Source organism: Helianthus annuus, chromosome 15 (assembly GCF_002127325.2).
Source record: "Helianthus annuus cultivar XRQ/B chromosome 15, HanXRQr2.0-SUNRISE, whole genome shotgun sequence".
Taxonomy (NCBI): domain Eukaryota; kingdom Viridiplantae; phylum Streptophyta; class Magnoliopsida; order Asterales; family Asteraceae; genus Helianthus; species Helianthus annuus.
The window spans coordinates 12,101,570-12,245,748 of record NC_035447.2 but is presented as its reverse complement, the minus strand read 5'-3'; the positions used below and the strand labels follow the sequence as shown (position 1 = coordinate 12,245,748).

The window sequence follows — 144,179 nt, the reverse complement described above, 5'->3', positions numbered from 1 at the left end:
CATGTGTAGAAGTACTCGTAAACATAGTAACATGTATTTCACCCCCGAAGTACAAAAACTGAAAACAGTTAAGAGAAAAGGGGGACATGAACTCACAGTAATGCGTCCTCGATAACAGCAACTCAAACTCGGTCTGTAGCACGACAACCTACAACGTGCTAATATCTATTAGACGAACGGCCGTGCCTTAGCTTAGAGTTTTAACGTTCTTGGGGAAATAGTTAGACAACTATTCCGTGTTTATGTTTCTTGGTTAACGTATAAATAGATTCATTCCCAAGGATAGGATATTCGTACATGTATTATGTATTTGGTGACTTAAAGTATTGACAAAATACATTTACAAGTTTCATATCCAACACTTTAAAGTTTTATGTCGAACTCATGGCGAGGTTTAATTCCGAGAAATAAAGTTAAACATACTTGTTAGAAAAATAGTTTTTCTAAGTCTTGGTATTTTTAGAAAAATTCGCCAGAACTTCCCCTAAAAACGGGAGTGTCCGTGCTAATACGCACATCTTTTTCTTTTTGAAATCAACCCATGATCATCAACAATCAACCCTTACGTTTTAACACGCAAAACACTACTTTTGACGTTTCAGTTTCAATATGTGAAAACTGGACTGTTTTCGGACGAGTAAATAAAATACTTAACTTATTCCAAAAATTCCCAAATTTTTGTGGAACGTCATAATCGACCCACAAATTATTGTGTAAAAATTTCGGGGTCTAGTTCATTATCAGTAATTTAAGAAAAATCGTTTACCGAACTGTGATCAGATTTGTTACATTCTGATCACAGTTTACGGAAAAATTCGTCAAAAACTCCTTGTAAGTCCGTTTATCGAAATTCCAGTTCGAGGGTCACAAGTACATCAGTGACCATCTTTGATAAAAGTTTCAGGGGCTGGTTCAGGTTTTAAGTTGTGATCGAAAACGAATGACCCATTTTACTGCTGTTAAAATCAGCCTTAGCTGCTGTCACGAAAACAGATTTTTAAAATAGTAACCGACATCAGAAAAATACGATTCCAGCGCCATTTTCTTCGTTTTTCGAAAAGACACGATTTAGGCTTTTGAAATTCCGTTTTCGAGTTTTTAAAGTTCGTTTAATGCCTATTGAAGGCGGCTGGAAAAGTACATCAGCATGTTATTTCACGGTTTAAACATTACTAAATCGCATCAACGAGTGTCCGAACAATGGATTTGGCAAGAAAACAACTTTTAAACATCAAGTATGATTTAACCAACCCTCAAACCAACAAGATTCCGCTTCATAATTTAGACATAAGTAAACTTTTATGTAACTTTTATATTCTCTATTTTTTTTTGTTTAACATCTACTAGTCTTTTGATCTTTAGTGATTTAACAACAAAACATCATACTACATGCCATAATTTCGAACAATATGAAATCAAGGGTGAAGAAACTTACTACTAGCCTCTAGCTAGGGATGAATCTAGTGGAGAAAGTGATGAGAAAAATGATGGTGAGAAGGACTAGAACAAGCTCCTTTGAAGTCCCTTTAAGTTGTAACCTCCATTGATCCTTCTAAACTTGAATGGAAAGTATAAGATGAAGAAGATGATGAGGTTTAGAGGTGGTGATGGTGTGTTCGGTTTGGGCAGCCGAGACAAGAGGGAGAGAGAGTGAAAATGGAGTGTGATACCTAGTGAAATGATAAGCTAATCCAAGTCCATACTTATATCATCATCTCAAATATTATGCTTAGTACCACAAGCAACATATCTATTATAATATCCAACAAATCAACCAAGTATGGTGTAAATATTGAGTTGGTGATATGGTGGGTCCATATGGACCAAAAATCGTTGGGGGGGGGGGGGTCTTGATGGTAAAAATGTAACTAAATTGCAAGTATAGTTAGATGTAAGAAAGATGATGGTGCAAGTTAGTTGGTTTATTTTTAGCGGGTGTTATGACGTACGGGGATCATGACAAGCCATAAGTAATAAAACAAAATGTCTGACAAAAATTTAGTGTCCCGGGTAATGTCCAGGTATCCGGTTAAATACCGTTCCGTTAAAATGTTTAATTATGCCGAAAAAAGTCCTTTATGTATATTTTTGTAACATAAATTATTCCCGGTACTTAGGAAAATATACGGGACCGTTCTGCAATGTTTTTGCACTTTATTAGTAATTTAAAATGCTGAGTTTTGTATTAAAGTGCAGAATTTTTGTACTTAAAGTACGTTTTAGGCACATCCGGTCACTATAAACTTTACCTAGTGACGCAGTTCTACAATCCTCACCTCCCTACACTCACTATCAGTGTAGCAATCTATTCCCGGCTCATACTGGCCTTAGAGGCAGTGTCTGCCTGATGCTGGTTATGTCAGCATGTTTAATGGGTATCCCGTAGTGTGCTCACTGTGCTTGTTGTGCATCAAGGTTGTCACTGATGTTTGTGTATAAATAATAGAGTGACAGTATAAAATGTGATGCATGAGCATGTATGTATCAGAAATCAGTAAGCAGTTTAATCACAGTTGTAAGCAAGCACAGTAATTAAGCGGTAATTAAATATAAATTAATTCGTACGGATACCTGGTTTGGTGAGGGTTGTCACACCTACTCCTGTGGCTTCAAAATCAGTTACTGGATTTTGGTATCACTGCCTTAAAGACACCACTCATGTTGGACAGCCAGGCAGCAGAAAATATCATCAAAAATCCAGTTTCCCATTCTACCACAAAGCACATCGACATCAGACATCACTTTGTGAGGGACTGCTATGAAAAAGGTTTGATTTCTCTGCATCATGTCCCAACTAAAGACCAGCTAGCAGATGTGCTCACAAAAGCACTTGATACAGCCACTTTTGAAAGCTTGGTCTCTAGGATTGGGATGCTAAACATGGAATAACAAGCAACATCTTGTTTTTCTGTGAATAAAAGCAACAAAATGTTTTCAGAAAATCAAAAATCCATCCTTAAAAATAGCTTAAAAATGAAAATTTCATTAAAATCCTTAAAAGTCTGCCATAACCACTGATTGTTCAAAAGTCTGCTCTACTTCACAAAAGTCTGCCCACTGCTGAAAGGCAACCTCTGTTCTCTCATTCCTTGATAACCACTGTTGTTCAAAAGCAGTGTCTTATCCACTGATATGCTATCCACTGATAGTGAAAATCATCCACTGCCTCCTTTCCACTGCTTTCATCAGTTGCTTTCACCAAAAGTACTGTCCTTCATTTTCACCAGTGGTTGTCACGTGGGCAGTACATAGCAGTCAGACCTTTTGTAACGGCTGCCACGTCAGCATTCATTCTCTTTCCTATAACATCCCCACTCACCATCAAAACAGGGTTTTACTGTCGAATTGAATTCTTAAAAATTCTCTTCTCAAAGCAGTTTTTCTTCTCATTTCTCACAAATTTCTTCGATCGTTTCGTTTCAAAAATGACAAAATCGAAGTTCTCTGCAAAACCCTCATCAAAATCATCGAAAACAGCCTCTCAAAAGGCAACTACCACTGAAATTCCATTCAAAAAATCTCACAATCTCCTAGGTCTTCTCACGAAACCAGGAACCACAGATGTTTTCGATTCCATTATCACCATCATGGCAAAATCAAAGTACAAAACTTTGCTCACCGCCGAAGCACCCATCTACTTGGCAACCCAAAGGGAATTTTGGAAGAATACAACCCTTGAAAAACAAGGCGACATTGCAACTGCAATCCAATCTTCCATAAAAGGTAAAGCTGTCCACATTACACCACAATCCATCTCTGAAGTCTTTCAACTCGATGACCAGGCAGGTAAAACTTCCTTCACTAAAAACGAGTTGCACATTGACTTCATTGAAAGAGGGTATGAAGCCACAATGATGAAGAAACTAACCGTAGAAAAAGGTTACTTTCCTCCTGCACCAAGATTTCTATTCCATACCCTCCTCTTATGTGTTTCAAACAAAACCACTTCTTTTAATGAGATCCCTATAAAGATTCAAAATCTGGGATATGCAAGTCTTCAAGAAGAAAATTATAATTATTCTCGGGAAATCTTTAAAGATTTGGTTAATAATGTTGAAAGCAAATCATTCTTACTATTCCCAAGGTTTTTAAGCTATTATTTTCAAAAGAACTTCAGTAAGGATGATTTAGCTTTAATAAACCAAGGTGAAATAACTGCAATAAACTGCCTAACATCTGAAACTTTTTCACGAATGTTAGCACCTAGCAAAACACAAGCAGGGGTACCTGAGCAGAATTTAGCAGCCACCACTGCTCCTCAGGTATCTGCTGCTGAGCCTACTGCTCTAGGTGATCAAAGCAGCAGACCAACTGTTTTGAAACCCACACCTACAAAACCCAAAAAGCTTTACAAAAGGAAAAATCAAAAACACCCCAACCCAATCAAAAAGGCAACTCTGGAGGATGAGATACCAGAGTTAATGCCTGTGACAACACAAATGTCACAAGAAACCACTGCTGCTACTTCCTCACAGCAGTTGGTACAAATATCTCAACCCATAACCATACATCCTCCTGCTTCTTCACAAAAAGAACAGGTTGTACACAAAGGGCCACCACATCATGATGCTCTGGATACACTCGTTTCCATCATCCACAGCTCAATGCCCGGAGAAAATCCGCTTTCTACACCTACCATCACATCCTCAATTCCACCAAAAACACAACTACTGTTGGATGCAATTGATTTGAACCAGGCATTACTCAGTCCTTCTCAATCACCTGTCAATGAGAATATACCTCAACAAATGACTGAGCCTGCTGTATCATTCATTGCTAACCCACCAACACAACCTGAGGAGGTTACACCCATTGAGTTACAAGTAACTCTTTGTGGTAACCCAAGTGAAGCAGCCACTACAACTGTTGAACCTACAGGTTTACAGTTGGACAGTGGTTACATCAATCAGACTTCCTTGGAGGCAATTCCTTTTATAGCACCTCTGCCAACCACCAGTGGATTTATTTATCCTACTGGCAACTGTCACACCCCGACCACGTAAAACAACAAAACGTGACGGAATCGTCGGGGAGTGTTGTAACAGAATCATTGTTTCATAACACATGGAAAATTGAAATATTGTTTTATTGATTAAAAGAGTTACAATGTCTTAACAAACAATTAAGTATAACAAAATTAACTTGTCTTGCATCTTTTATTGTCACTAAGGCCCAAGTCCGCCTATGTGTATCTTGATCAATCCTATGCATCATCTCCTGAAACACATGTGAAAATAGGTACGTCAGCATAAAAATGCCGGCGAGTACATAGGTTTTATTGATTTAGGATTCATGACTTATAGGTTTAGAAAAAGTTGCTTAACAAAAGTCAGTCATGATCCTTGTAGAATGTTTTGTTTTATAAATCATTTGAAAAGCGATGATAGATATGTATATGTACAAGTAAAAGAATAATGTATGGTTAAAAGGATAACCAAGTAAAATAAGATGTATAAAATAAACTGTTTTGTAAAACATTGTCTTGTGAAAATCTGTTATTTGTATAAAATGTATAGGTCCAAATTGAATGATTTAAATAACGCTACGACATGTAATATAATACAAGCACTTATATATAGGAAGTACCAGCGGCGTATCCACCATGCTTGTATCACATTACACACGTCTCGTTACTCAAATCACTTACCCAAACAAACCACCAATGTAAATTGCCCATGTCTAAACCATTTGCCAAATGTCTTTGTGAAAACCATGTCAAAATGTTTATGTCGAAATGTTTATGAAATGTATATGTCAATATCAAAATGTTTATGTCAAATGTCAATCATGTAATGTGTAAACAAAATGTCATGCATGGCAAGTGATATATGTATCAACTACACCATAGGTGAAAATGCACAAAACAATGCATTGAAGTAAAACGTGGTTTAAATCAATGTTATGTTTTGTGGAAAATGCATGCTATAATGAATACAGACATTTATGCGGTATTGTGAAAATGCATACATCCAAGCCTTGCAACTGTGGTGATAAACCTTTAAACAAATTAAAGGTCTATCTGTCTAAATGTTTTAATCGAATTCGGTCATTCCTTCCATCCAAACATACCCAGGATGTCAGGAACGGGAGTTGTCAATTCCTATGGTACCATTACCTACTAACGAGCGGCGTAGCTAATGTTAATGAATGTATATGGTCCCACTTAAACAATCCAAATGTCATACCCAAAATGTAAGCATGTGAAAACAATGCACTAAGTATGATGAACATACATAGCGTGAAATGTCATGTAAAACAAATGCACTAAGTATGATGAACATACATAGCGTGAAATGTCATGTAAAACAAATGCACTAAGTATGATGAACATACATAGCGTGAAATGTCATGTAAAATAAATGCACTAAGTATGATGAACATACATAGCGTGAAATGTCATGTAAAACAAATGCACTAAGTATGATGAACATACATAGCATGAAGATATCATGTAAAACAATGTACTAAGTATGCACTAAACGAACATACGTAGTATAAAATGTCATGTAAATCGATGTATTAATGAACACAGCAAGTATATGATATAAAAGCATGAAATCATGAAAGTAACAAGTAGGCACATGTGTTTCACCCCAAAATGTTTGGAAAACAGTAAAAGAGGGAACTATGTACTCACAGCAGTGCGTCTTGAATCGAATCTCAAACCCTGTCCGCTACACGACAACCTACAACGTACTAATGTCTATTAGACGAGCGGGTCGTGCCTTGGCTTAGAGTTTAGTGTCTTGATTTGCGTTACTTAGGTATTATTTTGTTAAAACAATAATAATTATTTTAACTTAACTATCGATATTAGAAAAATAGTTAGACAACTATTTCGTACCTACTTTCTCTAATATTTTACTAAGTGTTCGGATTCTCGGAAAATTTCGGTAGGGTATCCTCTGTAAATAGAGGTGTCCATGCTTTAATAGCATATCATTTTCTTTTATATAAAACCAATAGTTCATTTTCAATCACCAAATCGACATATCGACAAACAAAACGTTGCATACTTCATTTCAGCTTTATAACTCGAAACCGGACTGTTTTCGAGGATTTTTATAAAATAGTTAACCTTTTCTAAAAATCTCCAAATTTTTACAGAATATGACATATGTTCCAAAATTTATTGTGTAAAAATATCAAAGTCCAATTTGTTACCCAGATTTTATAAAAAAAATCATTTTCTCGACTGCAATCAGATTTGTTACCATTCTGATCGCAGTTTACGGAAATATTCACTAAAAATCAACCGTAAGTCCGTTTGACGAAATTCCAGTTGGAGGGTCGTCCTGACAACGGTGTCCATCTACTGTAAAAATTTCATGGGTTGATTTTATTCAGGTTTTAAGTTGTGACTTCGAAAATGTCATACTTTTTCTGCAATAAAAATGCAGCTTGAGCTGCTGTCCAAAAATAACCTTTTAAAAATAGTAAACGGTCTCGAAAAATTATGATTCCAGTGCCATTTGCTTAGTTATTCCAAAACACTCATTTTAGGCTTTAGAAATTCTGTTTTTCGACTTAAAATGACCCTGTTACAGCCTGTTGAAGTTGGCTGGAAATCCAACTCAGCAAGCTGTTTGAGTTTTTGTGTGTGAAAAACAATCAACAATCGTACAAGAATCGAAGTGAGACAAGAGTATGAATGGACTTACTACTAGCACAAGGCTAGGGTAGAAATTCTAGTGAAGATGATGGTGAGAAAGATGATGAACAAGACTAGAACAAAGCTCCTTTGAATGCCCTTCAACTTGCAACCTCCATGGATCACCTTCAAAGCTTTGAATGAAGAACAAGTCTTGAAGATTTGAAGGTAGAGAGAGAGATGGGGGACGATTGTAGGAGGAGAGAGAGGAAGGGAGGAGATGAATGTGGTTTGAAGGAGGTGGAATGTTATATTTATTATCCATACAAGATCTAACTCAATCTTCCATATCTTATAATATCTAGACAAAATCAAATTAAATCTAAGTAATATCATTATAGATCTTTGTAGGATTTTAGAAATCTTGGTGGGGCCATCATAGATATGACCGAAAATTATATGGGGGAGGGGGTCCAAGTGTTAGTTTTTATATAAATATGCTATATGTAGGCTAAAACGGGTATTTAATTGGATACCGGGTATTTTATCTAGCGTTTAAATCCCGATTTATGGCGCTCTAAATTATTTTTATTTTTATATAAAAATAATCTTGCCAAAATATTATTGAAATAAATTTCAGTTGCCGAGAGTTGGCTGCGTTGTCCGCGTTTTGCAGTATAAGCACTGTGTTGCGCAGAAACACGCGGTACGCGCTTAAACTTGAAAAGAACGTTTTTAGGCGTTTCAATTTATTTTTCAACACAGACCTGATTAAAAATAAATTTTTAGTCATAACATAATATTTTTGGGATTTAAATATTATCCGGGCGGTCACCAACGTTCGCTTCGCAGTTTTGTCGTAATTAGTTCTTTAGTTTAAATAAACATGTTTTCGCCATACCGAATCCTTCGAAACTTATTTCTAAGTTATGAAAGGGATATTTAGGGTATGTTTGGCTTTCGTCACAGTTCCTGAATGTACGTCGCGTTAAACTGATTGCGTTTAAGCACCAGTTTGCGTATAACCTTCCAGAAAGTGATTTAAAGTTTGAAGTCGAAATCGAATCAAATTGTAAAATCATTAAACACAAGAACACATATAATAACACCAAAGCGTATTGTTTTATTGATAACTAACATTGTTTTACATTATACGGTGCTTACAGAACACAGTTGTCACAGCAACATCAAAAGGTTGTCAAGTGTTGAAGGAAGAAGACCCCAGTACCAAGAAAAAGGGGCATCGGTGGTTAAGGTTTGGAGTAAACTCCCTACCTCTACCACTGATAAAACCACTGTTAGTGGGAAATCAGATGATCCCATTAAATTGGGTGATGGTTTAAAGTACCAGAAATTGACGGCTCGTGTTGAAAAATTTGATAACTCTGTTGCAGAACTCAAAGATATGCTACAACAGTTGTTACAAGTACAAAAGGTACAATCCACTGCTGTTCCACCTCAAGCACCTGCTCTCCAACAGGCACCTGCTACAAATGAGCTCTGGAATCTATTTCAACCTTTTCTCCATCATCAAGCACAAATAGCAGAACAGCAACATGAAAAACATGTTCAACAATTGAGAAATGCTATGGAGTCTAGGTACAAAGACACTCAGGCTGATCTAAAGGCTCTCAAAACTCAGATCTTGCACTCCACTGGGACTGCTCCTCCACCAGTGTTCTTCATTGATCAACTCCCCGAAGATAATGCCAAAAAGGGGGAGAAAATTCAGGAATGGAGAAGGAAAGGAATAACAGATGGTCTCTACCTCGCACCAGAAAATTCCAATATGACCAAACAGATTCCTTTGCCAGATGGGAGTAAGAAAATTGATGTGACCACAAATGCACTTGCAGAAGCACTTGCATGTGTAAAAAGGGATAAAGAGGCCAAAAAGAGAGCCAGGGTGGATTATCCGGATCAGGGCACTTCAGGGTCAAGAGATGATGAAAATCTCATTGATGAAAAGAAGAAGCCTACTAGAAAAGTAAGGCTACCCAAATCCATTCCGGTCAGACGTTCAAAGTCTGCTAAAAAACCACCACCTAAAACAGCTGTTGTAACTCCTGGTGTATCAGCTGCTGTTGGTACTTCAGTAGTTTCAACATCTGTTCCCACTTCAACACACACCACTTCAACACACACTACATCCAATGCTTTACCACCATCACCACCAAAATCACAATCACCTCCTTTCAAAAGGCAAAAGACAGCAGTTGTTATAACTTCTGCTGTAAAGACAACAGTGGTTGGAACACCAGTTGTTTCAACAACTGTTAGTCTATCACAAACCACTGCCACTACAACCACCTTTCCATCCAAAACATCATCAGTCCCTCCTCAAATAAAGAGGAGAAGGCTAATTCCTAAAGATGATGTCACTGCACCATCCCAAACATCTTCAAAACCTTTAGCTCTTGTCAATATACCAAAACTAGTTCCACTTTCTTCAGTTCCAATGCACAAACCTTTACCTCCTGCAGGTGTTCAATTTCCTCTTGAACTAGAAGCTGTCAGAGAAGAGATAAAATCCTTCTATACTGAGGATGACCCTGCCAAAAGGAGTTTGCCTTCAATCAAAGGATATCCCTGGCCCAAAAACATTGAAGAATATTTGAAGATAAAGGCCAAGCAAGCAGAGGATATCTCGAAAAGGAACTCACAAGGGAAATCTGACAAAGAGGTTTCAAGATACTACCGATACCTGCTCACACAAGTCAGTTCCCTAGAACGTTTTGCTAAAAATGTCAGTCACAAAGTTCAGAAAGAGCAGCTGAAACTTTGAAGAAAGACTATATTGAAAGCATTATGTTTTACAAGAAATACAAAGGAGAGAGACACATGTACAAAGAGTGGACTATTCCAGAGCTTGAAGCTGAAGCAGTCAGAATTCAAGATATGATAAAAAGGAAAGTCACTCACACTCCTCCTGATTGGGCAAAGTTCAAAAAGAATGTACCTGAAAAGCAGTTGGAACTAAAGAGAATGAAAGAAGAACTGGTTGTTGCTGAATTTGGCACCAAAAGACAAGTTGCTAGATGGAAAGAAGATTTGGTCAAGACAACCTACAAAAGGTTGGAGGAATTAAGAAAGAAAGATCCAAAAATTCCTCAAAAACCTGACTACCCTGAAGCAGCGGTTTCAAAAGGACCATCAAAGCTGCAAATCAGGAGAGCCACTGCCCCAGCTGGTAATGCCATCTACAAAAGAAGGACACAAAGCCAGTTAGGAGCTGAAATTGTTCAAGAAATTCTTGCTGGAAATGTTGTTTTAAAAGAAGGCTTGTTAAGAACGTTGAAAGAAGAACTTGAACAGGAAAACTCTGCTACCACTGCTCAGCCAGTGATGAACAGGCCAGCCTCACCAAATACTTCTGCAAATAAACATCTCCCAAGAAACCCACCAGGATCAAAAATACAAAAGTGGGCAATTGACAAACAGACCTGCGTATTGACTTTGCTCAGGTCTGGTGGAGAAGTGGAGAAAATATCAAGGGAACAAGCTCTTGGCCTGAGTCTTGAAGATTTGCAGGATCTCCTTGATCTTCCACTTAGCAGGGATGATGAAGATACAGATGCCCTTGACTTTGAATTACAATTTAAAGGTCAGATAAGGGAGCTGTTAATGAGGCAATAAAATATCCACAAATAATGAAGGGTTTTGGCATTATCTGTTCCAGGGGAGATTGTTGGGATTGAACCCTATCAGAGGAACAGATAATTAAAGCCAAAACTGGATCAGAACAGTGGATTCTGAATAAGCAGATGCTGATATACAAAACTCTTCCCTTGAAAGTGATTACAACTACTGATGACCTCCTATCCGCTGATCTTACCAAACTGCTGACTCATATCTGATGCTCAACTAAAGATCTGATGGAAGACTAAAGTCCTGCTGATTCAATCTACTGCCTTGAGTCAAGCACTGCTGATCCGGACAAGTGCTGTTGGGTTCACAGCAGTAGAAGGTTGCAGCAGCTGTTCTAAAGTCTGTTTTGTAATAGAATGTATTAGCAGTAGTTAACACAAGCAATGTCTGTATAGATCAGAGGTTAGAGTTTGTTAGGAGGTTAGATGTCACTTTCATGGTGACGTCAGCAAAGATGCTCAGTAGTTTGCAAGTGCCTATAAATAGTTCAGTACTTTGTGTCACGGCTCCCGACCCGGTTTGACCCGTTTCAGGAGCCGCGGGACAGGAATCACGTGGTATTTAATTTAGGCGACAGCGGAAGTCTTTTTAAAACAGGATCTTTTAATAATTTAAACTGCCCGTTTCATAACTTAGGGATAAATTCCCGAAATTTACAATAATGTGATTTCTCAGGGAAATCTTTATTTTCAAAACATGTTCCTTTATTTATTTACATTGAGCCACTTTTCTAAGCTGGGAGTGCTCCACGGCACTTTTCTTTGCTCATACCATATCACCTGAAACATGTTTGAAAAAGGTTTTGTCAGCGGGGAAATACTGAGTGAATCATTCAGTTTACTGAAAACGACACATTTGTTATAATCTACAGTATTAAGGGGAATTACAATGTTTCTGATATCATACCAACTACCCACAGTACTTGTCACTCGACCATCCATTGGCTAGCCCATTTGTCCAATGGTGTCTGTGACTGTGGTCAGATCAGCCCTTGGCCACCCGTTTGTCCAAGTGTGACGGGAAATAAGTAATGTATACAAAACCCCACATACCGGTTGTATTTTGGTGATTACATAGACTTAATCCCTGTAATTATAACTTTGAAAATAACTTCGAGTTTTGTAAAACAGTTGATAAAAAGAGAATGACTCACAAACTGTAAGAAAAGAGTTTATAAAAGAGGAATGACTCACATTGCAGATTTACGAGCAGAGTATAAGCTTTACTGATTAGCCTTTTAACCTAATTTAAATAACAATGCACACACAAACGGGATTAGTAACTAATTCAGCAGTTACGTCAATTCACGAGATTAAACCATCACAACTATTATCAAGCGCGATACTTAATAATGGATTCACAACGAATGACAGAGCATAGTCCGAATTCGAACAACACTCAAACATTCAAGTTGAAATCACAATGAATAACAAAGTACAAGCTCAATTTGAGCAGCACTCGGACAATCGTTGGATAGTTATAATCGATCGGACGTTGAATCGTAATAGCGATTGAGTTATTACCCTGATTGCGGCAGCACCTCGTGATCGTGTGTGTGTTTATGGTGATAAAATGGCCTGAACTCGACGTACACAGAGACAATTTACGTCGTTTCAACTCCCCTGTGTAAGTCCCAAGGTCGGCTATTTATAGCCAAAATTTGGCCTTGCTTATGGACCGTAAGCCTGATCCCTTACGGTCCGTAAGGGATACCTAAATGTCCTAGACTTGCCATGCACGGGAGTAGCTTGCATGAATCAACAATTTTGGCCAATCAGCTTTAAGCAACGTAATATTTAGATAACTATTCAACTAGGGTTTACCCCCCTCGAGTTTTAGGGGCCCTGATCCTGATTCTGATTGTTCTGAAAATTTTAGGGCTAGTGCAGAATTACTTGGGTGTCTCAATTAGGGTTCTCTTATTGACTAATTATTGTCCTAACTATTGATTTTAGTGGCAGTTGTTACATCCTCCCCACCTTAAGAAAAATCTCGTCCTCGAGATTTACTGAAATAGATGAGGGTACTTTCGCTTCATTTCTGATTCCAGTTCCCAAGTATATTCTGGTCCTCTCTTGGATTCCCATTTGACTTTTACTAGCACTAGTCATTTGTGTTTGAGAAACTTGATTTTCCGGTCTTCTATTTGTAAAGGTTTCTCTACGAATTTCAGCTTTTCATTTACCTCTATATCTTGAAGAGGTACTACCAGGGATTCATCTGATAAACATTTCTTGAGATTGGATACATGAAACACATCATGTACTCCCGCTAATTCTTCTGGTAGTTGTAAACGATAAGCTACTGGTCCTATTCGTTGGATTACTGGGAATGGTCCAACATATCTGGGACTCAGTTTTCCTTTCTTACCGAATCGCACTACTCCTTTCCAAGGAGATACTTTTAATAGTACTTTGTCTCCGACTTGGAATTCTAACGGCTTGCGGCGATTGTCTGCATAGCTCTTCTGACGATCTCTAGCAGTCTTCAGTCTTTCCTTGATTTGCGATATCTTGTCAGTAGTTTCTTGCACAATCTCTGGACCCGATAATTGACTTTCTCCTATTTCTGCCCAACATACGGGAGTTCTGCACTTGCGTCCATACAGTGCTTCGAATGGAGCAGCTTCGATGCTCGAATGATAACTATTGTTATAGGAGAATTCAATTAATGGTAAATGGCTATCCCAATTACCACCAAAGTCAATTACACATGCTCGGAGCATGTCTTCCAGGGTTTGTATCGTTCTTTCACTTTGTCCGTCCGTTTGAGGATGATATGCGGTACTTAAATTGAGTCGAGTTCCCATTGCTTCTTGGAAACTTGTCCAGAAACGGGAAGTAAAACGACTATCTCTATCCGATACAATGGAGAGTGGGACTCCATGTAAAGATACCACTTCATCTACATGTAACTTGGCTAACCTTTCCATGCTAAAGGTTTCCTTCATTGGTAGAAAATGAGCTGATTTGGTTAATCGATCCACAATTACCCAAATAGCATCATTACCTTTTCTGGTTTTGGGTAACTTAGTAACAAAATCCATTGTTATGAGTTCCCATTTCCATACAGGCATTTCTAACTGTTGTAGTAGTCCTGAAGGTTTCTGATGTTCGGCTTTAACTTGTGAACAGGTTAGACACTTAGATACGTATTCGGCTATATCCTTTTTCATTCCTATCCACCAAAAATTATTTCTTAAATCCTGGTACATCTTATTATTTCCTGGATGTACAGTATACCTAGATTTATGAGATTCTTCTAAAATCTTATTTCTTAATTCTCCTTGCTTAGGTACCCAAATTCGTTTCTTGTGGAATCTCCAAATTCCATCTTTTCCTTGTTCTAATTCCTTTAGGTAACCTTTCATTCCTTCGGCATCGTCTTTGATTGCCGTTCCCTGAATCTTCTTTAATTGCTCCATTAAATCTAATTGTAGATTTAACCTAAGAGCACGGACTCGCTTTTGCTTTTCATGATATTTACGACTTAAGGCGTCTGCGACTACGTTTGCCTTCCCTTCGTGATACTGAATATCACAGTCATAATCACTTAAGATTTCCATCCACCTTCTTTGCCTCATATTTAACTCTTTTTGCCCAAATATATACCTTAAACTCTTATGGTCCGTATAGTTAGTAAACTTACTTCCATACAGATAATGTCTCCAAATTTTAAGAGCAAAAATTATAGCTCCTAGTTCTAGGTCATGAGTCGTATAATTTTCTTCGTGCTTTTTCAATTGCCTAGAGGCATACGCAATTACCTTTTTGCGTTGCATCAACACACATCCATATCCTAATTTTGAAGCATCACAGTATACTTCAAAATCATCGATTCCTTCGGGTAAAGCTAAAATTGGAGCATTTGTCAATTTGTGCTTTAGAATCCTAAAAGCTTCCTCTTGTCTAGATCCCCATTCAAACTTAACGGCTTTACAGGTTAGCTTAGTTAAAGGTATAGCTATCTTAGAGAAATCTTTAATAAATCGTCTATAATATCCAGCTAATCCTAGAAAACTTCTAACTTCCATAGCCGTTCGTGGAGCTTTCCAATTCATGATTGCTTCTATTTTAGCAGGTTCTACGTGAATTCCTTCGTGATTCACCATATGACCTAAAAATTGCACTTCTTGTAGCCAGAATTCGCACTTCGAGAATTTGGCATAAAGCTTTTCCTTTCTTAACAATGTTAAGAGTGCATGCAAGTGCTCACAATGTTCCTCCTGACTTTTGGAATAAATGAGTATATCGTCAATGAACACGATTACAAATTTATCCAAGTATGGTTTACAGATTCTATTCATCATGTCCATAAATGCAGCTGGAGCATTTGTTAATCCAAAGGGCATGAATGTAAACTCATAATGACCGTACCTAGTTCTGAAAGCGGTTTTAGGTATGTCCTCCTCTTGTACTTTCAATTGGTGATATCCAGATCTTAAATCTATCTTAGAGAAATACCTAGCTCCTTGCAATTGATCAAAAAGATCATCAATCCTAGGTAATGGGTATCGGTTCTTAATTGTAACTTTATTCAATTCCCTATGATACACATTCTCATTGATCCATCTTTCTTTTTCACAAACAACACTGGTGCAGCCCAAGGGGATGAACTAGGTTGTATAAATCCTTTGCTTAGTAATTCATCTAATTGCTTTTTCAATTCTAGCATTTCAGTAGGTGCTAATCGATAAGGTGCTTTAGCTATTGGTGCAGTACCTGGAATTAAATGAATTCTAAACTCTACTTCCCTATCAGGTGGTAAACCAGGTAATTCTTCTGGAAAAACATCTGGGTACTCTGAAACTATAGGGATGTCCTGGAGTTCCTTACTTTTAGTGTTAATGATTACAGAAATCATATACACCATTTCTTGTTTCCTTGAATAACTAGCCAATTTCATTACTGAAATGAATTTCAGTGGCTTTCGAGGTCTATCTCCTGTAATTAGAATTACTTCTCCTGTGGGGGTACGGATTTCTACGGAATTCTTATCACACAGGATTCGAGCATGGTTGGCTATTAACCAATCCATTCCTAATACCACATCGAATCCGGCATTCTAGCGCACCTTCTTTGAACAAGTTTGATGCATACATCACTTGATCTTCTTCAGCACATTTACTTATTGCAATTACTGCCTCGGTTTTCTCTAACCAACGCAGTGTTGCAGTTGCCCCTTCATTACCTGCAAATTCTGCGGGTTTACAGGCAAGAAATTCTTTGTAAGTGCAACCAGGCGTTGCAGCTTTCACTCTCTTAGGGAGTGGGGCCTGTTGCGGATCATGATCGTCATGATTGCCGCCTCCATTTATGCTGTTACTGCCGTTATCTTCCGGAATACGTTTACTAGGAATTAATTGTGGTTCGGCAGGTTTCTGAACAGCAGCCACGATTTCTGGAATAGCATTGGCTATCCCTTGAGCAATAAAGTGCTCAATATCTTGTCTAGTTATATATTGATCTTCCTGATTTTGCTCAGACTGATTTACTTCATTAACTGGTTCACTATTAGCGTTTTCCATCTGCTAATTTAGTATTAATAGAAATTATTAGTGTCTAATTATTAATACCAAAATCACAGATAAACACATAGATCAGTATAACATGCAAGCATAGCTAAAATTGTCGATGCCTCGACTTCTGTTTTGTTTTATATATTATACCTGCTTTAATACACACTTTTTATCTTACATTGTTTTATTGCCCATTTTACAGAATCAGTTTTACTATTTTAGTTATAATACAAACAAACTTCTCCAAACCCCTCCTATCTTTTGGTTTGCTGGCAGTTTCAGTAACGACGCTCCCTCTCGTCGTACTTCCAAGAGATTTGCTCCCCCATTTCCCGGATCCTATTTCTGGTGCCTATCAGTTCTTCACCAAACTGACGTAGTTCAGCTAAATTTTCATAGCTCATTGGCGGATTAGGGATAGGTTCTGGATCAAACTGTGGGAGAAAACTATAGGGACTATTAACTATATTTTGGAATTGCCAGTCATTGGTCCACCATTCCTCCATTTGGCCTAATGGTCGGGTGTGAACTAGTGGGTCTGGAATAGCTGGTCCTAGGTTTATTGGGAATTGGGCTGTAGCAGTATAAGAGAAGAGATTATCGTTGATAGGCTCTAAAACATCACAATTAGCCAGTAGGCGGTCTATTTCGTCCTGGAATGTGATTTCCTCAGACTGTTTAGAGCTTTCTCCGATCTCTATTCCCTTTTGCTTTAGGTCTATCCCTATTTCTGCTGGCTTGGAACTTTCTCCGATTTCTAGTTCTTTTCCCTTGCTCACACTCACAGGATTTTCTATTTTAGGGATTCTCCTAGGTTTCCTTCGGCGCACCTTTCGCCACCCTACATATCTTCTCTTCTTTTTAGGTTTTGCTTTTTCCATCGGTGGAGCTTGGAATTCTAGCGGTTCCTCTATGTCAGCAATGTAACCAGTGAAGTTGTGGGAGACTTCAATTGGCACAGGATAGAGGTTGAGGTTCTGAAATGCTTCCGACATCTCATTCATGCTGTACGGCATATATGCAAAATACACAAAAATGTTAAGTTAAAACTTTGGAACAAAGCTTAACAAATAAACATTTTTATTGCACACCAGTTTGTACAACATAACAGCAAACAGAACACACTCAGATCTATTTATTTATTTACTAGGAAGTAAATATTTCTAGATTTAAAGCTTAAAGATTTGCATTTTCTGCTACAGTAGCGAGCAGATACAGATTTGTCCATTTTTCATCTAAGTTATTTTCCCTTGGTGGATTACTGTTAATTTCCTGAATTTCCGGGTTAAACCTCACTTTCTTGGTTTGGGGTTTCTTTTTCTCTTGATCTTTCCTAAGGATTGAATTCCTTTTCTCTGGTGTAAGTGGGTTTTCATAATTTGCCTTACGAACAAAGATTCCTTCTTCTAAATTGGTGGGAGATTTGGAGGAAGAGGTTCTCTGTTCTTTAGGTGTACTATCTAATTTGCGGTAGATAGCAGAAATCTTTTGTTTACCCATACTGTAATTTTAACAATTAATCAAGTTAATAAACATATATTCATAGAATGACAAATAAAATTTTCCTAATTAAAATAGTGAGCTTAATCAGTAAGCTTAAAACAGTGGCTCTGATACCACCTTTTCCTGTCACGGCCCCCCGACCCGGTTTGACCCGTTTCAGGAGCCGCGGGACAGGAATCCCGTGGTTTTTAATTTAGGCGACAGCGGAAGTCTTTTTAAAACAGGATCTTTTAATAATTTAAACTGCCTGTTTCATAACTTAGGGATAAATTCCCGAAATTTACAATAATGTGATTTCTCGGGGAAATCTTTATTTTCAAAACATGTTCATTTATTTATTTACATTGAGCCACTTTTCTAAGCTGGGAGCGCTCCACGGCACTTTTCTTTGCTCATACCATATCACCTGAAACATGTTTGACAAAGGTTTTGTCAGCGGGGAAATACTGAGTGAATCATTCAGTTTACTGAAAACGACACATTTGTTATAATCTACAATATTAAGGGGAATTACAATGTTTCTGATATCAAACCAACTACCCACAGTACTTGTCACTCGACCATCCATTGGCTAGCCCATTTGTCCAATGGTGTCTGTGACTGTGGTCAGATCACCCCTTGGCCACCCGTTTGTCCAAGTGTGACGGGAAATATGTAATGTATACAAAACCCCACATATCGGCTGTATTTTGGTGATTACATAGACTTAATCCCTGTAATTATAACTTTGAAAATAACTTCGAGTTTTGTAAAACAGTTGATAAAAAGAGAATGACTCACAAACTGTAAGAAAAGAGTTTATAAAAGAGGAATGACTCACATTGCAGATTTACGAGCAGAGTATAAGCTTTACTGATTAGCCTTTTAACCTAATTTAAATAACAATGCACACACAAACGGGATTAGTAACTAATTCAGCAGTTACATCAATTCACGAGATTAAACCCTCACAACTATTATCAAGCGCGATACTTAATAATGGATTCACAACGAATGACAGAGCATAGTCCGAATTCGAACAGCACTCAAACATTCAAGTTGAAATCACAATGAATAACAAAGTACAAGCTCAATTTCAGCAGCACTCGGACAATCGTTGGATAGTTATAATCGATCGGACGTTGAATCGTAATAGCGATTGAGTTATTACCCTGATTGCGGCAGCACCTCGTGATCGTGTGTGTGTTTATGGTGATAAAATGGCCTGAACTCGACGTACACATAGACAATTTACGTCGTTTCAACTCCCCTGTGTAAGTCCCAAGGTCGGCTATTTATAGCCAAAATTTGGCCTTGCTTACGGACCGTAAGCCTGATCCCTTACGGTCCGTAAGGGATACCTAAATGTCCTAGACTTGCCATGTACGGGAGTAGCTTGCATGAATCAACAATTTTGGCCAATCAGCTTTAAGCAACGTAATATTTAGATAACTATTCAACTAGGGTTTACCCCTCTCGAGTTTTAGGGGCCCTGATCCTGATTCTGATTGTTCTGAAAATTTTAGGGCTAGTGCAGAATTACTTGGGTGTCTCAATTAGGGTTCTCTTATAGACTAATTATTGTCCTAACTATTGATTTTAGTGGCAGTTGTTACACTTTGTACTGTTCTATTAGCTCTTTGCATCTTTTGTCTTTTTTGCACGAACAAACTACTAAGCTCGGGCTGAGGGGGAGTTTGCATTCATACATCTATCTTTGTAATCGTTGTTGAAATTAAATTCAATCAATCGGTTCATTGTGTAAAAGATGTTTGATTAAAGTATTACTCTCATTTGATTGTATGCAAAGTTTGTTTTCATTTTAATTCCGCTGCACAACTCATCCATTTTCATCTTAACTTCAAACACAAAATACAATAAAAAAGAAACTCAGATCCAACAACTACACACTCTGGATCAAACGTCACATAGCACAAAGAATCTAGAATCAAGAATCACAACTTTCATGCTCACATAGGATAGAGTTCAAGTTTCAAAAGATTCAAGTTTTAGTTTCATAGAATACATGTTGCACCCTAAAAGTTTAAAGTAAAAGGGGATCGAGTATACTCACAGTGATTGCTTAACAGTATAGGCTGCTATTGGATCAAAGGGAGCTCTTTTAGAATTAACCTGATTAGATTATAACGAATAAGAGTCGGGGCAGAGTAACGAGATGCACAAAGTATAGGAACAGTCACTCTATTGGATGGTTGTCCGATCGGATTGCCAGTCGATTGGTGACCTAGGTGTGAGAGACGAGTGGCTGTCCGATCGGATGGCCACCCGATCGGATTGCCTCTTGTTTCAAAATCCACAAGGTGATAAGGATAGGGTGGCTGCCCGATCGGATTGCTGTCCGATCGGGTTGCCACTCGACCCTAGTGTTAAGTGTTCTAGTTCCTCTGATCGGGTGGTTGCTCGATCGGATTGCTGTCCGATTGGGTTGCCTTTCGATTAAGGTTCCAAGTTTCAAGGTTCAAGTTTCTGCTTAAGTGCCATGGTCATCTCAATCGGGTGGCTGCTCGATCGGGCGGCTGTCCGATCGTTTTGCCAATCGATCAAAGTTTCCAAGGTTTCCAAAAAGATTCTAAGTGTTGAAAAGTTTCAAGGGTCACGACTAAAGGGCGCGTGTCACCTGATAGGGTGGCTATCCGATCGGACGGTTGTGCGATCGGGTTGTCGTTCGATCGGGCGACCCTTGTCTCTTGTTTACCATTTTGTAAGATTTCCAAGTTTCTAGCTTAATGGTGACGGCACGACACGTATTGGGACAACGGTAAACTTTTCAGCGCACAGGCATTCTGATCGGGTGGGAATCACCCCTGTCCGATCAGTCGTCTATCTCTAACGAGTTTATGTCGGAATCCGTTCCATGCTCGTCTTTACCGGTAATAACTCAGATCCAAGCCGACGTTAGACTACTTATCAAGTCTACAGTCCATTTAGACCCGGTTTCCACCAAATAAGGTAAAAGTTTTGAAGGCAAGAATAAGATAACTCAAATTTTATATGAAAAAGTCTAGATTTATCTTAAATTTAGTGTGTAAATGCATGAAATACCTTAGATCCGAGCTAGATCTTGCCGGAAATGACATCACATAGTAGTTTGTACAAACCACCATGATGACATCACCCTCAAGAACTCAGATCTGAGAGATTTCATGGTGAAAAGTGTGATTTCAAAGGTGAACCACGTAGGGAATGAAGTGTAGATCAAGAAAGTACGAGGATCTAGTCTAAAACGTACCGAAATCGTCAAGAAAATGGAGGAGAAAGGGTATTTGTGTGTCTGAATCGAGCAGGGCTGTCACATCAGTGAAGGAATGATGTGACAGCTCCTATTTATAGTGTGGGAGCATGAGAAGGGAGAAGGTGTGCACGGATCGGGTGGTAGTCTGATCGGGTGGTCATCCGATCGGGTGGCAATCCGACCGGGTGGCAATCCGATCGGATTGTCACTTTGGCCAATCCAACCTTTCCTCGTTCCTATCTTTGATTCACGAGTTAGATTAAGCGTTGCGTTGCGTATAGTTTGGGTAAAAGTATCTTATAACTAGATTACATCATAAACACAAAATTTTCATAGATTCCGCCTGTGACAAGACTCCAGTCTCTCACTTAACCAAGAATCAAGTTTTCACAAGTCTCAAGAGTCAGGCACCAAATAAGTTTCAAGAGTCAAGAATCATAGTTTCTCAAGTACCAAGAATCAAGAGTCCAAGTATCAAGTAACAAGAATCATTATAAAGAATCTAGTTTTCATAGTATTAAGGATCAAGTATCTAGTTTAATCATTGAGAATCAAGTGTCTAGATAAGCATCAAGAGTCAAGTATCTAGGTTAAGTGTCAAGTCTCGTAGTTTAAGTATCATGACTCAAGTATCTAGAATAAAGAATCAAGCATCACAGTGTTAAGCATCAAGTATCAATAAGATTCAAACCAAACTGCCAAAGTCTCAACATCACATAACAACAGGGACCAAAATTATCAATTAATAAAAGTTCAGGGACTAACCTTGCCAAGAGTCTAAAGTTTAGGGACGCTGGGCGTTACAGTCTCCCCTCCTTTAGGAGATTTCGTCCCCGAAATCTTAGAAGAAGACTGCTCGAAGAGATGTGGATACTGGGCCTTCATATCACTTTTCAATTCCTAAGTGAATTCGGCGCCACGCTTTCCTTCCCATCGAACCTTAACAATGGGAATTTTGCTACGCCTCAGACGCTTGACAGCTTGATCCATGATTTCGACCGTTTTCTCCACAAATTGAACAGCTTCATTTATTTGCAAGGCTTCAAGGGGAACATGAAGTTCCTCGTCGGCTAGGCATTTCCGTAGATTAGACACGTGGAAAACCGGATGCACATTGTTTAGTTCCTGTGGCAAATCGAGTTTGTACGCCACCTTGCCAATCCTCTCAAGTATTACGAAAGGACCCACATAGCGAGGAGCGAGCTTTCCCTTTTTACCAAGGCGAACTACTCCCTTCCAGGGAGATACCTTGAGAAGAACTCGATCTCCAACAACAAATTCCAGAGGCTTGCGCCTTTTATCAGCATAGCTCCCTTGTCTGCTCCTAGCCTTGCTCAAGTTATCACGGATCTGAAGAATCTTATCCGTTGTCTCTCGAATGATCTCAGGGCCAGTGAACTACTTTTCCCCAACCTCATGCTAGCTGAGAGGAGATCGGCATTTTCGTCCATACAAGGCTTCGAAAGGAGCCATCTGAATACTGGAATTATAGTTATTGTTGTACGAGAATTCAATCAATGGTAAATGTACATCCCAGTTACCACCAAAGTCGCTGACACAAGAACGGAGCATGTCCTCTAGGGTTTGAATAGTACGCTCGGTCTGTTCATCCGTCTGAGGATGAAAGGCCGTGCTAAGATTCAGGTGTGAACCCAGAGCGGATTGAAAAGTTTGCCAAAGACGTGAAGTAAAGCGACCATCACGGTCAGAGATTATGTCTAGAGGAATGCCATGCCGGCATATAATCTCATCGGTATAGATCCTAGCAAGTTTCTCCACTTTATAATCCTCACGAATGGGGAGAAAGTGGGCTGATTTAGTTAAACGGTCGATGATCACCCAAATATTGTCATGACCGGCAGATGTACGAGGCAACTTGGTAATAAAGTCCATAGCAAGACTAGCCCACTTCCAAACGGGGATTTTAGGCTGCTCTAAAAGTCCAGAGGGACGCTGATGTTCAGCTTTCACCTTCAGACAGGTGAGGCATTTCGAAACATACACAGCAATGTCCCTCTTCATGCCAGGCCACCAATAAGTCATACGCAGATCCTGGTACATCTTATCAGCGCCTGGATGAATAGAATAACGGGATTTGTGAGCCTCATTCATAATGAGCTCACGTAGATTATCGCAATTCGGTACCCAGATGCGATTTAGATAGTACTAAAGACCATCAGATTTAGTTTCGAGGTGATTAACGTTAGCGCCAAGAATTTCAACTGATAAACTTCCTTCATTAGCAGACGAATACTGAGCTTCACGAGTGCAAGCATGCAAATCACTAGATATACGAATAGCCTTGACATGAGTCTTACGACTAAGAGCATCGGCCACTACATTCGCCTTGCCAGGATGATAGCGAATTTCGCAGTCGTAGTCGTTAAATTGTTCCACCCAACGTCTCTGTCGCATGTTCAGCTCTTTTTGGTCAAAGATATGTTGAAGGCTCCTATGGTCGGTGAAGACCACACACTTGGTACCATAAAGGTAGTGTCGCCAGATCTTTAACGCAAAAACAACCGCACCAAGCTCTAGATCGTGAGTAGTGTAGTTTTTCTCATGCACTTTAAGTTGACGAGAGGCATAAGCAATGACCTTGTCCCTCTGCATGAGCACACAGCCCAAGTCGTGGTTCGAGGCACCGCAATACACCACAAAATCGTCGTTCCCATCGGGTAAGGTTAAAACAGGAGCGTTACACAAAAGGTTCTTAAGGGTTTGAAAGGATTCCTCTTATTCGGGACCCCAAACAAAAGGTTTCTCCTTTTGGGTTAGAGTAGTAAGAGGAACAGCGATTTTAGAGAAATCCACGATGAACCGGCGGTAATAACCCGCCAATCCTAGAAAAGAACGAATCTCAGACACGGATTTAGGCGTACTCCAATTCTTCACTGCCTCGATCTTCGAAAGGTCAACATGAATACCTTGACTACTAACTATATGGCCAAGAAACTGCACTTCATTAATCCAAAACTCACACTTAGAGAATTTAGCATATAGGCATTCACCACGTAGAAGTTCAAGCATGAGACGTAGATGTCGAGCATGATCGGCTTTAGTTTTAGAATAAATAAGAATATCATCAATAAAGACTATTACAAAACGATCCAAATAGGGTTTACAAACACGATTCATAAGATCCATGAACACTGCAGGTGCGTTGGTCAGGCCAAAAGGCATGACCACGAACTCGTAGTGCCCGTATCGAGTACGAAACGCAGTTTTCGGAATATCATCTTCGAGGACACGTAGTTGATGATATCCAGAACGTAGGTCAATCTTAGAAAAGTAGGACGCGCCTTGAAGTTGATCAAATAAGTCGTCGATGCGAGGTAGAGGGTAACGATTCTTCACAGTAAGCTTGTTAAGTTCACGGTAGTCGATACACATACAAAAAGAGCCATCCTTCTTCTTGACAAATAAAACAGGAGCACCCCACGGGGAGGTACTTGGACGAATAAAACTTTTATCGAGTAATTCCTGTAGCTGACTAGATAACTCTTGCATCTCGTAAGGTGCAAGACGGTAAGGAGCCCTGGCGACAGGAGTCGCACCAGGTACGAGATCAATACGAAAGTCGACGGATCTAGGAGGAGGAAAACCAGGTAGATCCTCAGGAAAGACATCAGGGAAATTACACACAACTGGAACATCGTTTATGTTCTTCCCATTGCCCTTTTGTTCCACCACGTGGGCCAAGAAGGTAGGGTTCTGTTTACGTAAACTTCTGTTCGCTTGTGTGCATGACATCAGCCTTAGTCCTTTCGAAGGTCGGTTACCATAGATGTTTAAAATATCACCAGACGGTAGAGGGAGACGAACAAGCTTATCATGACAAACAATCTCGGCATGGTTCTTACGCAACCAATCCATACCGATAATAACGTCAAAACTGCCCAAACGCATGGGTATGAGATCAACAGAGAAAATGTGATAGTTAAGAATAAAGGAACAATCATGCACAATAGAATTCACAAGAATCGACTTACCATTAGCGACCTCAACAGAGAATGACTCTGGTAACTTAGAGCGTGTACAGTTTATCAAAGACTCAAATTCCATGGATACAAAGCTCTTATCGGCACCAGTATCAAATAGAATCGAAGCATAGAGGTTATTAACGAGAAACATACCATTCACCACGTCGTTGTTTTTGCGAGCCTGGTTAGTGTTGAGATTGAACGCTCGTCCACGAGCGGCTGCCTGTTGATCTTGGTTCAGCTGGGGGCAACGGTTACGGAGATGAGTAGTATCCCCACACTGAAAGCATGCACGAACGGCATTGGCTGGACCTGGGTTCTGTGGAGGAGCTGGAAGAGCTGCTTGAGCTGCTTGAACTGGGACTTGCTGAACTGGAGCAGGATTAGCTTGACGGAAATAAGGGGTCGTGTGACCATAGCGGTTGCAGTTGGTGCACAAACGACACGTAGAGTTTGCCGGATGACGAAAGTTGCAAGTGGTACACTTCGGGTGAGACCCAGTGTATTGTTTCTTTGCTTCAGGAGCAGCAGGGTTAGCAGCAGCAGGAGCAGGTTTAGCAGCAGGGTTAGCAGCAGGGATAATAGCATTACATCCCGAACCCTGAGACTTCCTTTTCTTGTTTTTGCTGCCACTCGGCTGCTTGGTAACTTGGTTAGCAGACTTTGAAGGTGCAGGGGTAGCAAACTGTTTATCACGCACACGATTGTTGTTGAGGCTAGCTGTGAGACGGTAGACTTTCTCAATAGTTTCAAGCTGGGCTGCCTCGATAGAATCACGCATAGCAGGAGGTAGGCCGTTGATGTACTTGGTTATCATTCGCTTAGGAGTCGAAACCAAGTGAGGAACGATAAAACTCAGTTGTTTGAATCTGGTAGTATACGCCAGATTATCATCACCAACTTGCTTCAGATGCCAGAATTCTTCTTCAAGCTTCAATTGTCCATGGGGAGGACAGAACTCGAGCATCATCAGTTCTCGTACCTCGGCCCGCGGAAGAGCATAAGCTTCTTCATTCGTACGGATGGTTCTCTCGTTCGTCCACCACTCTAAAGCTCTACCCTGAAACATTCCCGTCGCACTCCTAGTCTTCAACTACTCTGGGCATTCACTGTTGATGAAGTGACCTCGATGCTATCAAACCATTCTAGCATAGCAGTCACCCAATCACTACCTATGAAAGGCTTAGGGTTGCACGAGACGAAATGTTTGTAGTTGAACTTTACGGATGTCGACTTTTCTGTCTTGGAATCCACAGAAGATGGAGGAGTGTTTGATCCTTGAAGCTCAGAGACGATCTGGTCGACCATGAATGACATCATCTTTTTTCTGAGACTTCTCCCTGGATTTCTTAAGAGTGTCGGATAGCTTTCGAGACGACATCTACAGATCCAATCACGAGGATCGTATCAGTCTAGATTTACAAGGTCTCACAATATAGCTTACACACACGAAAGATTAAAGAATCTAGATTGAATCACCACAAAGCTCACGACCTTCACATGGCACGTTGTACGAAGTTTGGTCAGCATGACAAAACGCTTATATATAGGAAGTACCAGCGGCGTATCCACCACGCTTCGGACACATCGCCTTGCCTCGTACTCGGTGTCATGTTACGGGTCGCAATTACCAACGTAACAATTCACTCATCATCAACATCATAGATTGCTCAAATAGTTTCACATAGATTTCTCAAATAGATAGATTTAACTTAACAGATCACCATAGTTTAACTCAATAGATCACATAGATTAATTCTGTAGACTAACAAAATAGCTTATCATAGATCATGCTAGAGTACACATAGTTCACACGTAGATTCCTCATAGATTGCATGCATAGCTTTAGAGTTCACATAGGTTACATAGATTTCCCATAAATTTCATAGACCTTCCACAGATTTCATAGTCTTTCCATAGAGAGCATAAACTTCCATAGATTACAAAGACTATCCACACTGGTCTGCAAACACTAACCTTGTATGGAACTTGGTCCATAAGTTGGCAACATGCCGGAAGCACTTATATATAGGAAGTTCCAGCGGCGTATCCACCATGCTTCGGACATGCCACTTCTGTCTCGTACTTCCATGTCATCTTAGTGTTTCATACCCACAACAACACCTCATAATACAATAGTCAATCAAGATTACCACATAGATTACACACAGAAATAAGCTTCATAGATTTAGTTCAATCTGAGATTAGAATTAACGTTTTAGATTGTGGATACGTGCAATTTGTGTAAAAGTATACCAAAAATGAACGAAGAATCGAGTTTAAAACCACATATAAGAAATTGAGATAACATAAAGGCAAGACGGGCTTATAAAACATAGGATTGTTCCGGGTAAAGGAACGACGACTAACCAAAGTGATTCGAAACCCTTTTGTCACGGCCCCCGACCCGGTTTGACCCGTTTCAGGAGCCGTGGGACAGAAATCCCGCGGTATTTTAATTTAGGTGACAGCGGAAGTCTTTTAAAACAGGATCTTTAGTATTAAAACTGCTCATTACATAATTTAGGGGTAAAACCCAGTAATTTACAATAATGTGATTTCCATGGAAATCTTTATTTTTAAAACATGTTCCTTTATTTATTTACACCGAGCCACTTTTCTAAGCTGGTAGTGCTTCCTGGCACTTTTCTTTGCTCACAACAGATTACCTGAAACATGTTTGAAAAAGGTTTTGTCAGCGGGGAAATACTGAGTGAGTTCATTCAGTTTTTTAGGAAATGACCCATAGTTATAAATTACAGCATAAGAGCGATTACAATGGTTTACATCTTTATCTTTATCTGGCTTTCTGCCACAATGGTGACAAGTCACAATGGTGACGATGGTCATATCACTATTAGGTTAATGAACTCTAATAGTGACGTTTCTCCCTAGTAGGTCAATGAACCTAACTGGGAGAAATAGTAATGTGCACAATACCCCACTAACCAATAAATCAAGATATCCACGACTTAGTCCCTGTAATTATAACACTTTGAAAATAATTTGGAGTATTGTAAAACAGTTGATAAAAAGAAGAATGACTCACATTGCAGATTTAACGAGCAGTGTATAAGCCTACTGATTAGCCTTGATTATTTCTAATTTAACAATAATGCACACAAAACAGGATTAGTGATCAATACAGCAGTTACGATAATTTCCCGAGATCAAATACTCGCAATGAATGACCAAGTGCAATACTTCAACTCATTTATCAAAATGACAAACGACAAAGTATAGTACTTCAACTCATTATCGAATTATCGACAACGACAAAGTACAATGCTTCAACTCATTTATCGGATTCCCGACAAACGACAAAGCATAGCCCAATGTGGGCGGCACTTAGACATTCTTTGAATGTATTGATTCCGGAAACTGAATCGTAATAGCGATCGAGTAATTACCCTGTTATCGCGGCAGAATTTCGAGATTATGTGGGTTTTTGTAGTATTTCGACGATATCTAGATGTACAAATTGAATTTTACCGTCGAACCAACGCAGAAAATCAAGTGCCAAACTCCTCTATTTATACTGGAAATTTGACACCGTCGCGTAGCGCGAGGGGGTACCCCTATAGGCGTCGCGCTACGCGAGTGACCACCCTACTTTCATAGAGTAGCCCTTCGTGCATGTAGGCTTGCTGTGTTGTCAGTTTCCTAAAATTCGATTTTTACAGATAGTTATGAAGATAATCGTTGGCTAGGGTTTATCCCCCCTTGAGTTTTAGGGGCCTTGATCCTGATTCTGAAAATTCTGAAAATTTTAGGGTTTGTGTAGAATCACTTGGGTGTCTCAATTAGGGTTTTCTTAATAGATAATTAGTATTCTAATTATTAATTTTAATGAGAGTTGTTACATCCTCCCCACCTTAAGAAAAATCTCGTCCTCGAGATTTACTGAAATAGATGAGGGTATTTTCACTTCATCTCTGATTCCAGTTCTCAAGTGTACTCTGGTCCTCTTCTGGATTCCTATTTGACTTTTACTAGCACTAGTCTTTTGTGTTTGAGAAACTTAATTTTCCGATCTTCTATTTGTAGGGTTTTCTCTATAAATTTTAGCTTTTCATTTACCCCTATATCTTGAAGAGGTACTTACCAGGAATTCGTCTGTAAGACATTTCTTGAGATTGGATACATGAAACACATCATGTACTCCAGCTAATTTTTCTGGTAGTTGTAAACGATAAACTACTGGTCCTATGCGTTGGATTGCTGGAAATGGTTCTACGTTAGCTTCTTCTCTTACCGAATTTATAAATTCCTTTCCAAGGAAATACTTTCAATAGCATTTTGTCTCCAACTCGGACTTCGACGGCTTTTGTTTATTATTTGTATAATTCTTCTAATCGTCTTTAGCCTTTCCTTCGTGATACTAAATATCACAGTCGTAATCACCGAGGATTTCCCTTTTTCCTCATGTTTAATTCTTGTTGCTCAAATATGTATCTTAAATTCTTATGACCCATATGGATAGTAAGCTTGCTTAAATAATGTAACTTGTGGTTTCTAATTTTTTAAGCTTACAAGTGGTAAGGCTTTCTTCGTGCTTTTGCAATTGCCTTGATGCATACACAATTATCTTTTTGTGTCGCATTACCATACATCCAAATTTTTACCTTGAAGCATTACCGTATACTTTAAAATTTTCTGTTCCTTCTGGTAAGGCTAGCTAGAGGCTTCTTTTTATTCGAGTTCTTATTTATAATTAACTGTGTTAACTTAGTTAAGGATGTATCTATCTAAAAGAATCCTTAATAAACTGCCTATAGTATCCGGCTAAATTTACAAAATACCTACTTTCCATTTAAAGATTGCGAACTCTTCCATTGCTATCTTAGCAGGATCTAAGTGAATATCTTCATGATTTATCATGTGACCTTACGTGGTTTATTTCCTATAATCATAAATACTTCTCCGGCGGTTACCTGGATTTTCTATAAAGTTCTTATCACAGAGAATTCGAGTAGGGTTGGTTACTAACCAATCTATTTCTCACACAACATCAAACTCGGCCAATTTCATAGGAATTAGGTTAGCAAAGAATTATATGATCTGAGAGTTCTATATTTTCCTTTTTTGCATGTTTTGACTGTAAAGATTTGTCTAAGTTAACAGAATGAAGTATTTATAGAACTTTGGTATGCATCAGAGTCAGTTAATCCTTTTTTTTGTGTAAACGTTGTAACCTAGGACGTACCGGCTATTATATCTGGAATGAGCTCTGTTTCTTGAGCAGTCAATTGAAAGGCTCTTGCATTCCTTTTTGCTTCTTCTGCAGGTTTGGCTTTAGTGTCAGATGGTTTGTTTAGTTTTGGACAATTTGGCCTAAGGTGTCCAGTTTCTCCACAGTTGTAACAAACTGAAAATTTCTTCCTTCTGCAGTCTTCTTCCTGATGCCCCGGAATTTTGCAAAAATTGCAGTATCCTTTGCATCTTCCAAAATGCTTTCTTTTGCAAAAATTGCAAAATGAACTAGTAGAAGATTGCCCATTCCCTCCTTTCTTAAAATCGTTATGGTTATCCGAACGGATTACCTGGGTAATCTTTTGGGCTACTTCCTTCCTTCTATTTTCTTCTCTTGTCCGTACTAGTTCGTCAGTCAAAGTATTGGCTAAATCTACCGCATCATCAATCGTGCGAGGTTTCGCAGCCTTGACGATGTTACGGATTTCAGAAATCAATCCCCAAATATATCGAGAAATAAGTACTGGCTCTGGCGAAGCCAGGGTTGGTACTACTCGAGCATACTCGAAGAATGTCGTAGTATACTTTCGACAATCTACATCAACCATTCGGTGGGTTAAAAATTTGTTTGTCATTTGTTCCTTTTCATATTCGGGACAGAATTTTCTTTCTACCAAGCTTTTAAATTCTTCCCAGTTCATAGCATACGCCATTCTTCTTCCTTTTGATTGTAACACCGTATTCCACCATTCTAGCGCTCCTTCTTTGAAAAGATTTGACGCGTACATGACCTGATCATCCTGAGCACATTTACTTATGGCAATTACTGCCTCAGTTTTCTCTAACCAACGTAGTGCCGCAGTTGCTCCTTCGTTGCCTGCAAACTCAGATGGTTTACAAGCAAGAAATTCCTTGTAAGTGCAACCAGGCGTTGCAACTTTCATTTTCTTAGGGAGCGGCGCTGGTTGTGGTTCATTGTCATGATTAACATGATCATTGCCTCCGTTTACGCTATTACTGAAGTTATCTTCAGAAATACGTTTGCTAGGAACGAGTTGTTGTGGTTCTATTTGATTTTTAACAGCAGCAACGATGGCTGGAATAGCGTTGGCTATCCCTTGAGCTATCATTGTTGGAATAGTGTTGGCTATCCCTTGAGCAACGATATTTTCTATATCCTGCCTAGTCATATATTGATCCCCCGGTTGTTGCTCAGAATCATTAACTGGTTCATTATTAGCGTTTTCCATTTGATAACTAATTTATAGATAAATAATTAGTATACAAGAAATAATCTCAATATCACATTTAATTGCACATAATCACGTATACGAACAAAATTTATAAATTTTCTAAAATTTCATGCTTCTATATACAACCGTTTTATTATTTATCTTACACATACTGATTTTACTATTACTATTATACAATAATGGTTTCATAAATCCCCTATTCTAGTAACTGTGTTCCCTTCTTATCGTAGTTCCAGGAGATTTGTCCCCCAATCTCTTGGATCCTATTTCCAGTATCCATTAGTTCTTCACCAAAGCGAAGTTCAGCCGTATTCTTGTTACTTATTGGTGGATTTGGTAAAGGGTCTAGATGGAACTTGAGGAAAAAGCTTATAGGGATGGTTTTGTAACTGTATTTCATTAATTAACCATTCGTTTATTTGCGAGTGGATTGAAGGGTTTGGAATAGATGGTTCTAAGTTCATTGGTAGTTGTGTTTCGAGAGAGCGATTAAAAATAGTTTCATTAACAGGCTTAATGGTATTATGTCTTGCCATTATAGAATCTAACTCTTCCTGAGATGGTAACTTTTCAATTTGCCTAGAACTTTCCCCAATTTCTATTTCCTTGGGCTTGGGTTTCTCGAGAGGTAAAGCATCGAATTCTATAGGTTATTCTATATCTAGTATATACCTATTGAAATCTCTGGAAACTTCTACTCTTACTGGATAGAGATTTAAATTCTGAAGGGCCTCAGACAAGTTACTCATGCTGTTTAACAAAATAGACATAGTCAGAATTCATAAAATTTATAGAAACTTTTTAAATATTAGTTCCTACTGGGTACTATTGAAATTTACATCATACGAGGTTTTATTTGAAAATTTTATGATTTTCTTGATAAGACTTCTAGACTGTAGACAATAAAGGTACTAATACTTGAGTCAAATTATTTAAGAATTTGCATGACTTACTACATTGACTAGCATATAAAGATCTGCTCATACTGTACACAATTAGTCAGATAAATAAACAAATAATCACAAAATAGCAATTAATGGAAATTAAGTATTTTCTAAATACTTAATTGGCTTAAATCAGTGGCTTGAGAAGTGGCTCTGATACCACCTTATTTCTGTCACGGCCCCCGACCCGGTTTGACCCGTTTCAGGAGCCGTGGGATAGAAATCCCGCGGTATTTTAATTTAGGTGACAGCGGAAGTCTTTTAAAACAGGATCTTTAGTATTAAAACTGCTCATTACATAATTTAGGGGTAAAACCCAGTAATTTACAATAATGTGATTTCCATGGAAATCTTTATTTTTAAAACATGTTCCTTTATTTATTTACACTGAGCCACTTTTCTAAGCTGGTAGTGCTTCCTGGCACTTTTCTTTGCTCACAACAGATTACCTGAAACATGTTTGAAAAAGGTTTTGTCAGCAGGGAAATACTGAGTGAGTTCATTCAGTTTTTTAGGAAATGACCCATAGTTATAAATTACAGCATAAGAGCGATTACAATGGTTTACATCTTTATCTTTATCTGGCTTTCTGCCACAATGGTGACAAGTCACAATGGTGACGATGGTCATATCACTATTAGGTTAATGAACTCTAATAGTGACGTTTCTCCCTAGTAGGTCAATGAACCTAACTGGGAGAAATAGTAATGTGCACAATACCCCACTAACCAATAAATCAAGATATCCACGACTTAGTCCCTGTAATTATAACACTTTGAAAATAATTTGGAGTATTGTAAAACAGTTGATAAAAAGAAGAATGACTCACATTGCAGATTTAACGAGCAGTGTATAAGCCTACTGATTAGCCTTGATTATTTCTAATTTAACAATAATGCACACAAAACAGGATTAGTGATCAATACAGCAGTTACGATAATTTCCCGAGATCAAATACTCGCAATGAATGACCAAGTGCAATACTTCAACTCATTTATCAAAATGACAAACGACAAAGTATAGTACTTCAACTCATTATCGAATTATCGACAACGACAAAGTACAATGCTTCAACTCATTTATCGGATTCCCGACAAACGACAAAGCATAGCCCAATGTGGGCGGCACTTAGACATTCTTTGAATGTATTGATTCCGGAAACTGAATCGTAATAGCGATCGAGTAATTACCCTGTTATCGCGGCAGAATTTCGAGATTATGTGGGTTTTTGTAGTATTTCGACGATATCTAGATGTACAAATTGAATTTTACCGTCGAACCAACGCAGAAAATCAAGTGCCAAACTCCTCTATTTATACTGAAAATTTGACACCGTCGCGTAGCGCGAGGGGGTACCCCTATAGGCGTCGCACTACGCGAGTGACCACCCTACTTTCATAGAGTAGCCCTTCGTGCATGTAGGCTTGCTGTGTTGTCAGTTTCCTAAAATTCGATTTTTACAGATAGTTATGAAGATAATCGTTGGCTAGGGTTTATCCCCCCTTGAGTTTTAGGGGCCCTGATCCTGATTCTGAAAATTCTGAAAATTTTAGGGTTTGTGTAGAATCACTTGGGTGTCTCAATTAGGGTTTTCTTAATAGATAATTAGTATTCTAATTATTAATTTTAATGAGAGTTGTTATACCTTTCAAATTGAGGTAATGTGTCTTGGCTTACTTAGACAAATACGTCATCGATGTTAGGCCTACGATATTCATCCTTTTAGTCATTTCACGTACCCAATCGATTGGAAGTCACGAGACTTTGGCGAGACATAAAATCATCAAGGAGTGGGACTAGTTATCAAGATCTGAGTTTCACCTCTAACTTGACAACATCGTACCCTAAAGGCGTTGGTACTTATCTGCAGATAAGACCTACTAGAATAATATGGCGAGTTCCATCAAGGTTTGGATGTCACTCCTAACTTGAGGGTAAATCCCGTGCAAAATATAGACACTATGTAACAGTGTTTTCATGGTATAAAGTGTACATTGTATCAGCCTTAGGAAAGGCATGTAAGTTCAATAGGAACATGTGCTGCTAGGAAGCAGATACGGTAGAATGCATAGGTCTTAAACAACAAATAAGAATCTAGTTCCTAGAACTATAGACTAGGGCAAGTATTCCTACTCATCCTAATTCCCTATAGTTATGGCTCTGATACCAATCTGTCACACCCCAACCGATGACGGAAACATCGGGGTGCGAGCACTAGGCGTTCCGATTGCTCATGAGATTCCCATAACACTATTGTTTCAATAATAAGTTAATAGATTTCATGCAAAATTGTCTAACAATCATCATCATAAAACATCAAATTACAACCCAAATCATAAATTGTTCAAATTGTTCAAAAGTCTAAATTATCTAGGTGACGTTTCTAGGCACCTCCTAGCTTGGTTTCCATGCTTCCCAAAGCAACCTATTAGCCTGCAACATGTAGTAAAATATCAATTCAAAAGTATTGGCGAGTATACAAGTTTGATAATGGAACAATAGATTAAAGCAACTCGTATCCACAGTATAAGCAATAAGAATAGTTTTAGCTGTGCTAGTGTCGCAGTCCACGCAGTGATAGCCCAAGTATCCCGATGCTTTATTATTTACCCAAGACTCAAGGTAAACTAGAATCCTCCTAACAATACCCCCCGAGAATAATGGGAGAGGTGCATCTCCTATAGCGCTACTATTGTTAAGACGGAACTACACACTCTGGATCAAACGTCACATAGCACAAAGAATCAAGAATCACAAGTTTCATGCTCACATAGGATAGAGTTCAAGTTTCAAAAGATTCAAGTTTCAGTTTCATAGAATACATGTTGCACCCCAAAAGTTTAAAGTAAAAGGGGATCGAGTATACTCACAGTGATTGCTTACCAGTATAGACTGCTATTGGATCAAAGAGAGCTCTTTTAGAGTTAACCTGATTAGATTATAACGGATAAGATTCGGGCAGAGTAACGAGATGCGCAAAGTGTAGGAACAGTCACTGGATTGGATGGCTGTCCGATCGGATGGCTATCCGATCGGATTGCCAGTCGATTGGTGACCTGGGTATGAGAGACGAGTGGATGTCCGATCGGATGGCCATCCGATCTAATTGCCTCTTGTTTCATAATCCACAAGGTGATAAGGATAGGGTGGCTGTCCGATCGGGTTGCCACTCGACCCTAGTGCTAAGTGTTCTGGTTCCTCTGATCGGGTGGTTGCTCGACCGGATTGCTGTCCGATCGGGTTGTCATTCGATCAAGGTTCCAAGTTTCAAGGTTCAAGTTTCTGCTTAAGTGCCATGGTCATCTCAATCGGGTGGCTGCTCGATCGGGCGGCTGTCTGATCGGGTTGCCACTCGATCAAAGTTTCCAAGGTTTCCAAAAAGATTCTAAGTGTTGAAAAGTTTCAAGGGTCACGGCTAAAGGGCAGGTGTCACCTGATAGGGTGGCTGTCCGATCGGACGGCTGTTCGATCGAGTTGCCGCTTGATCGGGCGACCCTTGTCTCTTGTTTACCATTTTGTAAGATTTCCAAGTTTCTAGCTTAATGGTGACGGCACGACATGTATTGGGACAACGGTAAACTTTTCAGCACACAGGCATTCTGATCGGGTGGGAATCACCCCTGTCCAATCAGTAGTCTGTCTCTAACGAGTTTATGTCGGAATCCGTTCCATGCTCGTCTTTACCGGTAATAACTCAGATCCAAGCCGACGTTAGACTACTTATCAAGTCTACAGTCCATTTAGACCCGGTTTCCACCAAATAAGGTAAAAGTTTTGAAGGAAAGAATAAGATAACTCAAATTTTATATGAAAAAGTTTAGATTTAGCTTAAATTTAGTGTGTATACACATGAAATACCTTAGATCCGAGCTAGATCTTGCCGGAAATGACATCACATACTAGTTTGTACAAACCACCATGATGACATCACCCTCGAGAACTCAAATATGAGAGATTTCATGGTGAAAAGTGTGATTTCAAAGGTGAATCACGTAGGGAATGAAGTGTAGATCAAGAAAGTACGAGGATCTAGTCTAAAACATACCGAAATCATCAAGAAAATGGAGGAGAAAGGGTATTTGTGCGTCTGAGTCGAGCAGGGCTGTCACATCAGTGAAGGACTGATGTGACAGCTCCTATTTATAGTGTGGGAGCATGAGAAGGGAGAAGGTGTGCACGGATCGGGTGGTAGTCTAATCAGGTGGTCATCCGATCGGGTGGCAATCCGATCGGACAATAATCCGATCGAGCAACCACCCGATCAGAGGAACCAGAACACTTAACACTAGGGTCGAGTGGCAACCCAATCGGACAGCAATCCGATCGGGCAGCCACCCTATCCTTATCACCTTGTGGATTTTGAAACAAAAGGCAATCTGATCGGATGGCCATCCGATCGGAAAGCCACCCGTCTCTCATACCCAGGTCACCAATCGACTGGCAATCCGATCGGATAGCCATCCGATTGGACAGCCATCCAATCTAGTGACTGTTCCTACACTTTTTGCATCTCGTTACTCTGCCCGACTCTTATCCGTTCTAATCTAATCAGGTTAATTCTAAAAGAGCTCCCTTTGATCCAATAGCAGTCTATACTATTAAGCAATCACTGTGAGTATACTCGATCCCCTTTTACTTTAAACTTTTGGGGTGCAACATGTATTCTATGAAACTGAAACTTGAATCTTTTGAAACTTGAACTCTATCCTATGTGAGCATGAAACTTGTGATTCTTGATTCTTGATTCTTTGTGCTATGTGACGTTTGATCTAGAGAGTGTAGTTCCGCCTTAACAATAGTAGCGCTATAGGAGATGCACCTCTCCCATTATTCTCGGGGGGTATTGTTAGGAGGATTCTAGTTTATCTTGAGTCTTGGGTAAACACTAAAGCATCGGGATACTTGGGCTATCACTGCGTGGACTGTGACACTAGCTAAGCTGAAACTATTCTTATTGCTTATACTGTGGATACGAGTTGCTTTAATCTATTATTCCATTATCAAACTTGTATACTCGCCAATACTTTTGAATTGGTATTTTAATACATGTTGCAGGCTAATAGGTTGCTTTGGGAAGCATGGAAACCAAGCTAGGAGGTGCCCAGAAACGTCACCTAGATAATTTAGACTTTTGAACAATTTGAACAATTTATGATTTGGGTTGTAATTTGATGTTTTATGATGATGATTGTTAGAAAATTTTGCATGAAATCTATTAACTTATTATTGAAACAATAGTGTTATGGGAATCTCATGAGCAATCGGAACGCCTAGTGCTCGCACCCCAATGTTTCCGCCATCGGTTGGGGTATTTTGGCCAATCCAACCTTTCCGCGTTCCCGTCTTTGATTCGCGAGTTAGATTAAGCGTTTCGTTGCGTATAGTTTGGGTAAAAGTATCTTATAACTAGATTACATCATAAACACAAAAGTTTCATAGATTCCGCCAGTGACAAGACTCCAGTCTCTCGCTTAACCAAGAATCAAGTTTTCACGAGTCTCAAGAGTCAGGCACCAAATAAGTTTCAAGAGTCAAGAATCATAGTTTCTCAAGTACCAAGAATCAAGAGTCCAAGTATCAAGTAACAAGAATCATTATAAAGAATCTAGCTTTCATAGTATTAAGGATCAAGTATCTAGTTTAATCATTGAGAATCAAGTGTCTAGATAAGCATCAAGAGTCAAGTATCTAGGTTAAGTGTCAAGTCTCGTAGTTTAAGTATCATGACTCAAGTATCTAGAATAAAGAATCAAGCATCACGGTGTTAAGCATCAAGTATCAATAAGATTCAAACCAAACTGCCAAAGTCTCAACATCACATAACAACAGGGACCAAAATTGTCAATTAATAAAAGTTCAGGGACTAACCTTGCCAAGAGTCTAAAGTTTAGGGATGCTGGGCGTTACAAATTAGGCGTTAATGGCTCCTAAGGGCACGTTTTTTTGAGCTCGAACTAGTTTAAATTTTTTATTTAGTTAAGACCTAAGGGCACGTTTTTCCGAGCTCGAAAATGGTACAGGAAATCTCAGGACCGGCCCTGGTAGCTAGCAAGGTCAGCCCTAGGGGGTGAAGCAAGTGCCTACGAGCTAGGACCCAAAAAATATGGTGCCCCCAATTATATATATATATATATATATATATATATATATATATAGGGTTGGGCTATATAGAAAACCCTAAATATTTAAGAAACCCGGGAAACTCAAAGCTCCCGACTTTTTTTTTTTTTTTTTTTGAAAAAAATAACACATGTAATATACATGTTTTTAAGAGTTTTGGGCCAAAAAATCAAAAAAGCGCCGAAGGGTTTTTTTTTTTAAAAAAAAACAAATTTCAGCAACTTTCAGCATTTTTTGTCTAACACATGTTAGTCAACGAAGTTTTTGGAACTTGTTTATTTTTTTAAAAAAAAAAGTACTCGGCGCTTTTTTGTTTTTTTGGCCCAAAACTCTTATAAACATGTATATTACATGTGTTATTTTTTTCAAAAAAAAAAGTCGGGAGCTTTGAGTTTCCAGAGTTTCCTAAAATTTTTAGGGTTTTTTGTCTAGCATTACCCTATATATATATATATATATATATATATATATATATATATATATATAGGGTGGGAGTTGGCTACAAAATTCATTTTTCCTACAAAGTGTAAAAAGTCATAAAACACCATAATATCAACCATAAAACATACTCAAATCCCACAAATAACAATGTGAAGATTGCTAAAACGTCATATTTTGTGGATTTTGTGTTGTGTTTTGGATGATAAGGCTTTGATTATTGAATGACTAACATTAGTGTGTTTTATGTTGATTATCATGTTGTGTTTTATATTCATAGTTTTACGATGATGTGTTTGAAGTTTTCATGGACTGTTAGGGTTTGGATATTGTGTTTAATTGATCTTCGCTCTATTATTTGTGGGTTTTGAGTGTGTTTTATGGCTGAAATTGTGGTGTTTTATGACTTTGTAAAAAAATAGACTTTGTAGCCAAATATATATAAAAAGTGTATCATACAATTGTCCTTAATGTATATTACGTATGCGATTTAGAAATCGCATGTTATTGAAACACCTCGTAAATCGTGTCCAATAATGCATTGACATGTGTCCCTATTCCTAATTGTGCCTAATGTTGGCTAGGAGGGACTATTTTTGCCAAATGATGAAAGTATGAATGTGGAGGGACTAAAAGTGTCAACATGCTTAAACTATGCCTCTGAGTGACCTTTTACGGTATTCGTATTCTCAAACAAGCCACTTGTTGGATAAGCGAAACCGCTTGTGATTTTAATTGAAAGATTGTTATTTGGAGGACTAAAGGCATCAACATGTTAATTTATACCTCTGAGTGACCCTTTAATGAACCGGGAGCTTGTGATGTTCGGTTATACGCTTGGGTATACCTAACTTTGGCCAAGAGGGGTTAAATGTGCCAAAAATGAAAGTTGTATTAAAGTTTTAGAGGTTAAGGGGCTGTTTGTGACAAGTTTGAAAACTTGTCTGCTAGATCGACGTCGCGCGTCACGGAGCAGACTGGGCAGACCCGTCGCGTGTCGCGGGGACTATCTCTGTGCGTTTTTCTTGCTTGCAGCCCACACATGCTGCCAAAACGCGTCCAGATCGATACCAGGGGCTCCCAAACCACTTTGCCACGTTCTAGGACAGGTGTACGCACCTCCTAACACCCCAAGACACTTGTAATCACCTCCATAACTCCTCCACAATCCTCCTCAACTATAAATAGAGTGTTCTTGCAACACTTTTCTTTACTCACTTCTTGTTTATCACTCTCGTCTCATCTCTGGAGGTTCCTAGCTGAAAGGGACTTCCAAATTCAGTTCATTTTCGTGCAAGGACCACTTTTAAGTGCTTTTTCTTCCTGCATTTTCGTTTATAGGCTTTTTAAAGCCGAAAGTCAAACGTTTTCGATAAACGCTTTGACTTTCGGTTTAGACCTTAATGGTCCAGTCCTTGTTCAAGGCGAACATGGCTACGTGATCATAATTAGGTAGGTGTTAATCCCTCAAAAGGGCACCTCCTAAAAATCATGTTTGCTTGGTCAATTGACGGGTCAACATATTATTGTTTAAAAAAGTCAACTGGGCAATTTTTATAAATATTGTAATATGAGTTTATATGTGTTCTAAAATACGTTTAACACTTAAACAACTTGGTAATAATTATTAGAACATGTGTAACCATGTTCGTCTCGTCAATTCCAGTCTTAGGGTTGGTTCACAACCGAAAGTCGCAAAGTTTGACTTTTGCTTTGACTTTCGATTCTGACCCGATTTAAAATAGTTTGCTACTGATTTAAGGTTCCATTATTATCATAATATAATGTAGCATAACCCTCTGAGGTTATATTACATGATCATAATAGTAATCTGAGTTTTTGCACATGTTCCGTTATTATGTCATACTTTGACTAATTTGCCCTTTTTATTAAAAACAAGGTTTTAATCACTAATGAACATGCAAATGATATATATATACACTGATATGTTAACATGTTTAACATATTTTAATGTTATTAAACTGGTCATAAACTGAGTTTTCATATAAAATCGTAAATTATGTTTTTAATTGACCAAAATGCCCTTTCGACACTTAAAATGGTTTTAAACATAATTTAACTTATCAAACTCATTACTTACTGATGTAATATCATAAATTAGAATATTTTGGGATATCAAGTCAGTTTATAATCTGAGTTTAAGTACAAGTTCTTGTATTATGTCCTTAAATGACGAAAATGCCCGTTTTGCACATAATGAGGTTTTAAATCATTAATTTTATGCAAAACCTTTTACCTACTGATATGTTATATTAAATAACATATTTTAGTAGTGTTTTTAAGTCCGCCGTCAAATCCCAGGGCTCAACTCTGGACAGGCGGTGGAAACTACCAAGCTGGAGTACGGTAGGTGACATAAATACCTCCCTACAACTCATGAATTAAGAATTCTCACAACAACAAGTAAATCTAATCATAACTTCTGTTTTGATAAAAAAAAAATCGCAGATATCGTCATTTAACGACTTAAACGCCCTTTTGATGCATAATATGGTTTTAAACCATATTTATCAACCAAGACTTGTTACCTAATGATTTTGTAACTTATTTAAATATTATTACAGTAGGTACATGTTATAAACTCAGATTCCCAAATAAGCTTGCAAACTATGTGTGAAATGACCAAAATGCCCACACGGTGCATAGTTTGGTCTTAAACTATAAAACACACATATGTTTGATATCCTACTGATATTATATAACAAATTAAGTGTTTTTACAAAATGATAATGTTTATAACATCATATTATATGCAAGTTCCTTTTATACGTCGTTAAATGACCAAAACGCCCTTATGAGGCATAAATTGATTTTAAAACCTTAATGGGCATACAAGTTGATATCCTACTGATATTTTATCTTGTTTAAAGTATATTGGCATATAGAACTTGTTCATGACTCATCCGGTTACCCGTTATCGCTTATACGCGTACGGTTAAACTTATGTAACTAGTTTACATAAGTTTACCGAAACGGGTTTAACCTTATCATTTTTATCTCAATTTTCAGAATGTTATTTGTTTACCCATATTATACAAGTCTTAGTACTTGTTGGGTTTAAACTACATTCTATTCCGGTCATCGCTTAATCAAGCGTATCATACCGTTTTTGACACTTTAAGCTAGCCGGTCTAAGTCTTTGACTTAAATAGGACCCGTTAGCATTCTAATTGGTTATTTATACCATCATTCCAGTTTAGAGCCTTCTAGTAAATTGTTACCTACGCTTATTTAATTGAATACGACTGAGTTACTATAAACCTTGCATTTGTATCAAGTATTAGCTCAGGTAAATACTCTTAACCTATTTTCCCTATACGGACTTGGGATATGGTAAATTATTACCGCTTGGTCGGGTATGGGATCATATGCCGGATTGTGGCTACAAAATCTTCATAACCCGTTTTAGTTTGTTTTATCTGATAACTTAAACATTGGGGGTTAACGCGACCGTGTCTTGGATATCCATGGCTCATTTAAGTTATTAATGGCCATGACTAAGCACGGGTGTAGGCATACACCCGTCAAATGCTAATGCTTATTATAAAATGTTTTCTTACCCATTGAGCAGGGGATACCCATTTGCGGGTTTAAGTGGTGTATCAGTTAATCATGTCTCGGTGTTTAGTATTGGGCTCCATATGTATTGACAAATAAGTAAAACTATATACAAGATCATTTTGAATTATCCCAAGTTATTTATAAAAATATGCTCCTTGTGCACTTAAATAAATTTTGAAAATGTTTTCAAAATGTGTCGGTTGATTGTATTTACCAGTGTAAACTTACGTATTTTCAAAAGACTAAGCTACAGGTACAAATACGTAAATAGGCTGGAAGCTGCTCGGTAATGCTAGAAGAGGAATTTGCAACTCCTTTGCATAAGCCTATTAGTCTGTTGAACTCGCCTTTGTACATTTTTATGATCCGCCTGTGGATCTTTACTATTCTAAGCCGTTTGTATTATTATTTCGAACTTTGAACATTTGGTTTGTAATAGTAATTTTACTCTAAGACTTCCGCTTTGCTAACTGTGATTATTTGACTATGACAATACTAATCTTACGTCACGATACTCCCCACCGGGCCCACCGGGTTTGTGGTTGAAATATCGCGGTGTGACTCGGACATGTCACAAACTCGGACATTAAGGGATATTGTACAATATTCGGCCTCTCTATATATATGGGAAGGACATACATAAAACCTTGGTAAGTTAAGACAATCAAGGAAACCTCATCTCCACCATCCATCCATTTAATCTATGGTGGAGATTTATCAAGTATAAAAAGTACTTTTTTCAGAATTTGTTACAGTCTAAAAAAAATGTTTTTTTCAGAATTTGTAATAGTCAGACACAAAAGTGTACATGTTTATAATTGTTACACAAAAAAAATTCCTATAAAAATTTAACATATTATTACGTGCACTACAATGTCAAAAAAATGTGACTGTCAAAGCTAAGTTAAAGTCTGAGGACGGTAAGATGTAGACAACCTTGAGTTTCCTTGGTTTTCTTAACAATGTCAAAAAAATGCGACTGTCAAAAAGTGTAACATGTGGCATATTTGTATTCACCCATTTGAGTTTCCTTGGTTTTCTTAACTCACCAAGGTTTTATCTCCATAATTCATATATATGTATATATATATATATATATAACATATTGAATTTGGTTATTTTGGCTGCCAAAATAAATTTATATTTAGAGTAAACTGCAATTTTACCCCATGGGATTTAGGGTGATTGGCACCCTTAACCCCCCCCCCCCCCTAACAAAATAATTGAAATTTTATCCCCCCCCCCCAACGTTGCTGTTATGTCGCAAGATTACCCCCTGTTAACAGTCAACGGTAGTTTGACCCTTATAGGTGAGGGTATTTTGGTAATCTTACCCCATATTTATTATTATTATTATAAATGAGAATCATAGCCAATGACCATCGTGCACACCAATCATTTCATTCTTTACTTTTCCTATTATTGGCTGCTACAATCATACAAATATCAATATTCAAAACATCCCCATCAATGGCGTAATATCAAATCCCAGATTCTTGCAATCTTGCGTGCTCAAAATAAACCCCAAAATGAGATTCTAATCATTTGATTATTGCTACAAGAAAGAAGCACACAAACGCAGTGATTATTGCTACAAGAAAGAAGCACACAAACCCTAGCCACCACTCCAACTTCTACATCATCTAATAACCCAGATCTGGAATAGGAACCACTGTAGGCGGCTAGGGTTAGGGTTTGGAATAGGAAGGAGGTGGTGGCTGAGTTGATGGTGGCGGTGGTGAGAAAGGGGAAAGAGGTGGTGGCTGAGTTGATGGTGGCGGTGGTCAGAAGAGGAGAAGGCGGTGGTGGTGGAGTTGATGGTGGCGGTGGCGAAGGTGGGGAAGGGCGGAGCCGCAGAGGTGTGAACGGCATTGGCGGAGGTGAGCAAGGGCGGAGGTGAGTAATTGTTTGTAGGTGATTTGTGGATTTAGCTTCCAACACCCAGAATGAACTGCTGATGATGATAATGATGATGAAGAATGAACTGCTGCTGATGATGATGAACTTGTTTTGTTGATTTTGTGATTTGTGTTGTAGATCTGGATTTGTTGTTGTTGTTAGGGCACTCAGGGTTTGATGATTTGTGTAAATTTGATGTTGAATAAATTATGAGAGTAATTGTTTGTAGGTGATTTGTGGATCTAGCTTCCAACACCCAGAATGAACTGATGATGATGATGAAGAATGAACTGATGATGATGATGAACTTGATTCTTGATTTTTTATATAATTTTAATAAGACAGGGGCAAAAACGACTTTTCACACATTATAACAGTCAAAACAAACGTTGACTTGACAGAATTGGGTGTCATGGGGTAATCTTGCGACATAACAGCAACGTTAAAATTGCAATTATTTCGTTAGGGGGGGTAAGGGTGCCAATCACCCTAAACCCCAAGGGTTAAAATTGCAGTTTAGTCTTATATTTAAAAAATTAAGGCCTGCTGTAAAAATTGGTACATCATATCAAGGCCCAAGAGTCGCCAAAATGAAAGGCCCTGAACCTCTTAATAAGTCGGCGACTTTGATGAACTCAGACCAACACATGCGATTTAGGGGCGGTATTAGAGATTTAGATAGTCAAACAGGCGATGGAATAGACAACCTATTATCGATTATTCGTTCATTATTAGGCTATGAGGTGTGGGGGCTCCATGGGGCTCCATCCCCGCCACGTCACCATCCATCACCACACCCTCCATGTGGGGGCTCCATGGGGCTCCATCATGGTAACTAGTGGTAGCGCCCATATGCACATATTCAGGTGAGGCCCACTAGTTTAAACCAATCAAAAAAATTTTCTTTTTAATTTTGTTTAATAAGGGGCTCCATCCACACCCTACAAATTAAAGAGGGGCTCCATTGTTGACGTGGATCCTACGTGGACTTGATAAAGCCCCATGGGGCTCCAACCACACCCTATAGCCTTACTAAGGTATTCATCTGTTTTAACCCGTGACCCTGCTCACTTCAGATTAAAAAATAGTTACAGAAATTAATAGTTACAGGAATTAAGAGCCCCTACAACAATTTTTGGCTGGCCTTAGTAGCTAGCAATGTTTCATGCTGTATACTTGTACATATGAAACAATGTTAACATGCTTTCGAACCAATCTTACATATAAATTAACACAGATTGCAAAATAATATTTGTACTAGCTACACTTAAAAGAACAATAAAATCATATTGGAATAAACCTTTGTACTAATAAACCTTTCTCTATATAATCTCTCATTCATTCTAACATGTTTTAGTAAATGTTATAGTTTTAACAAGTATAGTAGTATACTAAATAAAGATTATTGGGAAAGACTATAGAAAGGTGAGAAATGAGTAGATATCTTTCCTTTTAATGCACATAAAGAGATGAGGTACTAAGAATATGAACACACTTGCATCAGATCTCTTCTTAATGATAACAAATCTCCATGTTCCTAAACAGTATGCAAAAGTCAAATCCCATGTGACTCCACCTTACAACTTCATCATCGTTTGCATAAAGTCTTCAACCTAATAATCCAAGTATTTACACACAAATTAAATCCCAAATCTTCATCCCTTGTCATTGTTAGATATACCACCACATACTACAATCATAGATTTTTTTTTTTTTTATTTCTAGGTGTTTTATCAAAATGATAATTGTTTTGGGAGGTTTTTGGAAGTGTTTCGGTTTCGAGTTAGGGAGTCTGCTTGGTGGGTAGAGGACTCTAAAAAATCTAACACGAGATATTCACTTGGTCAGCGAACTCCTCGAATACCCTGACATGACACAACTAAAATGACTAGTCGACTATTTAGAAACCAAAACAAGTTCAAAAACCTCCTGAAAACACTTATGATTTTTCTAAATCACCTATAAATAAATAAAAAAATATCTATAACCAATTAGTTTTCAAACTAATAGCAAATCACTAATCAGATGAACAAACCCATGGTTCAATGAACCCTTGATCACCTTTCACACCAGATGGTTCCTTACCATTGTTGTAGTTATCACCGCCTCCACCGTCCCAGTTTCCGGATGCCACCGGATCGTCATTTCTCGAGCTTGTTGTTGTGGGTGTTGCTGCAGTTGAAAGGAGGTCTGGCAAAGTGGTGTGGTGTTCATGAATCTGAGTTTGTCCAATCACACCAAACCCTATTGAAGGATTAGGGTTTTCTGTCGGTTTAAGATTCAGAAGTGGTGATTGGTTGAGTGGATTATAGGGAAAAGTGATAGGGTTTTGCATGGTATTGAGAAGGTTATTACATGAATGATCAATTAATGAAGAATATTGTTTTGGTGGGAGAAGATAAGAAGGTAGTGCATTTAGGTTATGATCAAAGTTGTTTGTGTTAGATCTCATCATGGCAGAAGGTCTACCAAAAAGATCTAAACTTGTGTTTAGGGTTGGAAAACCCGAAGAGGGTGAGGTAAAAGGCGGTGAAGGGATGCCGGTGAATTGTTGCACCATAGCCCTAAAGTTATGAGTGTCAGTGTTTAACACAGTAGTCGGCGCTCTTCTTGACGCCCTTGATCGCTTTTTCGGGTTGCGAGAGGGCGGAAGAGGATTCGTTGACGTAGTTGTTGCAATAGTAGCAGTAACAGTAGCAGTCTCTCTGTCCTCTGGGACAGGGTTAAGGTTTGTCATCATGACTCCCTCCCCAGACCCTAACAATAGACCTGCTACAAGTGGGATTTCACTGGATACGTTTGTAGTGGTGGTAGCATGAGAGAAGTGGTGGTCGGAGAAAGAAGGTAGGGTTTTGTTCCACATAACCGAATCAAGATTAAGAAGTTGGTGTTGTGAAGAAGGAGAAGAAGAAGAAGAAGAAAAGAACAAGGGGTTAGAGTTGTTGGTGATCTGATTCTGATGGTGGATAAGGTGGTTGAACAAGGGTGGTGGTGGAGGTTGGTGAGGTAGGTGGTGGGAGGTGATCAAACCAGAATCATGAACGGCGGCGCGTGAATCGCATTCTTCATCAGCACCACTAGATGACTGGAAGCTACCACTGTTGCCAGAATCCATTTGTTGTTGCAAAGATGAAAAAGATCTACTCAAATCTTGGGAGGAATCTAATGAAGGGTTGTTTTAAAAAGATGAAAAAGGCATCGAATTGATGATGATGATGATGATGAGAAAAGGTGAGATCTTGAAGGAGCAAGTTGGATGGTGGTGATTAAGAGGTGGGTAAAAGCTAGGGTTTGCATAAGCATCAAATATAGATAGATAGAGTGATGGAGGGGGGAGACAGAAGTAGAACTAGAAAGGCTGCTCCATCAACTCACGTTTCCACTAGAAAGGAGCTTGTGGGGACATATACACATAGTACACGGCATATTATTATAAATAAATCTATATATAGAGACAGGGGGGGGGGGGGGGGGGGGGGGTAATGGGTTGGTAATCACACAACTTATGTATAATATCAATCACATTTATGCGCACATAAATTGCGAAATGTATTATACATACTTACGCAACCTAATATGTAATTACAAAACATTTACGTACAACGAACAAACTTATTTGTTTAAAATAGCAACTGCTAAATTCAAAGAAAATAGAATAACAGGTTTGATTTTGTAAATTTTATAGTAAAATTTAAGAAAAATAATGAAGTATATATTATGGATTTAAAGATATTAAATTAGATAAAAGTTAGCAATTGTAGTTTTTTTAACTCAACTAATTATAGAACTAACACATCCATATTAGTCATTGATCTGTATTAATCAATATTTAAATTAATTCGTATGTTTCACACATTTTAATTTTCGTATTTGATCCACTTGTTTACACACAATGTTTTAAAAAACGGTAAATACCGGCCGGTTATATCGGTATTATCGTTTCTAGATGTAAATCCGGTACGAAACACCCCGGTAAATAAGTGAAACGGCATAATGTTTGTACCGGCGGTAAAATCTGGTATACCGGTTTGAAACGTAATACTGGTACCGGCCCAGGGTTATTTTAGTTTGGGTTGTTACTTTTTATTATATATGTTTCTTATCTTACGTAATTTTTATATATTATGATTATTCGTAACTAAAAGTTCTTATTTAATATTGTATGAAAGAAAAATAGTTTATCTATTCAACACTCAAATGGAGCTTGTTGAAAAACTGAATGATTTTCGATTATCTTTTGGATTATTTTTTATTATGGATTTACTTTTGGATCATCTTTTAATATGTAATCGTGCATTTTTGGATTAACTTTTGAGTTGATGTTTTAATTTATGAAATTTTAAAGTTAGCTAGTCAACCCGGATGAACCACTTAGTACAACCTGGTTCAACCGACTGAACTTTTTTTAGCCTAATCCGATTTGATTAAAAAACCGGTTTTTAAAACATTGTATACACATAGGGGAGGGAGAGCATAAAGATCGGGATAGCTAGAGTTTGGTTCAAAGTGTGAAATGAAGAAAGAAAATATAGGCCGTAGTTAGTACTAGCAGTCTAGCACCCTATATATATATTTAATTATTTAGAGAGAGTTAGGGTGGTGTTTGTTCGATGTGTTTTGGAAAGGTATAATTCTATTTTTATTGAATCTGGTTCAAATTGTTTAGTTCTCATCTGAGTCCTCTCCTCTTTCTTTTTAGTTCCAAACTATATATATTTTAATTTAATTTAATTTCAAGTTAATATATAAAATGAACATTATTTTAGAATAATCTTACATTTTCAGATTTTCTTTTGACTCGTTTTCTTTCCATCTTTTACTCATTGCATTTGTCAACTTGCGTAACAAATATGATCTTAATATTTATTTAAAGTAAACGATGTAAGACCCTATTAACGATTTGACCTAAAACGACGCAGCGGAAAATGAACCGTAAAATTTCTTTCTTTTAACTATTCTAACATACTTAAATACCGTTTAGGTCAACCCTTCTAATATAAATACATAATTCATCATTTATTTATTGTAACTATGTTAACAAATGATTACAAACAACGTGACCGCTTTCCCGTACAATCCATGATCTTCAACTTGATCCTCGTTCACATGTCCATCATGAATACCTGATTAACCTGCGGTCACCATATATAACCAACACGTTAGTACATGGTAACATCATATATGATTTAATACATATACTTAAAAGACTATATCACATTCTAACTACGTAAGGTATTCCATTGAAACATCCTCTCAATTTTATTTACTCGAGTCCGACATCAATTCCTCGAGAGTCCGGCGTTCCCATACCTGCACTCCATTTATTTCATTCTCAATAGTAACATGGTTAGGAGTACGTAATCTCAAACATATTGAAAACCCACATCTTCACATATACGTATACCAGTGATCTACAATCATTAGATTACAACACGTGTATACACTTTCATATATCTAAGTACATTCATACGTATCCCATTCATATGTACGTACATACAAGTTCACAATACATACACACGCTACAGATCCATATCTACATACATACATACATACAAGTTACATTCACTTATTTGTAAGTTGAGTCTTATCTACAATCATATCAACACAAATCAATGCAATTACAAACAAACATAACCGACTAACTTCCAACAAACATGATGAACATTCCATTAACACGATGAATATTCAGCAACATAATGAACATTCCATTAACACGATGAACATTCAGCAACATAATGAGCATTCCATTAACACGATGAAGATTCAGCAACATAATGAACATTCCATTAACACAATGAACATTCAGCAACATAATGAACATTCCATTAACACGATGGACATTCAGCAACATAATGAACATTCCATTAACACGATGGACATTCAGCAACATAATGAACATTCCATTAACACGATGAACATTCAACAATATAATGACCATTTCATTAACACGATGAACATTCAGCAACATAATGAGCATTCCATTAACACGATGAACATTCCTGAAGGGGTAAGGTCCCAAAAATCCCACAAAGAAGATATGGGACCATACCACCAAACCGACCTTCCAACCTTTCTAACCATGCGCGGCCGCGTATTGGTCTTGCAGAAGGAAGAAAGAAACTAACGAACAATAGTCGCGCGCCCAAAGGGAAAACTGAACCCTTGCGCCGCCTTCCATTTAAAAGGGTCAAAACCCTGAGACCAAAATGTCCACCCAAATATCCAGACTTGGATGTTATTTTACCCAGACTGGGATTTGTTCAGCCGTGTACACACTAAGAGGTGTCACACCAGATTACAGCAGTAATCTTCTAGAAGAAATACAATCGTGCACCACCCAGACGGTTATAACCGTCTGGACACGTGTCATCATCACAAACATTCCTGAAATCACAACGATAGCATGTAATTGGAGAATGATCTCCACTCAAACCACTTTCCACGTGGCAATTCCCCAACCGTAGATTAAGTCGTGATCCGTGTGCACTTACGTCGGATCAAAGCAACTTAACGAAGAGTAAAAAGACTTAACGGAAGGAAAGATAACCGCTACGGTGTTAGCATCTTCCGTTATCTTTTCAATAACAGATTTTCCCTCCCAAACTCTCGGTTATAAATAGGAGAATTCTTCAGGTAAAAATTCAGATCGAATCTCACTACTTACTTACCTTTATCTTCTCCATACAAATACTTATTCTCACACCGGAGTCGGGTCAAGGAGAGAACCCTTTTCTCCCCTTGACGAGGCTAACGGTGCTCTGTTTTGCAGAATTACCGGAGAAGGAGCTCGATTACCACTGAACCAATTGAGAGAGAACTAACCTTTTATGCGGATTCAAACCCCCTAGATATCTCGGTTCCGACCATTTATCTAGTGTTTCTTCAATTCCATTAACACGAAGAATATTCAGCAACATAATGAACATTCCATTAACACGATGGACATTCAGCAACATAATGAACATTCCATTAACACGATAAACATTCAGCAACATAATGAACATTCCATTAACATTAACATTAACACGATGAACATTCAGCAACATAATGAACATTCCATTAACACGATGAACATTCAGCAGCATAATGAACATTCCATTAACACGATGAACATTCAGCAACATAATGAACATTCCATTAACACGATGAGACTATCATCTTAATTTACATTAAGGATAGACGAAGTTCATATGAACTTACCTTGGTACTTACCCTTGCCTGTAAATTCTTACATGGTTCCCTATATACAACATACCAAACTTCATTTATAAATAAGAAGTGATTCCGGAAATCACTTACCTTAAGTGTCCGTATTCGAATCCGTTTCCTCGCCTCCTTTTGACCCGTTAGCCTTCCATGCTTCCATCCATCTTGACATGATCCCTATACTTTCATGTCATCGCATTCACATTCTTCTTAGCATACATGATTGTACATATTAACGATCATATCAAATTCATATTTCACATTTGACTTTCATTAGTCAATTCCATCAAGCATAAGGCATATTTCCATAAGTCAATCTTTTCAAACTCATATAATTCATCACGTCATCACATATAACACATATGAATATAACACGCATCATATGACTTTCTATAATATTACAATTGTGACAAAAAGTCTAACATTGCTACTTATGCACAGTTGACTTTCAGAAAGTCAACGATTTATCATATGAACTTTCGACTTAACCTCATACATCTATGTCATTATAGTAGACTATACTAATGACACTATATACATTTCATAGTCACGATGCAATAAGCATACAACCACATGATCATCTAGTTATATGCAGACACCAAACATATTCAATTCCGTTCATTCTAGTAACATAATTCTACAACTAACACCATGACCTATGCTTAACAACCCAACATCATTCTAACTTCATCCTGTTCTAATGATCTCATATGCTTCACATTTAGAGTACTTTTACTTATCAATTTTGATTAAGCAATTATTCAAACATGTAGTAAACATCGTACCACTCCAACATAGAGTACAATATTCTAATGCATACTTTTACCAAATAACATGGCCGACCAAATCCTACATGAATTCCATCTAAAAATAGATTTCTCGTGTTTATTTATCATCAAATACATCATATCCCCATATTATACGATTTCATCCATTACTTGCATACCATTTCATCTATTAATCTCACCTAGGCATTTCATCAAACACTTGGTGTGCATGTCACAATTTATGCATAATGTACAAGTGTTTCATGCTTTACTTCCTACTTCATGCTTTCATTCATCAATTAACACAAAAACATCAACAAATTCATATCACATTCAATCTACCTAACAAGAACGCATTACATACAACATAGCACAACAAGATTTGAACAAGGATTGGACATGGGTGACACACCCATGTCACCATCTTCACCACTAGAAGTGGGTTTCACCTCCAAACATTAAATTACCCCAAACCACGCATAATCCATGTCCTATATGATGATTCTAACACATACTCATACTCAATTTCATACAATTTCGCGATTTCTAACATAACCCACTTTGTGCATAATCACCAATCTAAATTTTAAGACATACCTTATGATCCCCTTATAAAAGTGATCATTAATCCATGTTCGGTTGTGAATTTAAGCCTTGATTCACCCTTCAATTTGATGGTTATAGTTGAGTTAGGGTTTTGGCTCTTTGGAGCTCCTGAACGTTCAAGAACACACACGAAGTGTGTGTTTGTGTGTGGTGATATTTCATTTTAATAACCCAACTTCCATCTTGTTCCATTTAGCCCCTCGTGTTTGTCACTTAACATAATTTGCACTACTTTCGTCATTTAATACTTTTAACCACACACTTAACTAGGTTAAATAGCCTAGTTATTTATTTCATGCTAAGTCATATAGGAACATATGGCAAATATAAACATTCGGGTTTTGGGGTGTTACAAACGAATAGTGTGTGATTTGTTTAAATTTTAACTTTAGTCAAAGTACACATACGATCAAAATCCAAATTTTTGCATGCGTAAATACCTTTAATGCCCTGCTTGGATAGACACGATTTTTTTCTATTAAGTGTGAGTGAAATGGCCACAATACCCCCTTAATATATATTAAAGTCATAAGAAACAAAAAAAAAAATTCTTTCTTTCTCCTATCTCATCTAAACCCTAGGGCAGCTTCAGATCTAATCGTGTTAAACAAGTCAAAGGTGACAACTAACATAAGTATCAAATATGAAAACGACTCGTTTAACTACTTTATATCTCATATCTATAACGTTAAAGTATGTTTTATGTATCAGGAAGAGAAGAAATGATGAAGGCTAGCTTCCTAATATTAACTATATTTTTTAATAATATATAAAATTACATAATGTACTTTTTATTAAACATATTTAATCATGCTATAAACGGGTCAAGAATTTCCCATACGTCTTTCATGAAGTCTTAGTGAGCGATACAGGCATCGCTGGACAATCAGACAAGAGTGGTAGTTATGGCTTCATATACTCTAGAATTCGTTATTTTCAAGTATTTTAGCCTTGAATTGAATCATAAAACTATTTTGAAGTCTCTCATTCTGTGTGATTGTGTGTGATGAGTAAACCCAATAAAAGTCACGCACTTAGGTTTTGAGGTGTGACAAGTTGGAATAAAAGCCATTTTTAAGATAATAAGTTACATTGGTTTACTAAACTTAAACTAGAGTCCTTCGTATGAGCTAGGATGCTAAAGAACAATCGAATGATCAGGATACCGTATGAGAAAGTTCAAGTGTTTATAATACTTCTTGGATAAGTTGGGGTTAAGGCTTAGACACATAGTAAATGCCTTTAGGTATTTAACGTGCGTCTCTAAGGAAATATAGACCCGAAAGTAAGACTATGATTTGTTTGACACTCTATGGAAGTCATATGAAAATTTTTGTCACTTACATATGGATCTTTTGTCGGTTTATTCAAAAAAAGAACATGTTTCTAGCTTCCATTGCAAATAATATCTAAAAGAACATATTAAAAACCCAACATCATCTTCCTAAGATGAAGGCCAAAGCACTCAACATACTTAAGGATCAAGTGTTTAGACTCAAGCTCAATGTTCTTCAATAGAAATTGGTCAAGCTCAAAGTAGCTGAAGTTCACAAGTTGCTAATGATAAAGATCAACCCCATGGATATTTAAGTCAGGGTGAAGGGTCTAGTACTCCAAATTAGATCAACAATGATGACGAAACTACACCAAAGACAAAGGAGTGAGATTTTACTCAAATGGTTCCCATATTTGAAGAGGATTAACTCCACCTCCTCTTGGTAAAAAGTGAGTGGAGACTCCGAAAAGAAAGAAACATATTCCAAAGCCAAAGATTAATCAAAACGAGCTAATAAAGTTTATTCTTTAAACTCATACAATTGAGAATGTGAATGTGCATGGAGGATCAAATGAACCAATTAGCGAGCCTATTCCTTAGCAATGGTACATCTTATCATAAGTTGGTCTTATTGTGTTAGTTTAAACGCTTTCACCATCACAAGTGAATGAAGTTATACAAGTTCATCGTAGATGCTAACCACTTTATAAGATTGGATGATGATAATATGGAGGGGTTGGGCAAACTATCTTTGAATAACTTAACCGGCAATGGGTATTAATATACAAGTTCATTCGTAGATACTAACCAATTTATAAGATTGGATGATGATAACATGGAGGGGTTGGGCAAACTGCCTTTGAATAACCTTACGAGCAATGGGTATTAACATAAGGTAGACATTGTTGCATTTTATGCTAATGCTAATTTTATTTAGTGTGTGAAGGAGGGTAAGTTATGAGTTTTGGAATCATTATTTCTCGGCGAGTTCTTTTTAGAACATGATCAGTGGTTCTTTCTTGGATCATGGATGTATCGGCACACCTTGTTGACTGCAAAAGTAATACCTGGTCTGGACAAGGTACATATTTGAGTGCTACAACTAGTTGTTGATATTTGACTGGATCCGGTAATAATGGACTATCCCAAGAGATAATTGTTGTGAAGAGCTAATTGGAGATTGCAATATGATGTAGGAGATCTGATATGTATTTCTTTGAGGGAGAATGATATTCTTTCCTTGAGAAACCAGTTCAATGCCCATAAAATAATCAAGAGCTCCAAGATCCTTAATAGCAAAGGCTTTGCTAAGTAGTTTTATAACATGGTTGACCTCAAGTGTTGTGATTGCTGGTAACAATGATGTCTATGTAGAGAAGTGTTTTGCCTCTGATGTATGTAAAAGGGAATGAAGTGTCTATGTTCTTTTGGTAAAGCTTGGAACAAAACTTAAACACATAATTGTGATATTAGACGCACCACTGTATTATGATTGGACACACTGCTCTAATGTCATAGTTCATTCACGCACTAGTCCTTAACAACTTGAAAACATCGTTATAATGTTAGACGCATCATTGTATATAGGTTTGACGTACCATTGTATCAAATATTGGATATACCGTTTAGTAAGCAATGTTATTTTTTAAAAAGCATCATTTGTTTCTTTTTCTAATGTAATACTCAATGTGAAAATCATAAAATATTTTATTGTTGTTATAATTATAAAGAAAGTAATAATAAAGTATAACTAAAAAAATTAGACATAATTATCTTTTCAATTATTTTTAACTTTTTATAAGATATAATTTTATAATCGTCCATTAAAAAGAATATAATCATGAATCAAAATTCCTTTCACACAATGTTTTAAATAACTATTCGAACCGGTTGGTAATACCGGTTAAACCGGTTACTGTTTATTGTTCTGGTACGGTTGAGCACGGTATAAATAGGGTTTCGACATAGTCTTTGAACCGTCGGTATATCCGGTAATACTGGCTCATGCCGGCCTACCAGTTTAATTCCTTGTTAAAATTTTGAGTTTAAATTAGCGATCATAGCGAATTTCATCTTTTACACAATCGTGAACTTGATGCATTTCACACTCCAATGCAATAAACCTATTATAGACTTTCATTAAATAAAACTTTGTTAAAAAATGATTTTTGATTATAGAATCATGTAGTTTTGAATTCTTTTTTGAGTTGAAACTGTATATTTATGGAATTAAAGGGTTAACTAGTTAATCCGGTTAAATCGTCTTATACAACCCGGTACAATCGATTAAACCGTTTCTAAGTTCAACCCAGTACAATTATAAAACCGGTTTTTAAAACATTGTTTTCACACATCTTACAAAAATTTCAATCTTGCATTCAGTATTTTGTAAATTAAATTCAAGAAAATTAAAAACCAATAATGAAAGATTTAATAAAATTCTAAAATTCTTGGACAACAAGTAAACTAAACCAAAATTCCTGCTTCTTCTTTCTGCTCAAGAAACCCACACAGGGGTTTATCAAATTAGGGTTTTACATCGTTGATTCCTTCAGTTTCATCCATGTCTGTATCAAATTTCATACGAAAGAAGTCTGCAGAGGCTCTATTTTCTCCTACAAGGTGATTATCATTAATTTCATCTTTAATTTTTCTATTTCTGTTGAATCATTTGATGCTTGTTCAATGGCGATTGTTGTACTTATAGCTTAATTGAGGGTTTATGCACTTAATTTTACACACAAATGCATTGTAATGAATCAACTATGGCGTTACAAGTAGATATATTATCTGAATCAGATTGTAGAATCTTTGGTCAAAGTTGGTCAAAATTAGGGTCTGTATTATCTGAATAAGATTGTGGAACTCTTGGTCAAAGTTGGTCAAAATTAGGGTATGTAGGAGGTTTATTTGGAAAGACATGTATGCAGAAATTATGAAAGGATTACTTGATAAATAGACTTATGCTTAAAACAGATGAGAGATATGCGGTTTGAGGTGTGTACATGCGCGCCTTGCGCCTCTCTCTTTTTTTAAACCAGACTATGAATTTGTTTGAACTATGATGCATAGTTGTCAATGGCGAGCTTAGCGATCGCTATAGCGCGCTACGTAGCGTATAGGTCGTCTAGGCTCGCTATTAGGGTTGTAGCGATGGTTTAATTTTTTTTTTGTTTTTTTGTTTTAATATAAATAACAATTAAATATAGCTATAAAATAGCTGGATTTTAGGTTTTTGTTAAATATACATATAATATACGAGGATATTTTGATATAGTATACTGTATACGTATAAAATTTAAAAAAAATATTCTAGTGTATCGCTATTTATAAAATAGCCGCCTGCTATTCGCTATGTAGCATATAGGTACCTTATCGCTATTTGTCGCTATTCGCCATTAACAACTATGCTATGATGGGATTAAGGATGATTTTGTTTCAACGTTGGTTAGGTGTGGCACACAGAAGATGATGTTTCATTCTTCAAGCTACATGAGAGCGGCACAAAGGTCGAATAAGAATGGGCGTTTATTGGATAAGGGTCGGGAACAATTGGCTTCTTCGTCATCGTGGCGATCTTACCTTCTTGTATGTTGACTCACGTGAATTCTATTATTATCATTAGGCAAATTGTACTTTAATAATCCAAACAATGTTTTACGTATGATAATCCATACCTGCAGTTTAACCGGTGGGACCGTGGGACTCTTAACTTTCGTATCCGTTGCCAAGAGCGATCCCAGTTTTGCTATCATTGTGGATTTACACTTGACTTCGCTCACATGTAATGTACATCTACTGATTTTGCTCATAATCATCCGCGTGAGCGAAAACGATGCGAGTGGGATTGCTATTAGCAACAAAATTATTAGTTAGGAGTTGGTCAAATTGTCAGGATGTATTTTTATTGGCCAATAAGGGGCTGTTTGTTTACCTCTTAACGAGGCTCTTAATGGTTCAGACCTCTTACTGGTTCAGCACTTAATGGTTCAGACTGTTTGTTTCACGAGCAGATGTCTGAATGGTTCAGACATTTGCCTCTGAATGGTTAAGATTTATACAGAGTCTGAATGGTTAAGACCTCTAATCTGAATTGGTCAGACATTTGCCTCTGAACGGTTAAGCATTATACAGGCTCTTAATGGTTCAGACCTCTTACTGGTTCTGCACTTAATAGTTCAGACCTCTTACTGGTTCAGCACTTAACCATTCATATGTTGCCAAACAGCCCCTAAGTTATTGTTGGATTATTAAAATCTAATTTGCCTTATAATTATATGCCACCATGATCTTCATTGTAGCATTGGTAACTCTATTATTGTAGCCAATTGGCGTTTTTGGTGTTCTTGGTGGGATTGGTGGAGGATATCTTTTTATGCGTTCTTATGATGAGAAGAGAACTCCTCGTAGAGGTCAGCTCTTCTTTACGCCTTTTTTCGCTTTCAGAACATAATCCTCATGTATGATGTGCTTGAAGTGTCTAAATGGAATGGAAAGATTACTTATGTTAGTTAATATAAACACATATTTTTTTTCCTTTCCTGTTTTTATGTGCTCTGTATTTCTGAATGAGTCAACGTTCATAGTCAAGATGTAACAGTAGTTGTAGGTGAAGGGGTCAACTTAAGTCAAACTTCATTCGCGGTTTTAGTGTTTTTTGAAACTGAAGTTTAAGAGATGGCAATAAAGTGGATTGTGTAACTAGTCAAAGCAGTTTGTTTTTGTCGGTTGACCCGCAAACATTTTTTTATCCAATCAGGAGAGGGTAGAAACGACGGACGCAGTGCACGAAACGCACCGGTGATTGGCGGGCCTTTCAGCTTGATTGGTTCAGATGGTAGATTAGTGACGGAAAAAGACCTTCAGGGGGAAGACTGGATACTTATCTACTTTGGTTATACGGCATCCCCTGATGTGGGGCCAACCGAACTTGCGAAATTAGCCAAGGTTATCAATACACTAGGTTCTTCTTCTTACTTTCGTGATATAATATAATGAAGAGTAAATTACGTTTTTGGCCCCTGTGGTTATATCACTTTTACTATGTTAGCCCAAAATAAGAATTTTTAACATATCTGCCCCCATGGTTTCTATAACTAACCATTTTGGCCCCTAAGTCTAGAGATCATGGGGGCCAAAATGGTTAGTTATAGAGACAATGGGGGCTAAAATGGTCAAGGTTTAAAAAAACGGAAACGAGTTTCGAGGCGTTTTCCCTTCGCCTCACGAGGCGTAAGACTCGAGGCGAACCGAGGCGTAAGCCCGAGGCGGAGTTAAAAAATAAATATAAATATTATACATCTTATAAAAATAGTAATACTAACTAAATTCATCATCAAAATAATCAAAAACACACATATAAAAGACAGAAATTGCTTGAAATTGACACAAAAACTCAAAAACATCAAAAACAAATAACAAAAACCCCTGAGGCGCACCCGAGGCGCAGCCTTTTTAGCGCCTCAGCCCCTCTGAGGCGCACATACAGTAGAAACCCCATGAGGCGCGCCTCAGAATCGTTTTTTGGCCGTTTCGCCTTGAGGCGCACGCCTCAACCGTTTTTTAAAACCATGAAAATGGTTAGACTTAGGGGCCAAAATGGTTAGTTATAGAGACCATGGGGGCAGATATGTTAAACATTCTTATTTTGGGCTAATATAGTAAAAGTGATATAACTACAGGGGCCAAAAACGTAATTTACTCTATAATGAATATTGTTATATTTCATACTCTGACTCCACAACCATTAACCTTTTTCCGGTGTTTTTGCTTCTTCATTTTGACGCAAAAAGATTCAGAACACAACATTACGATTCGACCTGTTTTCGTCACCATTGATCCGCAACGTGATACCCCATCTCACCTTCGCGCCTATCTCAAAGGCCAGTTCTCATTTCACTCATATAAACTATAACTCTTAAAAATTTCGTAACTTATTACTTTTTCTTTAAACAATGTGTGCAGAGTTTGATGAGAGAATAATGGGTCTAACTGGACCAGTTGGTGCTATAAGAAAGATGGCGAATGAGTACAGAGTGCCTTTTAAGAAGGTTGAAGAAGATGGGGATGATTATCTTGTCGAAATTTCACACGGAATGTAAACTACACTCAACACTCTCTCATTAGACTGCTATGTAGATGCATGTGCTTTGCGGTTATGACCGTAAATAGTTATCAAAATAAGGATTTAATAAATAGAGTTAAATGCCATTTTGGCCCTCTGGTTTGGGCATTTTGCCAGTTTAGTCCAAAGGTTTCATTTTTGTCCTGTAGGTCCAAAAAGATTTCACCGTTGCCATTTTAGTCCACTGGGTTAACTTCATCCATTTTTTTCTGTTAACCAGAAGGGCAATTCGGTCATTTTATATGTAATTCTGTTAACTAGAAAGGCAATTCGGCCATATAAAATGACCGAATCGCCCTTCTCGTTAACAGAAATAATGGATGAAGTTAACCAAGTGGACTAAAATGGCAACAGTGAAACCTTTTTGGACTCACAGACAAAAAATGAAACCTTTGGACTAAACTGTCAAAATGGCCCAAACCACAGGGACTAAAATGGCATTTAACTCTAATAAATAATTATTTACTAAACTTAATATTTTTAGAAGGAAAAAAAAAAGAGATTTTTGAAGTTGTAATAAAAAGACCAAATCTTTATATATATTTCTATTGTTTTTCATTTTAGTATTTTACAATTAACAGGTATCTGATGAATCCAAGTATGGAATTTGTTAAAAGCTTTGGGCTTAGGTATACTGCAAATCAACTATCCCAAGAGATTCAAAAAGAAGTACAGAAGACACAAAACTGATTTTTTTTTTTTTTTTTTTTTTTTTGATCATCATTCATCATCACTAAGCAGGGAATGTGGTTTACTGATTAGCTTCAAGTAAAGGGTTTGTGTGGATAGCTGCTAATTGATTGGTTTTATTTGGTTTTTTCACTCATCTAACAAATAGAATTGAAGGGTAGATCTTTGTTGGTCTCAGTTTTAAGATCATGAGTAAAGTCTTGAGAAATATAATAACACAAATGCAAGGATAGTGGTTGTCAATGCTTTTTGAGTTGAAATCAATTCACCTTATTATTGTGAATAGTGTTTTATTTTTTTCTTATATTATTTACCGGCGTTATTTGTTGTATCGTTAGTAATTATAGTGTATGTGTATGCAATGGTAGCATTGGATATGTTATAACTTTTAATGGTTCTATTGATGGTGTGTTCACTGTGAGTGCCAGTAGTCATCAGCGACTATTCTTTTTTAACTATTCAACAAAACGGTTTTTACTTGTACAAAACAGTTTTTTCTCTAATTAGTTCGTAACCAAACCGTTGATTTTTTTTTTCTCATTTTTGCTTTCACCGGTTTTACTCTAACCAGTTTAGTTGATAACCGGTTTTTTCATCCTTTTTGTCGGTTAACTGGTAAACCGATTAAAAAATCGGTTAACTGGACCAAGAATGCATATATTGACTAGTGAATATAATTGTTCCCAAGACAAGAATGCACATATTGACCCATGAATAAAATTGTTCCAAAGACGTGTTTTTGTACATGTTAAATTATGAATGATGAATATGTAAGATAGCTTTGATAATATATACGAAATACTCGGAATTTTGAAATACATCGTATCTTAACAATTATAGAAAAAATATATATGCTCAATATTAATTATTATAAGAAAATAATAAAAACAAATTTTAAACAAATCAAAATAATTGAAAGAAATATATCTTTTTTCACTATTCATCCGCTATATAGATGTTAGAAGTTGCGGCGAATTTCTTTTGTTATTTAGTTTGTGTTTACATGTGTTTTGAAATCACTACAAGCGTGTTGCGAACGGAACTGCTGACAAGAATAAAAAGAAAATGTAGAAAAAAAACTAAAAGATAACCAAAAGAAAATCAACCAAACTAGTTGTATTGTAACGATGTTATTCGTATGAAACTCGTGGTCAGAGCAAATTGTTCTGGATACTGGTACCAAATTTGTCGAACCGAAAGATCTTAGGTACTAATTCGGTACCGACTTTTGGCGTTCCTGGTACTGGTTCACTGCCGTTTTTTACCTTCATATACCGGTACCGTAACCGGTATTTTCGGTATCAATATCGATTCTGTATCGGCTGGCACCGAGCTCATCCCTACCCCTGAAACTAAAAAAAAAAATTAAAAGTTGAAGAAAATCAACAAAAAAAGTTGTACGATACCGTTGTTCGTACGATAACCGTGATCAGGGATGAGCAAATGGTACCGGGTAGCAGCACTGAATTTCCCGAACCAAAAGATTTCCAATATCAATTCGGCACCAACTTTTGGCGTTTTCTGTATTAGTGCCGGTTTTTACCTTCATGTACTGATACCAAACAGGACTGTCCCGGTATTTTCGATACCACTACTGGTTCGATAACGGTTGACACCAAGCTTATCCCAACCCTTGATATTAAAGAAAGGATTAAAGTTAAAAAGTAAACAAAATAACTATTATTATAATATTAAAATAATAAAAGTATTAAAAAAGCTTTTTATATATTATTACAATATTAAAATCACTATTCATTTCAATTCTATTATTAATATTAATATTAATATTAATATTAATATTAATATTAATATTAATATTAAATATTAAATAATAAATATTAAATAAATATATAGTAATAGTAATAATTCTATTATTAATATATAGTAATAATAACTAGTGGATTATGCCCGGACATTATAACAACATGATTTTGAATAAAACTTACTTGTATCAAAAAGTAAATAAGAAAAAGAAAATTTCTAAAATTTCAGAAATATTACAACGGCAATGCGAAGTGTAGCTTAGGGATGAGCATGGTACTCATTTGGTACGAACCGGTACCGAAAATCCCTAAAAGTGGGTACTGGTACCGAATATACCCGGTACGGTTCGATATCAGTACCATTTGCTCATCCCTAGTGTAGCTTATATAATATTTTAGTTTCAGTCGAATAAATTGAATTTTATGACATGTAATATCATGAAACATATAATGAAAAATAAATTGTTTTCTTTCCACCGGCAATTTTGAATAGGTAAATATAAAAACAGAAGCTATTCTAATTACATGGTAACATGATAGCTTATGTGGTAATAAGTTGAGTTGAACATTTTAATGATTTTATGGTCGAATAAAGACAACTTCAAAATCAAGGTTTACCATTTGCTTTTAACATGGAAATGGTCGAATAAAGACAACCTCAAAATCAAGGTTTACCATTTGCTTTTAACATGGAAAAGTTGTGTTTAGTTTAATATTGACCAATTTAAGATATTGAATGAGGTAAATTCTAGTCTGCTTGTGGTTTTTCAAGCAATATTTGAAGTTTTTACAAATGGCGAATTCAATAGTTGATGAAGGATACATTAAGTTTACAAATGTGAATCACAATTCTTGCATTCGTTTATGTAGATAGTTTTTCATTTAGATGATGATCGATAAAATATATGTTTCGCATTGTTACACGATCTAAAAAGATTATGTTTTTATGTTATACTACCAAGATTATGATTTGAATCTACTCTTTCAATGTTATTATAAGCTTATTATAAATTTTATCTATTCAATTGGTAAAGATGACACGATATAGTGTGTTAGGACTTAATTGAGGTGTAGTTTGTTTTGGATATATATATATACGGTTTTTGTTACACTTCATGCGAAATCATTTGTTAAACAAGTTTAGTAGCATAAGTCGGGTAGGATTGAGTGTATTTTACCGGATTCTAGCAATAAGTATTACACACATGGTGTGTCTTATTCTAGTAAACCACAGGTAGGCAAGATCTTTGGATCGATTGTGCTTGTGTTTCTTATTTACTAATATTCTCAATCACATCTCAATATTACTCTTAAACATTTATGAGATCATTTAGACAACTATAGTCTAGGTTGGCACGTTTAATCTCATCTTATCCGCCTTTTAGCTTAGCTTAGCTGAGCCATTTTCCACTCATTCAAGTGATAGGTTGAGCTATTTTTCGAACATGTGAGTTGGGCTGGCTATAGATGGATCGAAAAACTACCAACCTATTAGTCATGTCGTTCCAAGTGTCCTAAAATAGGGCGACGAACCATTTCAAAAGGATTTTGAAGTAGGTTTAGTTACTAAAATTGTATAAATCCGATTTCACTTGGTTCTTGGTTTACAAAATCTTAAATTTATCTTAGATGTCTTGTTTCAAAACTTATATTAATATGTCAGTAATAAAACAAACTAATTTTAAATTATTGTTAAATCTTATTCATTAAATTAAAGTCTAAGAAATAATTATCCTCAAAATCTCAATTTTAGATAATTTCATACATCGTTTTAAAACTAGCAATTGAGTCCGCGCTATGCTACGGGGTTTGCTAGATTTTGACCTGATCGGAACGTGTAAGTGACCCAACCAATACGTGATATTAAAAGAAAAGTAAATAAAAGAAATTTAAAATTAAAATATTAAATACAATGTGACATTTTCTGACCCGAACTGATTTGACCCAAACTAGTTTTGACTCGAACTAAAATAACCTTTTTTATGTGACTTATTCTGACACGACATGTTGGCCGACCCAACCAATATACATATTATTAAATACCAAACATATTATTAAAAGAAAATTGAATACATATTATTAAATACAAAATGTATTATCAAAATAAAAGAAATTTAAAATTGAAATATTAAATTCAACTAATTAGTAAATATTATATATTTATGTTTTAAGTAAAAATTGTATTTGTCTATTCAACTAATTAATTAATATTAACTATCATGTAACATATCTGATTCGAACCCATTTTGATTCGAACCAAAATAATTGTTTTTATGTGACCTTTTTATGTGACTTAACCTAACCCAACCAATACGAATTATTAAAAGAAAAATGAATAAAAGAAATTTAAAATTAAAATATTAAATTCGACTAGTTAATGACCCAAACCCGTTTTAACTCGAATCAAAATAATTTTTTTTTAGTTAATAGCCAAAATGGTCCCTGAGGTTTGCTCACTTTTGCCACTTTAGTCCAAAATCCAAATTTTTTACATCTGGGTCCCTGAGGTTTGCATTTTGTTGCCATTTTGCTCCAAATCTCAAATCAGGTCAGATTTTTGTCCTTTTCCTCAGGGGTATTTTAGTCATTTTAAGTATTAGTATACCAAACACCCCTAAAATCACTCTGCACACACACACACACACTCTCTCTCAACACCCTTCTTTCTCTTCTCTCTCTCTCATCTCTGTCAAACACCACCACAACCACCACCGCACCGCCACCACCACCGCAACCATCTCTGTCTCTCTCTCTTCTCCCTCTCTCTCTTCCGCAACCACCACCGCAAGATAAGAAACTCCACCAACCACAGTCCATCCACCATTATAAACTGCCATCACCGTCGCTAGAGCTGTTGGATCTGTGATGTTTCTGGTCAGTCATCGTCTGTTGCTGCATCTGAATTCAAACCCCTTAGGCATCGATGATCAAAGACACTAGAAACCATCATCGTCTCTAACACCCCTGTTCAGATCTGGTTAAATGGGGAACGATAATGGGTAGGTATGGTGGAGGATGGGGTGGATGTGAGGTCGGTGAAAGCGGTGGTTGGTGGAGAGAGAAGAACGACGGCGGAGGATTAAAGTGGTGGTTGCGGTGGTGGTGGAGAGGTCGGTTGGGGGATGAGGTGGTGGTGCAGATGTGATGGATTTTGCCGGTGGGAAGTGTTGGTGGTGATCCTAAGCCATTGAAGCCATGATTGATGAAGAAGAAGCCGATTAGTGGCAGCTGATTAGAGAATTTTAGGGTTTCTTTTGATTTGTGGTGGTTGGTTGTGGTGGTTGCGGAAGAGAGGGAGGGAGAAGAGAGAGAGACAGAGATGGTTGCGGTGGTGGAGGTGCTGTGGCGATGGTGGTGGTGGTGGTGGCGGTGCGGTGGTGGTGGCGGTGCGGTGGTGGTGTTCGACAGAGATAAGAGAGAGAGAAGAGAAAGAAGGGTGTTTGGAGAGAGGGAGTGTGTGTGTGTGTGTGTGTGTGTGTGTGTGTGTGTGTGTGTGTGTGTGTGTGTGTGCTGAGTGATTTTAGGGGTGTTTGGGTATATTAATACTTAAAATGACTAAAATACCCCTGAGAAAAAGGACAAAAATCTGACATGATTTGAGATTTGGACCAAAATGGCAACAAAATGCAAACCTCAGGGACCCAGATGTAAAAATTTTGAATTTTGGACGAAAGTGGCAAAAGTGAGCAAACCTCAGGGACCATTTTGGCTATTAACTCTTTTTTTTTTGTAACTTGCTCTGACGCGACATGTTGCCTGACCTGTCCTAACCAATACATGTTATTAAAAGAAAAATGAATATGTATTATTAAATACCAAACGTATTAATAAAAAGAAAAATTAATAAGAAATTAAAAATAAAATGTTAAATTTAACTAATTAATAAATATTTAATTTATGCGAATTGTTCTGACCAAACTGTTTTGACTCGAACCCATTTTGACTCAAACCAAAATAACCCTTTTTATGTGACCTGTTTTAACGCGACATATTTGCTCGACCCAACTAATACATATTATTAAAAATGGATAAATGAACTTTAAAAATAAAATATTGTATTCAACTAGTTAATAAATATTAAATATTATGTTATAATTAGAAATAAATATAAATTATATTCGTAAAATTTATGCCATTAAATATTATTTCCATTCATTGAATATATCATTAATATAACAAGAGGGACAAAATGGTAAATTACAAGTTTTTTATACAATAAAAAATTGTACCAAATGTATATTAGATTTTCTAAAATGTCTTAAAATCAAAGTTAAATTATATGGTTGTCCACAACATTTCCTTGTTTAGATATAGATATAGATATAGATTAGCTCATTATTTTAAGTTATCCCCTTTATAAAATAAAATCTCATATTCTAAAATTCAAATATTTGTTATTAGTTTTAAAAGAAAAGTTTTAAACCAATAAAAGTGTCGTATTTAATATCTGTATTAATATTATTACAAGGGCATATATGTAAGTTTATAAAACTAATTAACTTAATGTATTCCTCTAAATTCGCTAACTAAGTTATACTTATAACTTATTTTTTAAATATACTCTTTCAAGGCAACCTAATTTACAGTGAATTAACAATTTTCGATATCTGTATGATAAAATGTATGATATATTTCGATATATGTAGGATAAATTTTGATACAAGTAGGATAAAATGTAGGATAAATTTCGATATATGTATGATATATATGTAAGATAAATGTTGACATGTGTAGAATAAATTCTGAAATATGTATGCTAAAGCGTTTTTAGCTAATTAATTAAAAAGAAATAATAATAAATAGGATTTATAAAATATTTCTCATATCAGGTTAAGTTTCTTCTAAAAAATCTTTCCCCTATCGAAATTCAAATATTTTGAAAATCTCATATTTTGAAATTCAAATACATAACTCATTATTTTAAGTTATCCTCTTTATAAAATTAAAATATCAATTTTAAATATATCCACAAAATCTCAATTGTAGCCAAAATCACTATAGCAACGTTATTTACTTTTTTTTCTTTTTTTTTTTAGTAAATTACAAGTTTTGTCCTTTATGTTTGTCCCAAATTTTAGGTTTTTCCTTTACCTTTAAAATTGATGACTTTTCTACTTAATGTTTGAAAATGTTGCACGTTATGTTCTTTAAGACAAACCCAGTTAGAATTTTCTGTTAAGTTATGTCATGTGCATTGCACACGAGGGTAGAACAGACATTTCCCCTCCCTACTAGTGTTTCCCCATTTTAAAACTCTAATAACACCCCTGATTCATCTTCAACCCTAATTCATCTTCAACCCCAAACCCTAATTCCAAAATCAACTGTCTACAACAAAATTCTCAACCCAAATTTATCACCATGATATCTGAACACCACCATCTGCTTCGTTTAATCAGCCACCGCAAACCACCATCCCCGCTCGACCTCACTTATTGACACCACCACTAATCTTTCAAAATTAACAGACCGGTGCTCGTAAATAAAAGATCTAAACATACACAAAGTTACTGAGATGAATCAGGTAGACAAAGTCTCTTCAGAACTAAAGGTTGTCGGAACCATAGATCTGCCGCCAAGAAACGTCACCTACACTTGAGCCAACTGCTTGACACCACCAAAATCTCGTTGTATACTAGCATCGCTGTCGCGCCACCACTATCTCTGCCTCCCTTCTGCCACCTGTCGTGCAAGCACAACAACCAAACGCCGCCTCGCAAGACAACCCACCACACGGGCCCCCGCCGCTGACAGTTGATTTTGGAATTAGGGTTTGGGGTTGAAGATGAATGATATGATTGCTGTGAGAATTGGGTTGAGAATTTTGTTGCAGACAGATGATTTTGGAATTAAGGTTTGGGGTTGAAGATGAATTGGGGTTGAAGATGAATCAGGGGTGTTATTAGGGTTTTAAAAGGGGGAAACACAAGTAGAGAGGGGAAATGACTGTTCTACCCTCGTGTGCAATGCACATGATATAACTTAACAGAACATTCTAACTGGGTTTGTCTTAAAGGACATAACGTGCAACATTTTCAAACATTAAGTACAAAGGTCATCAATTTTAAAGGTAAAGGACAACGCCTGAAATTTGGGACAAACATAAAGGACAAAACTTGTAATTTACTCTTCTTTTTTATCTTTCTTTTTTTTTTTTTTTTCCTTTTTAAGTATGTGTCTATAGATCCAAGTTGGTTTACATTTTTACGTAAAAGGTCTACGTTTTATCATATTTTTTTTTCAAAAACAAGTCGAGTCAAATATAATACGTTTTCAATAGGGGGTATGTAAGTTCAAGTTACTTTACCTTTCAACGCTGTCGTAACACACGGTACCATTTTTTAACTTAAAAAACAATATTTTCATACGTGTTGTTTTTTTAAATATGTTTCGGTGTAAATATAAGTTGTTTTACGTTTTGACATAATTTTTTTTCGGTAATGAATCAGGTCAAATATAATATGTTTTCATGCTTATTTTATATATGTTTTAGTTGGTCTACGTTTTGACATTAGTTTTGTTGGAAATGAGTCGGATTAGATATTTGACGGTACAGATTCGAGTTAAAATTCAAGTTTTAGATAATTCTCAAACTCTATGCTGTAAACATATCTAGATATGATGGTGATCATTTGGGATGGTGACAAAAAGTTAATTAGAGCTGTTGTTACCGAGAAAGCAACCCCATTTTCATGTCAAGTTAATCTTTTTTTTTTCATGTCAACTTAATCGAACCGTAAACTGGCGATTAGATGAAGTTGCAAACTAGAGACGTTGTTGGTTTTAATTGAACAAAGACACCATCTTTACCAAAATTCTTTTTCGGTACAATAAAGGCTTTTCTGAAAATGCATGTTATACATTAGGTATGGTGAGGTTAGTCCCTAAAGGAATAATCCACCACGTAGGCGTCACCTCAGCAAGGGTGGAGGATCATTCACTTGGGGACTACCCAAGAGTGTGGTGGATAGTCCCCCCCCCCCCCCCCTTTTATTATTATCTTTTTGATTTAATTAATTAATTAAAACAAAGTAAATAAAAATAAAAAAAACTTACATTTAAATAAAAACTAAAAAAAACAACACACTTAAAAAAACCCTAAAGTTACATTTAAATAAAAACTAAAAAAAACAACACACTTAAAAAAAACTAAAGTTACATTTAAAAAAACTATACTCCCCCACTTCATTTTCTAATTTTTTCCTTCATCATTTGTAAGATGGGACGGTCTTCCTCAGGATATTCGCTAAGGTCGGTAGCCATTATTTTCCATTCCTCCAACTGTTGTGCTTCTTCTTGCCTCCTTTGCTTCTCCTCGGCGTGTCGTTTTTTCACCTTTATCTTCTCGGTTTGCGTCTCGGTAAAGGTTTGGTTGAATGCTTTCAACTCAACCATAATATCTTCCAACTTCGAACCACCACCACTTCTTGATGCGGCTTTTTTTCTTTTTTCAGCCGCTATCTTTTTTACTTTTGTCCGTTCCTTGGGGACGTTCTTCCTCCCCAATCGGCTCCTCGTCGTTGATATTTATTTGGCAACGTCCGGTTGAGCCTCCAACGCTATAACTTCCTGACTCGGAAGTTTTAGACCGTTTGGTTGCTCGTTTCACGCTTGCAACCTCATTTGGAGTTGCCGCCCATTTTGGTGAATCCTTACGCACGGACGTGTGGGAAAGAAGTTTTATGTTCATTTTTCGTATAAACGCAACGCTTCATTAAAAGCATTTTCGTTGTTCCACCCACTCGGTTTGTTGGTGAGCGTTTTGTTATAAAACCCACAAAAGCGTTGGATCACGGTATTCATCTTGCGCCACTTGGAGCCGATAGAATCAACGGTTCTGTACTCGCCTTGTTCCATCATCGCGTGGAATATATCAAGGATTTCTTGCCAAAACCCATCGGTTAATTGATTGTTACCTACAAGTTGGTAACAATAATAATATTTTGTTAGAAAAATATAGTGTACAAATAATATTTAATAACAATAATAATATAATGTACCAATAAAAGTTAATAACAATAATAATATAATGAAAAAATTAATTTTTACCGAGTATAGGATTCCTTGACGACCTAATATATGCCTTGGCCAACGTCTCTTCCTTAATTTTTGACCATGGCCTTTGTTGTTGTTTGACGGCTACGTCTTCTTTTTTACCATTTCCCTTTGTATTTTTCTTTTTTGAAGGTTGAGGTTGCGTTTTTGGCACAACCTCTACGTCATCATCTTCTTCCTCGATTTGTGTTGGACGTACTTGTGGCGGTGATTGATATGGCATATTTAGCGGGTTTTGCATTAGCTGCTGCATTTGCATTTATTGATATGGCATGTTGAATGTCTGTGGGTTTGGTTGCATTTGCATTTGGTTGAACGGAATGTTGTGTTGTTGCATAGGGTATTGGTTTCGTTGGTTGAAAGCGTTGGGCATTTGTTGGTAACCCGCAAAATAGTTTTACATGACGGGTGTGTAGCCGGGTGACGAAAACGGGAGTGAACTTGAGTTGGGATTATTTGGGTTGTAGAGATCCATATTTTTTTAAGGTTGGGAGAGAGTTTTTTATAAAAATGGGGTGAAAAGTGGAGGTTTTTGGTAAAAAAAATGGGGTGAAAAGGTTGAATATATAGTGGTTGGGGGTGATTTTTTTTTATATAATAGGCATGTTACCGTTGAGGGGGGACGACTTTTTGAAACCTTCACCCCGTCTCCAACGTCTCATAGACGACGAAGGCGCCGCGACGGGCCTTAGGGGGCGGTGTGGGACGCGTGCGACGATCCGCAACGGGACTTATGAAGGTGTGCGACATTGGCCAAAAAAATTGAAGGCGTGGAAAAAAGAACGCTCCAGACAAAATTTTTATAAAAACGCTCAAGGGACGATCTAGGGGCGTGGGGGGGGGCAATTTTTGGGGAAAAAACACCAAAAAATCCCACTACGAGTGGTGTTAGGATTGAAAGTAACACAACAAGAATCATCTTTTTGTCATTAAAATATTTGACCAAAATCATAAGCAAAGCCTCCACAGTTATCAAATTCTTTTTCTGATGGTAAGGGGTCACGACGATGGTAGTGGACAGTGATAATTAATACGAAAGTGGTTGTGGAGGTAGCTGGTGGTGGCAAATAAAAATGCTATTTAATTTTGTTATAATCAAACAAACTCATAAATACAATCCAAATTAACTTGTAACATGGTATAAGACTGTGTTTTTACATTAATTTTTAAGAACTTGTAAGGGCAAACTTGTCTTTTAAATATCGGCTGTCTTAATTATATTTTACACACCCATACTAATTATTAATCCATATGTAAGTTTCTAACATTTTTGTGCATCATTACTTGTACATTGTGCTTTGGGTGTTTTTCAAAAAAAAAAGTTGATTTTTTACTTTTAACTCAAATGTTTTTACCTTTTACAATTTTAACCCTACATAATTTGTTTTTTAACTTTAACCCAAAACTTTTCATTATTTGCAATTTAACTTCACAACTTTTGTCACTTATACTTTTCATCTTTCGCAAATTTTCATTTTATGTATAGTTCTAAATTTTTCGAGTTAATACGACGCAACGTGCATGTGTGGTTCAACGTTTTTACCTTTATTTTTCCATGCCAGGTTCGTCGCAACACGCATATCCTAGGTCGAGTCAGTGTTGGTGGTCGATGACGGTTCTGTAACATTAGTACTATTTGACACCGTTTTACGCCCCGCCGCAACGCGGGGTGTGCGTTGGGAGGTTTTTAAAGAAAAATGGTTATGCATATGGTTGTCGTAACGTGGGCTTTGGGGCTTTTCCAAAAAAAATTGATTTTTTTTTTACTTTTCACCCAAAAGTATTTCATAACTTTTTTTTGTTTTTTTGTTTACTTTTAACCCAAAACTTTTTATCTTTTGCAATCTATCCTTATAACTTCTTTTACTTTCAAGTTTGGTCCTTTATAGTTTTCATTTTCCGTAAATTTTTCGCTTTATGCTTAGTTTTAAATTTTGTGACTTAACACATCGCAACGTGCGTCTTTGGTTTAATGTTTTTACGTTTCGTTCTACATTTTGCGATTTAACACGACGCAACGTGCGTATGTGGGTGAACGTTTTTACATCATGTATTTTTTTCCCCGTTTGACAGGTTTAACATAACGTCCAGATCCTAAATTGACTTAGTTAAAACTAAAGAATTCCCGCCGCATTGCGGCGGGTCGCAATCCTAGTTATGTGATTAAATATGAAAAAAGATAACTGAATAATATTGATTATAAATACCGTATAATTGTTAGGCTACACCTTTAATTTTGTAGTTATTACAATTAATAACAAAATTTCTGTGTTAACTCGCAAAACTTATAACGAAATACAAAATGAAATTTTTATATAAATGAAAAGTATAGAGAACTAAAGTTGAAAGTAAAAAAGTTATAAGTTTAAATTGTAAAAGATGAAAAGTTTTGGATTAAAGGTAAAAAAATAAATTTTATGAGGTTAAATTGTAAAAGATGAAACATTATGGGTTAAAAGTAGAAAAAATCATTTTTTTAAAACCCCAATAAACATGATATACAACACGATGATGCGTAGAAAACTTACAAATTAATACTATGTATATATGAAATTATATACAATAAAAACAATTTTAAGAATCTGGATTAAAAATAAAATTTGTTGTTTACATAATTGGAATGTGCGTGTGTGGTCTAACGTTTTTACCTTTCGCTTTAAATTTTGCGAGTTAACATGGCGCAACATGCATGTTTTGTTCAACATTTTTACGTTTATTTTTCCCGTCCAACATATTCGTCTCAACGCGTGGGTCCTAGATTGACTTAGTTATTCTTTATATATTTTACATTTCGCTTTAATTTACTTCACATTAACACGTTCCAACTTTAGTGCTAGCGTGACATTGATACTTCGATATATGTGTTAGGGTTGTTTTACCTCTTAATAATGTTGTTAACGGTTCAGACCTCTTATTAGTTCAACATTAATGGTTTAGACTGTTTGTTTCGCGAGCAGGTGCTGAATTGTTCAGACATTTGTCTCTGAATGGTTAAACATTATACTGCGTCAGACATTTATCAAGCATTATACTGACTTTTAATGTAGAGTAAACTGCAATTTTACCCCCTGGGGTTGAGGGCAATTGGCATGTCTACCCCCCTAAGGAAATAATTGCAATTTTACCCCCAACGTTTGCTGTTATGTCGCAACTTTACCCCCTGCCGTAAGTCAACGGTTATTTGACTGTTATAGGCAGGGGTATTTTGGTAATCTTACCCTATATTTATTATTATTATTATTATTATTACTACTAAATGGGTAAACTGCAATTTTACCCCCTGGGGTTTAAGCCAATTGGCACTCTGACCCCCTCTAACGAAATAATTGCAATTTTACCCCCAACGTTGTTGTTATGTCGCAATATTACCCCCTGCCGTCAAATAAGTTAACAGATATGTTAACTGGAATGTGAAATGACTATATTGCCCTTTCATATTACCCCCTATGGTTTGTTCTACTCTGTAATATTACCCCCTAATGTAAAATGACTAAATTGTCTTTTCTTATTACCCCCTATGGTTTGTTGTACTCAGCAATATTACCCCCCGGTGTTAAACAGTTCTTGCAAACCTTACCCCCACCACCATCAGCCGCCACCACCCACCTCTACCACCCACAAATGGTACAAATAAGCAATGACTGAACCACCCACCTTATTTGATGAATGCTACATAACTAGCATCTGATCCTTCAAAACAAGGTCCTCTTCATGATTCATAAAAATAAATAATGCAAAGTACTACAAACATAGGATAAAGAATCGAAAAAAAAGTCACAAGCATGATTCATGAAACAAGATGTTTCCTCATTGCTCCTTTATATCAATTAAAACATATGAATCTCAATACAATCCAGAACAAACAAATATTAGAATATGTTTTAAGCAACAAGATCAAGAACAAACAAATATCAGCAGTCTTGCAGTCACCAGGTGGCTGCTCACAAGAGCCACATCACAGGTCTCATCGCCATGGTCTTCGTTCACATTGATGTAGTATGTTCCGGTTGCGTCGGTGGTTCCTTAGCGGTGTATAGAAGTTTTTGTGTCCTGTCCTTGCATTCCACTCTAACCTTTGCACCTACAAACCAATAACCAATCCCATAATTAAGCATTTTAAAACCAGATCCTGCTCTCTGATTATTCAAATACAGATCCAAACACCCCCTTAATCTACAAAATTACAAGAACTACACGCATTGTAGCAGCAAATATTAAATCACAACAATCTACGATTCATACTTCTGTCATCGATTCAATAATACATGTCCACCGTGCACAAATCAATTATTATATCAACAAGCACAATCAATTCAAAAGTATATCAAACAGAAATCAGAATTAAGGTTTTACCGGCTTCCTAGTGAAGGGAAATTGTGAAGCAGCAGTGAAAGAAGAAGATGATGAAAAGAGGTGTGAAGCAGCAGCAATGGATGAAGAGGTGAGGAAAGGCAGCAATAGCAGCCTCATTGGTGTCATTCTTCTGCAGTTCTTCGACGCCGATGGTTAACTTCTCCGGAGACCAATCGGAGTGTTAATATTTCTCCGGCGAGCGATTTGGTTAAGTAACGCCGATGGAGGTTCAGATCTGTTCTTGTGGGTTGAAGGAAGAAGGGGGTAGGTGGTTGCGGTGGGGGAGGAGCGGTGGCTAGTGGTGGAGGAGCGACGGCTAGTGGTTGCGGTGGGGGAGGACCGTCGTTACTTGAAGATGATGATGATGATAATTTGAAGATGATGATGATGGATCTGTGAGTTATTTGAAGATGATGATGATAATTTGATTTTATAAATAATAATAATAAATATGGGGTAAGATTACCAAAATACCCTTACCTATAAGGGTCAAACTACAGTTGACTAACGCCAGGGGGTAATTATGCGACAGAACAACAACGTTGGGGGGTAAAATTGCAATTATTTCGTTAGAGGGGGTCAGAGTGCCAATTGGCCTAAACCACAAGGGGTAAAATTGCAGTTTACTCTTACTAAACCCTAAAAGTTCAGTAAGCCTTCGTCTTCTTCGTTCAAAAACAATCTGAACCCTAAATTGAACGCCTCCAATATCAGAATGTTCCAAATGTAAAAACTATGATGATGATGATGGTCGCCGTAGGTGATAAACTTGCAGGTCGCCGGAGGTGATAAACTTACAGGTCGCCGGAGTAGGTTTATCGGAGGTGATAAACTTGCAGGTCGCCGGTGATAAACTTGCAGGTTGCCGGAGGTGATAACAATGATGATGACAATGTTCCAAATTCCTGAATCTACATCAGAACCAGTTCCATGGTAAAATTCCTGATTTTATTGGAATGCTCAGCGATCTTGCTTCAATCGACCTCTCCTCCAATTCCTTTGAATCTTCGATGCCAGATCTGTTATGTAATCTGAGCAGCCTTGTTCATCTGGACATTTCGGAAAACAAGGTTTCTGGTCCTATTCCCCAAAGCATTGGACTGCTCTTGAGGCTTGAATACCTTTTTCTTTCTTGGAACCAATTAAGTGGGAACATTCCTATGAGTGTGGGACAACTTTCAAAGCTCAAGAGTCTAGATCTCTCCTACAATCCATTGGTCGGTGTTCTTTTTGAAACGCACTTCACCAAGCTAAAGAATCTGAATTACTTTAGGTTGTCAGGCAATTCCTTACTGCTGAATTTCAGCTCTGGATGGATTCCTCCCTTCCAACTGCAAGCATTTGATGCAAGTTCCAACTGCAATTTTTTTACATTGATATGTGTTTGATTTTGCTGCTAACAAATCTGTATTGTTATGTGTGTGCCAATATGGATCCATCTGTTACCTATAGGGAACTAGTTTTTGTATGATTTGATTTTGAGTTTTGACTTGGGATTTTGCTGTGAAGGTTGAGGGTGGTGGCTGGAGGTGGCTGTGGTGGTTGTGGTGGTGAATGACGGTGGCAGGGGGTAATATTACAGAGTAGAACAAAACACAAGGGGGTAATATGAAAGGGCATTATAGTCATTTCACATTCCAGTTAACAGATCTGTTAACAAAATTGACTCCGGGGGGTAAAGTTGCGACATAACAGCAAACGTTGAGGGATAAAATTACAATTGTTTTCTTAAGGGGGGTAAAACTGCCAATTACCCTAAACCCCATAGGGTAAAAGTGCAGTTTACTCGTATTTGTACTCTAGTTTCCTGTTTGCAAATCAGCAGCTTCCGAGCTCTAACCCCGCCGTGTACAAAAGCCTTTTTAGTGGAGCAAACGCTGAAAGTTCACAATTAACGACGTCAACTGTTAACCCTTTCTCTCTCACACACACACTCTCACACTCACACACCTTTCTCTCTCACACACTCTCATGTCTGTGAATAACTGTCCTCCATTTCCACTTAGGCGGCTTCCTCTTCTCCCCTATTTAACCTTCATACTCTTTTCCTTTTGACGCTTTACAAAAAAACCCTAATTTTTCACCGATCTTCATCAATCTCATCAATCGTACTGTTAGTGACCTAATTTAGCTTCAATCAGGTGTAGGTTTTGCTTGAATTTAACGATTTGAACGGTTTATTGTAAGAGTGTTTATCTAGGTTAGTTACAGTGTGAGATCTGGCGATTTGGTTATGGCGGAAGGTCGTCGTTACGCGCTTGGTGCTCAGTTAGGTGAGTTTGACTTTGACTAGTCTTCGTTACTGACTTACTGTGATTTATGTTGATTTTGTGTTTTGATTTAGGTTTTTGTGAGTTAGGGTTTATGGAATTGTAGGATCTTGTATGATCGGTTGATCGTGTGTTTTAGTTGTTGTTGTATATGTTTCACTCATATGTAGATGTATCTGTGTATGTGTTAGCAACTTGTTTTGGTGTATGCAGGTGGTGAGGAGGTGATGAAGTATGGATTGATTGATTTTGTTTGATTTTTTTTGCTGGTTATATTTATTTAGGGTTTTTTAGTGTGTGGATTTTCAGTGCATGAACTAGTTAAGATATGTTAATTAGATGTGAATGAATGACTTTGCTTTGGTTTGCTTTTGCTTCCGGCATCGGATGTTAATAATCATCTGCATGCATGTAAAGTAGATGAGGGGTGTAGTTGCTAATATGATCAATTTTTTGGCTGCATGTAGATATTGATCAAATACTTTTAGAAGCACAGCACCGCTGGCTTCGACCTGCAGAGATATGTGAGATTCTACGTAATTATACAAAGTTTCGGATTGCTTCAGAGCCTGGAAATAGGCCTCCAAGTATGGTTTCTAAAGCTTGTGGTTTTTGTACATATACACATCGCACACAATTGTTTGAATAATAATCTTCTTTTAGTTATATATTCACTTATAATTTGTACCAGTAGACATGATGAGCTGATGTGTATGCCTGTTTTCAGATGGTTCACTTTTTCTGTTTGACCGGAAGGTATTGAGGTATTTTAGGAAAGATGGACACAACTGGAGAAAGAAAAAGGATGGGAAAACAGTTAAGGAAGCTCACGAAAGGCTAAAAGTAAGTGTTCTGAGTGTCTTTTCTCTACTTATTTAATCTTCATTTTTCAATGTTCCTGAAAAAAACATTCAAACACTTTGGCTCTTTTGTTGGTTTCATTTAATTGCTAAAAGGTTCAGTATACCTGAAATTTTCGTTAAAAATTGTTCAGGCTGGAAGCATTGATGTGCTACATTGCTACTATGCTCATGGAGAAGATAATGAAAATTTTCAGAGGCGTAGCTATTGGTTGCTTGAAGAGTGAGTGGAAATTATTTTTGAGTGTGTGTGTGTTCTTTATTCTTTTTCGAACCCATGCACTTTTAACTCATCACTATAGATATCGTTGATGGATATCACTCTTGACTTTTACTTAAATGAAGGAAAATATACGAAAGTAATAATTAAAAAGAAAGCATTGTAAAACACCAGGTCTTTATAACATAATGATTGCCACTTGCCCATACATTATGAATTAATGCTTATGTTCACAATTAGCTTAGGAATATAAAGCTGGTGTAGCTTAATGTCTTAATTAGTTATATTGTGAGGTACATGGTAGGGGTTAATAAGCTACAACTGGATCATCTTTTGTCTAACAAAGATATTATTATGAAAAAATTAAGTAGATGAACATTTTGGTTTCAAGTTCAGTTAAGCTCTTCCATTGAATATCCAAAAGATAGTTGATATTTATTGATAAAACTAGTCGACAGGAGGAAAAATATAATAAGCATGAAGCTCATTGTCAAGGAAATACAAACATTATGGTCATCTTCATTACATATGCATTTGTTTTTGGTTTTTACTAAAGGTAACTTAAAATGTTTTTTGACAGTCTTGTGTGTTGTGCTATGGTAGCAATCAGATAAATGTGAACAAAATGAAAAGTTGATTTTACTTGCTATGGTAGCAATCAGATAAATGTGAACAAAATGAAAAGTTGATTTTACTTTTTAATAATGAAAATAAAGCAGACTATCAAGTCGTCCAAGTTTTACTTGTTCTTTCTAACGTAACTAATGCTGTCACCTCCTTTTTATTGCTATAAAACATACTGAAACTAAAAGTTAGAAAGCTTATCATATATGAAAATTCCAAATATAAATGACTGAAATTTGAAAAATTAAATGAAGTATTCGAGTCTTCTGTTTGGAGTTTATCATCTTCTTATATGTATACTGCTGCTGCAGGGAGCTATCAAATATTGTCCTGGTCCACTACCGTGAAGTAAAGGTTGGTCTATCTTTGATCTTTGTTTTTCTTGCTTTGTTCTTTGGTCATGTCTTATTCAACGTGATATGCTGTAGCTGTTTCAGGTAGCGTCACTAACACAGTTTACAGAAGTTTTCTTCCAACCAGAAACTACATTCCCTTTGTCCGAAACTACATGCAACAATCTCGTTCTTGTGATATCTCAAATAAAATCAGACCCCCTCTAAATTACATCTCTTTACAGAACAAGTATTAGAATACTGGAAAGAATATATACAATAGACTATCTTAGTGATTTTGCCAACATAATGTACAGTTACGAGAAAAACACGGCTATATAAGATATAACCTCTTCTACTGACAACAATCTTGTATTAATATCAGGGGAATAGGACAAGCACACATCGTGCTAGAGAAGCTACTCCCACTTCTTTGGAAAGTGAAGAGAACATATCCACTTCTGAGGTCGATAGTTCCGTGTCTTCTAAGTATCACACATATAATCATTCAGTTGCTTCACAAACTACCGAGAACAGCACGCAGGCCTCAGAATATGAAGATGCCGAGTCAGGTGTGTTCATGTTATCTTATTCATTTCTTATAGAGGTGGCAAAATGGGTGCTTTAAGTAATTAGGACCGTCGGCTCGGGATTGATGTAAAGTTGAAATCACTACCTTTTAAGTTTTTTGTCTGCTTCTGGCCTTCATTGTCATCTTATTTTAAAGTATGATTAACTGGGATGTGGGCTTTTTTATGCAGCATATTCTCACCAATCTACTTCAAGATATAGCTCTATCCACAATTTGCAACCATCAGTTACCACAAAGACTGAGGATTCATTCTCTATGCCTTATTATCCCGTTCCTTCTTCAGGTAATTTCTTATTTAGATTCCTTGATGCATAAATTTTGGAATTTTTTTTGACTTAAGCTGATCAAGTTTACAAGCTCACTTATAGGTGACTATGATGGAAAATCTCAAATGAATCCTGATATGAGCTTTGTCTCACTCATGCAAGGGGACAAAGATGGGAACAATCTTGATGCTGGCTTGTCATATGCATTTGAAAGCTACAGTACAGGAAGTCAGCCTGCTAGCTATCAGTCAACACTGTCTTTTGACCCAAACATGGGTCAAGTGATGCCAGATGGATTTGATAAAATGCAGTTCAGGGGAAATGCAGGGTGGCAGGTACTAGTCAATTGATAATTTATATGTTATGTTCGTCTTGTTTATAGCTTCGACTGTATCAAACATATACTAAGTGGTATTTTATGAAAAATTGCAGCCTGATGCAGGATACAATAATCTCCCCTCTAGGTTTCATGAAGACGCTAGTTTTGCAGACCTTTTCAGTTCGTTTGAGACTACGAATACCGTTGACCAGCATAAGCTTTTTACGCAAGGAAGCTTTGAATTCCCTTTGACAGATGAAGACGGTGGGAAACCAAATCTGGAGGGTAATACGATTCCTGTTGTAGATGAAAGATCTGGTTCTCTGAAACCTCCATTTTTGGAAGAGTTTATGAAGGAAGGTCTAAAGAAGCTTGACAGCTTTGACCGGTGGATGACCAAAGAACTTGGAGATGTTAAGGAGACACAAACGCAGTCGACTTCCGGGACGTACTGGGAAGCTGTTGAAAATGAGAATGGGGTTGATGATTCCATTATTAGTCCACAAGTACACTTGGACAGTTATGTTGGCCCATCTCTTTCTCAGGACCAGTTGTTCAGCATTATTGACTTTTCTCCTAACTGTGCTTATGCTGGGTTCGAAATCAAGGTACGAGCTTTAATGCTTTATAGTTCTGATTGTGAGACTCTGATATGTTTGGACGTGTGGACGTGTGGTCTAACTGGGATTTTCAATCAATTAACTTATACGTGGGTTGATTTGGGTTGTGTTCACCTAAAAGTGGTGGCACAGGTAACGTTATCTTGTAAGCAAACAGGTCTAAAACATAGATGTTAAATTTGTACGAGACACGAGTTGACTTGTGTGTGAGCGGCGGAACAAGTAAATTAGACCCTAAACAACCCGATTGAAACCAGACTCTTTTTTGGTTGGTTTTCCACCCATCCCGCCACCTCAGTGTTTTTAACAATAACAGCGATGGTTAAAACTATTAATTGAAATGTAGTTTTGCAATAATTTTGAAGAGTTAAGTACACGGATGGTCCCTATGGTTTACCAAAATTTTTGGATTTGGTCCCTAGCTTTCCAAAAGTACATAGATGGTCCCTGTGGTTTGCACTTTGTAACACATTCAGTCCCCAATTTTTTTCCAGAAGTACATGGATAGTCCCTGTGGTTTGCACTTTGTAACGCATTCAGTCCCCAATTTTTTCCAAAAGTACATGGATAGTCCTTGTGGTTTACACTTTGTAACGCATTTAGTCCCTAACTTGGACATGCTAAAACCTTTAGATTTGTTGGCTGAGGACTAAATGCGTTACAAATTGCAAACCACAGGGACCGTCCATGTACTTTTGGAAAGCTAGGAATCAAATCCAAAATTTTGGTAAACCACAGGGACCATCCGTGTACCTTACTCAATGTTGAATGTTAGGTTTATGATTTTCTAAATATTTTGCCCTAAATAATCAGATTTGAAAAATCAGGTAAGGAAAGAAAACTGATGATTAAAATACATGTAAATCTACACAACCATGCAAAGCTTTTAGCAACCGAGTATTTGACTTTGAAAATGCACATCCAAACAGCCCCCTTACAAGTAAATTGATTAAAAGACAAATAGTAAAGTGGAATTATGGTGGGATTATTTGTCTCATCTTTTCTCTTGCGTTACGAGCAGGTTTTGATAACGGGCAGATTCTTAAGGAGTCATGAAGAATTGCAGCATTGTGAATGGGCATGTATGTTTGGAGAATTGGAAGTCCCTGCAGAGGTGGTAGCCGATGGTGTTCTTTGTTGTCACACACCTGATCACAAGCCCGGAAGGGTGCATTTTTACGTAACGTGTTCCAATAGGCTTGCATGCAGTGAAGTAAGAGAATTTGAATTCCAAGTCAACGAGAATAATAATAATAATAATCTGGACATGGATGGGGACAACACCAATGAAACGCTTCTACACATGCGATTTGAGAAACTATTGTCTCTTGGACCACAAGATCATGTTCCTACTGTAAACGATCCTGAACTGATGAGCCAACTTAGGTCATTAATCCAGGAGGATAACAGTAACTGGGACCAAATGCTGAAGTCTACTACATCAGAAGAGGAATTTTCTTCTGAAAAAGCCAGGAATCAACTCTATGAGAAGCTACTAAAGGAGAAGCTGCATGCGTGGCTTGTTTACAAAGTGGCAGAAGGTGGAAAAGGTGCCAGTGTGTTGGATGAAGAGGGGCAAGGTGTGCTGCATTATGCAGGGGCCCTTGGTTACGATTGGGCTATCCAACCCACGGTTGCTGCAGGTGTCAGTATTAACTTCCGCGATGTCAATGGCTGGAACGCTCTTCACTGGGCTGCATATTGTGGCAGGTAAAGTTTTTGTGCATTTAATGTGTTTGCTAACTGCTCAGCTGATTATATTGCATGTTTGGATTATCAGATTCTGACTATTTAGGTCAAATAATCAGTTTCATTTTAGCTGCAACAAATATTAATATCTGAGGGTAAACTGATGGCACTTATTTACCCCTTACCTGGAGAGACTTGACTCACATTTCACAATATGTGCATCCTTTTTTCTTAAAACAAATATCAATTCTAGTTATTGCATCTATCAGTTCATCAAATAATCGTAGTATGTCAGACATAACATCTAATTATTTGATTTTTTACATAGTCAAACATCAGAATGATATCTAAAACCTCTCTTCTACATTCTGTTGTAGTGCTGTAAACGAACTGAACTTTCAGCGAACAGTTCATGAACTATTCGACGGGAAGTTCGTTTGTGTTCGTTCGTTCGTTTAATAAATGAATGAACACAGACAAATTTTTTTTTGTTCGTTTAGTTAAATAAACGAACATGAACAGAGGCCCCGTTTATCCATTAATGTTCGTGAGTGTTTGGTAACGTGTTCGTGTATGTTCGTCTGTTTATATTTATTTTTGATATTCTTTTATTTTTATTTGAGTTAATCAAGACAAATAAACCTTATTTCAGTATTCCCAAGTTCATTAGTATATTTTTGGTGGATCTTCTTAATGCTTATGATGAAAGATGCCTATTTTATCCGAAATTTAATATATGTTCATTTGTGTTCGTTTTTTGTTTATGAATGCTTGTTTGTGTTCGTTTGTGTATGGTACCTAAAATTAACAAACGGACACAAAAAAACACGAACACGTTCATTTCCTTAATGAAAGAACACGAACAAAAAACCTCGTTTGGTAAGTGTTCATGAACTGGACGTGAACACAAGTAAACGAACAAGAACAAGTCTTTATTTGTGTTCGTTTGCAGCCCTATTCGGTTGTATTACAGCTAATTTTCTGATTCTTGATTATTTAGTATCAAATGAAATCTAAGCATTGTCTTTGGATCTAGCACTAAAGATTAGAGTGTTTGTATGATTTTGTAGAGAGCGTACGGTGGTTTTCCTTATTTCACTAGGTGCAGCAGCTGGAGCATTGACAGATCCTTCACCAAGATACCCAGCCAAATCACCTGCAGACTTGGCTGCCAGCAATGGACATAAAGGAATCGCGGGTTATTGTGCTGAAGCCGCCTTAAGTACACACCTCCAACTTCTTAAACTAAAGGAAGCCAGCAAGGAGGGTGATGATGCTTCTGCTTCCAGTGCTGTGCAGACCGTTACCGAAAGAACTCCAACTCCAGCGGGTTATAGAGAAGGCTTGTCGTTAAAGGACTCATTAGCGGCTGTTTGTAATGCTACTCTAGCTGCTGCCAGAATTCATCAAGTCTTTAGGGTGCAATCGTTTCAGAAAAAGCAGCTAAAGGAGCACGGTGGTAGTGAATTTGGATTGTCGGATGAGCGTGCCCTCTCACTTCTTGCTTTAAAGACACCCAAGACAGGACAACATGATGAGCCGGTGCATGCTGCTGCTGTTCGCATACAAAATAAGTTCCGTAGTTGGAAAGGGAGAAAGGATTTTCTTATTATGAGGCAAAGAATTGTCAAAATTCAGGTAAACTGTTCAACTCTTTTCCTTAAATACTGTGCTCTCAATATTATGTATGTGCCACATCTTTATGTTCGTGTTCGTTCGTTTAAAACCTAAACGAACAGTTCACGAACGTAAACGAACAAACATAAACGGACATAATTTAACAAACAATAAACTACACAAATGAACATAATTGAAGAAACATTGTTGAAAACAAATGAACATAATTTACTAAACATAAACGAACATAAAGTAATTTTTTATATAAATTAGTGATTTAATTATGATAAATTCCATTGGAAAACCCAATTTTATTACTAGAAAGCCCAATTACCAATTAGTTGTATATATACAAGTAGATGGAAAGTTCCTATTATGTTTAATATTTATATAAATATAACTACTTATGTATTTAAGTTGAGGACATAAACGAACAAACATAAACAAATGTAAATAACCGAACATAAATGAACACAAATGAACGAACATAAATGGATGTTCACAAACATAAATGAACGAATAAAACGTGTGTTAATGTTCGTTCGTTTAATTAAATGAACAAAAAAATGTTTTCATGTTTGTTCGTTTATTAAATAAGCGGACAGAAGTAAACACAAATGAACGAACATAAACGGACGTTCACGAACATAAACGAACGAACAAAACGTGTGTTCATGTTCGTTCGTTTGATTAAATGAACAAAAAATGGTGTTCATGTTTGTTCGTTTATTAAATAAACGAACTTCCCACCGAACAAATTCATGAACAGTTCATGAATGTTCGGTTCATTTACAGGCCTAGCCAAATCTTCTTTTTAGCACACTGTTTGCATGATATTAGTTAGTGGTAGCAAAATGGTGGTGGTTGGCAACGGGTAGTATTTGGTCGTGCTGGGTTGACGCAAGTCGCTTTTTTTCCAATATTATTAGATCTAGTGTAAGCATTTAGTGTGTTTTATCACCCGTTAGTTCTTTTGAGCAAGTGTTTATGCGACGTTCGATCTATTTTCTTTTAAGCTATTTTTTTGGTTTACGTGCTTGACCAACTCATAAGTGAATTGGTTGAATTTACTTTCAATTTTGTGTTAACTTGTGTAGGCACATGTTAGAGGGCACCAGGTGAGAAAGAATTATAAAAAGATAGTGTGGTCGGTGGGAATATTGGACAAGGTAATATTGCGGTGGAGGCGTAAGGGAAGGGGTTTGAAAGGTTTTAAGCCCGAAGCGGTTAATGAAGGTACAAACGAAGCTGCCAAGCCATCAAAAGAGGAGGATGATGATTTTTTCAAAGAAGGCAGGAAACAAACAGAGCAGCGTTTGCAAAAGGCCCTTGCAAGAGTCAAATCAATGGTTCAGTATCCTGAGGCAAGAGATCAGTACAGTAGACTGCTCAATGCTGTCAATGACTTGCAGGAAAGCAAGGTAAGTTTTGTTAACGTGTTTCTAAACACAACACTTTTGTGGAGCTCACATATCTCGTTCGCAAAAAAAAAAAAAAAAAAAAAAAACGTTTTACCCGATGGCTTGCACAGAATATCAAAAGTGATTCGGGGTATAAACAGGCCAACTGGGTAAGATAAAAATAGCAGACAAAAAGAAAATGGGTTGAAAGTAGGGCTTCTAAACGGATCGTGTTTGCGGGCTGATGGGACCCGAAAGTCTGTCACACATGAACCTGAACACGACACGTGTATTCGTGGGTTGACACGAACACAACTTGTTTAACCCGAAGAAAGAATTTTATTTAATATTATTTCCCTATTAATACTTTAATATTCTATATTTACATTTTATTTTTTAATTTTAAGCAATTATGTTTCAATTATGCCATTTTCTTTAAAACCTTAAAATTTTGGCATAAAAGTAATTCAAATGGTTTAAGTTATTAAAAACAACAACCATATCCAGTATAATCCCACCTATAGCGAAGCTATTGATAGGGTCTGGGACTCTGGGGAGGGTAGGATATAGGCAAGCCTTACCTCTATCCCAGGGAACAGAGAAGCTGCTTCCAGTGAGACCCCCGGCTCCAAATGGTTTAAGTTATTACATAAACACATTTAAAAAAATAGAAAATAAAGAAATGGGTCAACCCTCGAACCCACCAGGGCACATACACGGCCTGTTGAGCTAAATGTGTTAGGTTCGACCCGAACTGATCCGATCCCGATTAGACTAAAAACCCAAACCGCGAATTTCGTGTTAAGTTGTGTTTTCGTGTCAGTGTCAGAAATTCACACTTTGTTGAAAGTCATAAAAAGACTCCTATGTCCTTATATCATTTTATTAAACTAGATTATTATTGAACATAATATAATGTCTGTAATCATATTTAACACTGATTTGTTTGTAAAATTCTTGGAGAAGAAGCATTGCATGTTAAATCCAACGTGATCCGAGTATAACAAAATATACCCGTTTTGACCCATATTTTATTTAGAGTACAAGCCAACATATCCCTGGGGTTTGGTTTAAGGGGGCTTCGCAACTGCTGTGTCGAAAACCACAGGAAAGAAAGATAAAAAATGTCATTGAAACTCGGCTATTCTTACTGTTACTCATAATTTTGGTTGTGGGCAGGCTCTGGAGAGTTCAGAAGAAGCTGTTGACTTTGATGAGGATTTGATCGACCTTGACGCGCTGCTGGAAGATGATGACGACGCATTTATGACCATCTGAACCTTAGGATACAAAGCAAGCTTTATATTGTAAATGATATGATTTAAGGTCGTGACTTGCGATAAGGTGAGACATTTCTGTACATTATTATTATTAGTAAACGGTACTTAGACGATATACTTGGAATTTGGCACCTGACTGATTGTAACTATGAAGAAAAACATGTTTCTACTTTTGTCTGTCTATTAGTATGTGGTTGTTTTCGGTTTGGTTGGTCTGTAGAATTTGAATAGAATTGGAAAGCCGAATTTCGTTTTATAATGTGTGTTTCGTAGACTTTATTGAACATCTTCTTTATGTGTTTTTGGTTGAGAAATGAATTTGATCTGGAATTGGAATTAATTAATTCAATTCCTTTGTATAATTTCTTTCCAGTTGGAGAAAAGATTGGAATTAGAATCTCTTATCACTAACCGTAACCGCACACCCCAAACTGCTATTACCGCCACTGCTGGAGTGGTAACTGCAGAGGTTTGGCGCGGCAACGGCGACTGGTAGGTGTTGGCTACGTCGATTATGATTGTGAAAACAAATTAATCACAAGCTCCTAAACCGCATTGCTTAATCCTTATTTAAACTAGTTTTATAAATAGCGCCGCGTTGCGGCAGGCTCAACCAGGTCGTTCTTGGTGTTATATCATGTATGTTTTACATTACAACTCATAAATCATATATAAGCATCATTATCAAGATTGTAAAATATCTTAAATAAAACAATGAATGCTAAAAAATGCCACATTTGGTGTTCCGGGACTGAGAAAGTGATCAATATGGCAAATATAATAAAATTTTTAATTAACCGTTTTTTAAGACCAACAAATTTATTCACTGCTAAAACCAAGAATGCAAAGTAGCAAGAAGCTAGCTTGCAAACAGTGTACCCCAAGGTTCATAACCAATCACCAAAACAACCATACTACAACCCAAAGATCAAGCAAAACATAGACCCAGGACCAAAATAACCCAAGACTACACAAATTGAACGCTCTCTAGTCATCCCATGTCATAGTTAAAGTCCGCGACCTGTTTCTAATCCGCAAGAAGCCCAACGTTTTAACCTCTTCCACCACCTTAGCAATTGATGGCGCCTTTTGACTAAAAAGAGATTCGTTTCGCATTTTCCAAATGGACCTGAAGACCGTAATGAACACAACATTCAGGACTTTCTTCTTCTTCGACGTAGGGATATAATTCTGCATCTCCAGAATATCACTAATACGGAATGCAAAGACGGATAAAATGTTACACCATAAAGCAATAACCTGCCAGACAGTTTGCGAGAAATGACACGAAACAAATAAATGCTCCGCAATCTCAATATCATCAGCGCACAAAGGATATAGTTGGAAGTCAATATTTATGTTCCTTGCAACCAAAGAGCCCTTGTTTAAAGACGGTCCAGCTCCGTTCGCCATTCCACGATGCACGCCTTTTTGGGCACCCAACTGTTCCAAACAAACGACATATCTTGCTGTACACAATTTCTCACCTCCAACCTCTTTTTCAAACTGCTAACTAAAACGCAATCCGACCCGTCCAGCTCCCAAACCCGGCTATCTTTCCTATCCGACAACACCACCGAACCTACTAAAGGTCCAATCTGAGCTAATTTACCAGTCTATTGTTGACTTGGTGCTTAACTTGGTGGTGTCGTCACACCTTCTTTCTTTGGCGCACCGCTAACGCGTCGCGTCCGATTGAATTATAATTGTGAAAATTTCCACCTGTTAAATTATAATTGTATACACCAAAATGAAAACAATACTAATAAATTAAGTATACCTAAGGCTAATATGTGAAAATTTCCACCTGTTAAATTATAATTGTGTGAAGACTGAAGATCATGGGATTGGGAAGGCTTCCATACAAAACATCGACACATCTTTTGGTGTTATACAATATTCATTCTTGGTTTGTTAGTGTTATTACATTTATGACACTCGAGTGCATCTAATTTTGTTGCTCTCAATACCTCCACCTCCTCTTACCGAAACTCAAGATATCAAGAATGCAAAACTGGAAGGTCTTTGGTTCTAGGTACATCAGAATTATCCAAACAATACAGTTCCCAAGCCTTCAAAAAGCAAATATTTTAAAGCCAATGCAATCCCTTGTATGCCCATCCAACCAGAATCAATGGCAGTAATAGAAATTAGATCTATATGAAAGAGTTTCATGCAACCTGAAGTCATACCTGAAATCGTCGTCCAGTATCACCGGAACCGTAGTTCTTTTCCCGTCGGAATTCTCATCGAACCACTTTTATCCAGTGACCGTTGGTTACGTGGATCTGAATGCTGTGTTCGCCGCCGCCGTTGAGGCTTATGGAACCGCCGCCGCCGCCAACAAAACCTGCTTCAAGTCTTTACACTCTCCGTCTCCGTCTCTGTTTCGATTTCAACCCTAACCATATGGAAAATGTTTTTCTACCCTATTTTATATTAAATAATACAAAATACTCCCTTATCCATTTGAATCCGAGACTTCCCCTTTAAGAGGGAAATGCCTCTACCAAACAAAAATGACTATTTTCCAGATTTTTTTCAGTTAATACCAAATATTCATATTACCAAATCGGATTTTAAAATCAAAGTATTTTAGCTTAGGATTCTAACATTTATGAAGCACTTTTTTTATAAAAACATTCAGGATGGTATTGGAATACGAGACCGGGTGGCGGGTATTGGACTTATTTGGTATTTAGATGATACCTGACTCGATTATCCGAAACATACGCATCTACTCACCTTGAACCATACATTTAAACATTTCTTTTAATCAACTAACCAACCAATACATAGATTATTTAGTTTTTACATTTCTACTTCCATTTGTTTAAAAAAATTGCATAACAAGGAGATAATAAGAAGTGCACTAGGAAATCTCAACAATGGGTATGTCCAATACCCGACGCGTACCGTGCAATTGGGTATTCGGTATTCTGATGTATATGAGACTAGATATTATTTTACAATCTAGTATCTGACTGGAATTACCAATACTCATATTATTTACAATCTAGTATCTGATTGGAATTACAAATACTCATAATTTTTTCGTTATTAAATTTAAAAGTGAGAAACTAACTAATTGAATAGCTAAAAGGTTCAAAGTTATAATTCAATAAAAAAAGAAAATTTGTAAAGAAGGCAATAGATATCATGAATTTGGACTTATGATGGTTATTAAATTTGTTTTAATTCAAAAATTACATATGTTATTGTACAACAAAGTTGAGTAATAAAAATCAAATCATCAAGAAACCTATACGTACAGAATTTTGCTAATGATTAGTCCATATAGGATACAGAAGTACCATGTAGTACAATGCGATGTACTGATAATATTGAGCAATGAAGTACCATACAATTTGTAGTACACAATTGACCATTTATTATAAATAACTTATACATTACCATCATAAAATTCACAATAACAAATGGCAGAGACATCCAACAGGTGTGACATGAGAACACATGATGATATACTTAGATATTTTCACGTGTTCTCAGGTCGCCCCTGCTGAATTTTCTTTGCTTCAACGTGTTGCTTCGTATGTCCGTTAAAACAGCTGGAGGCTGTGGAGCAACCCATTGTTCAAATCTTAGGAATGTACAATTATTTTCTATCGTTGTGGCAAAGTATACAAGTTGAATAAAAACATGTAAGGTTATGTTACAATGTACCTTTTGAATTTCTTTTTCCCTTTCAATTTTTTACCTTTATTTTTCCCTTTTATTTTTTTAATTTATTTTTTTTATCACAGACTTAAGTTTCAATGTTTAAAAAAAGAAAAAAAAAAACGAATATTGTAGTGGATGGTGACATGTGTCACAGTATTATTGGATAGTGTGTTAATTTATTTGATTTTATATTAAATTTAATTGCAAGGGTTGAAGGAGTTCAAGTGATGCAATTTCATTGGTGGGTTTCAAGGGTTGAACGCTTAAGTGCCCCTGACACCCTTATTTCATTAATCATCTAAATATTCGTGTGGAATGATATAGATTTTTTTTTTTTGAACGGCGAAGCATCTATATAATAATGTAGAACCGGGCCAGCAAGAAGCTGAAAAATCTGAAGGGCTTACAAGACAATGTCAAGTAAACTGAAATCACACCATCTACCCCAATTTAAACTAGCATACTTTGATCTACAATTAATCCGAAAGAAAGATTGCTCCTTTATTTGCTCCACCGTCTAATTGAGTGGGACGTATCTGTTGAAGTCCATCTCGTTCATTGCTTTCCAGATCTCCCATTTGATGGTTAAGAGGATTGCGTCGATAAGTTTTTTCCACATCTTTAACCCGTCAATATTCTCCACTTTGGAGACCAACTCCAGCATATTGATTTTCAAGTTTCAACCCTTCGGACCCATTCCCCTTTTATTAGTCTAAGTAAAACACAACCTAAGTTGTCTTATTCATAAATTGTTGTTTAGAAATTTCAACCTTTTTTATTTCAAGTACTAGAAACATTTTAAACCACAAATTTCTTATCTAGATAATACTTCACTTAACATCTTTTCATCATCAATAGTTCACTTGAGCTTCAATTTGTGACTTCAGTATTAGACATATTAACATTAGATAATTAATTTGTTTTATTTCAATATAGTGTAAAGAAATTATACTTAAAAACACAAGTATTTTGTTTCTTAAATTTTTTGTTTTGATTGAAGACAACAATACTTAAAAGGAAAAATATCAAATAATTTTCAAAACGCACGGCTAGGTAATTACCAAAGCTTTATGAAGAACAAAAGTAAACAAGATAATTGTCAAAGATTTATGAATAACAAAAGTAAACAATTATGTAACCCTAAGTATATAGTCATGAAATATTTGGGGTTTGAAAAGACTAAGATGCCAAACTACATAGTAAATCAATGCATGTCAAAGACGTAATATTTCATATAAATGCATAATTTGTGTCAATCCTAAATAGAAGAACTCAATTGGAGACTTGATGACCAAAACCAAATTTTTAGTAGCTTAGAAAATAAAAATTTATTTAAGATTTATTTTAGTTGTTTCGTGTTAGTTAATAAAAAAGTTTGGGTGGGGAGTTGGGTCCAACTGTTAAAGTCATTCAATTTAAGGTGTTGCTCTCCTTGAGGTTAAAGGTTACCCCGTCAAAGACTGATTTGGTGTAATTTAATCTTCTAATAAAGAGGTTTTATTTCTTGTTACACTCTCTATCTTTCATCCTAATTATCAAAATTTGGGCATTATTTACATGCATAAAAAATATGAATCTTTACAAAGGATGTGCTTTATTTAAATTGAATTTTTGGGTTGTAAGCATGCAATAATTAGGATTTATAAACTTAGTACTTTTTTGTATGTATGTGTTTGGAAATACATAAGGAAAGATGTTACAAAACTTACAAGTCTTAAGGCATTTTCTACCAAAATACGACTTTCCACCAATGATGTATTGATGTGATCCTACCGAAGAATGCTACAAACTGAGAGTTGCTACCAAGAGTTAATTTGTGTTCCTAGAGCTTTTATACCAACGAAGAAGATAAAGATGAATGTAATTATCTTTGTATTTGAATCTATTGTGTTATTATATGTTTTGATAAGACCAAATCAATTGATTGTAAACTTATTATTTGATTTTAAACAACACACAATTCATATATACTTTCCGAGTGATAGTCTTGATCTCTATTTCCACACAAATCCTTATTATTTGTAGAGATCATTAGTCATCAATATTATACAAAAATAAATATTTACTCAACAAGTTCATGTAATCCTTACAAATCCAACCTAAGACTATAATACAATAGCAACCACACCCAATCTATCTCACAAATAGCAAAACTATTGAAAGGGTATGGAGAGAGTGAGATGTAGACAAAACTTACCTCTATCCATGCGGATAGAGAGACAGCTAAGAGAGACACCCAACTCAAGACAAACAACACATAGACAAACCAAACTGACAAATAGAATTAGCGAGCAACCAAAAACAAAAGAAATGATGACAAAGCAAGAAACAAACAAACAAATGAAATAAATACATCATAAAATAACATATAAATATAATTACAAGAAGGTAAGCAGATGCATGGTCTACCTAAAATGTAGGGAATCTAGACCCCTAAAACAAAGCCTGACACAATTGCAGCCTCTCCTAAAAGTCCTTCACTTTAATTCTATGTCTCTATAGACTCCTATCTTAAACCATGTCCCCACAAATGTGTGACTCTAACAAATCTTGCAGACATGTCAATTTAGGTCTGCCTCTACTCCTCTTCTCTTCTACAATGAGGGTTTTCACGATTCTAACTGTTGTTCTAGTCGGCCTCCTCTTCACATGCCCAACCATCGAATCTCCTTTCCTTTATCTTACCTGATATTAGACCTGGCAAATGGGTCGGGTTGGGTTGGGTCGGGTCATGGGTCAAAACGGGTTCGGGTCAAAATGGGTTCGGGTCAAAACGGGTCAATTAAAAAAAGGGTTGTTTTGGTTCGGGTCGAAACGGGTTCGGGTCAAAACGGGTTCGGGTCGGAACGGGTTCGGGTCGGAACGGGTTTCGGGTCAGAACGGGTTTCGGGTCGGGTCGGGTTAGGTTAGTTAAAAAATGTTTTTTAAGAGATTGTACATCAAGGGGCAATTTTGTCGGGTTAAAACGGGTCCTGGTTGGTTCGGGTTGAGAATGGGTTCGGGTCGGGACGGGTTCGGGTCAAAAAAGTGCATGAGCTGTTTAAACAGGTCCGGGTTGGTTTGGGTTGAGAATGGAAATCGCAGCATCAAAGAGTGCCAAAGCCTCAGCAAGTCTCCCATTTTTATAATCTTCGTTACCCAAGATCTTCAACCGCTCTGGATCCATTCGTGTAATAAGAAGTTGGATTTACTGGTTTCCTAGACATTTTTATCAGATCACAAGCCCAGCTCATCTTTTACAAATAATTCTTTTTTTTTTTTTTTTGTAAAAATCTTTCGAACTCGACTAACAACCTGCAACTTTTATTCAATTTTCTTATTCCTCTAAAGAACAACTAACTTATTTAATCTTTCTTCCTGGTCATACACTACATCATCTACACTTTCAAACACTCTAACATATAAGTACATATGAATGCTTTACAGATCTGAACAACAACCGCTGCTTAAAACAGATCTGGAACTTCAATTCAAATCTCAAACATACATATCTGAATAAATCTCAGATTTTAACCAAATCACTGAAGAAAATAAAGTGAAACGTTGAAACGGTAGGTGTCGAAACGGTTCGCGTCGTAACGGTTCGATTCGATACGGTATTGGTCGAAACGGTTCGCGTCGAAACGGTTCAATTCGAAACGGTACGGGTCGAAACGGTTCGAGTCGAAACGGTATGCGTCGAAACGGTTCGCATCGAAACGGTTCGGTTCGAAAAGGTATTGGTCGAAACGGTTCGATTCGAAACAGTACGGGTCGAAACGGCACTGGTTGAAACGGTACGGGTCGAAACAGCTCGCGTCGAAACGGTTCGATTCGAAACGGTACAAAACTCGTCCCGACCCGAAACTCGTCTCGTGCGGAAACTCGTGTCAACTCGTGTCGGCACAAAACCCGTTGCGATTCGAAAGCTGTCCCGTGCAGAAACCCGTGTCGGCCCGAAACCCAACCCGAACCGACCCCGTTCCGGTCCAAAACCTGTGTCGCGCCGAAACCCGTCTCGGCCCGAAACTCAATTTGAACTGAACCCGTTCCGATCCAAAACCCGTTCGTGCCGTAACTTGTCTCGTGCGGATACTTGTGCCGGCTCGAAACCCATTCCGATCCGAAACTTTCCCAATTTCTTTAAGACACTAACCCACATCGACCCATTTATTTAATGTTGTCGACCCGCTTTGACCCGAAAATAACAAGATGGAATTTCAAGTGACCCATTGTGACCCATTTAGTTAAAATATCTTACCCATACCAACCCATATAATTTTAAAAGCAACCCAAATTGACCCATTTGAAAGGTTTTGGGTCAAGATTGCCCCCTCTACCTGATATGCTAGTCACCCCTAACTTTTCCCTAAAAACCTTATTTCTAATCTGGTCTAACATTGTGTGCCCACACATCCACCTTAGCATCCTCATCTCTGCTAGCTCCATTTTGCACGCTTGTGTCTTCTTGATAGCCTAACAATCCATCTCATATAACATAGCAGGTCTAACTGCAACTCTATTAAATTTACTTTTTAATTTAGTTGGGAACCTCCTGTCACACAATACCCCTGAGGCAGCTAGCTTGGATGCGTTTGACTACGTCACTGTCTATCTTCCCATCCTTTTGTACCAACGATCGTAAATACTTGAACATCATAACCTGCGAAACCAGTTGACCGTCAATGGTTCATTGTTGCTTGCCCACTAAAATCGCAGTAAGACTATAATCATAGTGATAAAGAAGACAAATGATACATATAATTAAGCCATTTAGATAATCTATTTCACCCAAAACGTGAAATTATAAGGATTTTCTTTGATATTGTAGGGCTGTAGGAGATTATCTTAAAATCTTTAGAACGAATTTTCTATACCTTGTGAGTCATGTGAAACATGCATAGAATGATTCGCACGCCATGTATTAGTCTAGTCTCTAGAATGTGTTAACATTGATGGTCGATCCGAGCACACCATTTTGAGGTAACGCTACTGCCCCAATGCTACGTTGCAACCTTCTGAGCTTCCTAGCCAAAAAGAGATTTAGATGAGGGCTAAGCTATGATATAACCTGTTTTGTAGCTTTTTATTTATTGTATTCTTAATCTAATATTGTTAACTATTTGTCTTACTTGTACATATTTAATGACACAGGAGTTGTTTACAAAGCCATAATAGTTAAGAGGTTGCACAACGGTCCTTTGTGCTATTAGAAGTACGTCCCAAACCCAGTTCCCCGAGTCATGTACTAAATTTTTATGAGTGTGTTATGTGTATGTGCAAATTTAACTTTTATGTCATAAACGCCGACTAAGTGTATATCTATATGTGCAAGATCCCCGCCTAGAGGACCATACTCACAAAATAAGAAATATGAGCATGGAAAGTCAGAACGACGATGCTATGTGGGATGCCCTCTATTCTGGCAAGAGAAAGGCGGCTCAAATCGATGAACGAGTTTTCAAAAATGACGATTTCAATATCATCGGGACATGCCCTCTACGGGCTCTACCATAGATATCAATGTCTTTTTTAACACGAGATGAGCAAAAGGGTACGTGTTACTTTGGTTTATGAGTCATTTTTTTGTGGAAGGTATGAGACACCAACTCTTAACACCAAGTTTAGGGGGTGTTGTCCCAGAACTCTTATACTAAATTTTTTTATATATACGTTTAAAAATATGAAAACAATAAATTTATTGGCTTATTGGGCCCTCTCTAAAAAAATTAAGAACTTTATAACTTATACTGGGCCCAAACAAACTTATTTTGATCCATTATTGATAATCCAAACTTATTGGGCCATCTATAATCCATAATTATCTAAATAATAATAAAACAATAAATATAAAAAGAGGAAACAGAACACAACGCGGCAACAATCAACACCACACCACCACTCGACCATCGGCCTCCGCCTCCAACCACCACCTTAGCCCACCAGCGCACCACCACAACCCACCATCGACCACCTAAAGGCCTTTTTTCGGCTCATACGAGGCACTTAGTAATCCATTACTGGTCGTCAGTTAAAGTTGTTTGTTTTAACAACCACTAATTATTTAGCATTGTGAAATCTCTAAAAACTATCATGTTTTAATACAAACTCTATTTGCATTCATCACTACACTATAGATGGCCATATTCATTAGAAGAATGCCTCCATGTAAGATGTATAGTCAGTCCATTGATAATGATTTTCGACCCCTTCAGACGCGCATTTTTTATCGCTACATCCATCGTTTAGAAATAAACCGTCATACAAGCTTCACAAAAACTACCAACAATCTATACCCTAAAAATTACAAACTGTATAAAACTATATTGATCCATACTATAGAACTTGTTCAGGATATAGATTGCCTCCTTCTAAACCTGAATATAGAGCTCAATCTTTTTTCTTTTTCTTTTTCTTTACCCTCTCTATTTTCATTTTCATTTATTTTCCCATTAAACAATTTAAGCTTTTTCCACCCTAAAATCCAACCAGATAAATCTTTCTGATTTGTTTTCATTTTTTTACAATCTTGTTGTAAGTTTATGTAGTCCCTTTGAAGCTCTTCAATCAATGTCATCATTTTCTCCAGTTCTACTTTAAGCATTTTGATTTCTTCCTTTGAAGATGACCAGTTATCTTCCTGCACCTCTGATGAGTTTTCACTGTGATCTTCTGCTTCCTGCTTTCTGGTCATTGTTGCGCGCAGCTTCATTTGCTCCGCGAACAATACCTGTGGTTTATCGTTTAGAGTGTTCTAACAATTAGTCGTCATGTAAACGAGCCAAGTCAAGCACAAGCATATCTAAGCTCAAGCTTGGCTCGTTTCAAGCTCTATTTCTAAAGATTGACCTGGACTTGTGGGTAGTTTTTTTAGCTCGAGGCCGGGCTTGTTTATTATTATTTTTAGGCAAATTGGAAAATAATAATCCCATCATTCTGAAATTGGCCGATAATAATCCGAAGTCAGTTATTAGCCAATAATAATCCAGCCTTGTCCATTTTTTTGTAGAATAGACCGCCGTTAAAATAAGCTTAACGGAGTTAAGTTTTTTTTCCGAATTACAAACCGATGTTTTAGGGCTTTTGATCAGAACGAGGATACAAGTCGATTGATGTAAAACTTACCTCAAAATACTGCCCCCAACCCACGAAAACGGTGCTTCAATTCGGGTGTTTAACTTCCAATTAACAAAATTCAAGCCATTTTCGAACACAATTTCGAGGTAAGTTTTACATCAATCGACTCGTATCCTCGTTCTGATCAAAAGCCCTAAAACATCGGTTTGTAATTCGGAAAAAAACTTAACTCCGTTAAGCTTATTTTAACGGTGGTCTGTTTTACAAAAAAAAATGGACGAGGTCAGATTATTATTGGCTAATAACTGACTTGGGATTATTATCGGCCAATTTCAGAAAGATGGATTATTATTTTCCAATTTGCCTTATTTTTATTAACTTCTATATAGTTACTTTTATTGTAAAATAATATATAACAATAGTTATAGATAAAAAAAATGGATATATAATATATTAAATTAGAATATATAAGTAGTAGGCTCGTTTAAGCTTACGATCCTACTTGAGTTCCTGAAGCTCGTGCTAAAGGACATTAATAAAACAAGCTTATTTTTGGGCTCTAGCTTATTGAAGCAACTTGATTCAAACTTTTAACGAGGCTATCTCGAGTGGCTCATGAGCAGCTTGGCTCACGAACACCCCTACTAACAATCGGAGATTTATGGCAGCGCATGATGGTTACCTGTATAATGGTTCTTAGAGGCAGTCGATCGTTTTGTGCTGCGTGTGCACATGCATCAACAGAAAGCTTTTGACAATCCACGACTCTACATAATCTTCTTCTGTCGTGTTCAGACAATGCAGGATGCGCCTGGAGGTTACGAGGAATAAAACAATTTAAAAGTGACTTCCATTTTGAGAAATAACAAGTAAATAACAGTTTCAAATAGCTCAGGGGCGCAACACGTTTGTAGGATCGGGGGGGGGGGGGGGTTCAATGGTTCTTTTGACCACGGTCACCAGAACTTACTCGATTTTCACATATAAAATATGAGGCTTTTTATGATAAACAAAAGTTGGACCCCCTTGTTACCCACAACTAAAAAGTTCTGGTTCTGCCACTATTGAAACAACCAAGTTGCTAATTTAGCGAAGGGTCTTAAAGCTAGTGTCTGACCTTTAGATATATATCGATCGCTCTGTAGAGTCCATCATCACAGGGACGAGCGGCATGTGGTAATGTTTCAGCAATCGCTTGAAACTTGGTAGCCGAAAGGTTTGGGTCTCCTGCTATTTCAGCAAGGTAACTATCCAATAATTTACTAATGTTTGCTTTCCCATGAGTTTCTGTTTGTTGCTGCTCTTCGTTCATCAAGTAATATTCCAAGATCCTTTGAACCGAATCGACATTGTACATAGTATGATCAACCATTGACCTGCACCACATTTGGATCAATAAGTAATATTTGATTTTTTTTTTCTTTTATAATTTCCAGGTGGTCTAGCAAAAATAATAATAGTTTCTAGGAGGTTTTTGAACTTGTTTAGATTTCTAGGGACTCACTAGAATATATAAACAGTTTTGATTTATAGGAGTTCTTGTTGTCATGCTTATAAGATTTTATATCTCTACTAATATATAGGACATAACTACAATAAATCCAAACTGATATATATTATGTATAATATGTTACTCACTAACATGGCCTCTCAAGCTAGCTAGACGTCATTTCGATTCGATGTTTAGTTGGAAAAATAAAGGAAAAGAAAAATACAATCAAAATTTAAAGAAGCCGACGTTGATTATTGTGGTCGTGTTTGAATAATCTTATATATTTACCTTAATATTCTGTTTATGTGTTTCATTTTCGTTCTTTATCATTGTTGTCAGTTGCGCTATGATTTTAAAAATTAAGGGTCGGTGCCTGTTTTTTTTTTTTAAAATCTTTTTTGGCTTTCAAAATTCAGGATCGATGTTCGATTTGTAATTCGTTCAGTTTTTGAAAATAGTGTAGGAGGTGTAACAATTATTGTAAATTATGGTATGCATGCCTCTTATTCAAACTACAAAGGTGTAACAAGTATTGTAAATTATGGTTAAGCCCATTAATTAAGGTTTAGTCCCTTAAGGTTTTATCTTAGGGTTTTGTTTTAGTCTCTAGATATATATGCACATGTACACTGTTCTTTAAAGGACCAATAAATAATACAAAAACACGTTTTTGGGTATTGGTTTTACTCATTTTTCCACATCATCCATTGTAGACCTTGTTTTTGTGCCCCATATTTGAGATATGTTCTTCTAAGACCATGTGTAGTGGTAATGTGTTATAATGCCCCCATCATGGGGCATTATCCGACACGTGACGTCCTAGTCAGCGATGGGGCATTATAGCAAAAGTGGTGTAGTGGGGCATTATGCCAATAACGCCCAAATAATACCCCTTCCAATCATTAAAAAAAAAAAACACTTACTAGTTTCTCATTGGTTGGGGCAAAGAGAAAGCTGCTACTCCTTTGCAAAAGTGGGCGGCATTAAATGAACTTGTCAGACATGTGAGTGGTGATTGGTTGGTCATGGTTGTGTGCAAGCGTTTTAATTTACACGCTGGAGCCATTTTTTCCAAAAGTAACGCCCCAAAACGCCTAGTGTAGTGGGGGAGGGGGCGTTTTTTTTTCAATTTTTTTTAAAAATAACGCCCCACTACGGGTGGTCTAACAAAATGACTAAAAACAACCAAATGGTGGGCCACCTTGTCCTTTTAATTATATATTATTTAGATAGAGAGGGATTTTTTTAGGAGGTGGCGATGATGATGTGGTAATGTTTTTGGGTATTTTTAGTTTTTCTTATTGGGTGGGTTTAGGTGTTTTTAAAGAATTGGTGTTTTTATGAAGTGGCAGTTGATGTGGCACATTTTTATGTGTTTTTAGGCTTTCTTATTGGTGATGCTCTTAGAAACAATATATAATTCTAGTGTGTATTCACCCATGTGTCATGTTTACAACTTTTTAAATTTTCAAGCTTGAGAATCTACTGAAAAAGTGCATATATAAATGATCAACTAACTATAAAGTAACTAGTAAAAAAAGATAATGTAATTTGAAAGCTTACTTTACTTGTGTTCCTTGTTCTCCATTAGGTATCAAAAGATCATACACACTTGCATTTTCCAACACCATCCCAGCTCTTTTTTCAAGCTCAAAAATCAAAGCTGGTGATATAGAATACACCACACCCATTTTCAACATCCACAACAAAAACTTGCATGAAATAGCCTCTTTTTCATGTGGTAATATTCCCACCAAACTCTCTAAAATCATTCTTTGCTCTTCATTCTCAAACTCCTGCTCTCTTTTCCTTCCCTGTTGAATGCACCATTTCAGCTCCTTTCTTCTATTCGTATGTCGTTTCGCGCCTTCAATCTCCACATCGTTTCGAGCTAGCAACCATTTTTCGGCATACATCATGATGCATGAGCCTAAAAACTCAGGTCTTAGCCCTTTTAGCGCCATCGATGTCATGATCCGCTTAAAATGATCGATCCGGAGCGTGGCAACGTCGTTTAACCATTGGCTTTGTTCACTCGTGGTCTCTTGACAAGCCCACGCGATTGAATCGCAACATCTTCTTACTATCTGGAGGTTTTCGGCCCATGGAGAGAGCCCTTGGCACGATTTTAACACCGTAATAGAGTCTTTCCATGAAGAAAAGACTACGAAAGTGAGGAATGATTCCGTTTTTGATATGAGGTTTCCTTCTTCGAGTTCTTCACTCATGTCCAGAAACTCGGCTGCACATCTTAAGGGTGCGGCGTTTCTTGGGCTTAACGATACTGGAAGACCGTAGCAAAACTTAACCACGGTTTCGAACGCTTCTGCTCCGCCTGGAAGGCTTTGCAGTTTTAGTTCGAAACCGTGGTTTGAGATCGAAGGCTGTAACGCGTTCTGTTCTAGATAACCACATCTTGCTAGCAGTGGATACTGAACATAAGATTACAAAGTGGAGTCAACAATGCGTTCGTATGGATTTTAATAATCCCAACTATAGCTGTTGGTCGGCAACGGTCCCAACTTAAAAAACAACCAGTAGTGGTCTCACCTTTTCAGATATTGTAAACCAATAGACGTTTGTTAATAGAAAAGGAAAATGAATCCAAAATAATTGAAAGCTCTTTTAGCAAAAGTCTATTGGTTTACAATATGTGAAAAGGTGGGACCACCACTGGTTATTTTTGAAGTTGAGACCGTTGTCGGTCAACAACTAATAGTTGGAATTATGAAAATCCATTATTCCTTTTAAATATGTAGAGTAATAATAACTAATAACTAACTCTAGTGTTAACATGATAATTACTCTGGTTATTTGTACGGTTACCATGTTAAATCTATTTGTATTTGTACGGTTACCATGTTAAATCTATTTGTATTTGATCCTAACACAGTTTTAGAAAACATGACACCAGTGAAAATAAAAGTTGGCTAAATGTACCCCATGTTCTCATTTATGAAAAAAGTACCGAATTAGAGAGATGAAATGACTAATTCAGTAGAGGATAAATTCGGTGAAAATAAGGAGGAATGAGGTACGTTTAGCACAACCATGTTGTAATAATTTAGATTGTGGGTACCTTGTGAACATAAAATGTAACATCATCAACTGTCACTGCTAAGTCTGATGGAAGCTGAGATATGACAAACCTGCGAGTTCATATTTGATCGGTTATAGTTTCTTAAGAAGCTATTAACAAATTATATCTGAACCAGAAATAGTGGTGTTTATCGATTCGGTTTTGTTAGATATCTTAGAACATATATGTTTTCAAACATCTTTGGAATCTTTTTTCGGTTTAAAACGAATATTGAAAGCAGTAGGGAGAAGTGTAATGATATATGAATGTTGTTGTTGTTACCATGAATTGCCCTTCTTCTCGAAGCTTTCTGCTGTAGAAATAAGTGTTGGAGGAGGAACAGCCAAGTCTTGTTCTTCGTAGTTGATCTCGGGGTATTGTGATTGGGCCATTTCATAAAATTCGGATATGACTCAGTTATATATATGTATATATAGAGAGTTTGTAGTTTGTGATTCAATTATATATATATATATGTGTGTGTATATATAGAGAGTTTTGTAGTTTGTGCAGGTGTCTAACTAATTGTTTAAATATAACAAAGAATTAAAATGATTTAGTTTCAATTTAAAAAGAATAAAGTGATGGATACATTACTAGCTAGTATTAACATAAGACTTTTAGAATTGTGGACCAAACCAAATAGAGCTAGCTACTATGGTCCATGCAGCCAAGTGCATTACTGATTTTTCTCCCACCTACTCATATGAGTGCTTCAATGGTGTGAGGCTATGTGTAATGGGTTTATTCATTTTATGTGGTAATGAAGGGTAAAATGATTAGATTTTTTTAATTTGTTATAATAAAATATTAAAAGATCATTTTGACCTTCATTAAAAGGGAGGAAAAAGACAGAAAACTGGATGTTAACTAAAAAATCTTACCAGATTTTTATTTTGGATGAAAATGGCAACAAAAATGAAACAACAGGAACCAGATTCAAAAGGTTTGAGTTTTGAACTAAAGTGACAAAAGTGACCAAACTTCAGGGACCGTTTTAACAGTTTATTCTTTTTAAAATAGTTTTCTTCATATTAAAAGTTTGATGTTTTCTATGAACTAGAATTGAGACCCGCCGCAATGCGGCGGGGATTCTTTAGTTATAACTAAGTCGACCTAGGACTCACACGTTATGTTAAACCTGTCAAACAGGAAACAAATAGACGATGTAAAAACATTCACCCATACACGCACGTTGCGTCGTGTTAACTCGCAAAATTTAAAACGAAACGTAAAACGTTAAATCAAAGACGCACGTTGCGATGTGTTAAGTCACATAATTTAGAACCAAGCATAAAGCGAAAAATTTGCGGAAAATGAAAACTATAAAGGATTAAAGTTGAAAGTAAAAATAGTTGTGAGGATAAATTGCAAAAAATAAAAAGTTCTGGGTTAAAAGTAAAAAAAACAAATAGTTTTGGGTTAAAGGTAATTTATGAAATACTTTTGGGTGAAAAGTAAAAAAAATCAATTTTTTTTTGGAAAACCCCTAAAGCCAAGGTTACGACAACCATATGCATAACCATTATTCTTTGGAAAACCCCCAAAGCACACCCCGCATTGCGGCGGGGCGTAAAACGGTGTCAAATAGTACTAATGTCACACAACCGTGATCGACCACCAATACTGACTCGACCTAGGATCTGCGTGTTGCGACGAACCTGTCAAACATGAAAAAATAGAGGTAAAAACGTTGAACCACACATGCACGTTGCGCGGTGTTAACTTTCAAAATTTGAAACAAAACATAAAAAAGTTGAACCACACATACGTTGCGTCGTATTAACTCGAAAAATTTAGAACTATACGTAACGAAACGTAAAAACGTTAAACCAAAGACGAAAAGTATAATTGACAAAAGTTGTGAAGTTAAATTGCAAATAATGAAAAGTTTTGAGTTAAAGTTAAAAAAACAAATTTTGTAAGGTTAAAATTGCAAAAGGTAAAAACCTTTGGGTTAAAACTAAAAAATCAAGTTATTTTTTTTGAGAAATCCCCAAAGCACAAATTACAAGTCTTTATGCATGAAAAAGTTACTTGTTTGTATATGGAATAATTTGATTGTTATATATCTCGAAAGTTCCCAAACAAATACATGTCTTACGTTTGAGCCGCACATTTTAACCACTGCATCATCCAAAACTCTTTCCTATATGGACTTGAAAAACCTTAATCATTCTTACCAACAACCTAGCCATAAATAAAAGGAACTGACTGAATTTATTTAATAACTCAATCTTAATAGAAATATTGGATTTTAATAATCTTAATTATTCGCCGTTGGCTGCCAACAGTTTCAACTTAAAAAGTAACCATTGGCAGTCTCAACTATTAATATATTAGTCTCCAATGAACCCTGACTAAAAGAACCCTAACGCTGTTAATCTCCGGTCACCGGAAAACTCCTTTTTGGCCGAAAAACTCAACCTTTTCGTCCTAAACCTCTTTGTAACTTTATTATGGACCCATATGAACCTTTTTCTAGTAAAAGTGCCAGTTATTGAAGTCGTCGGAAAACTCTTTTTTCACCGGAAAACTTCTCTTTGGTCGGAAAACTCAACTTTTTGGCTGGAAAACTCAGCATTTTCATCTCAAACCTCTTTGTAACCTTAGATCGGATCTTTAAAGACCATTTTCTAGCCGTTTTTCAGCGACCGGAGACTAACAGCGTTAGGGTTCTGTTATTCAGGGTCCATTGGTGGTCAATATGTCAATAGTTGGAACTGCCCGTGGTTATTTTTGAAGTTGAGACTGTTGGTGGCCAATGACGAATAGTTGAGATTACTAAAATCCAATATTCCAACTTAATATGCATTTTAAATATATTCGGGTCAATTTATAATCGAACCATGAACATATATATCTAAATACGGGATTCGGTTTAACCTAATGTGTCATGGATTAACCCATTTGATTATAAATGGTAAAAAGTGTTTTAATCGTATAACTTAAATTGATAGTATTTTTATACCCACGACTAAAAGAGAAACGGGTATTGTGTTTTATAAATATTTGTATTATTTGCTTTAAATTTTTAATTATTATTATTACTATTACTATTATTATTATTATTATTACTATTACTATTACTATTACTATATATTAAAAAAGCAAATGAAATGAATAGTTATTATAATATATTATAATCATATATTAATATATTAATAATAGTTATTATTTTTTTTACTTTCTAAGTTGGATAAGGTTGGTGTTAATCAATACTGGTATCGAAAATACCGGTACGGTTCGATTCATTATCGCTACATGAAGGTAAAAATCGGTACCAACCTGATACAGAAACGCCAAAAGTCGGTACCGGATTGAGTTTGAAAATCTTTTAGTTCGGGAAATTCGGTACTGCTACACGGTACCATTTGCTCATCCCTGATCAGAGCTTCGTGGCAACCGATACCGAAAATACCGGTTACGGTACCAGTATATGAAGGTAAAAATCGGTAGCAAACGGGTACTAGAAACGCCAAAAGTCGGTACCGAGTTGGTACTTAGGATCCTTCTGTTCGGGAAATTCGGTACCGATACCCAATATTATTTGCTTATCTCTGACCACGGGTTTCATACGAACAACATCATTAACATACAACTTTTTTGGTTGATTTTTTTTCGATTATTTTTTACAGTTTTTTACATTTTCTTTTTATCTTGTGAGTGCTTCCGTGTGCAACGCGCTCGTAATGATTTTAAAACACATGTAAACACAGAATAAATAACAAAAGAAGTTCGCCGCAACGTGGCTAGGGTGATAAACCTAGTTAATGTTTAAAAACAAACAAAATACTTTAAACTAGTCATATTCATATTAACCTGTAAACGAGAAACATGATTCGTTTAACCTCTACCAATTGTGAAGAAACATGCTTTAGAGCTGAAGAAACACTGACCTTAACAACTCGGGAAACTTCAACGATCAATGACCCGAACGTGTGGCTGCAAAACAGAAACACCGTTAGGACTCGTTACAGGAATGGGGTTATTCCTGTAACCACCCTCCGGCGTGAGAATAAGTATTCGTTCTTTTGGAGAAGTATATGAAGGGAAAAGTGTAGGGGAATTAGATGATCGTACCTTACGTATTTGTCTTTATTTATAGGTTCTCAATTAGGGTTTCCCTTATTTTAGGATGTGCTCCGATAAGGTGGAGATTTACATGATCTTCCCGAAAAGTGGGAGATTTAGTTATGCACCTTCCTTATAGATATGGAAGGTTCTAGAATAATTCTGGGTATTTATGTAAATATAAAAGGTTGTAACCGGGTCGGGTGAGCGACGCGGGTCACACCTCGTCATGTCCCCCCAGTCCGAGCTCATGGAGGGAGTCCATTAGGTCGGACTAAGAGAAAAAGAAAAAGGGTAAACTCGTAATGATTTGTGTGACGACCTTTGGAAATGACGGCGAAAATAGCGGATGTGACAGTTGGGTCATCTCGTCAATGACAGCTGTCTTTTCCCGTGATTGACACGTGCGTCGATTCGTACACATTTTTGAATTTGAAAAGTTTTCGTATCTTATAAAAGACGATGCCTTAAACGGATGTTCAAGAAATCACCCCCAAATTACTCTATCACCATCTTCTCTATTCAATGGCTTCAAAAACGACCGAATCCTCTTCCGCCGCTTCCATGGACGTACTACTGTGCAAATGGGGCGTGATGTCTTTCAACAATTTGGTCCATGATTATGGCATTAGGGCTGAATGGAATCCTGTGTTGCCGTCAAAAACCGACACCGCCTTTCCCCTGAAAGCAGGTAAAATCACTTTGTTTAGTGATTTTTTCAAGTTTTGCAACTTCCGGTTACCCATCACCAAATTTTTGAAATTGGTGCTTGATTTCTACCGCATCCACATTTCTCAAATACATCCTCTTGGCCTTGTGAAACTTCGACAATTCGAGTATGCCTGCGTAGCTCTTGGTCACATCCCAGAACTGATCGTCTTTAGGGCTTTCTTCGTACTTGTGTGGAAATCCCCTTTCTTTACCTTTGATCGGCGGGATACCGAAGTATCATGTCTGAGGGAGATCCCTACAAGTTCTAGAGACAAGGATTGGAAGAAAAAATTCTTCTACCTGGATGCCAGTGCTATTCCCGGGGAAATGCATTGGCAAGATAAAGGACCGAAGGATAAAGTGAAGGATGATGCTCCCCCTGCAGATTCGTACGCGTCAAATGCGCTGTATGTAAAACTGTGTGGCCGCCCCTTTGAGTGCACTATTATTCCAGAAGGGGCGCTAGTGATGGCTGGTATGAGCCTGTTATGGCCGGATATAAGGCGTTATCCCTCATTCCAACGGGAAGATGGAGGTATGTTTACGTTACCACACCTGGTTAACATATTTTTAAATCCGGTATTAATTAAATCACGTATTTTGCGCAGGGGAGTGGGGGATGTTTGACTTTGTTGATCCACCACGTCACCTGGCGTTGAAACCCAACGACCGGAGACTTGATGAAGGGGAACCAGATGTGTTGAAAGTGCATCTGGAACAATTTCTTCTACCGGCGATGCCAACGGATCCCTTGGAGTATATCGCTCCCTTGTCGGGTATGGCGGCCGCTACTTCAGCATCATCAGAGAAGAAACCTATTCGGCTAAAGCTGTCTGGGAGAAAACCTGCAGCAACCACTGTCAGCGTGCCCGTGATGGAAGAGACGCCCAACGCGAGTCGTGAAGTTTCCTTAGCTTCCGACCTGACCAGTCCTGGCCGTGCTTCGAAAAAGAGGAAAATCTTTGTGGCACCTACGCTGAGCGCGTTTCAGGCGGTGCAGGCCGCATGTGCAATTTCACCAGGTATTTTATTTTAAATAACCATATGGCATACTAGTGTCCCTGCTGATAGCGTCCGTCTGGTCTTGTGGTGCAGGTACCTTTGCGGGAATATCATCCGGGGGTGTGCCATCCACTGTTGTTTCGACTATGGCGGCGTCTTGTACTGGTAGTACCAGCATGCCTACGAGTCCACAAGTTTCAGCGTCATTCGCTCCCGCTGTGAGCTGCATCATGCCCATTCCTAGTTCTACGGTATCCATAGCCGTAACTTCCGAGCCGCTGCCCTCGCTTCGATCAGGTGGTTTTGACACAACCCTTCCTGAATCGCCCAAGGACATGTTTGCTGGTTTTGACACCAATGCTGCTGCCGCGTCGACCGCGCATGAGGCAACTAGCGTGGGTGGAGGCGATAATCATGCGTCGAGCAGCGGCATTGCTGACGATGGTGCCCGCTTGATTGATGATTTGTTTATACCTACCGTTTGTTGGGATCCTCATGCCCAGGATAAACGTTACCAGCCTCAATGGAAGATTGCTGAATCTTCCCGACTTATCTTTCCTCCAGTTGTCCAACATTGGGTTGAGAGGGCGTACCCCCCCGCTGAAGCGGCGTATGTTGAGGGGTTAAACAATGAGGATTTGATGAATTCGTCTATATCAGATTCTGTGACCCTACCTCGCCGGTTGGTAGAGATACGGCGCCGGTGGGTGCGTGATAACACCCAACTTCATGAGGCCCGGGTCATTATCCAAGAACTGAGGGATGACAAGCATCGCCTCGAAAGTCAACTGCAGACCGCTGGGTTGAAAGAGGCCCGATTTCTGTCAGAGAAGAATAAGGCCGAGGAGGATTTGCGGAGGGTAACTGAACATCTCGCTGAGGAAAGGATCTTATGGGCCCGCGATATGGCGGAAAAAGATAGGGTTTTGGCTCAAGCGAAAAATGTACAAGAGGAGTTGGAACGCAAGGCTGTGGCAGAGGCTCAGAAGGTGAGACACGAGTTATCGGCCCAATTGGAAAAATTTCGTGTTGACACTGATTTTGTGTCCCAGGTTCAGGAGCGGTACCAGGATTTGACAACCGAAGTAGAGACCTGTCATACCAAGATCCGACTGATGCAGGGAGAGTTGGAGGAGCGTGAGGCAAAATTCAAGGAGATGCAAGATCATTGTGATTCCCTTGTCACCCAAAACAATAAGCTTGCTGCATCGTCGTCTTCAAAGTTAAGGGAGGTGGAGGACGCGCTGGCACAATCCCATGCAGAGATCGATGATTTGACCAACCAGCTAGCGGCTATGCGGGGAGACAGGAATTGGTTGATAACTAATGGGCTAGTGGGGGCGTTCGAATTTCTGCGTGAGTCGTCCCACTTTACTAGCCTGATTGACCGTCTTTCCGCCGCTGCCTACCAAGCTGGTCATCATGATGGTGTACTTAAGGGCTACATGGACTGCCAGCAAGCGGAAAGAGTCCCGCCGGACTTCCAAACCCTCAAAAATAAGTTACAGGCTGATATGGCGAAGGCTCTTGAAGCTGCGTACACCGAACCTCTACCTTGCTATGGCGATCTGATGGATAAAGTTAATGAAGATGGAATAGACTCGCTACGTCTGATGCTGGACCCTGCGGACGAGTCCGAAGAAGACTGACCATTCCGTTATTCATTTGTTTTGCTCGTTGTGTACTCTTGCTGATACTGTTTAAATTGGGTTTAGTGCCCATTATCCGTTTTGATTTGACAGCCAAATTAATGCAAATGTCATGATTTCTGACACCGCCGTCGTTGAAAATATGACTCTGTGATGTGTGATGATTACTTTTAATTAATATACCTGATGTCATCACTGTCAAAACTTGTTAACTACTGTTATAAATTCACCCTTCGTTTCCATTTTTGTTTATGTTTGTGCAATGGAAAGAAAACGATACCGGCAAAGGCTTTCCGAGATCTTTCGGGTGCTTGACGCTGCTGATGGCCTTTTGATGTTACAGCATCCGGTAACAAGATCAATGCTTAGGAGCAGACGACCAATCCCAAATGCTGCTCCGGTTCGTGCCAACCGAGCATGTCAAAGCCTTGTTATCCCGGACCCTCAACCAGAGGATCCCAGAATGCAGCTATCGGCTGATGTGTTGACTGACTTGATCCAGGTGGACCCTGAACGGCGATATCGTCTGACCTACCAGCGTCAGTCCGGTGGTCGGACGAAGGGGCAGCCGACGGATGCCTCTGGCTTGATGTTCCGAATGGTTGGTGGCTCAACTGCTCCCTTGGCCGTCAACCCTGTGGTGGTGGTGGAAGACGATGATGATGTGGGGGTGCCTACCCCTGCAGTGGTGACGGCACCCATCTTTCATCAATAGGTGTTTTATGAACATGTTCTGTATTTTGGTTCCCTTATGTTTGGTTTTTATTAAAAACAGGGACAAGTACTTGGTTTTTGATTTTTTGAGATAGGCTATGTATATGTAATGATGCCTATCTGCTTTTTGAGGCGGTTTATGTATCTATTACCAAGATACCCGCCGTAAGCGCTTGTTGTAGTTACCCTATGACTTATAATGAAAAATATTTCGTGTTTAAGGGTGTTGTTTTTGTTTCTACCGGATAATGCATTCATTGTGCGATGGTAATTTTTGTAATAGATGAACTTGCATCTTTATTAATCTTGCATTAAAAAATAAACAAAGAGTAAAAATCCCATGATGGGTTACAAATGCGAACTGGAAAAGGTAATTGACTCTTGCTGTTAGGAGCAAGGCATTACAAATAGCATTTCTTCAGCTGTGCGATGTTCCAACTGCGCGGGACCGGCGTGCCATCTAGTCGGGACAGGCGATAGGCTCCTTTGCCCAAGTCTTCCTGGATGACATAGGGACCTTCCCAGTTGGGGCCTAGTTTTCCCGTTGGTTCCGCTCGACTTGCTTCGTTGTCGCGCATGACGTAATCGCCCACCTTGAAACTTAATTTAGACACCCGCTTATTGTAATACTTTTCCAGTGCTTTTTTGTAACGTGCCTCGCTAATGGCGGCCGCCTCACGCCTCTCTTCCAATAAATCTAGGCCCTCTCTGAGCGATTGGTCATTGTTATCTTTTACTTCGAGACGGCGTAACGATGGTAACCCTACCTCAGCAGGTATCATAGCCTCCATTCCATAGGTAAGGCTAAATGGTGTTTCGTTGTTGCTGGTCTTGGGCATTGTTCGATGCGCCCAAAGGACGTGTGGCAACTCCTCCACCCACGAGCTTCCCTCGTGTCCCAGCCGTTTTTTGATACCTTCTAACAAACTTCTGTTCGTCCGCTCTACCTGCCCATTACCCTGTGGGTGTGCTACCGACGTGAAGATCTGCTGAATGTGGAGATCGGCACACCATTCTTGAAAAATTCTATCCGTGAACTGCGTCCCATTGTCACTTACCAGGTAGAGCGGTAGGCCAAACCTGCATACTATGTGTTCCCAGAGAAACTTTTTGGCGTTTTCTGCCGTTATCTTAGCCAAGGGTTTTGCTTCCACCCACTTGGTGAAGTAGTCCACCGCCACGATTAAGTATTTTAATTTCCCGGGAGCGGGCGGGAAAGGTCCCACAATATCTACAGCCCATTTCTGAAAAGGCCAAGCCGATGTCACCGGTACTAGACTATTTTTGGGCCGAATTGTTTGAGGGGCAAATTTTTGGCAGCTGAGGCATCTTCTCAGTTCTCTGACGGCGTCTTCATGCATCCCGGGCCAGTAATACCCCGCGCTATGAATTTTAGCGACCACTGCTCGAGGACCCGCGTGTATACCGCATATACCCTCATGTATTTCACTGATGAGGTATTTCGCTTCAACCGGGGAGACGCATCGTAGGAGGGGACCCAGGTAAGATTTTCGATACAGGACACCATCGCTGACCTCGTATTGCAGTGCTTTCGTTTGAATCTTTCGTGCCTCGCCCTTGGCGGGAGGCAGTTCGCCGGTTTTGAGAAAAAGCAGGATCGGGGTATACCAACAGGGTTCTTCCATTGTGACAGCGGAGACGCTACGCGGTTCAATTGAAGGTGTCTGTAATGTCTCAACCTTGACTTCCTTTTCCATGCCGGAGGTGGCAAGTTTGCTTAAGGCGTCTGCTATCTGATTTTTCCCTCTGTGCACGTGGTTGAGCGTGACTTTATCGAAAGAGTTCATGAGCTCTTTGGTTTTTGCCAGATATCTCGCCATTGCCTCGTCTTTTGCTTCATATGTTTCGTTGACTTGATTGTTGACCAGCAGTGAGTCGACGTATGCGTCGACCCTGGCTGCACCCATGGATTTTGCCATTCGTAGACCAGCCAGTAGCGCCTCGTATTCCGCCTCGTTATTGGAGCACTCGAAATCAAAACGTAAGGCGTACATTAGCCTGATTTGGTCCGGACTTATCAGCATCAAACCTGCCCCAGACCCTTTACCACTAGACGATCCATCTGTGTACAACTTCCAAGTCTGCCTCGCTGTGCTCGTTTCTGGTATGTCTTGGACAACCGGGTCCGTGACTACCTCTCCTTCTGGTATTTCGGCTAAGAAATCGGCGATAACTTGTCCCTTGACTGCTGTGCGTTTCTGATATTCGATATCCAGGGCTCCCAACTCGATAGCCCATTTAGCCAACCGACCCGAGACCTCAGGTTTGTGCAGGATCTGCTGTAGCGGGTAATTAGTTAAGATCTGTACGCGGTGTGCCTGGAAGTATCTTCTTAATCGCCTGGTGGCGTGTACTAATGCTAATACCAGCTTTTCCAGTGTAGGGTAACGCGTTTCAGGCCCCGCCAACACCCGGCTTATGTAGTATATGGGTGTTTGTTTCCCTTCTCGTTCAACCATGAGCACCGCGCTTACCGCTGTGTGGGCCGCCGCCAGATACATTTTTAGCACTTCGCCGTGTCTGGGCGCGGTCAACGTGGGTAGTTTTTCTATGAACCGCTTCATTTCCTGCAAAGCTCGTTCCGCTTCTGCCGTCCATTTAAAATTCTTTTTGTCGAGGCAATCTTTCAGCGTTTTTATAAACGGCAGTGATTTTTCAGCGTGCCTTGCAAGGAACCTGTTGATTGCTACCAGTCGTCCATTTAGGGCTTGAGCTTCCTTCAACGTTCGGGGGGATGGCATCCGCGATATGGCGGTTATTTTTTCTGGGTTGGCTTTAAAGCCGTCGTGGGTAACTACTACCCCCAGAAATTTTCCCTCTTCAACCCCAAAAGAGCACTTCTTTGGGTTTAACTTTATGTTATGCTTTCTGAGCCGCTGGAAAGTTTCTTCTATGTCTGCCAACATTTGTTTCTCTTCGCTGCTTTTTATGACCAGGTCGTCTACGTAAACTTCCAAGTTCCGCCCGATCTGTGTTTCGAAAACCTTATCCATGAGGCGCTGGTAGGTGGCTCCCGCATTCCGTAGCCCAAAAGGCATTTTGGTGTAACAAAAGATGCCGACGTCGGTGTGAAAGGCTGTTTTTTCTTCGTCTTCTTTGGCCATCTTGATCTGGTGGTATCCCTTATATGCGTCTAGAAAACACTTGTATCGATACGGTACCAGGGAGTCAACTTTTAAATCAATTTCCGGCAACGGGTATGCGTCTTTCGGGCACGCCTTGTTCAGATCCTTGAAGTCAATGCACATCCGCCATGTGCCATCTGGCTTTTTAACCATGACCGGGTTAGACACCCAGGTATGATACTGTGTTTCTCTGAGGATTCCAGCTTCCACTAACTTGCGTACTTCCTTAACGACCGCTGCCCGGCGATCCGGGGCCATACTGCGTTTACCCTGGGCGACTGGCTTAATGCCTGGGAGCGTGGAGAGCTTATGTTCTGCTTTATCGCGAGGGACTCCGGTCATATCGGCGTGCTCGAAAGCGAATATGTCTACGTTTCTTTTTAGCAATTGTTTCAAATTGCTCTTTACCTCTGGGGACAGAGTATCGCCGATGGTGACCATTTGATCCGGGTGGCGTGTGCTCAGTACCCACCTCTCTGGCCCTGTAACCCCTGCGGGGCCTTGACGGCATCGTTTGGTGTCCAATACTTCTCCAACTCTATCTCGAAACACCGTGGCAATACCTTGCGGTGTTGGGAACTTCATAAAACCTCTTGCCGTGGAGACTATGGCGTCTAGCTTCCCCAAAGTGAACCTTCCGATGATTACATTGTGATATGACTCGGCGCGGACCACGAGGAAAGTTAGTAGTATTGTTCTTTCCTTGGGTGCTTGCCCGAAGGTTACCGGGAAGGTGATTTGACCAATGGGATCCACCTTTTCCCCTGTAAAACCCTTAATGGGAGCATGTACCGATTCGAGCAGCTTTTTATCCTCCGGTTGCATTCTATCGAAACAGTGCTCGTATATGATATCCTCTGAGCTTCCGGTGTCAACCAAAATTCGCCTCATTCGGTAATCTCCTACTGCCGCGGAAACGATCAGGGCGTCCGTGGTAAGATGCAAATCTTCCATTCGTGGTTCGATGGTCATTGTTGCCAACATCCAAGGCTCGAGGGTGGAGAAACTCCGTTTAGCCCCTCTTCCTATACCAGCATGGACCATGTTTAACTCTCGCGGCCTTTTTCCTGCCGCCTTGTCATTTTCCTCCTTGACCACCGGCGGACCCTGCTTGATATCTCGCACCAGATGTGCCAACTTTCCTGACTTTACGAAGTACTCGATTTGTTTTTTAAGCTGGAAACAATCGTTGGTGTCGTGTCCACTTCCCTTGTGGTATTCGCAGTACTTGCTCGTATCCTTGTTCGGGTTATCTTTCAGCGGCTTTGGTGGGTTGAGCCTGAGGTTTTCCGAGGCCAGAATTTCTGCCGGGGTCTTGCTTAGATTGGGATATTCAGAACGGGGTTTTGACGTTTCATTTCTTGAGTATGAGCTCCGATGCTTATCGTAACGCGAGTCTCTGTCGTTCCGCTGATATCGGTCTCCCCTGTGTTTACTTTTAGACCCCCGATTGTCTTTTTCTTCTTGGTTCTTCAAGGCTTCTTTCTTTCTGTTGGCCGCGTGGCTGGCCGCTACCGCTTTTTCTTGTATAACGTATACTTTGGCAATCCGCAGTATCTCGTCTATGGTCGGGGGTACCCCGTCCCTTCCATGCAACGTTCTTAGTAATTCGTCATCATTAACCCCCTGGAGGAAAGCTCCGCATGCCAAATCGTTAGTGACACCTGGTATCGCCAGGCTTTCTTTATTGAACCTGATGATAAAATTCTCTACCGTTTCGTTGTCTCGACGACGGATATGGAGTAGTTCATTCCTATCTTTCGTATGTCGGCGCTGTTGACTGAACTGTAGGATAAACTTTGATTCCAGATCCTCGAAACTGTCTATCTCGCCTGTGGGTAAGCTGTCCCACCATACTCGCGCTGCTCCTACTAAGGTTTGTACGAACATTTTGCACCAAAGGGGCATGGGCCAACAAGCCACCTCACCCGCACTCTTAAATAGATTAAGGTGATCATCCGGGTCGGTGAGGCCGTCGTACTTGCCGACTGTTTGGGGCATCTTTGGTTTTTCTTTAATAGGGGCTTCGGCGATACGGCGTGTAAATTTAGATCGGAATGTTGCATCTACTGGCTTGTATGGCTTGGTTAACTCGTCCTCTTCTAAGTTCACTGTTTGTGCCGGTGGGTTGTTTGCACCCGGGGCGGGACCTGTTCCTGGACCGGAGTTTTCAAAAGGAGTAAACCGGGGTCGGACCGCGTTTTCCCTGTCGTGTACGGGTTCAGTTGACGCCTGCGTATACATTGGTTGTGGACTCGGAAAGTTCCACCACGGCGGCATGTAAGCCGCGTAGGGCGACTGTGACATCCCTTGTGTCATTCCCTGAGGGGGATAGGCTGTTCCCCCGTATGAGGGTAAGTACCCGAAAGGGGGCGCGTAGCAATATCCCGGGAAATACATCTGATTACCTGGCGTGACAGGGGCATTCATTACTCCCGTTGGCATGATGACCGGCTGATGAGGCGGGGTGGACAATGCTGCCGTGAGTGCGGCTGAATACAACGGTGGCATTGGGCTGGAGATCAACGGTTGGTAGTATTGAGGAGTGTTGGTTCCAGGTGCTAAGATGCTAGGACTCGCCGAGGTGATGACTGGGGTGGAGAAAAGACGCGAAGTCTGTGAAGAAATAGCAGCCCCTGGGGCTGAGGTGCCGCTGCCTGCTCCCTCCACCCTTCCGGGTTGTGTTTGTGAGGGCATGTAAAAGTAAGGGTTTGTAACCACGGCCTGGGAAAAGACGGTGGTAACGTTACCAAACCCTGGTGGTGGCCCCTCCGCCTCGAACTCCAAATCTAACGATCTGGTAACGGCCGGTGATGATACTGGGGCGGTTACGCCTCCCGCCCCTAGCGTCAGATTATCATTCGTAGCTCTTTGACCAGCCATGTTCTGATCACTTGCCATGAAGCTCTTTGTTGTTCTTGCTTGGTCCCACGGATGGCGCCAATGAAGAAACACTGACCTTAACAACTCGGGAAACTTCAACGATCAATGACCCGAACGTGTGGCTGCAAAACAGAAACACCGTTAGGACTCGTTACAGGAATGGGGTTATTCCTGTAACCACCCTCCGGCGTGAGAATAAGTATTCGTTCTTTTGGAGAAGTATATGAAGGGAAAAGTGTAGGGGAATTAGATGATCGTACCTTACGTATTTGTCTTTATTTATAGGTTCTCAATTAGGGTTTCCCTTATTTTAGGATGTGCTCCGATAAGGTGGAGATTTACATGATCTTCCCGAAAAGTGGGAGATTTAGTTATGCACCTTCCTTATAGATATGGAAGGTTCTAGAATAATTCTGGGTATTTATGTAAATATAAAAGGTTGTAACCGGGTCGGGTGAGCGACGCGGGTCACACCTCGTCAAGAGCTTAGTAGTAGTAAAACTATCGGATGTATAGAAGTTTCACGATTAAAAGGAGCTAAAATTATTCACATGTTAATCCTCATATCAACCCATCTCTATAATTTGTGGAAAAGTTTAAGCTTTTCACAGTCACCAGAGCTTTAAACAGGGGTAAATTAGGCTTTAAGACAGTATTTTCAACCCCGTCTTATAAAGGCACATCTTAAGTGACTCATCTACTTTATCTAAATATATGGATTCACAATTTATTTATCCCCAAATGTCGTGAGCGCTTGAAAAAAAAAATAATAATCATAGAATATTATTTAGTTGAACACATAGAAATACGGAATGAGATGTAGCAGATTTTTAAAAGATCGAACATATTTAAGAGATAAAGGTAAATTTTAGTTAACTCATAAGGACGAGAATAAGTAATCTAATGTGAATGTTGTAATCTTCCTATACTAATAAACAAAAATCTTTTTGTACACGTGTCACCCTCTGGTGCCTTCTCACTTTTAATAATAATATTACATATTAACTTTTTATACACAAATTATTATATTATTAATTAATATAGTTAGAGATAAACGTATAAATTCAAATTTAATTAATAATTATCTATAACTAATATAAAGGATTTAAACGAATATGGGGAAATTAAGATAATGTATGTAAGTAAATTTAGATTAGGATATTTATTTGTGTGATTTATTTTATTATTAATTTATATATTTTAATTTTTTTATATTTAAAGATTCCAAGATCACGTTTATTTATTTATTTTTCCTTATATAACTTTAGAACAACTTCTATAAAAATCTGAATATAGTGTTATATTTATTTTAGTATATGTTTGATATAAGTTTTATTAAAAATTTTACTGTTAATTACACAGGGTTATAAACTTGTGTATTACACGGGTTTGAGGATTAAATTTATATAATTTAATAATAATGTATGCACAAATTTACATAAATAAATTATTCTCAACCATGCAATTTGAGAGGCAATGGAGATAGTAAATCATGAAACTTTATTTCTGGTCGTGACTTCGTCTAAATCTTAATAAATGGTCAATTGCAATTTCATAATTAACCACTTTGATGTTATGGTTTTTATATATGAGAAAAAATAAAATATACTTATAAAAAAGTTATAACAATATGTAAACGTTATATATAACGAAAATATAACCACAATCAAATCAAATCATAACAAAGCCAAGCTGTGTAAAAAAATAGTAATAGTAGAATAAAGCAAACATGTATCTACATTGGCTTAGCAACTCCATAATAGACTGGATAGTAAGATGAGAACATGATTATTATATTATGGATGACTTATTAAAAATGATTGGATATAATTATAAGAATGTTTCGTGAGTTAAAAAATTAGAAACTTGCAAAATAGTTTAGAAAAACCAATAAAATCACGTAATTAAGGAAATGAAATAGTTACCATAGTAAATATGGTATGGTTACCATATATTTGCAATATTTGATTAAAAAGGTAAATCTGACACCTACATCGGTCATCTATATGAGCATTGCTAAAAAAAAAAATGTGTATCATTATTAAGTTATAAAATTTTATCCTCAAACCCGTGTAATACACGGGGTCTATAATCTAGTGTATAACATATACAAGAATAAAAGGCAAAAGTACACCAAAATATCCTTTCATAATTTTAAATTCTCCCTAGATTATGTAAAGCAAAAGTATCAAATAAATTACGTTTAAGTGTTCATTTATAGTACACAAATATAAAGAATGCAAACTTAAATCATAATAAACATGTATGCTTTAATAATTGATATGTGAGTGAAGTTACTAGTCATCCATTGAAATGGTCTCGTGGCATACTTGCTTTAACCCAACCATTGGGCCCATAATCAATGAAATGGTCGACTTTTTAAAACTTTTTATTCTTAATTTGACTCATTTTACTTGGATTATTTTAGTCGATATGGTTTTGATTTTGAAGTGTTGTGGGACTTATAGGAATTATTATAGGGGAAGCAAGTTGGTTGGTTGGTATTAAGAGAATGATAGCACTAAAGAGAATGTTAGGGCATTAGACTTCGACAAGTCACAATCAATTCACGTGTATGCAAACTTCACCTCTAGATCACTTTGTGGCTTCCATACTACACAAGGTTGTTCAAGTAACTAATAATAATATGACATACCCAATCAATGTTAACACTATTTATTTTTACAATTGTCTCAAGTTTTATATTTTAATGAGAACTATCAAAATAGTTAAGAATCTAATGACTAATGCATATTCAAATATTTAGTTGGAACTCCTACATCGGTTGAGGTGAGAACGGCGTCGGGGGTGGAAACCTTCTTTACCAGGAAGTGTCTTGTGTGGGCGATCTATTCGTCAGGTGAAAGTAAAGTTGTAAGCTTTTAGATGAGCAACTCATTGTGAGCAAAACGGACAATATTTTGGCACGGCTTACTTGGGTTGTTACATTAATTAGCGTCATATATTATCTTATTCTCAATTTGGATTTCTTTAATTCGTTATCAAGTACAAGCTCACTCTAACGAAAAAATAACCCTGTGTAGCCCTAATTGAGCAATTGAATGATTTTTCCAATCAACATGTTGAATTGTCTTGAAACGGCATTAATGAATGTCAGGGATACACAAAGTTACTTCTCCATTTGAGAGAAATTGTCTTTAGTCACGAGCAGTGACAGATTCAGGGGGTTCTCAAGAACCTACTACCTTTGAAAAAAATTAGTGGAAATCTTGTATGATTTGAAAAAAAAATAGGGAGAATCTACCAAAAGAAACCCTATCGAAAAAATTATTGGATCCGCCACTGATCACGAGAGTAAAACTTATGAATGTCATTTATCACATCGGCCAATACATGAGCTATGATCGCTCTCTAATTGCGTTCCTTCTATGATCAAACATAGTAAAATAATCATTGACATGGTTGTTTAAACTCTTCTCTTTATTTTTTAATCTCTTTAAGTTTTCGAATCAGTGTATTCATATATGTGTGGATGTAAAAAGAATATCAATAAATTTGGTAGGTGTGATAGCATTCAACAACTTGGGTATGTGTTTACTGACACCCATGAAGTCTTTATTTGGATGTAAGAAAAAATTGGTCTTATAATGTATACTAAACCACTTTGCTCAAATTTGGTATTTTTCTCTTCAATTCAGATACACTAGTATTCTGTACAAAGTGACAGGATAACCAAATAATTAATAGAGTAAACTACCAAAATGGTCCTTGAGGTTTGGTCACTCTAGTCTAAAACTCAAACCTTTTAAATCTGGGTCCATGTGGTTTCAATTTTGTTGTCATTTTCATCCAAAATCAAAATTTGGTCATATTTTTCAGATAACATACAGTTTTTTAATCTTTTTCCTCTCTTTTAATGAAGGTCAAATTGGTTATATCACTTTTACCCTTTTAGCCTAAAAAATAATCTGAGCCCCCAACGTCTTTTTTTCTAACCTTTTTTACCCCTAACGTCTTTTTTTCTAACCCTTTTAGCCCCTAACATTTAATGGATGGGGTTAGTGTTAGGGGCCAAAAGGGTTAGAAAAAAAGACGTTGGGGCTCAGATGTAAAAAAAAAATTGGACTAAAAAGGTAAAAGTGATATAACCACATGGGCCAAAATTATAATTTACTCTTTTAACAACTAAGAATTGGGTTGGATTTCCTTTATTATGTCCAACTTAGATTTGCTTTTTGGGCTGGCTTCTTTAAAAAAAAAAATAGATACACAATATTTTTTTTATAACCGGGGGCCCTAGGCCCTTACCTGACCCAAATTGCCTTATGGGCCGGCCCTTCACCACGAAAGAACCTCCTTTTGATCCCGCGTATACAACATCCATTCTTATCTTGCACTTTTATTTCCCATTCTAAATTTGTGACTTTATTTCTGTAAAAATTTAATATTGTTGTGAAACAACGACTTACTAACCTAATAGCAAACGATAAGAGAAATAGATGTAGTGAGAAAGAGACTAATATTCCACTGATAGATATGTCTAATACAAAAGATACAATGTAGTATATATATGAGAAGAAAACTTAAAGAAAAAGTTAATCTATTTTAGGAGTTGATAACCATAATAATATAATAATATATTTATAACACTCCCCCTTGGTTATCAACTTAATACGCCTTGAGATGTTGCCTCGTTAAAAACCTTGCTAGGAAAACCCAGTGAGACAAAACCTCAGCTAAGGGAAAAAGAGTGCATCACGTACTTTCTTCTCATGATACTTCCGGATCATGTATGTTGGCTCATTAAAAACCTTACTAAGAAAACCCAAATGAGACAAAACTTAGTGAGGGAAAAAGAGTGCAACTTGAATAAGTCTCCCCCTCATTTTAACATGTATCCTTTAAGTGACGTGTGTCCATCTTCCTTGAAAGTTGTACAAAGCTTTTGCAGCCAACGATTTGGCGCTTGATCCCTTAATGTGCAATCTTTTATGTTGAGCAATGTTGTATAATCTTCTAACGAGACTTTAGGTGTCTCCTTCTAAAAAATATCATATGTCCACGACTGTGTTTTGTTACATTCCTGTATCTACAAAACGAACCAAACTTGTTTCGATGGGTTAGTAAAATATAATTAAATATCGTTTATACCTGAAATATTTCTTTGAGCTCATTCCAATGTCTCTTCGCTTGACAAAAGTTATATCATGACAATAAGCTCAAGTAAAATATATTATAACCATACATAGCTAGAAAAACATATTAATGCACTCATGCATTTAATGATGGTACTTCTAGAATGAGAATCTCTACTTTGGTATGAGATGATAATAGGCATTTCTTATAACAAATGACTTAATAACCTTTAACATATTTTAAGGTTCAACTATGTCCATACTCAAATATTCAAACATCATCTTCTAGATGTACTTGAGGGATTGCTAAAATATAATTACGTATATACTCGAACTGCAATTCGAGTAATTAGACCGTGCCAAGGTCATTCAAAAATTCTCCCTCTAAAAGCTCGACAATTTCTCTTGATGATTCCTAGACATCATTACTGTAAATTGCAATTAAAGTGAACTTTTAAAAGTACAACGTTGATAAAACATGGCTAATTTAATCAAACTTATACCCCTCTTTATGCAAATATCTCGAGTTGTACAACACTCGTCTCGACTATTTAGTCCATACGTATTTTATCAACTTCATATAATACGTTCTTGAGGTTTTGACATCATTAATGCTTCTAGCATTATCAATCCATGAGGGAATTCTTTCCATCTTATCAAAATATGCATGTGCTTTCACTCTTTAAAAGTTTTGCTACATAAATGTGCCCATTTAACACATAGATATATATATCATATGCAAAAATGTCATGAACACTTGCTTTTATCTCCAAAATCCATATTGTACCATGTGTGTATACTATTATTGAGTTGTCATAATCATCGGGTACAAGTTTTCTATGAACGTTTCTTGGTGCACAAGTATTACATCGTTAAGATGTTTCAATTAACCTTTTAGGCGCTTCATTGCTTTAGAAACTCATCATGAGTTCCAACATGTAAAATAATCATAACCTATTCAAATCCGAATATGTATAAATGAACACATTGTTCTCGAGAACTTACTTTACATGACTTACATAATTTAATCCTTCGGGACTTTCATGTAAACTTGATACATGACATTCATAAGACGCATATCAATTCTCTCTTTATATTACCAGACTAACAAAATACTAGAAAGTCAATGCATCCACCACTGGAGAATATGTTTTCTCATAATCTATCATAGGTCTTTGCGAAAATTCTTGTGCCACCAATTTTTCTTATATCACTCAATTTGATTTTCACATAATTCGCATAAAAGACCCGTTTATATCCAACATTTTTTACAACTTCAGTTGTATGGACTGTTGGTCCAGAGACTTTCCATGACATTAGAGAATTCAACTTTGCCTTATTTGCGTCTTTCCATTTTGGCAAATCATTTCTATGTTTACGTTTATAAACATATCACAAATCTTGATCCTCATCACTTAAACATTTCAAGCGCTACATTATATACAAAAGTATAACGACGTCGATTTTATTTCGATTCCATACATATCTTAGACATGATACAACTTATCGAGATCTCTTTATTTTCAGGTACTTGGGGTTCTTCTTGAACCATCATATCTATTGTCTCTTCAGGAGATCTTATTACTATAACCTCGACTTGACCATCTTAATTACTTGCTCCACTTTTCGAGGAATTTTATTATTGGAATCAACTAATCTACCACGCTTTAGGCGTGTAATAGACTCATTACAAAAATATGTGGTTGTCCTCTTGGGACACAAATATAACTGGAGCATAAGCAGTTGATTATGTGACTAACTTAGTCACTCTATTTAGGTCAGTGAACTTGTCTGGTAATTTGTTCTTCAATATTGGTAAATGAATTATACTTTAAACTTTTAGTTCATAGTTTATAGTCTGAGGATCAAGAAGACATGATAATTCATTTCACTTTTCACTTTCCAACTGTTTGTTATCTCCCCCCAATGTTGGGAACATTCATTCACTAAAATGAAAACCAATGTGCCATAAACAAATTTCTCACTAATGGCTTTAAGTATTCAATCATAGACGATTATTTATACCCAACATATTCTCAAACTTCTTATAAGCCCCATCTTTGTGCGGTGTGGTGGATGAGTTTCAATATATGTCGCACAACCAAAATCTTTGATGAGACATGTTTGGTTCGTGACCAAAAACCAATTGTATGGGGAGAATTATAACTTATTGGCTTGATGTGAATTAATGGTACTATATGTAAAATTACATGTATGAACTTTTGCTCCTCTCATGGTCATTGGCTTTGTAATCAATAGTAGACATATAGTGATCATCTCAGCAATAACACTTATTCCAATTTGGGAATCAAATTTATCATTACCAATCAATATATTAATCTGGATTAATATGCTTGCTATCACATTAGCTAAGCCACAATCACACAAACTTCAGGTTGTGGATTTTATAACCATTTAGACGATGCATCGATTTAAAACACTAAATAGTATTGTGTTGGGATATTCATATCCTCTAACTATTTCCAGAATATTTAGGGAAACACACCCTACTTTATTTGGCAAATATATAACTTCATTTGAGAGCAAATATCACATGTATAATTATCAAGAAGAATCTTCTAGTTCTTTAATAATTTCATATCATCAGCGACTCAGTGTGGTCTAACCGGTCATGCCAATTAATTAAATAATCATGATCCATAAACTTCTGATTTATGATTGTATATGTATTATTTGGTCGTACATAATACAAAACGTAAGATACAAGAGAATGGTTGATCTCATCTTGCTTGTATGAACTTCCTTTGAGTTCAAACTATCAAGCTAAAAATTAATATAACTCATTATTAACTCCATAGTTTGTCACTTTTGGTGGTCCATCTCATTATAAACGTGACCATTGATGTGTGGTAAAATATACATATTTCCCCGTGTAAATTGTATTATTTTTGTATAGTTTTTATTTAGTTTTAGTGTTATTTTATATTATTTTGTGTTTTGCTAGGTCCTGGTACAAATGGAGCAAAAACGAGTAATATGGAAACAACCAGCCAGTTAGGCAGAGTGGGATGCAGGGACCTAAGAAAAATTGGCGCTATTTTCTGTGAGTGGGCCAAGGCCAGCGAATTTCAAGCATGTGAAAGTTGATATTGGGCCTGTTGAACAATTTTAAATGTTATATTATGATCATTGTTCAATTTTAGTGGATCATATATATACAATCATACATGGACGTGCATAGAAGACATGAACCTTGGGCTACATAAGAATTGAAAAAGGCATAGAATGTGGGCCGCCATTGTTCAGCCATGCACGTTGACAACATTTAGTGGGGGATTTGTTTTGTTTGTGGGCTTTTGAAACAAATAGAATAGAATGAAATACCCTAATGGAAATAGAGGCATTATAAAAGGGGAATTCATTGTTTTCGAAAAGAACAGTTGGACAGAAGGCATAGGCGGCAAGGAATTAAAAGGGAGGTGGATCCCTATTGGCGACAACATCAGTGGAGTGGAGGTTTGCTATTATTTTCGAGAAGAGACAAAGGCATAAACATCACTGCTGTTGGTTGTTGGCGCAAGAAAGGAAAAAAGACAAATATTCGGTTCGAGTTTGGAGCATCACGGGTTTGATATTATTCTTATTATTCTAATCTTTTGCGTTGAACCTATGTTTTGCTTAATTTTTAGAACCGAGTTTGTTATGTTTTTAATAAATATGAGTAGCTAAACGTTATAAACTACCTAGGTTGTGATGAACTAGTGATTGTTACGTTGTTTTGACTTGGTTTTGGTTATTTTATGCGATTTACATAACTTTGCCTTGTGATTGATCTTGATATTGCATGTTGGTGTGTTTTGATTGATTATTGGTTGATGAATTCAGCGGTTTAGGCACATAGAAATATCCCCTAGACTTAGAGTTTAATTTGAATCGTTGATCTTATAGGGTTTTCGGTTTGAATATTGAGTTGAGAAATTGACCAATTCGATTAATAATTAAAATCAATATACTAAAACTTGCATCCTCATCTTGTGACTCGAAAGACGATTAAGGTGAGCTAGGTTATTAGCTAATCATTGGTGGGTAGATTGGGTGACCGATAGCTCGGGCTCGTTTATTACATCGTGGTTAAGGTTTCCTAGGATTTCAATCTTCATGGTTTGGTTTGCTTTGCGTTTTTGGGATCTTCTCTTAACATAATTGTCTCTGAGGTCAAAAGGATTCTATTTTCGTGGGATTTGGTATCGATAGGTCGAGCCGGTTCGTTCTAGCACTTCGCATTTCGTCCTTATCTTTCGTTTGATACATCTCTAGCGGGGGGTTAATCGATGGAGTAGGATATTTAACCATTGCCATAGTTAAGATAGCGTTGCATGATTCTAGGGATTCGAAACCTAGGTAGTCTTTTCTCATCATATTTGATTTACACCTAGCCCCTGAGTTCGTGTTTGTTTCACGTTGTTTGTCGTGTCTGCCATTTTCTTAGTCATTTAGTTTAATTAGTTAAAACCTCGAATTCTAAACAAATTAAAATCAGTTAAGTAATTAGTTGAGTTAGAGTCTAGTTAGTGTCGCTAGTGTCTCGTGGGTTCGATACTCGGACTTCATTAGGCTTTACTACGTACGATAGGTACACTTGCATGTCAGTGGTCTAGCATTTAGAGAGTCTTAGTTTATAAATTTAAAACTAGGGTGTCTAGATTAGGTTTAGTTTTTACAGATCATATTTACCACATCAAGTTTTTGGCGCCGTTGCCGGGGATCGAACCCGGGTCACCCGCGTGACAGGCGGGAATACTTACCACTATACTACAACGACCATATTTACCACATCAAGTTCAACAAGTCGTTAATTCCAACTATTGGTGTCCCACGCCATGGAATATCGATGATGGCTTTTGGAGTGATGATGAGGGGGTAGTTGAAGAGGCAGAGTTAGAGGTGCTCGACTACACCACAGTTGAAAAAGTTGAAGTTGAAGAAGAGCCACTAGACAAGATGGAAGATGCGAAAATTGAGGAGCATGTACCATCTTGGGAGGAGGAGTTTGGTGATGAGTTGGTAGGTTTGCCAACTCTTGAATATGAAGAATTTGACCCGGTTGGCGATCTCGCCTATCTAGAGACATTACTTGTAGAGACGCCGACCATGGAGATCAAATATACACCAAACGTAGAAGAGATAGTGGCTGAGGAGTTTGATAGCGGACCCGTGGAGAAGTTAGAAGATGGACTGCCACCATGATCAAGAACACGGGAGAGGGCAAGAAAGAGCTTGGATCAACACCTTCTGAGGATTCGAGGATGGTACCAAAAGAAGAAGAAGGTGGAATTGCTGAAGTTTGCACAACACCATCCTTCTCATTACATGCCACGAATCAGGTTTGGTCCAGGTAAGTTTAAGTATTGTTGGCCTGACCCGTTTAAAAATGTTAAAAGGTTTATAATTTCCACCCTTAAAATTTTAATTTATAATAAGGAACGGGTGGAATTAAACGGGTTGGACCGAGGTTGGATAAAGGAGAAACCTCCTGATTAAATTCAAGTGTGGGGAGGTTTGTAGAGTTTGTATTTTGAGTCGTTTATTTTGTACCATGAGTCTAATTTAGTAGTTTTGAGTCGTTTTTTAAGAGTCGGTACTGCTTTGGTTTTGCTTGTTTTTGTTTATGCAGGTTTGAATATGTACCACCCGTACTCAATCTCCATTCGGGTGATTTCGGAGCTGTTAAGCAGATATCAAGCATTTTTCAAGTATACCAGTCAGAGTCAAAGCCGATCGCGACCGAAATGCTATACGATCGAGCTGGATTGGACGAGAGTTTTGGAACATACGCCTTATTAAAACCAGCTAAGTCCTTTCCAATTTGCCCTTAGTCTTTTATTTCTTATTTATTTTTAGTCTTTTGAGTAGGTTTCCATCCTACATTGAGGGCAATGTAGAGTTTAAGTGTGGGGATGGGAAACTATCGTTTAGTGTCTAGTTAGTGTGTCTTTTGAGTCAAAAATTTGGAAAATACAAAAAAAAAAATTACCAAAAATAAAAAAAAAAGAGTTGGTTTTGCAAGTCCCGGTCCTTTAGCGCAAAGAAAACGAAAAACCTTTTCAACACGTCGGTCAAAAGCGGTTTAATTGTCGAATTTACGAGTCGGAGAGCACATGTTTCTTTAAGTTGCAGGATAGTAGGTTGACTGAATCGGTTTTTGGGGAGTAAAAGGTTTTGGGATGCCTAGGATAGTGGATGGAGCCGGAGAGTTAATTGGTTGTGCATTGTCGATATCGGTAGCCCTATTTTCCACATGATAGTGAGATTTGAGCCTTTATATGTTTCATATTTATATGTTCACTATTTTCTTTTCATGTGTGTTTACCGACTTGTTGCATTACTTTAGAACTTGTGCGTTTTAATACAGTTTGAGACCTTCGATTAGGATTTGGCATGGATATGATAGAGGCGTTAGGATCACCCTGTTTATGTAGCCTTTGTGTTTGACCCGTTTCACCACTACCCTTAGATACACCACTTTGAGCCTAACCATTCGTTTGTTACCCATTGTTGATGTGATAACCGGATCGTATTGTGTTATTGTTATCTTTATCTTGAAAATGAAAAAAAAAGAAAAAAAAAGAAAAAGAAAAGAAAATAAAAATAGAATAAAGTTGTGGGTCAAAATGACCAATATGTTAGTGTTTTGTTTCGTGCTTATCCGGTTTATTGTGTGATTACGTGTTTAGCCACTTCTTCCAAAAAAAAAAAAAAAAAAAAAAAAAAAAAAAAAAAAACACCTTCCTTTAACCCTTACCTACCCGTTAAAGCCCTCTTGATCCGTGTCGAATTTTAACATTTAGGTGGAGAATTGATTGACGTACAAGCTTATGATAGTATGTTTCATAGTTTGGTTTTGAGAGTTCACTCGAAATATTATATATATTAGCCGAGGGTTGAGTGAGATTGTGAGGGGTGTTGACAATGCATAATTGATTGCTTGAAGGTAAGAAAAACTTGATTAGGTAGGCCCGTTTTCATTTAAATATTATGATTCGTCAACCTTTTGAACGTTGTAAGTCTTGCGCAACCGCTGTGTTTGATGATTCGTAGTTCGCGTTATAATTTGTTCGAGACTTGCGTTATTGTTAAGTGTTTAAGTTGGACATGTCGCTTAGGATTTTGCTTAGGGACAAGCAAAAGGTTAAGTGTGCAATTCTAAATGTTTGATCTCATCATTACAAGTTTCTCAATTATGTCCATGATCGCTACCTTTACAATGCTCAATATGTAATCACATTCACTTCAGGAAATGTGATAGAATCTGAAAACGTTCATAGATTTTCATTCTTTGCTTAGTCACACGAGTATAAAAGCACTTCAAACCTTTCATACTATTTTTATGATATTGCTACTTCATGAGCATATCTCACTTGTGACAACTAAAAAGAATTTATAAAGTTTTCCTCATAAAACATCTCCTCTTACATGATATCAATTGAGAAAGAATTGTGTATCTGATTCATATAATGTTTATCGGTCTAAAATCTTATGACCTTGTATGAATTGATAATGAGATTTGTGGAGTATGACACATTGGGTGTCATATCTAAGCACATGTATACTCTATCATGAGAGTGATAACAAAACAACTAACTTTGGTCTTTTATTTTTCTTTGCTTTATACTATAATCACTGTACAAATATAAAAAAAAAAAAACATCTTGTACAAATATTCAAAAGCATCTTGAAGACAAAACTGACATGTGATAAAAGACACCACTTGAATGTATGTAATACAAAACTTTATGAAATAAGATTTTTTTTTCATCGGTTACAAGCAAATATATATAATCATGTATAACCAATAACAAGTATATATCTTATAAATTTATTCATTGTACTCTTATAGTATAAAGTTGTGATTGTTTTCATAAATAAGCATTAACTAATAATATCAACTTAATAATATCAATAAATAAATGCAAACAATATAGGTCATGATAGATCACAACTAATAGCAAACAATAAAAATTCATGACTGATTGCTATCACAACTAATATCACACCATTGTTCATTGATAGATCAATGGTATGGATATTGTACAGTGATGCGTGTGTAGTGTAATATATTTTTGATGTATATTTAAGCCCTTTTTACACTTTTAGCCAAGTTTTAAATTTATAAAACACGATATTTACTAACACTAAACACACATATGGGCAAGTGCACCCATCGCGGACGTAGTATAGTGTTGGTAAGATACCGAGGTCGTCCAAGGACACAAGAGCTTTTAGTACCGGTTTATGCTCAACGTCTAACCAAATCAAAAAGTTAGAAAAGATTTTTAAACTAAGAAAATAAAAACTAACTAAATGCTGAAAAATAAAAATAAAATAAAAACAGATAGACAAGATGAATCACTTGGATCCGACTCGTGTATTAGTATAACCTTTGATTATTTTCGCACTTTTGCACTTGTTTAAGAGATTATCTTAGTTATTGTAGTAGGCCCCTCTTTTGAAGGCGACGTTTGTCACACCCCCAAAATCCCACCTGCGGAGTACTACCGCTTGGAGGCGTGACTGACCAGGATCCAGCCACCAATCATACTGAACAAGCATATAAACAGTTATAAAAGTTAACCAATACGATTGGTGTTTTAAAACAGACAAGTTAAGTTGCAAGCGGAAGCATAAGTTTAAAGTTATAACATAAGTTCAAAAGTTTCAAGTTTAACGTAGCACGTAGCAATCCGCGTCCCACAACGACCCTCCTCCATGCAAGCTCCAGCTGAGTACCTATGGTCCTGCAAAGCATGTAGTAACGAGTCAACAACTAGTTGAGTGAGTTCACGGTTGGATGTTCGTTTTAATTGTTTCGAAAACAGTTTACTTTAACTGGCATCCTGCCGTGGGGGTTACCCCATAGTTTAAAAACGTGACATGTTCATTCCCAGTTACTCCGGCACTCCAGCCGTGGGGGCTACCCCATGTTTAGTTATCAGGCATTTCGGCCGTGGGGGCTACCCCATGCGTACACTAGACTCGTTACCATATCGACTGCTGACTGTAGTCATGTTTATGTGCCCTGAAAACATCAATGTCTATCATCATTGACGTGCCCCAGATCCATTAGTTCACGCCCGTCCTCTGCGGCACGGTGTGAGGCTTGTCAGACCTAAATAGCGCTATCTAACTAATGACCCGCTCGCCATTGGCCCGGCGATTAGTCGATACAAAAAGGAGGGACTTCATGATAGAGTTTTAGTCTAGTACGTTTATCCGTCCATCCGGACGAGGAATCACATTCCTGAACCACTGACGTCCTACCCAAGGAGGACGAGGAATCCACGTTCCTTAACCCCGTTCCCAACCCAGGGAATCCCATGCTTTGTAAAGGGTGTGAACTCACCTTGGTTTGCTCGGCAGTAAATCACAGAAAATCAATCAAGTCGCAAGTAGTCAATAACGTCCTAACATGGATACCACTTATAATCAGATTCAAACCAAGCAGTGTACGAATGTTCAACACGTATGGCAAACACGTTTAACATACACAGTTCACAGTTACAGTCAAATACAACCCAAAGTCCAAGTGTGAGGCCCAAACGGTTGGGCTCGTGATAACAGGCCCAAACAGCACGTCAACAGTAGCACAGAAGTTCATAAGTCCGGCCCACTAACTTAGGCCCAAAAGTGTGGTCTCGAGTCGCAACCGGACTCGCAAGCATGGTCTCGAGTCATGCTGTTTGTGCTGATCATAAATGGTTGCGAGTCGCAACCTGTGTCGCAACCGTGGTCTCGGTTCATCATGCTAAGGTCTCGAGTCGCAACGGGACTCGTAACCTGTGGTCTCGGCTTGACCTGCTATGGTTGCGAGTCGCAACCGCGTGGTCTCGAGTCATCACGCCGTGGTTGCGAGTCGCAACTGGGTGATTGCGAGTCGGTATGCTGTCATTTTCACGTTCAGTGTTGATGCAGATATGGTCAGCTTAATGGTACAATGTAATCAGGCCCAAATCAGGAAACAACCAATAGAATTTCACTAACAAGTTTTCCTAATCAGGCTATTAGTAAAAATGGATCAAAATCACAAGGGTTTTCACATCTTTAACTATCATTCAAATTGTTCTTCAAACATTCAAGCATATTCATCACATATTCAACCTTTGTTCAAGCAAAAATATGAACTATCATTCACTACCATGCATCCTATCATGACAAACATCTTCATTAGCCGATTTGTTTAGTATAAACACCCAAACTTTTCGGATCCAAATCCAAGTACAACCGATATCATCATTCATCTTTTTAACATACAATGAACCTATTTTCAACATCAAGCATTTATGCATAGTTCAACACATATCACAAGAACATTCATGAACCGATTTCTTTTCAAAACATCATGCATAACACAACCACCATATTATCACATAATCTCATCATACATCCATTCAAGCACAAACTCAACATGAATATATTAACACTAAGCATTCAACAATAATCATCAAGAAACACTAACCGGTTAATGGGTTTCGAGGGTGTGTGTAAAGCTTCCAACCGGGTGTGTGTGTGAGCCGATCCAAGTCCAAATCCGAGAATGAGGAGTGTGTTTGTGTTCTAGAGTTTAAGTGGGAGAGAGAATAGGAGAGTGTGTGTTGTGATGTTTCAACAAATGGTAAAAATGACTAAGGGTGGTTTATATACTAGTTCCAAGTGTTGCACCCTTAATGGGTTCGGTTAAGGGTTTACGGCCCAATGGCCCAACCGGCCACTAGGTTCTCGGCCCAAGGCCCATTCGGTCACTATTCACTCGAGACCTCATGGTCTCGAGTCGGGTTCTTTGTTCTCGGGTTGGGTTCTCGGCTTGCATATAACACATACATATACATACAATGCACACATAATAAAGCACATATCACATAAAGGTTCACGTTATCATTAAGTTTAGTCAGTCCACTAATCACATAACGTACAAGCAAGCTACATCAAGACACAACGAAAGGTTCTAGATTTCGAGTTGTCACAACGTTACCCTCAACCCAGTAGTTTGAGTCAGCAAGGATACAATCCTAAAGGGTTGGATTATTGGAAGATAATGAATTAAGTTATTAATGCAAATTATTGTAGGCCCCGCTTTTGGCGGTGACGTTACCCTCGACTAAGTAGTCTGAGTCAGCAGGGATACAGTCCTAAATAGCCGGGTTATAGTATTAATAGTAGTTAACTTATGAGGGGGTCAAAGAGTTTGGATCCCCGCCATCCAATACCTATGGGCATTGAAGGAGATCCTACTAAATTTGACCCAGGTCCCTTGCAGGACCTCTAAACGCTGAACAAGGGCAAGACCCTTACCAAACCGTTCCCTTAACTCCCGACCAGGTAGCCAACATACCTCCATATAGACCGTGGAGATATGAATGGTGAAAATCTTTTATTTTATATAGACAGTAAAATAATGCCAAGACACCACGGACAAACGATAAGGAAAGATCACCTTCAACATAAGCAACTAGTTATTAAAGTCATTAATACAAAACCAAATAAAAAGTGCAAAAGATTAAAAATAAAAAGTATTATACTAAACACTTCTCTTCACCAAGTGATGTAAGAGACTTAGGCAAACATGGCCTTGATTGTCAAGAACTCTTACGATCAATCTTGGATCCCGAGACGACTCACACACTCTATGATGGACAATGGATGATGGTGGTGGATGATGGTGTTATGGTGGTGGTGGATGGTGGATGAAGTGTGAGAGAGGTGGTGTGCCAAGGGATGAGTTGCAATGAAACCAAGCACTCCTATTTATAGGCTGAACAGAAGGCTGGGCACGGCCCCGTGTCCGCTGGACACGCCCCCGTGCCTGTCTGACATTCTCTCTCTTCATTAATTGTAATTCGCAATTACAATTAATGCGTCTGCTGTACTTTCACCACGCCCCCGTGTCCGCTGGACACGGCCCCGTGGTGGGCAATAGAAGCTTCTATAGGTTTGTCTTTTCTGCTGCTTCTTGGGCACGGCCCCGTGCTGGCTGAGCACGGGGCGTGTTCAGTCTTCTGTCTTCTCTATTTTGCTTGGGAGGATGCAGTTGAGGGGTCGGGCAATCCACTTGTGTTCCTTTCCTTGTATTTATGTTAGATTTAGCTGTCTTTTTGCTTTTTTTGTGAATTTGAGCTCATTTAATCCTGAAAATACAAAAGGAAGACAAAAGCACTCTTTTTCCAACATTAGTACTTAAAAAGGGTTAGTTTTATGCCTTATTTGATGTATTTTATATGTTGCATTTTACACACATCAAATACCCCCACACTTGAACTTTTGCTTGTCCTCAAGCAAAACTCTTTATGATGTGGCTTACACTCCCAAATGGAATGGGTAGAAGAGAAGGTTTTGGCTTGTCATAGAGTGTCGGGAATCCAAGATCTTTTTGGGTTTTATTTTTATTTATTTACAATCCTATTCGTTATTATTTATTTAGAACGTTTCATAGGATAAATTACTTATTTGGGCATAACATGCCTTTTTTTAAAATCCATTTATATACATGATGTGTGTAAAATGCAACATATAAATCACATCAATTAAGGCATAAAACTAACCCTTTTTAAGTACTAATGTTGGAAAAAGAGTGTTTTTGTCTTCCTTTTGTATTTTCAGGATGAAATGAGCTCAAAATCACAAAAGAAGCAAAAAGACAACTAATTCTAGCATAAATACAAGAAAAGGAACAAAAGTAGACTGCCCGGACCCTCAACGGCACCTCCCAAGGCAAAGAAGAGAAAACAGAGACTGAACACGCCCCGTGTCCAGCGAACACGGGGGCGTGCCCAGGAAGCAGCAGAAAAGACAAACCAGTAGAAGCTTCCATTGCCCACCACGGGGCCGTGTCCAGCGGGCACGGGGGCGTGGTGAAAGTACAGCAGGCGCATTAATTGTAATTGCGAATTACAATTAATGAAGAGAGAGAGTGTCAGACGGGCACGGGGGCGTGTCCAGCGGACACGGGGCCGTGCCCAGCCTTCTGTTCAGCCTATAAATAGGGGTGCTTGGCTTCATTCCATTTCATCCCTTGGCACACCACCTCTCTCACACTTCATCCACCACCCACCACCACCATAACACCATCATCCACCACCATCATCCATTGTCCATCGTAGAGTGTGTGAGTCGTCTCGGGATCCAAGATTGATCGTAAGAGTTCTTGACAATCAAGGCCATGTTTGCCTAAGTCTCTTACATCACTTGGTGAAGACAAGTGTTTAGTATAATACTTTTTATTTTTAATCTTTTGCACTTTTTATTTGGTTTTGTATTAATGACTTTAATAACTAGTTACTTATGTTGAAGGTGATCTTTCCTTATCGTTTGTCCGTGGTGTCTTGGCGTTATTTTACTGTCTATATAAAATAAAAGATTTTCACCATTCATATCTCCACGGTCTATATGGAGGTATGTTGGCTACCTGGTCGGGGGTTAAGGGAACTGTTTGGTAAGGGTCTTGCCCTTGTTCAGCGTTTAGAGGTCCTGCTTGGGACCTGGGTCAAATTTAGTAGGATCTCCTTCAATGCCCATAGGTATTGGATGGCGGGGATCCAAACTCTTTGACCCCCTCATAAGTTAACTACTATTAATACTATAACCCGGCTATTTAGGACTGTATCACTGCTGACTCAGACTACTTAGCCGAGGGTAACGTCACCGCCAAAAGCGGGGCCTACCACAATTTGCATTAATAACTTAATTCATTATCTTTCAATAATCCGACCCTTTAGGATTGTATCCTTGCTGACTCAAACTACTGGGTTGAGGGTAACGTCGCCTTCAAAAGAGGGGCCTACTACAATAACTAAGATAATCTCTTAAACAAGTGCAAAAGTGCGAAAATAATCAAATGTTATACTAACACACGTGTCGGATCCAAGTGATTCATCTTTTCTATCTGTTTTTATTTTATTTTATTTTTCAGCAATTAGTTAGTTTTTATTTTTCTTAGTTTAAAACATTTTTCTCACTTTTTGATTTGGTTAGACGTTGAGGATAAACCGGTATTAAAAGCTCTTGTGTCCTTGGACGACCTCGGTATCTTACCAACACTATACTACGTCCACGATGGGTGCACTTGCCTATATGTGTGTTTAGTGTTAGTAAATATCGTGTTTTATAAATTTAAAACTTGGCTAAAAGTGTAAAAAGGGGCTTAAATATATATCAAAATTATATACACACCGACACACATCAATACAAGTTCACCTACCTCACGGGAGAAATCACTCACACTCGGCCGAAAGAAAAAGGGTTAGTCCTAATGCCTCCATCATTTACTTACTTGGGTTTAAGTTGGTAAGGACCGGGAATGAATCGTCGTGGCAAGTTCTAGAGTCGTAAGAACCAAGCGGCTATTCACACAAGAAACGAAAAATGAGCATTTAGTCTAAAGATGTGTATTTGTATGCTCAATATAGGCTCAAAACTCACTTTTTATGGGAATGGGTTTTTCTATGTGATCAAGTATATATAATCAAATTTTAACTTAAGCTTGTCATGCCGTTTCGTAATTTTCGTATGTTGGTTCTTTTTATCACGACGCTATTGGTTGTAAACTTGTAAAAATATAACCTTATTAATCTTAAAATTCCCAACTTAAACTTTAGACAAGTAAAGAAAAATTGAAAATTTTGAAAAAAAATTTGGGGTGATTAGCGATTCCAATAGAGTTTTGTGTAAGGCTTGTTTTTAGGACTTGCAAAATTTCAAGGTTTTAGCATCCCCCCACACTTAAATTACACATTGTCCTCAATGTGTCCCAAAAATAAATTTTAAGGTTGATTAGATGTGTAATATGGTGTTAAAAGCAAAGATTTTATGTTACTGGCAGTCTAGACACGGCCCCGTGTTCAGGTGCCAGTAACGAAAATTAAAGAAAAGAAACAGAAGCCTGGACATGGGGGCGTGTCTAGTGAACACGGCATGTGTCCAGTTACCTGAACTGGGCATTTTTCTGCAGGGGGTGCAGCACGGGGCCATGTTGGTTGGACACGGCCCGTGTGGAACCTTCTGTATTGGAGAAATTGATGTCGGGTTGCCTTGTTCTTGTGCATGGGGTCATGTTTCTCGTTCCCATTTTCATCCTTTACCACCATGAGTGTGTTTTATTTATTATGGACCATTCAAACTTTAAAACCATCATTTCATTGAAATCATAGAGAGATCTTACATAATATTCCTAAAATAAGATAAAACAAAAACTTAACTAAATAGGTCAGGAGGTACACGAGGTTATCATAAAGAGTTCTACTATTTTAAGAAAATTTCGAGAATAGTTTCCCGATACAGTAGGACTTTTGGCCGAAGGTTTTCTTCCCTAAATGTCGTTTAAAGCCATTCTTTGATCTCCCTCGGAAGGAAGAAGGCGGCTTCATTTTCATTAGTAGATTGTGGCTGAGGGGGAACATTCACCGGGACTCCTTGCACCACCCTTTGTGGAGGCTCTTGGTGCATGGCGTACCATTCGGCCAGAATCATGACCTCGAGCACCATGTTCCACGCCCTTTGGGTTATTATAGGTACCAAGGGCGGGGAGGCGAGAAGGTTTAACCTCTGGTGCAAGAGGTTTACCTCTCAGAGACAGCCCTCCAGTCCCACTGTTAGATGGTTGATACGGTCGACCAATGCTTCCTCCACTCCCGTCATCTCGTCAATAGCCTCTCTTAGGGCGTAAACATAGTTTACAAGAGAGTCCTCTGCCGTTGATGATCTCCTCCCTTGTCGGTTATTTCTTGAAGATGATCCGCTTGTTCTGCTTGCCATTTTCTGAGAAAGAAACCGAAGAAAGCTAAATTTTTACGAAACAGTGCCTCGGACACGGCCCCGTGCTCGCTGAGCACGACCCCGTGTCCATTTGTCTGCAGGATTTTAGGCTAAGGAGTCTTGGAGTTTTAAATTATTTTCATGATTTTTAGCTGGGTTTTAAGATCAGATAATTTAAAACAAAGTTATACAACTAACTTTAAACAAGAATCCTTAGCAAATAATCTTACAAACTTCAAATAGAAGGTTGGAATCATGGAGTTTCCAAGCTCCCATGGAGGAAATGTTGAAAAATTTTGAAAGAAGAGGAAATGAATAAAAGTGGAAGGGACAAGATGGTCCTTGGGAACCTTCTTTTAGCACTTACCTAGGATGGTATGAGTGAAAATCCCAGGAATCTCTGTCTTTTGAAGTGGTCAAAAATGAGCAGGGATCAGGCTGCATTTAAAGAAAACGACAGCGCACTGGACACGGCCCCGTGTTGGCTGGACACAGCCCCGTGTGCAGAGGAAATCCTGACACATTTTGCCCGTATTCTGACAAAATCAGCACAGAATCTTTTAGGTGAGCACGGGGGCGTGTTGACCTGGGCACGGCCCCGTGTCTGGAGGTTGTCTTATGGAGTTTTGTTACTTCTAAGGATCTCGTTGATATCGGGTGGTTCCTTACTGGTTGGAACAACCCCAAAGTGCCTAAGATACCTTAATTGTCCTAGACTAAGGCGAGAACGCAAGAGGTTGTCGGTGAGGGTAATTCCTATTTTCATTCTAGGTGGACAAGTCCAACCCTTTCCCGGGCTCTTGTTAAAGAAGGTGTATGCCGAATCGCTCAGGTCTATGTATGCACCGAACGAAGTCGATAGAGAGTCCTTCACGGCACAATCGGCACAGGGACGACTATCGTCCAGGTCTTTGCTAGGAATGAAGGTATTTTTGGGAGCAACGAGGTTGTCGGAATGCGATCCCAACATTTCTTCATGGTCATCGTCTTGGGGCGGATCAATGAAATCCTTCCTAAGCTCTTTTGACCAATTTAGAATTAGCTCTTCTAGTTGAAATAACTCGTCAAGGAGCATTTCTCCTAGAATATCTGGCTGGGCGCATTCGAGTGAGAGATAGTGCTTATTTTTACTTTCGCCCCTCTTAAGGTTATAAGGAATCGGTGGGTCTATGTAGTGGGGCCTATAATTTAGAAAGTAACATTCTAACTCTTTATGTTCGCCTCCACATAATTGACACCACGTACCATAAGAGTGCCGAAAGTAAAAAGAATTATTATCACTCATGTTTATGTCAGAAATTACCAACCGCCGGGATCTAACGGTTCTGTTTTCAGTAAGTGAATCTTGGGCACGGGGGCGTGTTGAGTGAGCACGGCCCCGTGTTCAGCTTACTGTCTGACTTAAAACAGGATTGCCAGTTCCAATTATTGAGCACGAGGGCGTGTTCAGCGGGCACGACCCGTGCTGAGCTCTGCAGAAGCTGAAAAACTAAGAAAAATCCTAAAAATTAAAAAGAAAAATAAAAATATGATTAGGCCGTTGATTCCTAACTTTCTTAAAATCCTTGTGTCCCCGGCAGCGGCGCCAAAAACTTGAAGTGCGTGAAGTGTGTTATATTTTTTATGTATATTTAAGCCCTTTTTACACTTTTAGCCAAGTTTTAAATTTATAAAACACGATATTTACTAACACTAAACACACATATGGGCAAGTGCACCCATCGCGGACGTAGTATAGTGTTGGTAAGATACCGAGGTCGTCCAAGGACACAAGAGCTTTTAGTACCGGTTTATCCTCAACGTCTAACCAAATCAAAAAGTTAGAAAAGATTTTTAAACTAAGAAAATAAAAACTAACTAAATGCTGAAAAATAAAAATAAAATAAAAACAGATATACAAGATGAATCACTTGGATCCGACTCGTGTATTAGTATAACCTTTGATTATTTTCGCACTTTTGCACTTGTTTAAAGATTATCTTAGTTATTGTAGTAGGCCCCTCTATTGAAGGCGACGTCACCCTCAACCCAGTAGTTTGAGTCAGCAAGGATATAATCCTAAAGGGTTGGATTATTGGAAGATAATGAATGAAGTTATTAAAGCAAATTATGGTAGGCCCCGCTTTTGGTGGTGACTGATGTGTGTAAAATGCAACATATAAATTACATCAATTAAGGCATAAAACTAACCCTTTTTAAGTACTAATGTTGGAAAAAGAGTGTTTTTGTCTTCCTTTTGTATTTTCAGGATAAAATGAGCTCAAATTCGCAAAAGAAGCAAAAAGACAGCTAATTCTAACATAAATACAAGAAAAGGAACAAAATTGGATTGCCCGACCCCTCAACGGCATCCTCCCAAGCAGAAAAGAGAAGTCAGAAGACTGAACACGGCCCGTGCTCAGCCAGCATGGGGCCGTGCCCAAGAAGCAGCAGAAAAGACAAACCTATAGAAGCTTCTATTGCCCACCACGGGGCCGTGTCCAGTGAGCACGGGGGCGTGGCGAAAGTACAGCAGGCGCATTAATTGTAATTGCGAATTACAATTAATGAAGAGAGAGAGTGTCAGACGGGCATGGGGGCGTGTCCAGCGGACACGGGGCCGTGCCCAGCCTTCTGTTCAGCCTATAAATAGGAGTGCTTGGTTTCATTTCAACTCATCCCTTGGCACACCACCTCTCTCACACTTCATCCACCACCCACCACCATCACAACACCATCATCCACCACCCCCCGTGCTCAATCATTGGAACTGGCAATCCTGTTTTAAGTCAGACAGTATGTCACACCCCGAAAAATCAGAGCTGGCGTGACTGGACCGGTATCTTCATTGCACAGCGGAAGCAAATAAGCTAAGACTTCTAAACAGTGAATGCCTGCTAGGTACTCGAATTCCAATGGGTTCTCCTATTCCAACCGTTCCATAGTTTTGAAAATGCAACCTGAGGAAGAACATGCAAAAAAGTCAACACAAAGTTGAGCGAGTTCATAGTTTGTTTTGAAAAAGATTTAAAATAAATCTTTTTGATAACCGGTTTAAAAGTTGTTGAGAAAGCATAGTAAAATCATTTTCTCGGCATGATATATGAAAGTTGTGAGTCTAGCCCACGAGAGTCTTTGTAAGCAGGACCAACTCGTCCTCTTACTTGTACATAAGTTGAAAACATTATCAAAGTTTGTAAATACATGTATTATGAGTTTGCGTCAAATGAATATCAAAAACATTTGAAGGTTATAGTGTTGTAAGTTGGTATGAAAAGCGTCTATGAACATGTTGATCATTAATGTTTCGCGAGGACATTAATATATGCGACGACATAGGAGGTACTCAACCCGCGTAGGCAATTTTTAGTGTCGAATCACCTCGACTGGGACACAACAGCACTCTAAGTGGTCACCCATGGACCGTGAGTGGGGCTCGCCCGTACCCATTAGATCTAACCTTTGTTCCTTGGTCCTCAAAAGGATTAATGGCACCTCAGTTACAGCCTATGCTCACATGATCTAAGAGTTCATTCCATAACTTAATCATACCTAAGTTTGACATGTATTTCCCCCGAAAGTTGTAAACCAAAACGTTGAAAGAAAAGGGGGACATGATCTCACTGAGTTGTCTCGTTTTTCGTACGCAGGCCAACCCAGTCCCGTTGTTGTAACTAGGACGTTCTCGTCTCTTGTCATGAAAATCATGCACGTTTCGAAAATATGCAGTTGTTTTGTAAAACCGGTATGTTTAGTATAAATCGTTTCGTAAACCATTTGAGTTTGTTAAAATCATGTCGCAAAATGGTTTATAAATATGCAATATTCATTTATCGAAACCTTGTGTGATTTTTGCAAAACTTGCATGTCTTTCCACCCCCGAAAACATTTTATAAAAATGTAAAACAGTAAAAAGTGGGGGTTATGAACTCACCTGGATGTTCCTGTGCAAAGCTAGCTTAACGTGATTCCGTGATGTCATTCCACGAATGTGATGTAGCTAGCGTGCATCTATAGTATTCCTAACAGGGAGAATGCTTATAAGTTTCTAATTAAACGTAGATAAACTACGTGTCCGAGCTCTACCGAGTCGCTAACTAAACGACTCTTAAGTAGTGTTATCTTGACGTAGAACAACCATTCTATGGTTAATGGATCCCGTTTATAATCGGAATAAAACCAAGTCTCGAAAACAACTTAGATTTCGATTGGTTTAAAATATATATTAATATATTTAATATAAATATACTTACATCGTCGTGTTAGTCGTCACAAATAGAAAGCGTAGGTGAATAGTGGTACGTATCCGAAATGTCGTATGTGGTGCGATAATATACCGCTGTAGTTTGCGTAAGATGTAAACAAATAAATATATATATGTATTCGAATCGTTGGCGTTCGGAATAAAAATAAAACATTATTTTTATTTTATAAAAGTATTTCCGAATTTTGGGCGTTTCAAATAGATGTAAACATTATATTTGTGTGTAAAAACGTTCGGAAATATCGATGTTCGAAACAAATAGAACATTATGTTTACCTTGTAGAAAGTGTTCGGAATATCAATGTTCGAGGTAAACGTAAATAATTATGTTTATTTTACATAAGTATCGGAAATATCGATATTTGAAATAACCATAAGCGTTATATTTATTTCAATTAAGTATCGGTTTCGAAATCATATAACGTCGTCAAAATGAGTATGTATTTATATTTAGTTTATAATAAAACTCGGATCTCGTCAAGTGTCGCTTTTAAATCATAATTAAGTGCCGTGTTTTGGATTTTTAACGAAAATTGGGCAGAGTTTCCTCTGTTTTTCGAATAACCCAACAATAAAAGTCATCGTATAATTTTAAAATTCAACGCAAAGTAATCACAATATATAGTTTTCGTCAAAGTATCAAAACCAAACTAATATTTAGTCGAATCGGGTCGAGCTCGGTCGCGTAAACTAAAAGTCTAACGTAAACCACTTCGATACGCTAACAACTTTACCGGGTCTTTCGTTGACTGTTGTTGACCGGCGTTGACCATCTGTTGACCAGTTGACTGGCTTTGACCAGTTGACCTAACTCAATCTTCTGTTGACTAACGTTGACCTGCACATCGAACCGAACCTCAACTCTGACCATGTTGACTGAGTTAACTGTATGACCCGGACCCGAACCGAGTTGAATCGAACCAGAACCAAAAACTCGAACCCGAACAGAAGCTGTTGACCCGATCCGTTGACCCGAACCTGAGACGTAACCCGAAAACGTGAGTTTATAACCTTTCACTTGAATCCGAGCCAAAACTAGATGAAATCACCATACATGTGTCTTCATCGAACTCCGACGGCCGGAGCTCGTCTCCGCCGTCAAGATCTTCATCGTCAACAACAGTTAAAAATAAAAGAAATAAAATGAACAAGGACAGAGGGGGGGGGGGGGTTTACCGGAAAGAAAATACGTCACCGGACTCACCAGGGTCATCTTCAACCTCTTGTGGTCATCAACATCACTGCCTGGCTCACCGTCGAAACCCACAGCCGCCGCCTGCTCTCTCTCTCCTCTGCTACAGCGTCACCGGAAACAGAACCTCCAAGAAATCCCACCTCCGCCACCGGCATCTGAGGCGGTGGTGCCACATGCCGTCGCTGGAGCTCATCGGAGGGGAGGGGTGGGGTGTCGCTCGCCGGAGAGGACCACCGGCAGCCATCGGCTTCAAGGTTCCACCGGCCGCCGGTCACTAGACCGAGAGGGTATCTTGGTTTGTGTTATGTATGTGTGTGTTTGGAGTTATAGTTAAAAGAGATGATGGCAATGAAAGATTTTGAGAGGATGATGTTCCAGACAAGAAATGAGAGTGAAAAGGAGAAGAGTCGGTGTATGCGGCTGTAAAGTGAAGGGAATTAGGGTTTAGCTTCTCTTTTATACTTAGGTTAGAGTAGTGGGCTTTGGGCTTGGGCCCAAGGCCCACAAGCCCAAGTCTCATGTTTTAAGTGGCCCGCCAACTCATACGAACCCGTTTTCGAAAC

The 144,179-nt window shown here is 37.8% G+C and overlaps 8 protein-coding genes, 2 long non-coding RNA genes and 1 other non-coding gene across 14 annotated transcripts; 5 read left to right on the top strand and 6 right to left on the bottom strand.

Moving 5' to 3' along the window:
• Positions 1 to 46,328: 46,328 nt before the first annotated feature.
• Positions 46,329 to 48,315, bottom strand: LOC110910688. Its single transcript, XM_022155295.2, has 2 exons — positions 46,990 to 48,315; positions 46,329 to 46,517 (listed from the first exon to the last, which is right to left on the bottom strand). The coding sequence occupies exons 1-2, from the start codon at positions 48,017 to 48,019 to the stop codon at positions 46,513 to 46,515; spliced, it is 1,035 nt and encodes a 344-aa protein (XP_022010987.1). The 5' UTR covers positions 48,020 to 48,315; the 3' UTR covers positions 46,329 to 46,512.
• Positions 48,316 to 49,826: 1,511 nt separating this feature from the next.
• On the bottom strand, positions 49,827 to 53,609 carry LOC110914786. 2 transcript variants are annotated; one of them, XR_002578591.2, is made up of 3 exons: positions 53,475 to 53,609; positions 52,204 to 52,287; positions 49,827 to 50,036 (listed from the first exon to the last, which is right to left on the bottom strand). It is a non-coding gene; the product is annotated as an uncharacterized LOC110914786 (long non-coding RNA). The 2 variants fall into 2 exon arrangements; XR_004881645.1 differs by having other exon boundaries at positions 52,204 to 52,292; positions 53,475 to 53,603.
• Positions 53,610 to 57,213: 3,604 nt separating this feature from the next.
• LOC110910686 (protein SCO1 homolog 2, mitochondrial) lies at positions 57,214 to 61,805 on the top strand. Of its 2 annotated transcripts, XM_022155293.2 has the most exons (8): positions 57,214 to 57,381; positions 58,212 to 58,347; positions 59,084 to 59,171; positions 59,519 to 59,722; positions 60,552 to 60,641; positions 60,724 to 60,856; positions 61,465 to 61,512; positions 61,625 to 61,783. In XM_022155293.2, exons 1-8 carry the CDS (start codon positions 57,323 to 57,325, stop codon positions 61,653 to 61,655), a joined length of 789 nt encoding a protein of 262 aa, XP_022010985.1. In that variant the 5' UTR covers positions 57,214 to 57,322; the 3' UTR covers positions 61,656 to 61,783. The 2 variants fall into 2 exon arrangements, with proteins under 2 accessions (XP_022010985.1, XP_022010984.1); XM_022155292.2 differs by having other exon boundaries at positions 57,215 to 57,381; positions 61,465 to 61,805.
• A 9,217-nt stretch (positions 61,806 to 71,022) lies between these two features.
• On the bottom strand, positions 71,023 to 71,650 carry LOC110913299 (glutathione S-transferase T3-like). The gene is made up of 2 exons (XM_022158140.1): positions 71,386 to 71,650; positions 71,023 to 71,252 (listed from the first exon to the last, which is right to left on the bottom strand). The coding sequence occupies exons 1-2, from the start codon at positions 71,648 to 71,650 to the stop codon at positions 71,023 to 71,025; spliced, it is 495 nt and encodes a 164-aa protein (XP_022013832.1).
• A 5,972-nt stretch (positions 71,651 to 77,622) lies between these two features.
• LOC110910684 (calmodulin-binding transcription activator 3) lies at positions 77,623 to 88,110 on the top strand. Of its 2 annotated transcripts, none has more exons than XM_022155290.2 (13): positions 77,623 to 78,017; positions 78,482 to 78,601; positions 78,742 to 78,857; positions 79,009 to 79,097; positions 80,030 to 80,072; positions 80,436 to 80,622; positions 80,812 to 80,925; positions 81,011 to 81,243; positions 81,341 to 81,835; positions 82,869 to 83,557; positions 84,607 to 85,174; positions 86,251 to 86,574; positions 87,733 to 88,110. In XM_022155290.2, exons 1-13 carry the CDS (start codon positions 77,978 to 77,980, stop codon positions 87,829 to 87,831), a joined length of 3,117 nt encoding a protein of 1,038 aa, XP_022010982.1. In that variant the 5' UTR covers positions 77,623 to 77,977; the 3' UTR covers positions 87,832 to 88,110. The 2 variants fall into 2 exon arrangements, with proteins under 2 accessions (XP_022010982.1, XP_022010983.1); XM_022155291.2 differs by having other exon boundaries at positions 77,627 to 78,017; positions 81,071 to 81,243.
• Positions 88,111 to 88,820: 710 nt separating this feature from the next.
• On the bottom strand, positions 88,821 to 89,246 carry LOC110910685. Its single transcript, XM_035984251.1, has one exon. It carries the CDS (start codon positions 89,244 to 89,246, stop codon positions 88,821 to 88,823), a length of 426 nt encoding a protein of 141 aa, XP_035840144.1.
• Positions 89,247 to 91,355: 2,109 nt separating this feature from the next.
• Positions 91,356 to 93,482, top strand: LOC118487367. Its single transcript, XR_004881644.1, has 2 exons — positions 91,356 to 91,495; positions 91,723 to 93,482. It is a non-coding gene; the product is annotated as an uncharacterized LOC118487367 (long non-coding RNA).
• Positions 93,483 to 97,658: 4,176 nt separating this feature from the next.
• On the bottom strand, positions 97,659 to 103,678 carry LOC110910682 (BTB/POZ domain-containing protein DOT3). Its single transcript, XM_022155288.2, has 6 exons — positions 103,424 to 103,678; positions 103,142 to 103,211; positions 101,626 to 102,494; positions 99,688 to 99,946; positions 99,253 to 99,381; positions 97,659 to 98,223 (listed from the first exon to the last, which is right to left on the bottom strand). The coding sequence occupies exons 1-6, from the start codon at positions 103,531 to 103,533 to the stop codon at positions 97,843 to 97,845; spliced, it is 1,818 nt and encodes a 605-aa protein (XP_022010980.1). The 5' UTR covers positions 103,534 to 103,678; the 3' UTR covers positions 97,659 to 97,842.
• A 4,062-nt stretch (positions 103,679 to 107,740) lies between these two features.
• Positions 107,741 to 108,962, top strand: LOC110913298. The gene is made up of 2 exons (XM_022158139.2): positions 107,741 to 108,461; positions 108,535 to 108,962. Exons 1-2 carry the CDS (start codon positions 107,741 to 107,743, stop codon positions 108,960 to 108,962), a joined length of 1,149 nt encoding a protein of 382 aa, XP_022013831.2.
• Positions 108,957 to 110,788, top strand: LOC118487366. Its single transcript, XM_035984161.1, has 2 exons — positions 108,957 to 109,917; positions 109,981 to 110,788. Exons 1-2 carry the CDS (start codon positions 109,075 to 109,077, stop codon positions 110,575 to 110,577), a joined length of 1,440 nt encoding a protein of 479 aa, XP_035840054.1. The 5' UTR covers positions 108,957 to 109,074; the 3' UTR covers positions 110,578 to 110,788.
• Positions 110,789 to 127,127: 16,339 nt separating this feature from the next.
• On the bottom strand, positions 127,128 to 127,199 carry TRNAD-GUC. The gene has a single exon. It is a non-coding gene; the product is annotated as a tRNA-Asp (tRNA).
• Positions 127,200 to 144,179: the final 16,980 nt, after the last annotated feature.

Excerpts from the sequence above, each read along its gene's own strand:
- LOC110910688 (XM_022155295.2), bottom strand. The coding sequence starts at position 48,019 with ATGGATTCTGGCAACAGTGGTAGCTTCCAGTCATCTAGTGGTGCTGAT.
- LOC110910686 (XM_022155292.2), top strand. The coding sequence starts at position 57,323 with ATGTCTGTATCAAATTTCATACGAAAGAAGTCTGCAGAGGCTCTATTT. Across the intron at positions 58,348-59,083 it reads CGTGGCGATCTTACCTTCTT|CCAATTGGCGTTTTTGGTGT; the intron begins GTATGTTGACTC and ends CTATTATTGTAG. Across the intron at positions 59,172-59,518 it reads GAAGAGAACTCCTCGTAGAG|GAGAGGGTAGAAACGACGGA; the intron begins GTCAGCTCTTCT and ends TTATCCAATCAG.
- LOC110913299 (XM_022158140.1), bottom strand. The coding sequence starts at position 71,650 with ATGCAAATGCAGCAGCTAATGCAAAACCCGCTAAATATGCCATATCAA. Across the intron at positions 71,253-71,385 it reads GTCAAGGAATCCTATACTCG|GTAACAATCAATTAACCGAT; the intron begins GTAAAAATTAAT and ends ACCAACTTGTAG.
- LOC110910684 (XM_022155290.2), top strand. The coding sequence starts at position 77,978 with ATGGCGGAAGGTCGTCGTTACGCGCTTGGTGCTCAGTTAG. Across the intron at positions 81,836-82,868 it reads ATGCTGGGTTCGAAATCAAG|GTTTTGATAACGGGCAGATT; the intron begins GTACGAGCTTTA and ends CGTTACGAGCAG. Across the intron at positions 83,558-84,606 it reads TGGGCTGCATATTGTGGCAG|AGAGCGTACGGTGGTTTTCC; the intron begins GTAAAGTTTTTG and ends ATGATTTTGTAG.
- LOC110910685 (XM_035984251.1), bottom strand. The coding sequence starts at position 89,246 with ATGGCGAACGGAGCTGGACCGTCTTTAAACAAGGGCTCTTTGGTTGCA.
- LOC110910682 (XM_022155288.2), bottom strand. The coding sequence starts at position 103,533 with ATGGCCCAATCACAATACCCCGAGATCAACTACGAAGAACAAGACTTG. Across the intron at positions 103,212-103,423 it reads GAGAAGAAGGGCAATTCATG|GTTTGTCATATCTCAGCTTC; the intron begins GTAACAACAACA and ends ATGAACTCGCAG. Across the intron at positions 98,224-99,252 it reads CTCTAAGAACCATTATACAG|GTATTGTTCGCGGAGCAAAT; the intron begins GTAACCATCATG and ends GATAAACCACAG.
- LOC110913298 (XM_022158139.2), top strand. The coding sequence starts at position 107,741 with ATGGCTTCAAAAACGACCGAATCCTCTTCCGCCGCTTCCATGGACGTA. Across the intron at positions 108,462-108,534 it reads ATTCCAACGGGAAGATGGAG|GGGAGTGGGGGATGTTTGAC; the intron begins GTATGTTTACGT and ends TATTTTGCGCAG.
- LOC118487366 (XM_035984161.1), top strand. The coding sequence starts at position 109,075 with ATGGCGGCGTCTTGTACTGGTAGTACCAGCATGCCTACGAGTCCACAA. Across the intron at positions 109,918-109,980 it reads CTGTGGCAGAGGCTCAGAAG|GTTCAGGAGCGGTACCAGGA; the intron begins GTGAGACACGAG and ends TTTGTGTCCCAG.